This window comes from Microtus pennsylvanicus, chromosome 3 (genome assembly GCF_037038515.1).
Source record: "Microtus pennsylvanicus isolate mMicPen1 chromosome 3, mMicPen1.hap1, whole genome shotgun sequence".
Classification (NCBI taxonomy): Eukaryota; Metazoa; Chordata; class Mammalia; order Rodentia; family Cricetidae; genus Microtus; species Microtus pennsylvanicus.
The window spans coordinates 137364078-137495342 of NC_134581.1; the positions used below are offsets into that span (position 1 = coordinate 137364078).

At 44.0% G+C, this 131265-nt stretch overlaps 2 protein-coding genes and 1 pseudogene across 2 annotated transcripts; 1 reads left to right on the plus strand and 2 right to left on the minus strand.

The window, feature by feature from the left end:
* Positions 1-29778: 29778 nt before the first annotated feature.
* On the minus strand, positions 29779-39244 carry Cavin4 (caveolae associated protein 4). The gene is made up of 2 exons (XM_075967231.1): positions 38676-39244; positions 29779-33208 (listed from the first exon to the last, which is right to left on the minus strand). Exons 1-2 carry the CDS (start codon positions 39081-39083, stop codon positions 32507-32509), a joined length of 1110 nt encoding a protein of 369 aa, XP_075823346.1. The 5' UTR covers positions 39084-39244; the 3' UTR covers positions 29779-32506.
* Positions 39245-39564: 320 nt separating this feature from the next.
* Tmeff1 (transmembrane protein with EGF like and two follistatin like domains 1) lies at positions 39565-120122 on the minus strand. Its single transcript, XM_075967230.1, has 10 exons — positions 119568-120122; positions 100966-101075; positions 94843-94972; positions 90453-90479; positions 88046-88142; positions 66174-66322; positions 64382-64447; positions 51806-51929; positions 43615-43773; positions 39565-40690 (listed from the first exon to the last, which is right to left on the minus strand). Exons 1-10 carry the CDS (start codon positions 119740-119742, stop codon positions 40606-40608), a joined length of 1122 nt encoding a protein of 373 aa, XP_075823345.1. The 5' UTR covers positions 119743-120122; the 3' UTR covers positions 39565-40605.
* On the plus strand, positions 77122-77765 carry LOC142846694 (Golgi-associated plant pathogenesis-related protein 1 pseudogene; annotated as a pseudogene).
* Positions 120123-131265: the final 11143 nt, after the last annotated feature.

Sequence of the window (131265 nt, forward strand, 5' to 3'; positions counted from 1 at the left end):
GTCAAGGCTGACATTTAGTAAGTACTTCAGCCACTAGCACACTGAAGAAATGGACATTTCCTGTCTGCTTTCACGATTCTCCTGCAGGATGAGGAATGAGAAGGTGGCTGCATGAGGGAACCACACAGGTCCCACCCTTGCCGGCCTATCCTTGGTCTACTGACACCCACCCTCTCTGCCTCCAGGAGCCCTGTTGCCCCAGGACAGAAAAATCCTGCTTCCTGCCTGTCTCAGAAATATGCTATCTGGACCATTTCCTCCTGGAGCTCCTGGGACTGCAGTTTAGGACTCTGCCTCCCTGGCCTCCACCCTTCCCTGCTGGGCCACCTCCCCAAGGAGGCACAAGTTTTTCTACGAAGCTTTTCTGTCATCGCTTGCGAAAGTGAACAGGGAGGAATCAGGCAGCACACGGGTCAGTTACAGAGCTGCTGAGACTCTTCTGAGTTCTTCCACAGGTGTCCTCCAGGTGGGGACAGGCCTGGAAATGGAGGGTGGAGCCAATGGATTTCCAGGAGGAAGGCACACACTACCCATTAGCAGCTGATGGCGCAACTCCACAAACACTGGAGCGGCCTTTACAGAGGAGATGGAGGTGTGTGGAGGGCTCTATATAGACATAGGGGTCCAGCGAGAGCAGAGTGAGGGTGTGACTGATTGACTCAGTCCTTGTTCCTCATCCCACTGGAGAACAATGCTGATGGGAGGAAAGCTTGCTGGTCTCGCATGCAAACATCTCTTTAATGTGCTGTCAAAAAGAGAACCACACCAAATTGCTAAGTGAGCTCTGCAAAATATATATTAGGTGAGAACTAAGCAGAGGAGAAATACATCTTGTGAATACAAGGGTATACTTAAATACTACTTCAAAATGATTAAAAGACTCAGGACAAGCTATCAACAGAAAGCACAGGAACACCTCCCCAAGAGGTGAGGCCTGGGAGAGCCTCGTGAAAAGATTTCATATGTGCTCTGTGTATGATACATTTACATGGGAGTGTCTTTTGACCCCAAAATGCTGAAATTTTGGCAGGCCTCACAACAAAGTTATCAATATGCTGTGAGATAATTTGCTGTCCTACTGTGTGATTGGTCTCTTAGTTTAGACTGCTTTTAAGAGAACAATGTAACCAACCTTCCTATGCCTTGGAGTTCTCATGAAATCAACTTTTACAACTAAGCTAATATATAGCTTTAATCCTATGAAGGCTACCCCTGACCCAGAATAGTGTGTGTCTGTGTGTGTCTGTGTTGTATCATCCGCTGGAAGCACCAACAGGTTGGTTGAAAGCAGCTTTAAATAATAAATACCCCATAAATGTTGGGAACAACATACAGTTATAGCTCCATAACATCATCTGTACTATTCAGGAAAATAACTTCTTCCCTTGAAAACTGCTAAGGATTTCTGTAAAGACGCCCTCTCTCCTTTCTCCTGTCACACTTTCTTTGTGGAACAACAAGTAAAGAGCAAGGCCCATTGCTAGGAACACACACAGGGTTAGACAGACAGAACTCACAGGTATCAGACACAAACACACAACACACAGACACAAGTCACAGGTGTCAGGCTCAGACATACAACGACAGACTACAGACAGGATAATAACTACTAACTACAGACACGCAGAAGTCGTCGCGGGTGCAGAGAGAGGTGGATTCGAGTTGATCTCACCTTTAGTCAAATGAATTCAAGAGAGAATTACCTTGTTTCCACTCCTTAATAAGACATCAATAAGAAGTGTTCCTCTTCTTCAAGCAGATTCTGTGAGGCAGGAAGATGGCAAAGGCAGGTATAGAAGCTTGTCACCAAGTTTGATGACCTGAGTTCAATTCCTGGACTCTAAAGGTGGAAGGAAAATAACTGACTCCTGCAAGTTGTCCCCTGACCTCCACATACTTGCTATACGATAAACACACATGTGTGCACACGCACACACGCACACCAATCAATCAATCAACCAATTAAAAAATAAATAAACTTTGAAGAAAGTTCCTGAGGAGTGGTTAAACCTTGTAGGTTTTATTAAATAAGACTTTGACATATATGAAGAAGGCTTGGTAGAAACCTTGTATTCCCACGGCTACTCATTATTACATAGTCTGAAATTCTACCTGTCAGAAAGATAGCTTTAGGAGATGAGTTGGGGGGGGCGGGGGATTATTGGAGCCTAAGAATGAAGCCCTGGAATTAGTGCCCTTGGGTGTGAGCACCATTACTTGACTACTACCAAGTAAGTACACAATGAACAGACACCTGTCCATGGACCAGAAGGTCAACCCTCTCCAAACATCAGATCTGCAGATGTTGCCATCTTGAGCTTCACAACTACGGAAAAGTAAGCCTGTGTTAGTTATAAATCGCTCAGTTTGTGCTATTTCACATGTAAACTGTTATGTCTTATCACTAAGACATTGGTAACATTTAACCACCTAAAGTTTAAATTTCCCCAGAGACTAAACTGAACTCTTACTAATCATCAAGAAGGCAGAAGACATTGTCCTTCTCCATCAAGCAGCTCCCAGAGGAAACCAAGCACCCTTGAGTTTAGGAAGAGCAATATGACCATAGAGTCTACTCTATCATAGATACCACAGCTCCATCTCTGCAGCTTTGAAGATCTGCTTCCCTAAAAACCAAAAAGTAACTTGCGACATTAAGTTCAGAATGAAAATGTAAGAACTCGGCAACAGCCAATACCTTATAAGTATGCAGAGCAGGAACTGACATTAAAATATGTGTGAGTTGTATTGTCATAATTGTTAAAAAAAAATCATCACCTCAGCCCCTAACATCCTTATCCAAAAAAGGCCTGGAATGTTTGGCTGGAAGCTTCACCCAAACTGCTAAGATAAGCCACCTCCCATGGGAGTTGCTTCAGTCCATCCACCTCTAAGAAAGCCCACCAAATGGTGACCCCTTCCTAGGGAAGGTCAAGAGGCCTGCCAAACAGTGACTCCTCCTCAAGGAAGGTCAAGACCACTCCTACAGGCTATTTAAACTGCCCCCAAAGAATGAACACGTGGTCTCCCAGTTTTCCTTGGTCTTTTGGTTCTCTGTTCCTTTCTCCGTGTTTTCCTGGGGGAGTGGGGGGCACCCAGGTGTGCTGCCATCCTTTAAACCTGGGCATCTTCTAATTCAGTCTGATCTGGTTTCATTTGGATTATTGCGTTGGAAGAGAGGTTTATTGGCCAAGGAAAAATACTTAACAATAATGTCACCAGCTCTTTACTTCCTTCCCTGCAAGAGTTGATCCTCATCCCTTGCCCTGACTCCTTGCAGGCAGACACATCTCCCTGACCATTGTCAGCGTTGGTTATGGGCTTAACTTACCAATTTCTGCCATGCAAAACAGAAGTTTGTTTAAAGAGAGCAGTGTGTTCTCAAGAGGATTCATCTTCAGCTTGGATTCACAAATGAAGATCATGGAAAAGAGCCCAATGGGGCTGAGTCTCAAATACAGCGACCACCTCAAGCACCCACAGCAACAGGAGGGGACATGGGGCCATCCAGACAGGGCCTAGGAGTTGCTGTAGATCAACTATTGTTGTAGAAAGTCTTTTGAAATTATCCAGCCCTGATGCCTGATTTAACATCTTGAGATGCATCTAGGAAGTTAAAAGCCAGGGTTCTGTGACCTCCAGTGCGGGCATCCCACAGTTCTTTGAGAGACCCTTTCCCAAGTACACAGCATCACTTAGAGTTGCCACGACATCCGAGAAGTCAGCATGGAGTTGTGGTTTTCACAGGGCTGAAACTCACTTGGACCATTTCCAGAGCTGACCGCCTCCCAGCTCTCCAGTGCCTGGGAACTTGTTTTAGACAACTGAACCTATCTTTATTTCCTATTTCCATCTACTTAACATTACCTAGAGATCACGAATCTTGGAATTTTTACAGACAATCTTCAATTAAAATGTGATTTCCTTATATACCATCATGAATTTGATTAAGATGCCTGTGAGTTTGGCAATATTAACACGAATCTGATCATTTGTCTTTTCCAAAAGCTTATCAGGGTGAGGAGCTATTATATAAGGATCTCAAGCCGCAGAACCTAGCGTTATTAAAAATCAATACTGTCACCACCAACAACACAGGGGTGTTCTGAGAAGGAAACCACATCTGTCGTTTCATAAAAGGATTTCAAATAAAGAGGAAACTTTTTTTTGGTCAGTGTAAAAGGAAGTATTTAAAGGCAGGAAAGTGGAATGCAGTCATCTGAGGCAATTCCCCCCTTTATGCCTCCTCTCATTTAAAAAGAAAACCCCGGTAAACGATGTCTCTCGCCCTTCTAATGATGTCAATAATTTTAACTATCTTAGATGACATTCTGCCTGCATAGTTTTTGTAAAGAAGAGAAAATCTATAAGCTTGCAAGTCATTTAAATTCTGTAAGAAGCAGGACCAGTATTAACAAATGTGGTATTAGGATAAATGAGTGTAGGTTACAGTTTTGTAAAATACATCAAGATTCAATGCTTATGAACACTCACTGAACATGTTTGCCATTCCATCAGTATATGAAGCAGAGAAACGGACTGGAAAATTTCCCAGGATGGGTCACAGACAGCATAGAATTATCATCATCATCATCACCACCATCATTATTTCTAAGCAATGACCAATAAATGTTGATATGGGTATCCTCGTTTATAAGTTAACTAAATTTTGATGACTTAGCTATATTTTTGACTTCAAAGAACTATGAAATTAGTGAGGAGTGGTGAAACCAAGTCTAGGCAGGAAGGGAACATGACAGACGTAACCCATAATTTGCCGTCCTGAAGGCAACTTGCTGAAGCTGGAAATGAAGAGGACAAAGGAGAGGCTAAGAAAGTGAGCACTGTCCTCTCCGGGGATTAAAGGAATAAATATGTGAGCCCAGGACGGCCCAAGGCTCCTTGGTAAATACTCAGTATTGTCAGTGAAATTCACCACAGAGAATATGGATAAGCTCAAAGCAGACTGGCTTTCCCTGGGGCTAAAGCCCAAACCTGAACCATCTCAATGCCTGGGAGGATTAAGGTGAACTGTCCAAGTGAGCTGTCGAGAGAAATGTAAGGGGAAACAATGCAAGAGCCTAAGCTGTCTTTAAAACTCCTCATGAACAATACCAGGCACTCTGTGAAGAAGAAAGAAGAGAAGAAAGGTGAGGAGGAGGAGGAGGAGGAGGAGGAGGAGGAGGAGGAGGAGGAGGAGGAGGAGGAGGAGGAGGAAAGGCAGATAAATAAACTATTGCCTGTCAGTCAACTAAATAGAAGGCAGAGAATTGATTTGGAAATCGGGAAATAGATTAAACAGAAAGTCGGGATCTCAAAGACTACACATGGCCAGCTGGAGAGACGGCTCAGTGGTTAAGAGCACTGACGGCTCTTCCCAGAGGACCTGGGGTTCAATTTCCAAGCACTCACATGGCAGCTTACAACTGTTATAACTCCAATTCCAGGGGACCCGACACCGTTGGCAAAGCACCAATGCACATAAAATAAAAATAAGATTTAAAAAAAAAACAGAGAACAGATGGCGAGGTGAAAATATAAAAGATGAGTTAAGGAAAAGATTAGATGAGATGAGATACAACTTAGTAGATAATTCCTGGAGCAACACATCAGAAGAAAACAGACTCAGAATAAAGAAAAGATCCAGGACAGTTAAAGCAGCTCAAAGGAAAAAAAAAGAGGAGAGGATAAAGCAGAAACAATATTTGAAAAAATAATTCCACAAGTTTTTTCCAGAAACACCAAAAAGTACAGCAAACTCTAAAAAGAACAAAGAGAATGGAATCAATACTTAAGCATGTCATAGTCAAGCTGCTGAGTAACACTGACAAAGAGGAAATCATAAAAGCAGGCAGAAGATAGAGTCAGCCCTCCCTCGAGAAAGATTTCGCAAGCCTAGGCTTGACTAATCTGTTCCAACTACACACAAGATACGTTATAACAATACGCTATATGGCGTTGGCATTGTATTCGGCCGTGTGAGGAGCTTGGACTTGATTAAAGCGTACAGAGGACCTGTGGAGGTTATATACAGTTACTACAGAGATAAAATATATGAGACTTGAACAACTACAGGGCTTGGGATCTGTGGGGATCCTGGAACCAATCTCTCCACACATTATAAGGGATGGTTATATTAGCTTTGGAAGAATGGCAATAAAATCACCAGCTGACTTCTCAACAGGAGCAAAGGGCAGTAAATCAAAGAAACATCTTCAAAGGGCTGAAAGCAAGTAACTCCCAACCAAGAATTCTGTGTTCACCAAAAATGCCCTTCAAATTTTCAGGGAAAATACTTTTTTATTTTATTTTATTTCATTGTGCTATACATTTTTCTCTGCTCCCCTCCCTGAAGGCAAAATATTTTTAATACCAAAATAATGAGAGCATTTCTGATAGGCAGAGATAATACAGCTATAAAAGACAGACAGAAGGAAAATGGTCTCAGAAACACTGAGACGCAGCACAGCGTGAATACAGAACAATGGGAAAGATGCTCGCTGCATCCACTGAGCCTGGTGACCCAGGCCTGTAGTCCTAGCTCTGTGGTCCATCTCCTCTGGAGATGGAAGCAGGTGGAGTCTAAATGCAAGGTCAACTTGAACAACCTAGTAAGATCTTGTCTCAAAATAAAGATGACTGAGGACTTAGTTAGCATTTGGCACAATGCTAGCCTAGCATGCAAAAAGCCCTGGGTTCAGTCCCTGCACTACATAGACTGGGCATGGTGGTGTCTGCCTATAATTCAGCACTTAGAGGTGATTTGGCAGGAAGATTGGCAATATAGTGAGTTTGAGTTTGAGGCCAGACTGGTCATGGGATCCCATCTCAAAATGAGGGAGTGTATCAAAACATAAATATGTCAATTCCAAGCCTTAAACAAAAGAGGCTGAGAGTAAATAGATGGAAAAATTCATATTTACAATGTCAGCACTAGCCAAGGGAAGCTGATGAAGCTTGACTATATAAGACAAAGCAAGCTTTAAGTACAGAAGTATTGCTAGAAACAAAGATGGAAATTTTATCTAATAGAAAAGGAAATATTTGAAAGGAAAATAAGATGTTGAATTTGTATCAATCTAAGGACACTATCTCAAAATATGTGAAGAACAAAAATGTTGAAAATAAAAGGAGAAATAAAGAAACCCACATCGTGGCTGAAATTGCTGACGCATCCTTCTGAGTAACATAAGATGCAAAGAAAATATCTGTAAGGATTTAAACGGGCTTGATCAAACTACTCAATGGGCAAGCAGAGAACCAAAAACCCAGCTAATGTCAAACATCCTCCCTTCCCCACCTTCTCCTCTGCTCTTCCTTCCCTCTGTCCCCTTGCTCTCTCTCTCTCTCTCTCTCTCTCTCTCTCTCTCTCTCTCTGTGTGTGTGTGTGTGTGTGTGTCTTTCTCTCTCTTTCTTTTTGTGTGTGTGTGTACATGTGCACACATGCATACACACATGTACATGTGACAGTCAGAGGACAATCTCAGATGTCATCCACTTTTTTAAGACAGTCTCTTGCTGGCCTTGGAACTCAGCAAGAACTCTGAGTCAGCTGACCCTCAGGCCCCTAGAGATGTCTATCCCTACCTCCCAAGTGCTGGAGTTACAAGCATCTGATTCCACATCCAGTTTCCCTTTTGATGTGGGTTCTGACCAAACTATTTCTCCAGCACCAAATATGCATTATTTTAAAATAACACCCAGCATCTAACAAATTCTCCAACATCTGAGCTGAAAATCAAGTTTTGACGAATCTCAGAGGTTTACTAAACCCAATTAATTCAATTAAGGCTATAATTAATACCACGAAAAGACAACCAAAGAATCCTCACATTTGAAAGTTAACAATCCCCTTCTGAGCATCCCAGGCAGCCAGGCACAATGACTGACACCTGTGATCCCAGCACTCAAGAGGACTGTTGTGACCTCAAGACCAGTATGGCCTGCAAAGTAACTTCCAGACCAGACCAAGCTGTGGGTGAGACTTGGCTTTAAAAGATAAAAATAAATAACAAAGATCTAGAGATGACAGTGGTTAAGGCATTGGGCCAGGTTCAGTTCACAGCTCCTCCTTGACAGCTCACAACGGCCTGAAACTCCAATTCCAGGGGACCCAACACCCTCATCTGGCCTCAGGGGATCCCAGGCGTGCATGTGGTTTACATGCATACATTCAGACAAAACACTCGTACACATAAAATAAAAACAAAACATTTTAAATAATAAATAAATAAAATAGATAAATGCTCTGAATCAAAAAAAAGATCATGGAAAAACAGTATGTTTTCAATTACATGTCCATTTTCAGAGATGGAAACTATTATCACATCAAGAGGGCATTCATGGTTGTAACTGCACATACTAGAAAAATAAGTGAAGGGTGACTTCTTAAATAGCTAGAATGAGAAAAGAGTGTCAGTTAAAACCACAGAAAGAGAGAAAACCATAAAGATACTACCAGATGTTTAACAAATAAAAACTAACCACGTGAGATGACAAAGACAGTTCTCTGAAAACCCATTCATGCCCAGAGAAAAATTAAAATTAATTTTTAAAAAGTTAATGATCTCACAATTGCTGTGGTTACATGCACAGATCAAGTTAATCAGTAATCCATCATCATGAGTGGGGAGGGATTCACAAGGCCCCCACCCCACCCCACGAGGAGCCACGGGCGGTTGTTGGCTGCTGGGGGAAGGCGGCCATTTTTCTTTGAGGGTGTGGCCACTGATAGGTTGCCGGTGCTCCTCTGCATGACCCCACATTGACTTTTATATGGGCAGCACTTAGTTAGATGCTAGGGCGAAGAAGAGAACACAGGACATGAAGTTGGAAGGGGGACACTTGCTGGGGGGGAAACCCAGAGAGAGTTGGAAGGGGAAGTGGGGAATGGGTATGATCATTGTACATACTTATGAAGTTCTCAGTGGATAAAATTCTAAAACATAAAGCAATAAACTAAAGTTAAAAGGCTAAGTCTGGGCATAAAAACAAAGCACAGTTTCTAGAAGTACCCAGATCTAATGGGGTATTAACAACTTCGGTCGATGAATTTGAAAGTGATGAAGGAAACAGACTTATTCTAGGAAATGATGGCTTTTTTTTTTTAATCTAAATAGTCCTTTGTCTATTAAAAAAACAAACTGTAGCCATTTTTAATGTGGCAGCTTGTCACAAACATCTTCTGTCATTGCCTATGGTCTTCAGTGGGTAGCTCATCTGTAACAGTAACAAGAAGAAGACTTGCATGTAACTGTCTGACCTTTAACAAGTTACACATCGCATCCTCCCTACCCAGTTTTTGATACTTTTTTTATATTTTTGAGACAGGTTCTTGCTGTGTTGCCTTGGCTAGCCATATATAGACCAGGCTAGTTTCAAACTCGGAGATCTACCCCTGCCTCTGCTGGGGTTAAAGGTGTGTACTGTCAAACCCAGCTTCAACTGTTGACCTTACAGTTACTGCCTCTGCCTAGGACAGTGCCTGGACTAAGCGAATGCTCCAACAGAATAGCAATGAGTAGGCTAAGTGACTGCATGGCAGCCTGCTTCCCAGCTTAAGACAGCCACGAGCAAATCCTTATCCACCTTTGCAAGCTTTCCTAATTTCTTTTTGATAAAAATCTTGCAAGATGGGATGAAAATCCTTGATAGACAGGAAGGGGTCTGTGACCTATTGAACCAAAGTTTCCTTCAGAATAAGAGAATCCACTTAGGCTTCCACAAACAACATGAAATTACACGTTTTCAGGCACCCTTCTCCACATAGATACTCTCCATTATTTTATGCCGATGGAATAGGAGAAGGTTGCAGATCAGTAGATCTATCTCTGAGTTTGCTGACACAGCACCAACTCTTGCTGGCATCTGCACTTGTCCTTTCAAATTGCTTTTTTATATATTTGACCAAGCAGAAGACAGGAAGGAAAAGACCTGTGGTCAAGAAGCCCCAGGGCAGGCGTGTGTGTGTGTGTGTGTGTGTGTGTGTGAGAGAGAGAGAGAGAGAGAGAGAGAGAGAGAGAGAGAGAGAGAGAATTCAGAAGTTAAAAAACATGAGAGCAAGGAGAATATTAGTCTCAAAAATGTATATGAAAAACCATTTTCTTTGGAGATCTTTTATATGTTAAAATTATATTTCATCAATTATCAGTTTTATCAAATAGTGTTTTAACATACTAATGCAATTTGTGATGTTTAGAGATGACATCAGAAAATGAGACAAATTCAGTGCCAGGCAGGGTTCTGGCACCTGCCGTCGTTGTGTCTTTGGTGAGCTCAACTGAAAAACGAACCCACTCCCTGGGGTCTGGTTTCCTGGGACTAGAAATTACTCCCATGCTTTACGTGCAAACAGCGTTGTTTGTGCTGTGGCATTGACACTACAGATACTGTAGATGCTTCCAAAAGAGCAGCTCATGGAAATCATTTAAACTGAGGACAGCTGTAGCTTTTGTCATGAAAAGCTCCTGTTAAAGGCCTAGAGGAAAATATGATGAAGGCAGAATTCCTTCTGCAAATACAGACTGGGAGGCTTGAACAGAACAGGAGTTTCCACAAGAATCATCTCCAAACTGGGCGTGTTGGTGCACACTTTTAATCCCAGCACTCAGAGTAATCCCAGAACTGGGAGACAGAGGCAGGCCATGTCTATGAGTTTGAGGCCAGTTCTACATAGTGAGTCCTAGGCCAACTAGGGCTATATAGTGAGATCCTATATTGAAGGAGAAGGAAAAAGGAAGAAGGAAGAGGGAAGAAGGAAGAAGAAGGAGGAGGGGTAGAAGGAGGAGGCAGGAGAAGCTTCAAAGATGGAAACTATTTTTCCAATCTTCTGGGACAACCATAGTTTTGCTTATAAAATTTGGTTTATAAAATCAATAATTAATCCTCTCTTGTGAATAGGTCTACAAACATGTCAAAAGATAAAACTGTACCCAATTCAAGGAGGCACAATAAAATAGAACATGAAAGCTTGGAAAAGCAGGATAACAAAAGACAGGCAAATTATTCAGTTAGCAATAGTGGAGAGGGTGCCTGAACTGGCTTTCCCCTATAATCAAATTAGCGACTACCCTAATTGTCATCATAGAACCTTCATCCAGTAACTGATGGAAGCAGATGCAGAGATCCACAGCCAAGCACTGGACTGAGCTCCTGGAGCTTAGTTGAAGAGAAGGAAAAGGAAACATATGAACAAGGGGAGGGGATCAATATCCTGATTAGGAAAACCACAGGCAGCTGACCCGAGCTAGTAGGAGCTCGCAGACTCTGGACTGACTGCTAGGGAACCTGCATGGTACTGAACTAAGCTCTCTGAATGTGGGTGATGGTTATGTGGCTTGATCTGTGGCAGTCAGACCAAGACTTATCCTAGGTGCTTGAACTAATTTTTTGGAGCCTGTTTCCTGTGGTAGGATACCTTGCTCAGCCTTCGGACAAGGACTTGGTCCTGCCTCAACTTGGCATACCAGACTTTGTTGACTCCCCAGGGAGGCCTTACCTCCTAAGGAATGGATGGGAGGGGTGGGATGGGAAGAGGCGGGGGCAGTAGAAGGGGAGGGAGGGGAAACTGAAGATAGTATGTAAAATTTTAAATTTTAAATAAATTTTTAAAAATTACTCAGCTGCAAAATGGGTATAGAATTTAGTCTCTGTTTCAATGAGATGACCCTGCTCCTTCCAAGTACAACAGTAAGAAGCCAGGCCCCCCTCTCTTCTGAAGCCACAGGCATAGGGGCATCCTGGTAACACCATTATCAAGCTTATTTTGCAGAGAATCCTGATGTTCCAGAACATACACACTCAAGACTGGCCTGAGAAACATGTGTAATGAATTCTGTAGTATTTGTTGACATGCATACAATCCATCACCAAGACCACAGTTCTGCATAAGATATTAACAAGTGTCTGGAGAGACTGACCCAGAGTTCAGAACACATACGGTTTTGTTGTTGTTGTTGTTATTTGCTTGTTCCTGGGTTGTTTTATTTTATTTATTTATTTATTTATTTATTTATTTATTTATTTATTTATTTATTTTTGAGACAGGGTTTCTCTGTGAAACAACCCTACCTGTCTGGAACTCACTGTGTGAACCAGGCTGGCCTCGAACTCACAAAGATCTGCCTGCCTCTGCTTCCCAGGTGCTAGGATTAAAGGTGTGTGCCGCCACCACCAAGCCACATACTGCTCTTGCGAAGCACCTGAGGTCAGTTCCCAGAATCCATGTACTCCAGTTACAAGAGAACCAAAGCCTCTAGCTTCCACAGGCACCTGCATTCATGTGCACATACTTACCCACAGACATACACAAATGCACATAATTAAAAATAAAAATAGTTCTTTTTAAAGATAGTAACAACTGTATATGTCTCGCATATTTGCATTTAATATGAACTATAGTACATACTTTCTTATTGTGCCTACATATGCGGTCAATCCTTATTGTTCTTAGCTTTTCACACTTGCAAATTCATCTATCTGTGATCATCCAAGGGCATGGCCCTTTCTGCAGTCATAGGAGAACAACAAAATGATTTGGGTTTGAGTTTTGATTTTTGGGACAGGACCGCACACTGTAGCCCAGCCTGGTCTAGATCTCACTATATAGCTTACACTGGCCTCAAACCTGCCTCAGCCTCCTGTGTGCTGGTGTTATAGGCAAGAGCTGCTACATCCGGCTCCTCAGTGGCAAGACGTTCGAGCCCTTCCACATCCACAGTCTTATTTCAAACAAGATTGCTTCTATCTTCTTGTTTCAGGATTTAGTCTCTCTCTCTCTCTCTCTCTCTCTCTCTCTCTCTCTCTCTCTCTGTGTGTGTGTGTGTGTGTGTGTGCATGTGTGTGTTTGTATCAGTGTGTGTGTCTGTGTGTGTATGTGTCCATCCATCTATCCATCCATCCATCCATCCATCCATTGTCCGTCCGTCTGTGTTCTGAATAAGAACAGCCACCACAGGTTCCTAGGCTTGAACATTTGGTCTCTGGTTGTGAAACTGTTAGGGAAGGACTAGGAGGTGTGGCCTTGTGGAGGAAGTGTCACTGGGGCAGGCTTTGGGGTGTCAGAAGACTCCCGCCATCCCCGTCTTTCTCACTCTCCTCCTTGTTGCTGTGTCTCAAGATCTGAGTCCTCAACTACTGCTTCAGCACCATGCCTGCTTGCTGCCATGGCCTCTAACCCTCTGAAACTATAAGGCCCAAATGAAATGATTTTGTCTCTAAGTTACCTTCATCATGGTGTGTTATCACAGCAATATAATAGTAGCTAAGACTCTGTGTATGTATGTCTGTGAGGGTGTATATGATTAGCCCCCACTAGCCTTAACCTATAACATTTCTGCCATGAGTTCAATGTTAACAAATCAACAACAATATTAAATAAACTGTCTGAGAACAGAAGCACATAAAAATTAATTATATGATGAATGAAAAAAGAAAAGAAAAAGTATAACTAAAGATTGACAGGAATCTAACCCTGTGCTTCCTCTAAGGACAATGGCTCCATGTTGACTAATTCAGCGTTCACTTAACTTTCTAAGACTCAGCTAGTACAAAGAATGAGGATGAAATATGTATGCAAATGAATCATAGACACTTATGAGATTTACTTTTTTAAACTATTTGTTAATTTTTATTTGATGCGGATGAGTGTTTTGCCTAGAGCAAAGAGTGTTTTGCATATGTGTCATGTGAATTCCTGGTACCCACAGAGGCCAAAAGAAAGCATCAAATTTCCTGGAACTGGAATTATAGGCAATTATAAGCTGTCATTTAATATTGATTAAATATTTATTAAAATACATTTTGAGGCTGGAGATGTAGCTCAGAGGTAGTGTATTTGCCTAGTATAAGTAAAGTTGGGTTATAATTGGTGTTGCCACACATAATAATATCTATATTGAGTTCTTACTGTGTGCTGGGTATAAGGCGGTGTTGAGTCGGAAAATAATCCCATACATGACACTTTACAAGTCAAGTGCTTTGAGCTGCAGCACATCAGAGTCCTCAGAGGCACAGTGTCGCTCTCACCTTCTCCTGCCCTCCAGCCTCCTCTCCTTCAGAGACCACCACCCCCAAAGCAGTTATAGAAGCCAGAATTCCTCTTCCCCGAGGATCTTTGAAACTAAGCCTCTTTTCCCAAAGCAAGCCATAAAGTCTAAAAATATTACTCTACCCATCCCGGCTTTGTGTCTCAGAACTGGCCGTAAAGAAATTCTCTGACCTACCTTGTCTGGGAGCAGATGATAAGACTCATCCTGGGAGTCCTGCCCGTCCCCAGGAGAAAGACATGCTACACAGAGGGCAGAAGAAATGTGGACAAAGAGCCCTGCTGAGTCTCCCATCCTGGCCTGCTGCACGGCCATGGCCCTTTGGCCCAATCGTATGTCTACATGACTGCTCATTCTACATCACACCTAAGCATAAAAATAAACCTTCCCTAAGTCCTCGGTTCTTCAACCCAAAAGTTGCAATGACTGACATGTAAGACTTCTTTTTTTGTTCTGTTTTTGAGGCAGAGTACCTATAGCCAAGGTTGGCCTTTAATTCTGTTCCTCTGTCACCTCCCTGAGCTCTTGGATCACAAGAATCTGCCACCAGGAGCTACAGGCATAAAACTTAACCTGTTGTTGGGTGTTTGTTTCATTCCCCTTTGCTAGTTTCTCTCTTGTCATGGGAATCTGGACAGCAATCCTCATGAGGCTGAAAGGGGCAAGGAGAAGTATCATGGAGACCCTTCCATATATGCAGAGAGAGACATGGCCCTGACCTTCCAACCACAGCACAGTGATTGGCTTATTCTGTATTATGTCTGTTTTGTGTGGTGAGTACAAGCTTAGACAATAATTACATGAATGAATGAATGAATGAATGAATTATCACAACCTGGATGAGCAGCTGGAAGGAAAAGAACACATTCACTACCAAAGAAGCTCCCCAATTTAGATGAAGATGAGACACAGGATGTTAAACCCAAAAATAAGAGCAAAGGTAAGAACTATATTCTGTAGAAACAGAGACAGGACCAATGTACTCCGAGCAACAGATGAGAAGCAGGCAGGAGGCAAGCCAGTGTGTCTTTATAATCCAAGTCCAGAAATGCTGGGCTTACTCTGAACGACCACCAATGAAGGGCAATTCAATGCTATTGCCTGAATAAGAGCCCTCTGACAGCAGCATTTAGCTGGAAGGCAGATGTGGCGGTTAGGAGCTGGACGGAGAGAGCAAGCTGCCATGAAGTCCTTGCAGTGTCTCCGGCATGATGACAGGCTGACCACCTCACAGATGTAAGCAGGAAAGCCTGACCTTGCGCAGAGGAAGAACAACGAGGTAACTAAGCTGACCACAGTCAGGAGTTTTACATCTCTTATTCTTAAGGCTAAATACATAGCAATATCATGCATCTTTTCGGTTATACATGAGTTTCCTTCCGGATGCATCCTTAATCTTTTTCCATTGATTTCTCTCATTTTTAAAGACTACAAAGAGTCTCCCTTTAAAGTCATACTTCATCATTGCCCCTTTCCAGAAAGTCTGTTTACATCACTTTTTGAAAGTATACTATACAGATTCATATTATTACAAGGACACCCTCCTCTGTGAACCCCAAAATAATCTCTAGGAAGGATAAAGGTAGTGAGAAACTTTTAATTTAACCCATGTTTTACAAGTAATGTACACCAGGGCAGCAAGATGACTTGGGTAAAGGTGCCTGGGGAAGACCTAGGATAGCCCAGGACCCATGGGGTGGAAAGAAATGACGCCTGATAGCTTTTCTGATCTCCATATGTGTACCATAAAACACAAGCACTCATACACAGACACATATGCAACCCTAGAACATAGACAGTCATACACAGGTACACATGCATATGCTAGAACACAGGCAGTCATACACAGATACACATGCATACGTTAGAACACAGGCGCTCATACACAGACACATATGCAACCCTAGAACACAGGCAGTCATACACAGGTACACATGCATACGCTAGAACACAGGCTCTCATACACAGACACATATGCACACCCTAGAACACAGGCGCTCATACACAGACACATATGCACACCCTAGAACACAGGCTCTCATACACAGACACATATGCACACCCTAGAACACAGGCGCTCATACACAGACACATATGCACACCCTAGAACACAGGCTCTCATACACAGACACATATGCACACCCTAGAACACAGGCGCTCATACACAGGCACATATGCAAACCCTAGAACACAGGCACTCATATACAGGTACACATGCTTACCCTAGAACACAGACACTCATACACAGACACACAAAAGCAAACAAATAAGCAAATAAAAAGCAATAAAATAATAATATTTTAAGTAAGCCACCCAATTCAGGATCTAAGGCAGCTGGCTTAGGGCTGTGGATATTCTCCTTTGGTTTGCCATGGGTAGGCTCATAAGTACATGGACAACATTGTGTTTCCAAACGGAAGGGGAAACGGAGAGAGGAATCAGTGCTGAAGAGAAGGGGAAGGAAGAAAATTTCTGAGTAATCTGTGTGGATCCTGATGTGACCACCAACTGTGAACAGACACTTTTAAATTTTTAAGAAGATTATATATATACATACGCTCTATTTGCATACATGCCTGCATGGTAGAAGAGGGCATCAGATCCCACTCTAAATGGTTGTGAGACACCATGTGGTTTGGGGGAACTGAACTCAAGACCTCTGGAAGAGCAGCCAGTTCTCTTAACCACTGAGTCCAGCTCCTCGACATTTTTTTAAACAAATGATGTTATTAGGCCTGAAATGTTCATGAGAGATATACATATGTTTATAAACAGCATTAGAAATGTATATTCAATTTACCATAAACGGATGTAATGTATGTAATTTGATTGATAATGGCTAATAATGGTTGAAGCTGGGTGATGGAGCACAGGCATTCATTTGGTTTCCTCTTGGTTTGATGTGTATTTGGAAATGGAGGAAACAAGCTGCCAAATTACAGTGCGTGGAGGAGAGACAGAATGTTCTGTGGTTCTGCTGTCTTGGTGTCCACTGTACATTTTATGGACTGTATTAGCCTGGAGCCCTGCAATCCTGGAGATACAGACAAGGCTGATGGGAAATCATGAAGGCTGACTGGTCAACTTGCAACAATTCCTCTGAAGTCCCAAACATGGCACAGGAACATGCAGGTAAATATGAGTGTTCAGCAGCGACAAAATAATATTTTCATAACACATTTAACTACAGTAGTCTGAAGGGAACTCTAAGAAGATCTGACCATGTTTATGTCTTGCTGCAGTCCCATGCCCACTTCCCTCCTAGGTAAACAGAGATGTGCTATTCTAAATTACCTTGAAATAAAAGGAGTCCGCAGTCTGCATACCTGAAAAGTCAGTAAGTGTGTGTGTGTATGCACACACACTCAATATGTCCAATAAAGGAGAATATTTCACATAATAAAAAACCGTCCCACAAAAAATTACTATGAACAGGAAAAGAGACAGTCTAACAGGTTATTTTGGTGGTGGTGGTGGTGTGTGTGTGCGTGTGTGTGTGTGTGCGTGTGTGTGTGTGTGCGTGCGTGCGTGTGTGTGTGTGTGTGTGTGTGTGTGTGTGTTTGTTCATTCTTTGTAAGCCAATACTCTGAGATTTGAGAATTCTTCCCCACCCCCGCACAGACCTCCCCACAACGGTACACTCTTCATTTTCCTAAATAAGGGCTGTCTAACAGGATCTGGCTACACCCTGTCTGTGTGTGCTCTAAAATAATTAACTGGTTTCTCGCTTCCCTGATTTTGTATGGGTTAGAAAACTATATGAAATAGCCACTCTCTTTGCTCAGAAGGTTTGGCAGAAAGATGATCTGTGTGGACTATGTTTAATCATGTAAACCTTACAAAATGAGTTACCGCAGTCCTGGCTGAGCCAAGTCTGAGCACTTACATGGCCATGATTAGACCGTGCCAACTGTGCCAAGAATATTCTTGAATGTAAATAGCTACTGAGCCTTTGATTTCCATCTTGATAAATGAAGTAATTAGTCAAACAGACCCTCTCTGAGAACGCATGCTGAGACACTACAAGGAGTTCACATCGTTTCTTCTCTCTTCTTCCTTAAAAACTGAGAGGAAGTCAGCCACCCAAATGGCTCACTCTTTTAATCCCAGCAGACTCAGAAGGAGGCAGATCTCTGAATTCAAGGCCAGCCTGGTCTTTACCACAGTTCCAGGACAGCCAGGGTTGCACAGGAAAACCCTGGGGAGGGGTGGGGAGAGAGAGGGAGAACACAGCACACCAAGCAAGTACACAATTCTTGAAAATAATTCTCACTTCTAGCTCTTAGCCCCCTCAGAAACACACACATCCTACCCAGGCATGTACACTTCTCAGAAGGAATTCAACCAAATCAGCTAAATGCTAACCAGATATTAAGGCTTTTAGACAATCTCCGTGCTTCTAGACCAGACAGTCACCAATTTTGTCACAGTAGCTTTGGCTTTAAATATGCTCGCTGTCATGACTGGTCACCATAGCAGCGGCTGTTCTAATTAAAATTTGTCTACAAAGACAGGCAGAGGCCAGATTTGGGCCTGGGCCCCTACAGAACTTAGTTCCTCAGAACGAAGCCTAATGAGTGCCCGTGACACAGCCAAGCATTCTGGTTCCCTGCACACCAGTGCCCAGAGTTCTCATGCCCTGAAAGCTCATCTCTAAACAATGAAATACCCGTGATCGAGTTCCCCAGAGATTCTCCCTTTGTCTTGTTTGTTAGTATTCCTAAGCGCTCTGCAGGCAGGGAAAAAAAGTGGAGGATGAAGACGCCATTTTCAGAAAAAATTTGTAACACTGGATTCACTGACTTCAAAGAGATGCTCTTCTGGCTCAAGGCATAAAAAAACCCTAGGTTTTTCTCACGGAGACCAAGCACCAGTGTGTCTCAGCCTGCCATCTTGTGGCAAACTGAAGCATGGACGGGGGAATCACAAGGGGACCAGGACAGGAGGAACAAATGCAGGCTTTGTAACAGGTGGTAAACCCTGCACCCCACACAGCCAAGTTTATAGGCCATAAAGGCAGGGCGGATACCAATCCAATAGATGACTGAAGACGTATAAAATTTCGGCAATGGAAAACAGTCTGAAGGAGCCATACAGCACTCTGGAAGTGAGTGAAAGAGGAGGTCCAACAGTCGAAAGGCAGAAATGCTTCCCTGGGGGGAAAGATGCTTAAAATGGAGCCTGAGGGAGGACTTCGGGTGAAAAGGAGAGGGAAGACGCCGGTGTGGTGGCTCATGCTGGTGATCTTGGAAATCTGTGGCAGCAGGAAAGCCATGAATTTGAAGGAAATCTGGGCTATACTGTGAAATGCAAGGGAGACTGACTACAGAGATACCATCTTAAAAAAAAAAGTGAGGAAGGAAACTCCAGAGAGAATGGTGTCTAAAACTCCCACAGGGGCGGGGGCGGGATGGTGAGAGGGACTGTGGTGTGACTAGGGGGGCCAGGAGATAAAGAGGGACAGATGTCAAAGGGCTCCACAAGCAAACATGAGGGCTTTCCTTTGCACTGTTATAGAGTAAAACAGCGGGAAGGAGGAAAGACAGAGTCACCATCTCCTTCCAAAATGGGTCAAGCTGTACATCAGTCGGGATTGAATCAGGAGTCAGAAACTCTGCAAGGAGCTGAACTGGGAAGTCTGGGGTCTAATAATTCACAAGTAATAAGGAAAACTGAAACAAAGAAAAAGAAAGACATAGCAGAGACAAGAGGCATCCATTCGAGGAGCCTCCTGCTTCCAGGACCAAATCCTGGGCAGTTGGAGAAATCCTGGCCAGGGTTCACTGGATGGCAGAGAAGCCTCAGTAATAAAACATCTAGGGCACCAAGGAAAGCCACTTAAGCGAGGTAACTCTCTCAAACACTCTGCTATAGAACTGCCTGTACTGGCTGCTGCAAGGTGCTCTTGGCCGCAGTACACAGCGGGTGGACTTAGGAACCCAGTGTCCAAGAATCTACCCTAAGAAGAAGGGCACTGGGGAAATCTCCCACATTGTAGGGGCTGGCATGGAGCCCTGCACCACAAATAGAAAAGAAGTCCTTTGTAGCTGCTGTCTCTCTAGTGCCCTCTACTGATAAAATTTAGCATAGTGCCAACTGGCCAAAATATTTGGAAGACCCAGGGAAGGAGGCAAAGGCAGAGTAGATTTAAAGGTGAAAGACTATAAACGTATTTTAAAATACCTAATAAAAACTTTCTCCATTACAAACTAGGGAGAGATAAAATTTGTAACTTTAAAATTTAGTTCAGAATGTGTGTGTGTGTGTGTGTGTGTGTGTGTGTGTGTGTATACACATGTTGATATTACTAGCATTAACAACCATGCCAAGCTTTTTACCTGGATGCTGAGATCAAACATTGTCTTTGTGCTTGTACGGCAAGCACTTTGTCAACTGAGCTGTCTCCAAGCCCCTTGATGAACTTTTAAGTTATCTACTAATGTTACAAATTAATAGTTGATTGGGGCATTTCCATACATGTATATAATGTAACCTTGGTTCTATTACACTCCCATTACACTTCTGGTCTGACTGATTCTCCCAAGTCATCCTCTCACTAGATCCACATGTATTGATGCTATTTTTAATTCCACACTCTCCACGTGAAGGGTTGATCTTTGCCTTTCTTGTCTTGCTCAGCATGCTGACCTTCAGTTCCATCCTTTTTCCTGAATCAACATGATTTTGTTTTCCTTTACACCTGCACAATGTTCCATTGTTATACTGCATTTCCCTCACCTAGGCCTCTGTTGGTGGACAGCTCGGTTATTGTGACTAGTGCCAACGTACATACTCAGTAACCTTGATTATATGCTGATCCAGATTCCTATGGTGGTTTGGATAAGAAAAGCCTCCATAGGCTGATATATTTGGATGCTTAGTCACCAGGGAGTGGCACTATTTGAAAGGATTAGAAGGATTAGGAGGTCTGGCCTTTTTGGAGAAAGTGTGTCACTGGGGGTGGGCTTTGAGGTTTCAAAGGCCCATGCCAAGCCCAGAGTCTCTCTCTCTCTCTCTCTCTCTCTCTCTCTCTCTGTTTGCAGTTCAGGGTGCCATTCTCAGCTACTTCACCAGCACCATGCCTGCCTGCCACCTCGCTCTGGGTCATGAAGATAATGGACTAAGCCTCTGAAACTGTAAGCAAGCTTTCTTTTATAATAGTTACTTTGGTAATGGTGTTTTTGCACAGTGTAGAACAGTGACCAATTCCTATAGTCACGTTCCCAGAAGTGACATACCCGGACCATCTGATAGCTCTATTTTTAACTCTCAGAAACCCCCACACCGACTTCAATACAGGCCTAATTTACATGAATTACCATTGACAGTGTGTGGTGATGTCTCCCGTCCCACCTTCCACACCCTCACTGGCATCATCATCATCTGTTTTGTGATGATGGTCACTCCCAGTGTGGAGGAGATGGAGTGGCAGTGTAGTCTGGATTTGTATTTCCCAGATGTCAAAAACTTTCTATTGTGAGACCACACATTTTTGACCAGTGCAGCAGCTTGACCTGTGTGTGTGTGGAGAGCTTTCTGGAGGAGAAGAAGGAGCTGCTGAAATGGAAGCAGACCAGGAGGGAACAGAGGAAGTGGTAACAATCCACACATAAAAAAGATAAAACAGTAAACAAAAATACCCAAAATACCATCCAAGTCTCCCTCAGACTGAAGGAAGAACACCAAATAGCAAGGCTCATATACTAATGTCCCCGGGCTCACCCGACTTACAAAGGAGAGCTTCCTTGGAAGGTCTGGGTAAAAAGCATGGTCAGTCAGCTGTCACAACTCAAGACAAGAGATTGACAGGGACAGCTGTGCAGAGTTGACTCCTGGTATAGGAAGTGGCCAGAACAGAACTGCTCTGAGCACTTAGCGAGTTTATCAAGGATGTCAGATGCAAGAAAGCTGCATCCAGTCTACACAAACAAACACGACCACAGCCAGTTAGGGCTGGGCGGGGCAGGGGTGAGGGGGACGACTTGTGCCTCAAAACTCACTAAAGCAAAGAAAGCTTGTGACAATTTAGTGTGCTTTTAAGTTTCTGACATTCTGAAAAGCCAGCCTGGCCTTCTGAAGCTTCCTGCCAGCCTTAATTCCGCAGCTATTTCTGGATCATTTGGGAGCCGGGTCCAGGTGAGGAGGAAAGGGACACAGTACACCCCCCACAAAAGGAACCATCCCCACCTTCAAAACTGTGGTCTCACCAGTGGTAGAACTCGGTCACCTCTGGGTTGACGTCACTGTCAGCAGCTACAACTCACCAGGTAAACACAAAGCAGCCATTAAAACGCTCCCTCATGGCACTGGAACTGCAGGCGGGAAGCAGAACTGCCGCTCCTGTAGTGTCTGTCTGCGCGCGCATGCGTGTATGCGCACATGTGCGTGCACTGGATATGCACAGATGTGTATGTGCATAAGCTGTACATATGTAGAGAGCCCAAAGAAAGACATCAAGTGTCCTGTTCTCTAGCACTTTTTTCTTTCCTTGAGACAAGGCTCCCTCACTGAACCAAATCAGCAAGCCCCAAGCAATCCTATCTGAACCCTTTCCAGTGCTGGGATGACAAACGTGAGTGGTCACACACGGTTTTTCACATGGGTACAAGAGATTTGAACTTGGGTCCTTGTGCTTGTGCAGCAAGTACTCTGACCCACTGAAACATCCCCTCATCCTGAATTCAAGGCCAGCATGGTCTACAGAGTGAGTTCCAGGACAGCTAAGGCTACACAGAGAAAAACCAAACAAAACTCAGGAAGAAAGGAAGAAAAAGAGAGAGAGAGAGAGAGAGAGAGAGAGAGAGAAAAGAACACTTTCAGTGGCCTTATGGGCCATCATAGTAGGAACATGGAAGACAGTGGTGCTGAGCATGATTTGAATTGTGGGGTCTGACTCAGGAAGTTTCAGAGGAGAAGAATATTAGGATGTGGCCTGGAGACTGCTTTTGTGATCTTTTGGTAAAGAATGTGACTGCTTTCTCCCCTTTTCAAAAAAAAAATACAAAAAAACAAAAAACCTGTCTGAGGTTAAATTAAAGAGTTTTGTATTAATTGCATCGGCAGAGAAAATTTCAAAACAACCTAGTATTAACTCTGTGGTGACAGTTTTTTGTAATCTAACAAATAAAGCTTCCGTGAAGATCAGAGTGCAGAGCTAAGCCACTAGTTAGCCCTAGAGCCCAGGCAGTGGTGGCACACACCTTTAATCCTTAGCACTCAGGAGACAGAGGCAGACAGATCTTTGTGAGTTCAAGTCCACCCCATGCTACAAGTGGATAATATATTAATAGATATACAAAATGCCTTAAATTCTGCTAATGGCAGAGGCTGAAGACAAAAACATAACTTTAACATAGATATTACAATAGGCCACTATTAAACCTTAAAATTGTGAGGAGAAAAACCAAATCCATAAAGCAAACTTATTTAATACTGGCTATGTCCATACCCTGAATTCCCAGAGAATGGGGCTAATTTAGGTTAGTTGAGTGCTTCTAAAGGCAGAACCGACAGGGACAGGGCAATGTACCTCCCATCTTTGTCCAGCTGAGAGCAAGTGTACATCTTGATGAACTTCCGGTCTACGTACCTCCCACTTATGTGTGATCAGCTCCATCCTGTGCAGTTGGGGCAACCAACCTTGTTTGCAGAAGTGAAAACAGGCGGCTGGTGGTTTGTTAACTTCTAAGAACCACGCCCCCAGCACTCCAGGAAGGCTGTCCTCAAACACATGGGGCTTACAGGTTAAGTTTACACCTTACACCATCTGGGTCTTCTCTAAATACTAACATCTAGACCTTCCTGCTGCGTAAGTACTAGTATGTCGAGCAAGTTGCATAAATTGCCTGACTTAATAAAATACTCTTACAAAATGGATTTTAGAAACTAAATACAGAGAATGTATCTTGGAGTTAGTAAATGGCTCATACTTGAAACTGAGTATCCAACTGCAAAGTAGAAACCGAAAGAAAAAAAAATGCCAACACCTGAATAGTCAAATACATTGTTAATAAGAGTTAAGGGCTGAGATGCTACAGACCTGTAAACTAACTATCGCAATGTCCACTAGGTGTCAGACTTGAGTTGCAATGGCATTTCCCGGGACGCAGGGGAAGCTCAAGCTCTGTAACTGGAAACATTTGAAGTCTGGGTTGTTTCCTCGAAAATAAAAAAACCAAGTATGCCCGTTCCTTTCTGTATAAATCAGAGTGATTTGTTTTCTCAACAAACTAACAAGAGTTAGTCACTGCTCTGCTCTACGTGCTCCAACCTATCCCCCCATTCAGGAAGAAAACCCACGTCCCTGAGAAAGCCTAGAACCCCCAGCTCCGCGGCACCTCAATCTTCATTCACTCCAGCTGCCTGTCTTTGAGATGCTTGAAACTTTTCACAGATCCTTGCACGGTTGACACAGACCTAAGACACTGTAGCCACAGTGCCAATAAAAACCCTCCAGACACCAGAAAGCAGCTGTAGCCCCTAACGCTACTCCCTTACCCTGACTTGAGTTTTCTCGGTAACACTTGGAAATTCAGATACCCTTAGGTTACATTCGCTTTCTGTTACCCTCTGGAATTGTTATCTGGAAAGTACTGTGTTGCGCCTCGAACAGTGCCGGGGTTACCGGTGTTTGTCCTGGTTTTCTTTCTGTTGCCAAGATAGCAACTCTCACCAAAAGAGACTGCGGAGTGGGAGCAGTGCTGGTGTCCCCTTACACTTCCAGGTCACAGTCCGTCAACGATAAAGTCCAGACAGGAACTGCGGTAGGAACCTGAAGGCTATTGCATGCAGTATTTCCAGGCTGATCCAGGCAACCCCTGGACTGAAACTATTTTCAGGTTGAACCCAATAGATAAATAAGTAAATAAATAAATACTAACTTTAACTCAAGATACTTACATAAGAAACTAGAATTCAGAGGCATTTCTATTCAGAATATTTATCCAAATAATATAAATATAAAGACATTGAATGCTGGGAAGTAGGGGACATTATCTGTGATAGACAATGCCCTGTTGCACTTAACCCCAGCTATGTGACTACGGGAGTCACAGCAGCCCTCTGAGAAACACTGAACAGAAAGCATGGGATGCTTTCATTCAGCTGAGCCCTTCACTCACTTCCCTCCCTCCAAACCCAGAATGCACCCCCCCCCAGAAGAGCCCCTAAGCTGCAGTGTCAGAGAGAGCCTTCGCTCCCCCCTCCCTCCTCCTGAACCGGAGACCCATTTCTCTTTTGTTCTCAGTGATAGTGGAGCACAGCTCAGCCTTCTCCGCAGAGACGTGGCACAGCTGAGCTATGGTTTTGCTGTATGTAAACTTAGCCATAGGACGACGATTCGCGGTTTCCTTTTCCATTCTCCCCATGTCTGCATCCCATAGGAGTCATTGCTTTTTTAGGTAATAATTATCATCCCTTTTTAAACAAAATTTTGGCAAGTCGGAGAAAATAGTCAATTGTGGTTTCCGTCAATTGACAGAAGTGCGTGGCAGGCTCCGTGGACCCGAGTCATTTTCCCGTCCCTCCACCCTCCCTGCCTGGAGAGCAAAGCAAAGCCTAAGCCAGAGTCGCACTGAAAATTATTTTTTAAGATTGTGATATAAAGGGGCTGGAGAGATGGCTCAGTGGCTAAGAGCATTGCCTGCTCTTCCAGAGGTCCTGAGTTCAATTCCCAGCAACCACATGGTGGCTCACAACCATCTGTAATGAGATCTGGTGCCCTCTTCTGGCCTGCAGACATACACACAGACAGAATATTGTATACATAATAAATAAATAAGTATTAAAAAAAGATTGTGATATAAAAACATCATTTCCCCTTTCCCTTTCCTCCCTCGAAACCTTTCCAGGTCCCCCTCCTTGCTCGTTTGTGGCCTCTTTTTTCATCTGTTATTGTCGCGTGCACATAATGAGGTAAGGTCTTCTAATGTACATTAGGAGTACAATGGGAGTTGGGGTTTTGACTTTTTACTTTTTTAATAATATTTTTGCCTGCATATATGTGCGTACATAGCTGCATTCCTGATGCCGAAGAATTTAAGACGAGGGTGGCAGGTTCCCTAGAAATGAATTTACAGGTGGTTGTGAGCCCCTACAGCGGGTGCTAGAAACTGAATTCAGGCTCCCTGTAGAAGCAGCAAGCTGAGCCATCTCTCCATCCCGTGGTTTCATGTCTGTGTCTGAGTGAGCAGAGATGCATGTGCGCCATGGCATCCACATGGCAATCAGGGGGCACCAGGAGAGTTCTTGTCTTCCACCTTGTTGAGGCGGGTCTCTGGCTTGCTGCTGCTGCATCGCACACTCCAGGCTACGGGGCCAAGCTCCTGCCTCTATCTCCCAGCTTCCCACAGGAGTGCTGTTGTTCCGGAGGCACACCACCACACCTGCCTTTGTGTGTAGGTCCTAGAGGTCAAAATCAGGCCACCAGGATGCTGCAGCAAGTGTTTTTACCCAGCAATAGCTCCTGGCCCCAGCTCATAGTTCTTTATTTTGTTTTTAAATACGGGAGAGTAACCTTGGGTAATTTACCCTTAGAAACCAATTTTCCTGAACTACTGCTGGTTTCTTTGTGTAAAAAAGACGAATTTCAAGCAGAGAATATTCTGATGCATTTCTCTCGAGAATTTACAATCTGTGGTTTTATTTGGGTATTTCCTATTTAAGAAGATTTAGTCCTATACTTTGACAATTGACAGGAGCATCAATGTTCCCCTTCCCTTTCACTTTGAACTAGAACCAAGAATACGCCAAGCCAATTCCATTAATTTATTTCTTCTCCTTATGGAACTGTTTCAGATAAATGTAGCTACTTCAAAAGGTGTTAACACAGAGTGCCACTCATTTCAACAGATTTGATTTTACCGTGAAACAATGTATCTGTGCCACCACGGCTTGACAGCTGAAGGCTTGCTCTGATGAAAGGTCTGGCGGGGACCCTAACAAATGGTGAATGGGCCCACAATATTATTAAAAACCTGGCTGTTTTACAATAGAACATAGTGGGCAAACCAGCCAGGAGTAATACCTTCATGAGCTCAGCAAACCCTACCCACTGTGACACTGTAGTATGCCAGGTTCCTCTTAGAGTGAGTTGAGTTTGGGAGGGGGAGCTGAGGAACCCGAGTCTGAGCCACTTTGCCCTTCCTATTAAGAATGCGGAAGAATAACCTGAAAGAACTCAGGTCGGGATTTTGGGCGCTATTAAAACACCTCCTTCCAAACTGTCAGAATCTTCTTAAGAAAATACACCACTTCACCTATGTACAAAAGAACATCAGGTTGGGTTTTGAGCTTAATTGGTATAGTGCTTGCCTAGCAGGTATGAGGCCCTGGATGGAAACAGGAAGATCAGAGACTCAAGGTCATTCTTGGCTACGTACGTAACAGTTTGAGGCCAGTTTGGGATACAAAAAAAGTGCACATCTCGGATCTCAGGCCTCTAAGCTATGGTCTCTAATGTCCAATTTGCCAGCCCCCCTCCATTGGTCCTCACTTTAGATCAGCACTTCAGTTCAGTGTGTCCAAAGCAGGCCTCAGGAAGGAGGAACAGCCACGTTCATTGGGTTACTTTAAGAATGTGTGTGTGTGTGTATGCATGTGATACCTGTGTGTATATTTGTATGTGCACACACTTGGTGCCTACAGAGTTGAGAAGATGGTACTGGAATGCAGTTTGGGTTGGCTCTAAGCCACCTTGTGGGTACTGGGAACCAAATGCTGCAAGAGTAACAAAAGCTCTTGCTCACCGAGTCATCTCTCCAGCCCCATGAGTTACACTTTTAGCTCTGCATATTAGGATCTGAAAACAACTCAGGCTGCACCTTCAAGCTGAACCCTACTTTCATACATAGTGGATTCTGTGCCCTAGTTCCAGCCTCCCCACCTCACTGTCGGACTGGGGAAAGCGTCAGAGAGGACGTTTTCCCTTCCAGCTACTCTCAACAGCTGTAGGTCTCACTGCCAACTGATGACATGTGACTTTCTGCTCCAAATCTTGTTTTCTTTCTTCTTTCTCTTTCTTCCTTCTTTCTTTCCTTCCTTCTTTCTTTCTTTCTTTTCTTTGTTGATTTTTCGAGATAGGGTTTCTCTGTAGCTTTGGAACCTGCTAGCTTTTATACACCAGGGTGGTCTCGAACTCACAGAGATCCACCTGCCTCTGTCTCTGCCTCCCAAGTGCTGGGATTAAAGGCGTGGGCCATCACTGCCCATCCAAATCTTTTCTTGCCACTGCCGCACTAAAATGTGCAGTTTCCCACTGAGACACAAAGGCCTATCTCCTGTCATGGCTGCACGCTACCTTTGCCAACAGAATTCGTCAGTTGTCTGCCCTCCACTTGGGAGGTTTCCTGCTCACATACAAAGCCTGTAGTAAAGATCCCACTTTGATCTCCACTGTGCTGCGAAACCTTGTATGGCATTTCCATCAGCTACAACTCAGAGAGAAAGAATACGTTTTTACAAATGCATCGTAAATCCCTAATACATTCTGCTATATTATGCTGTGATTCAGACCCAAGGTGACAAGCACCAAAGGACCTCGGTGAGACGAGGCTCTCATGCAACCAAGGCTGAACAGCCGTGCACCCAAGCAGCCGGCCTTGGCCTGTGTAGCGGGTTACAGTAGATTTTATTGCAGTCCCAATTAAACAAAGCCCTGCTTTAGCTGGAATTTTCAGGTGTCAAACAATACACAAGAAAAGCATCCGTGGTAAGAATCAGGAGTTGCTTTTCTTTGGAACACACAAGAAGCAAGTAGGACTCTGGCCTTGAACAAAGAATAGAATCGGGAGGCCCAGTGGATGTAACCCCACCAGGCAGTTCTGCTTCTCAAGGGCGTGGGTGTACTGAAGGGAGGGCAGCGCAGTGAGGGAGGAAGCCGTGCAGTCCTAAGAGACTTAGAACTGGGCAGCAGCAGTTCTAGATCTCCCAGCACTGCCAATGCTGATCTGGGGGGTAGCAGCTGGATGCTGGAAGGGGCAGCTGCGGTGCTGGGAGGGGCAGCTGCGGTGCTGGGAGGGGCAGCTGCAGTGTTGGGAGGGGCAGCTGGATGCTGGGAGGGGCAGCTGCAGTGTTGGGAGGGGCAGCTGTGATGCTGGGGCATCACCTACACAAAGGAATCACAAGAGTGACCCAAACCTGAGCAGGAAACTCCTTCACTACAGACCTGGCAGTGGCACTCCAAAGTGAAAGAATTGAGGATAAAAACGTGAGGATGGTCCTTCCCCCTATTTGGATACCAAGCACTAAATTTTCTTACTAGAGTTCAAAACCAGAAGCTGCAGAAAAACCTGTGCCAGAGTAAAAATAAAATGGATCCAGTGATTTCATCCCATCCCAACGCAGAGTCAACACGGCTCTGAGGAGTATTTGGCAGAACACGACCCGTGCCCTTTAGCAGGTAAGAATCACAGTGAGGGGTTGGGGAGATGGCTCAGCAGCTACTTGTTCTGCGACTGTGAGGGCCAGAGTTCGAATCCCAGCACTCACAAAAGCAGTTCACCTGTAAAAGGCGAGCGGAGAGAGAAAGATCGCTGGAACCTGCTAGCCTAGATGAGAGAGTGGGAACACTACCTTCAGGGAGAGACCCTGCCTCCAAAGAGCAGGTGACTGGAAGGCAGAGTCAGGTGTCAGAGGACACCGATGGCCTCTACTGACCGACACACATGTAAGTGTACCTTCACACACAGACATAAGTAAATCTTTAATGTAAAAAAATCACCATGACCACCAGACCTATTCCAAAGCAACCCTTTTAATGTGTATGAAAGGCAAAGAATGAAGTCAAAATGGTTGCATTTTTTATTTTGGCTTCTACTTTTCATTCATGAAAACTTGCTTTTGGGGAAGGCGCCCACTCTCAGCAAGCTGACCACCCATGTACGCTAATGTTCTGCATCAGCACTTTCTCTAACCTGTAAGCAGGAGCCAAACCACTGCTCAACGGGGACACCCGGATCACCACATGCAGGAGACAGGCTTGCACTTCCCCTGTCACCCCTAAAAGAGTTTCCAGACCAGCTCCCCAACCCTGGCATCTGAGGCTGCTCTTCTCTGTTGCACTAGGAGACGGGTGGTAAGTCCTGCTAAGGGTTTGACTTGAGTAAATTATTCAAAGCCTGCTATGTGTGACTCAGCATCACAGATGAATGAATAACCCGGTGTTTACAGAAACGCTGAAAATAACGAACGCTGGCTAGAATACCTATGTTAAATGAATACACGGATTTTGCAGCCCATTACCTCTGCACCAATAAAACAGAGTGAAGGTACAATAAATTATGAATGTGGAATTTAGGAATTTCCTAGGCATGGAAAGACGTTGACACACACTTATGGCATGGAGGAACGGTCCTGGTAACGATCTGAAGCAGACGGTTATGATGAGCCTCCAGCAACGTGAAGCACCCAGTGTCTGGTGTCACACAAACCCCGTCTGTAACTTCTCCACACTAGAACCACAGCACTGGCTTCACACTTTGTACTCACAATCATTCGACGTTCAAATATATTGTTGGGCACCCAACCTCCTTCTAAGCTATTATAAAAAATGTTTTTTTTGGAATTATTCTTTCAAAGTTTTATTTCATGCTGCCCATGCTTTAGTTTGCAATATAAAAAGATACCAAGATTCCTGGCAGTGGTGGCATGCGTACTCAGGAGACTGAGGCAGGTGGATCTCTGAGTTTAAGGCCAGCCAGAGTGAGTTCCAGGCCAGCCAGGGCCACACAGAGAAACCTGTCTCAAAACAAAACAAAAAAGAAGTAAGGTAAAAATTGAGGCCAAGTGAAAAGAAAATTATGCTGAACCACATATATATATATATATATATATATATATATATATATATATATTATCCAGGCTCACTCAACTTCACTCGTGATCCTCTTGTCTCAGTGTGGTCAGTGCTGGGCAGCAGACATATGCTCCCATGCCTGCATATTCATATTCCCATGCCTACTACACAATTATTCAAAATTAAACTGGATGTCAATAAAAGGTTTATCAAAAATCCTACCATCTCTTCCATATCAAAAAACAATCCAAAGCCTTCAGTGTGCCAGAAGTGTGGAACTGGTGTGATTTTCTCTCGGCGGGCGGTGAAATGTACTTCCTAACTGCACAGATCTAGAGCTAAGTGGGACCCAGTATCCTCCAAAGTGGCTGTGAGGAATACTCAAGGGCACTGTTTGGGACATGCTAGCCCTATAAGGTTCACTCTGGAAAATAGGAAGTATTAAAGGTCATGTCTATGCCTACATCAGGGCAGACTTTTAAAAAGCCACAACCGAGCCCCAGATTTCCACCCCATGCTGTGCACACAGAACCTGCACTAGTCTACCCCACATCCAAATCTAAAGGCAGACACGGATTTCTGAGGAATATGTTAGGATCCCACTAAAAGTCCAAGGTTGGTTTCAGTCTTTAAGAAAAAGTGCCCATCCAAACATTTATTTTTCACTCTCCAAGCTATGAAAAGTCTTGCAAAGTACAACATAAGTTTCTGCTCAGCTTGGGCCTCAGTGCCTGGTACCGAGGGCTTCTTCAAAGATGCACCTGTTAAGTCCTGTTAGAGGCAGCGGTGTGGTTCATGCTTCTCCACTGAATGTGTGTCTTGCTCTCACACACTCTGTGACAGACCCTCAGATCGCAAGTCCTCCGAGAAGCACATGACAAGCAAGGCCTCCCCATTTCCATCACTGGAACTGAATGGCAACCGGCTGAGCAGCTCACCAGCAAGAAAGTTACGATGCCACAGCTAAATGCTCACACCCAAAACATTTTTTTTTAGTCCTTCACTGAAGAGCTTCATAAGGTGTATGGCTACTAATCCACTAATGAATCTCCAGATGTGAACATCTGGATAACACAATATGTTCATCAGCTACTCCCCTTTGAGACTGGACTTGTTTGTTAATCCTGACCCAAAGCTACAGTTTGCTTGTGAATGATGAGCAGATTCGCCCTCCTGTGTTACGGATAACCAAGCATCTAAACACCTAAGCCATGCAACTATGTTCTAATTGGCCAAGAACTGCCACAAGAAGGTGTGACACTAGGGGGGAAAAAGCTATCAGAGTGATATATATTATCAGGGGAAATAGAATTATAAGTTCCAGAGGAACTTATAAGAAAGCTGTGTATATAAAGTTTTTATAATCTTTAGAACTTTTTTTTTTTTGGTTTTTCGAGACATGGTTTCTCTGTGGTTTTGGAGCCTGTCCTGGAACTAGCTCTGTAGACCAGGCTGGTCTCAAACTCACAGAGATCCGCCTGCCTCTGCCTCCCAAGTGCTGGGATTAAAGGCGTGCGCCACCACCGCCCGGCCCTAATCTTTAGAACTTTAAAGGTAAGAAATGAAGTTTTTGTACCATTTGCCTTTCTACTGTGTGTGACTAAAAATGACTACTCTATTCAAACCATGACCACGTGACTTGAGATTGATGCTCACACTTAATTCCTCTCTATGAGGACTGCTTTAAATCCAACAGGAGCGATTCATCGTCTTCTACTCTCACCTGAGGTTTAAAAGTCACCTTCAAAGGCTCAGGAGGTGGGGGATCCCCTCCTTCTTGGGGAATGTACCCTACCTTGGCCACCTCCTTTTCTGTCTCACTGAACTCCTCAGGGTGGAACTCATGGATGGGCCCCAGCGCCAGGCTACCTGCGATGATATCCACACCCAGCCCTCTGTCTCCCTCCTGGCTCTCCGCCTTGGGATCCTTTGGTTTCCTAAGGCTGCGTATCTTGAAAGCCTCCTTTGAGGGGGCAGCATTTGAAATTGATTTCTTAAATCTTTCTCCTGACTGTCTGAGCCTCTCCCCTGACTGTCTGAGCCTCTCCCCTGACTGTCTGAGCCGCTCCCCTGACTGCCGCAGCCTCTCTCTCCTCTCGGGTGTGACGATTCTAGTTCTAATTCCACTCACTTTCTTGTCAAAATTCTGCCGCGTCTTCTGCATGTTCTCTTTGGAAAATGCCTTCTTGATATGATCAATGTGCTCCTTGCCTGACTTCCTAAACTTGGCGGATCTGCTTTCTTCAACATAATATTCTTCATCCGAGGAGAGCTCTATCGGGGGATCAAAGACTTCCTCGTCCTCCTCCTGGTTCTCAGGCAGGCTTCTGTCTTTAACAACAGACAGGGATGAGGGGCACCGAACGTTCTCCTGAAGGGCAGAAGAAGAAGGCATGTGAGTGATTCCTGCATGGCAGGCACCAGCTGTCACCTCTGGCCGCACCTTACGATCCTCCTCCACGCTGCTTGTCCCAGGCTGCATTTTTCAAGGTCTCTCTCCCTTGGCTTTTGTCTCACAGATACTGTCCCTTCACTTCCCCAGAGATGACAAGCCTCTCCATCAGCACAGGCATCTTTCGGTGAGAGGTGCAAACCTCAAGGCCCCCCATCATGCTCTTCCAGCACCAGTGACCACTTGGGTGTCACACAAGGCAGGGACCTCAAACATCACCCCCAAATACTCCTCGCCCTCTCCTCCCACGATCAACTAGTCATCAAGTCCCACCAATAACACCGCAAAATAATGTCTGCTTCTCACACCCCCACTCATGTCTTCATCCTGCTCCTCGGGACCTCAGGTCTCAGCTCGGGCCATCAATTCCCTCTAATCCCTCTCCTTGCAGACCATTATCTGAGAATTTCCCGAGAACTGTTTTTACAGCAGTCTGGTTATAACCCACTGAAGACTTCCAAGAGCCCGTCAGTGCTCAAGGAGAGAACCCGAACCTTTGCAGAATGCTTAGAAAGTTCTGACCTGATCCTACTTTCTCTCTTCTCCAGCCCAGACGCATGCTCCATTCTTGAGAGCCTCAAACAGAGAAGGTTTTGAACCCTGCACAAGAGGAGTGCACCCTATGGCACCCTGGATGTAAATCCCAGGATAAGTACAGATGTTACCTAAATACATTTGCAGATAGGATGCCGTATCTCAGTGTCAAATAGACACTCACACCCTCCACCTTCGTATATGTGCCTGCTTCTGTCTCCAATACCCCTTGACCTTTTTTTAGCTTCACAAATGACAGCTTTCCTCAAGAATCAATTCAAATGTCCCAAGTTCCCCCAAGTACAGAGTTAAGAAGGCCAGGTCAGGAGAGGCCCTACTGGCCAATAGTAAGGACGGGAGTTACTATTCCGACAGAAAGACTTCTCAAGGTTTTGAGGACAGCAAAGACATGATTTGACCCATACTGTATGCTGTACAAGGGTCACCTGCTGAAAGCAAGCCATGGGGTAAGACAAGCAAGAACAATGACTGGACAGTACTGAACTTCAGCAAAGGGGAGATAGATCAGGGAGGGTGTGTGGGGGCAGGGAAAGGGGGAGACACCTTCTGACTGCAGAGGTGCTCTGAAGGTCAAACCCATAGGACCTGTTGCTAGATCAACAGAGAGAGGACTCCACCATTAACCGAGACAGACACAGAAGCCAGAGAAGGAACTGGGAAGGAAGGGTGGGACACTGTCCTTGGAATGGGCACTGGGTATGCAGACAGAGAGGCTGAGTAACTGGGACTCAGGAGGGAGGTAAGAGCCAGAAACAGACACTCAAGAACCATTAATACGGCGATGAAATGAAGAGTCATGGAACTCATGCACTAGAGAGCTCAGTTGAAGTGTTTGCCACATGTGAGAACCCAAGTTTAGCCTCCAAAGCCCACGTAAAAAAGCAAGGCAGAGGGGAAGTGTTTGGCTCAGTTGGTAAAAAGTACATCAAGCAAGCCTGATGACCCGAGTTCAGATCCCTTGGAAGGAGAAAATAAGTTCCCAAAAGTTGTTCTCCGGATTCCATACACATGCTATAGAGCACACTTGTGCACACACACACACACACACACACTCCAAAGTCAAGCGATCAGAAGACAGAGTGGTGTTTCATTCAAAATTCCTCGGGGAGAAAAAAGGGTTTCCCAAAACTCAGAATTAAATTGACTTTGGGAAACTACAATAGATAATATACTATTCCCAGAATGACTTCAGGACAAGACAAGTCTCCTGACAAATGAGTCATTTTAAAAGTTTTATTTTGCTGCCATGGTGGTCCATAACTATACCCCCAGTTCTCGGGAGGCTGAAGCAGGAGGATCACAAGTTCAATACCTGGACTATACAGTAAAATCCTGCTAGAAGAAAGAACTGAAGAAGGAAGGAAGGAAGGAAATGTTCAGGTTTTGATTTTAGAATGTTGGGGGATTTTGAACCTATACATGAGTAAGGAAACAAAAAAGGGAACCACCAGCCAGTGAAGAAGACAGGACACCAGGAGAGCAGGACCCCTGAGGCTGGGGACAAACTGGTTTAGGAGGAAAACAAACTCTGCCAAGTGTGGAGAAGCCAGCACAGGGTATGCGTAAAAGGAACCTGGTGTGCTACTTAGAGATTATTTCTAAAATGTAACAGGCGAAAGAAAGAAAGAAAGAAAGAAAGAAAGAAAGAAAGAAAGAAAGAAAGAAAGAAAGAAAGAAAGAAAGAGAAAACAAAACAAAACAAAAAAACAACCAGCATTGATACTTGAGATCTACGTTGATTCCATTCAACAAACAGATACAGTAAATACACAAGGAGGATGCTTGCACACACCCTAAAATATAACCAGCCTGAAAGCCAGGATGGCATCCTTAGAATCTTTTTCCTTAATTTAAATTACATTTTTGGCTACAAGATCCAAGTGCCCATGAGCCTCCCTCTCCCCAACAAGAGAGGCAGAAGTGGGCGTCTCATAACTTCCTGATGAATAAGTTAGAGGCGATGATGAATAAGTTGTGGGGAGCAGCCCAGCAACCGTGTGGGTTGGGCGAGCCTGAGAAGGTTGATTAGACAAGGAAAGAGCCCAAGGGTATTGCTTGGTAGGTAGAGATCCTCACAATGCTGCAGGGAAGGCACCAAACACAGGGAAATGGGAATCACTCGCCCTTTTCTTCAGATGCACCGCAGACAGTACAAAATCAGGCTTTAAAACAAAGGTGAACAGAGAGAGGCAAGGCTAGAAAAAGATCTTGCCTGGAAATGCATCCCAGTCCCTATGAATCCTTGCCACTGTGCGCTAAGGGTAAACACTCTACTGATAATGGAAGGTCGTAGGGGTGAATTATAGTTGGCATATGAATACAGCCACATTTGGATATGAAAATCCAGGTAACTTCCTTTTTTGTTTTTGAGACAGGATTTCACATAGCTCAAGCATGCCTCAAACTCACTGTGTATTTGAATTCCTAATCCCCCTGCTTCCTCCTCATGAATGCAAGGGCTGTAGGTGTGTACCAGCACACCTGATCTAAAGAATTGTTTTTGCAACAGAACAAAAACTGTGGGTCAGAGTAAAGTGAGATTGAATTAATAGGAAATTAACACAGATGGGGCATTTTAGATGCAGAGAACTCTGGGACTTATTTGAGGATGTTCCGAAACTTACTAGGTAACCACAGACTTGTGCTTTAAAAAGTTACTGGAACTATGAGAAGATACACTGTGGCTCATGCCACGCATGAGAGAGGTCACCAGGGTGAACGAGTATTCAAAGAGAAATGACCTGGGTAAGAATGTCACACCATTTTTAAATGCCAACATCCAGAATTTGGCAAAAGCTTAGCCATATACAACTGCAAAAGGTAGGATACCAATATTTTGTTTATCTGATACTGTTTTTATTATTATCCCTTGTTACCAAGTTTATCCCTGTCATCAATATAAGAGATTATCAACAAGATGTGCCCAGGGGAATTATAAGGAAAATCTCAAATGAAAATGAAGATACACTTTAGCTGACTAGCTTGGTTTCGAAATAAATTAGAAGGGAAAATCTTCAAATAACTATGAGAATTGATTATAGCTAATTTTAACAGCTAAAAATAATTATGTAAATATCATACATACCTACATATATTCTAATGTATAACAAGCACATGAATCTGAGTCCTATGCCAATAATATGAGACCTCATATCTTCCCTGTACACCTATAAAAGATAGCAACTGTTTTTTTTTCTGACAAATTCTTGTGTAATTTGAACAACTAAACTTCACAGATTCTTCAATATTCTTAAAAGAAGAGGTTTGTCACTAACTAGTGCCACTCAGTTCCTTCACGAAACTATAGGATCCAAAGACAGAAAATAGCAGTAAGTTACAGAGAAATGGGAGTCAGAGAAAGAATTACTTCAGTGGATGGGACCAGCTGGAATTTTTGTTTCCTTGCTGGGGCTTCTGTCAATCCTGTGGGAAACCTGGTCCCCAGACCCAGGGACTCCAAGTGTACTTCCTGACATAACACATGCCAGTGAAGGGTAAGAACCCCGGCAGGGGCTAATGCCCCTGTAAGGGGAGTGGATTTATTCCGCAGTCCCATTCCCAGCTCACCACTGTCTGCTCTGACACTGGAATTGACACCTGAAGCAGGTGACATTTTTAAGCCCAGAGAAAGACCTCTAGAGGCCCGGAAGGGTGATAGAAAAGGACACTGGTCCACTCTTCAATCTTTGAAATAAGCGCCTCCTCTCTCTCCTCTCTAGTATCCTCAATAACCTGTGAACTCCGAAACAAGTCCCAAATACCACTCTCCCTTCTCAGCATGACTCGACCACTCAGCAGAGCACTCTGGAGCCCTGATCAAGGCACAGAGAACGGGAAGGTTATGGACCCTGATGTTCCCACCAACTGTGTCTGCACTTCATTTTGTGTTTTATTCCTCTAGGGGTCTATGCCACGGACTTCTGCTTTTAAAAGCATATCGCTGTGCTCATGTACTGATGGACATTCCCATTAATTACCTTAATTAATGACTTAATGATTTTATGCTTAGAACCAACTCCCCGGCATGAAATTTGGGGGCCCGAAGACTTGGGAATTTGTAAAGTTCATAATATACACTATCAAGAACGCCTTCTAGAATGTGGTGCCGGCTACTTCTCCCAATAGCAGGACAGGGAAAGCCGCCCATTTTAACGTTCGCACTCTGGATTTACGGTTCCGTGATGGCCACTGTTTAGACGGCTGAGAAAGGAGCCCTGATCTCTTCTACTCTGTATTGTAGAAACTCTTCTCTCTTCATTATTCTTTCCTAATGAGGGGGAAAGAGTTTAACGTCCCTTTTCATTTACAAGAGCTCAAAATAGTGCTGCAGACATTGCGTGTTGCCACAGGTACGCTCCAATTTTTTAAAGTATTGAGCAGTGATAGGAACATAGCAAAAAAAAAAACCAAAAAGCAAAAACAATTTGACTGGCACTGACCTACATCCTCTGCCCGTCCCAGTTTCTTCTTTTAGGTAACAAAGATGTTTTTTAACTTGAGATTTCTTAGGACCCTTTTGGCTCCAGCATTCTGAAGTCTACTGGGTCACTATGCTTAATAGGACTCAACTACTGAAGAAAAAACAAAACAAAAACTGACAGAATTAAGTTTCAAAGGGAAGAAATAGCTTGAGCCGCAAGCCACAGTTCACATTACATGACCAGTTAAGAAGCTCAGGCCACGGATGACAGAGTGTCGGTTAGCAAGAATGGCTCTACCCTGAGGTGGCTACTCAGCGAGCTCCACGACATACCACAGACGGTGGCTGAGACACCAGAAACCTCTGTGACCGAGACTACAGTCATCAAGCTGAACACAAGCGCAAGCTTACCTGAAATATTACCACGCGGAATTTGTTTTTCTTCATTATTTCTTCTTGCTTGCTTTCAACTTTGGTTACGTGGACCTGCTGCTTCTCCACCCTGGCCTTCACGTCTCTGATGTGAGCGCTGACTTTCCGGGTCTTCTCAAACAGCTTGTTGACAATGTAGCCCGTGTTGCTGTGGGACTGTGAGAGCTTCAGCAGGTCAATCTGGACAGACTTTATAGCGTTCTCCATCGCCCGGTGCCTCTCTTCTATTCTCTTCTGGCTGGCCTGCACACTGTCCACGACGGTGGCCACCCTGTCCAGCACAGTCACGATCGTAAGAGCGGCGTCTTGGTCTTCATCTTCAGTCACACTTGACAATCGATTCTGGTGGATTTTACCAGCACTGGAAGCAGACCCGTTGTGCTCCATCTTACTTCTTCCTCAGCAGATGATGTCCTATAGCAATCAATTCCTATACTCGAAGCCAAAAGTCGGCTCAGTAGCAGGCTACACAAAGCCGCTTTAAGGGCTGAAAGCCGCACCCTGGAGAGTGGTCAAGTATTTATAACTACAAATGCCCATCCGTGACCGTCCTGCAACACGAGCCCTTGCAAAGCACCAGGGCCAGTTCCAAACATGCTTGCTGACTGACTAAGGGCCTCAAATAAGACCGTGTGGGTGGAAAGGGAAAGCTGTCTGAAGTTCACTGGAGTCACTGTGTTACTCATAAGAAGCCTGCAAGCCAAGCAGCTTGGAACACTGAGCAAAATTTTTCTCTTTGGATCATTTCAAGCAATAGTTTGTACAACTATTGTGGACTGCAATCTTCCTTTCCTATTCATTTCACCTATTACAAGTACTAATAGACCAGTACCAAAGAATACAAGAAATAAACACACAAAACAGACCATATAGTGAAAACATTATATTATAACATGCTTTTCCAAATCAAATTATTAAAATTATTATTTAAGTTTGAACATAGTCTTTAAATCCTACATGCATAATTTTGACTAGCCAAGCTACACATTAGACACCTCGACACATTCTACTCACATTTCAGACCCTTGCACAGCAACAATCTATTAATAGAGCTACTACAGGACAAATTTGAATCAGAGGTCTTGGGTCATTCTGAAGCTCGCTTTCAGAGCACCAACCATTAACAATTATTTCTGCATTGTATTCACAAACACTGATACGATTTGTGTATTTCTATTAAAACAAATGCCATGTTTAAAAGTGGGTGTGGATTAAAGTAGTTTAACTGATAAGTAGGTTTTATTCCAATCTGCTCGTTAAACAGCCTATCCTGACAATATCTAAATCTATTTTCAATGAGCTGCTCCGTCATTAATTCCCAGGTATCTTTCCAAATTATCAGAACTATGTCTTCAAAGAGAGAAATCGTCAATTCCAGTTCATACAGCTTATAAATATGTTACATCTAAAACACACACAGCTTTGCAGCTCATGCAATAAGGGGCAGTGTCTAAAAAAAAAAGCAGGTACTAAATCTCAAAACCATTTAGATATCTATTTAAACACAGTGTCTTCTAGATTTTTTTTTCTGTAAGAAAAGGGATCTGTAAACATCTTTACTTTCAGTTCATGCTTCGCCGTTTGCTGTGGTCCTTGGAGAAGTCTGACGTTACAGCCACTGTGAAGCGGGTCCGTCCGTCTTTGCAAAAATATTACATTCCACGGGGAAAGAACAATTCTTAGTATTACCATGTGGTACAAATTCGTGAAACCGATTTCTGTATTTAAAAACATAAAACGGAGACTACTAAACAGTCCAAAACTGCTGTAGCTAAATACTCTAAATACGAGCCAACGGTACTACACTAAAAATGTCCAAAAATAAGGCCTCTGAAATAAATATTTCCATTCTTTAAAAAAAGACGTAATAAATGTACATCACATGGTCAGTGTGCATATAAAAGTCAGTTCACACCATCCGGGATGAAGTGTCTGAAGGAAAATGGCCTAGGTTTTGCTTCTGCCGACGGCCTCTATTGTTCTTGGGGCATTTTCTGTTGCACAAAAACACAGAAAGAAAAAAAAAATTATTTAGCTAAGAATGTCAAAGTAATACCCAGTTCACACACTGCACCGAGTTAGGAAACGAAACAAGACACTGTTTATTTCAAGGCAAGATGAGGACAGACATAACGGCTGTTTGTTCTTTGCTAAATGGCTGGGCGTTGGGAGGGATCACACTCGTGAATTAGGAATGGTGCCCATGCTGCTGATAGACATTTCTGAGAAGGACGCCTGCCTCTCTGGCCTGGCAGCTGCTCGGTTCTGATGATGAATCACTGTGACGGTAGGAAAGACGTTGACCTGGCCATTTCCCCTGAGTGTTATCACGGCACCAAAATGACATGAAATGTTACGCTGGAGACCGAGTAGCACTGCGCTGATAATCTCTGACGGTGTGCACTCAAGTCCTCCAGCGCAAGAAAACACAAGGAGCTGGTGTACAGCAGCTGCAGCAGGCCACAGAACCGCACTGGAAACGGGGACCCTCAGCTGAGAGATCCCAGGACAGGTACTCTATCTCAGTGAATGTGGCCCTAATGTAGAACAAATCTCAGGACAAAAGAATGCGTTAATGCAGAGCAGAGGTGCTGAAGGGAACGCTGTGTTTTGCCTTTGGATCCTCCTGGCTGTAGTAGTAACCGCCTACTACTATCCTAGCCACCTGTGCAATTTCAAGGCCCCTTGGTGGAAACAGTGCCTGGGAATAGGTTTGTTTCATGCTTTTATTCAATTTCAAAGAGGACTGCTTTGCGTTAACTTAAAAGCCTTAATGACAACATTTATGATGGTTTCAAAGGATTTTCTCTCACTAATCCTTATAAAAATAGTCTGATGGAGACAAGGCTGGGATCGCATCCATTTCATAATGAAGGAGCTGAATGACGGGCCAAGCAACCGGCTCTGACTGCCACTAAACCGCCATGAACAGGAGGAGCTCCAAGTTCCTGGGACCAAGGTTTTTCCTTCTATACAGTAAAGAGTTTGGCTGAGACGCGTTCAAAGTCCCTGCCAATCTGTCATTCTAGGAGTCTGAAAGCATAAAAGAAGAAACCACGACTCACAGAGAAGTGGGCCAGTAGGAACATCCATTAAAAGGAAGATTCCTCATAAGCAACAGCCATTGTGGATGAACAGCTGTCTCCTAATGGCCTACATGGGAGAGGCATGCCTTAAAAATTCAGAGGTGTGGTCCAAGAATGTCATCACAATATTCCACACAAGACAGCGAGCCATTCGGGAGCAGGGTGGGGAAGGCAGTGTTCCATATGTTACAGTAAAGGTGCCCTTAATAAGGAACAAACGTCAGGACAGTGTTACTCCTCTCCCTATCACGCTGTGTGTTCCTCTACTGATGCCCTAAATGCTCTCCCCTTATCACCCACCTCCCCCAGTTCAATCAGTCCTGCACATGGTCTTTAATATGGTTCAAACACACTAAACCTCAACCAAAGCAAGTTTGGTTCCTGCCCCCATGCAGCAGTCATATCTGGCTGACCTATTCCCAGCAGGATTCACCAGGGTCCTGCCTCCTAGATGGCTTCGCGCATGCACACACACACACACACACACACACACACACACACACACACACACACACACACGGGATCCAAACCCAGTCACTTCCCTGTGCTAGCCGAGTGGCCACAGGCAAAGTAGTTAACCTCTGAGCCTGTATTAAATGGCCACAGCTGGCTAGGCTGTTAAATGTTTTTCCCCCATCTTCTTTTCCTGTTGTCATTGTTTGTTATGCCATTATGTCCCTACTTTGATCTACTGCCCAATTTGATGCTCAGTAGTCTTGCCTAAAGGCAGATCATCTGTTCTGTGGAATAAAGCACACCGACTTTAGTGCCTAAACTTCATGAAAAATATCAGCTCCTCAGAGAATGTTTTTCCATCATTTCCAGATTTATCATTTTGGCTCCAGGGTGCTGGGACTACTTGAAGATCTTTTTCCAGGCCTTGGATAGAAGGCCTATCCATCCAACCAGCTTGTCGGTACCCACCTGATGTGCTATGACTCCCTGACCATTGTAAATTCCAGTCTGGCCGGACACATTCTGACTCATTTGAAAGACATCCATTTACTGTCAACTGAGCTGCAGGTAAGTCTTTTAACATAGAATAAATGCTTTTAATTTTCTACATTTATCGTGTGTGTGTGTGTGTGTGTGTGTGTGTGTGTGTGTGTACATCAGAGGACAACTTCGAGAGGTTCTCTTCTTCTACCATGTGGGTCCTAGAGATCAAACTCAGATTATCAGGATTGGTGGCAAGAGCCTTAATCCACCAGCCCTCTCGCTGGCCTCTGTTCTTTATTTTTAACACAATATTTTTTTTTTTTGAAACAGGGTTTCTTTGTAGCTTTGGAGCCTGTCCTGGAGCACAGTATTTCAAAGCTTTTTTTTACTTACCACTGTAATCCGGATATAGTCAGAGAAGGTTATCTATAAAGTTGATGGCTGTTTTCTTTCTTACTATACTTACTACAGGTAAAGTATATTCTCAGGCCATAAAACACAATTCTGCAAGATTTAAATCATTGCCGCATGGCTCCTCTGTGGATGCATTCCAGAAACTCTGACTCAACCACTGTCCCTGAATTCAGTGCTCCTAGTCCACAGCTCTAAGCTCCCTAGCTCCTTGACAACATGGACTGTTCTCACACCTCCTCTGCCGATAGCCCAGGTATGTCCCTAGCTCTGGGAATGAGTTCCTACACATATTCTAAAGAAGCAAGACAGAGAGAAGTCAGACCCACGAGAAATCCTGTCCGGTGGACTAGACACTAGAACTGTGGCTGATGAATTGGCCAGCTTAAGGCTCCTTACACGGGGGAATGCTTGCAGGGTTCGCTCTGATTTACACCTTCCAGGGCACAATTGAATGTCACCACTCTACGGCCATTACCCACCTGGTTATGCACATGACAATCGCGACTATAATGGCGATCTGTACGGCTCCGATGATGGCTGCGATGAGGACGTGCGTGAGCTTCTGCCTACTTGGTACTACGTAGAGAATGCTGAAGTCTGTCTTCTCACAATGCGGCCCGGTGTAGCCGGATTCGCATCTGCGGGGGGGGGGGGGGGTATAGGTGTGAGACAATCATCAGAACATAACCGATTTACCAGGGACCATACACCCCTAAAGGAAACTGACTCCCCTCTCCTGGCAGCCTCAATGTCAACAGTGCTCAGTTAGGGGTGGCGGCTCAGGTGCCCCTCCGCTCTTCCCGCTGGAATGCTGACTGGACTGATCTCGTACAGGTCTTTTGCAGGTGACCAGAGCCACTGAGTTCACAAGTGCACTGGACCTGCCATGTGCAGAAGACACTGTTTCACTCCTAACCTGAGTCTACTATCTGTCCACCCTCTCTTCCACAGCGTTTCCTCAGCCTTGGGGAAAGCAGTGTGATACACATGTCTCATATATGGCTGAACACACCACAAACACAGGAGAATTTATTATTATTATTTTTGATACCAGGTCTCAGGAGATACCCTGAACTAACCTAGAACTCCATTTTCCTGCTTCCACATCCCAGAAGCAGGGATATTAGGGTGTGCCGCAATCCCTGGAAGAAGTCACAAAATTTATATTTTCCCTGTAGTTATACTTTAGGATAGATACCTGGGAATAAGATTACTGAATTAAGAGGAAGAACCAGTCACAATTTTATGGACATAGCATCAAATTATATTCCAGACACTTCTCAGTGCCAACAGCATAAACACTTAACATGCAAGGGAGAGGAAAGTAAGTTATTAAACAAACAGAGCAAAGCAGTCAAGTGGATGCTAATCTTAGAAACCTTCTCATTCTAATTAAAGGTAAATATAAAGGTGCCGTCATCAGCTGGTGATAATAATTTGATAGGGAAACGCATAGGACATTTAGAGCTGACAGAAGCGAAACGTATAAATTAGCAAGACTTCTACTGGAAGCCATGAATAAAGCACACGGCATGGAGGGGGCACCACCGTGAACTCACGGCGCACGAGTGGTATATTCACTGCTGTCCCACACTTGTGACGAAAGGATTTGAAGCAGTGTCATGGTAAAATGCAAACAACAACAGGAAGGGAACCTGGGTGCTGGGCAACAGGGGAGCGGGTGTGGTGTGGGCTTGCTCACTCACTCTCTAGAGTTCTTGGACTCCTGTCAGGAGGTTCTGCACTGGGTTCTTAACCTCTTCCTTTCTGCAACCTCTAAGAGAATTAAAAGCGGATGTGCTAGTTAGTTTTCTCAATAGGAGAGAAACCAGAGTCATCTGGGAGGAGGAAACCTCAATTGAGAAACCACCTCCATCAGACTGGACTGTTACAAGTTGTGTGGCCTTTTTTTTTTTAAATCATTGATTGATGTGGGAGGGCCTTGCCCACTGTGGGCAGTACCATTCCTTAGTAGGTGGGGGGTGGGGTAGAAGAAAGGGAGCCTGAAATCAAGTCAGTGTGCAGTCTTCCCCTTGGCTTCTGCTCCAGTTCCTGCCTTAGCTCCCCGCCTTGGTGTCCCTCAAGAAGGGACTGTGACATTTAGAGGTGAAAGAGGAGATAACCTTTTCCCCCTACTGCTACTTTTATCATAACAATGGAAAGCAAAGTAAGACAACAGGTCACAGGTCTGAATGTAGGAGCTAAAGCTACAAAGCAGGCTGTTAGGAACACACGCACACAAGGTTTAATGATCCCAGATTGCAGATGGGGCGATAATCTTAGACACAGCACAAAAACAAAAAAACACAACTTCAGCAACAAAGATAAACTGGGCTAAATCAAACCGGAGACCTTCACATTATCAAGAAAGTACAAAGGCAGCCTACACAAAGGAAAATTATGTATTTGACAAGACACTACGTGGAACGTGTAGAAAGCAAACAAGTAGCTGAGGAGCCTGACGATCCAAGTGTGATCCCCGGGAAAGTGTCAAATGCAGTGGTTCACATCTACAATCTGTAATCCAGGGAGATGAAGAGACGGGCAGCTGACGGGCACTGGGGACAGGCTGTCCTGAAGCTGGCCAGGAATACACAGCACAGCAGCAGCAGGAACAAGAGAGACCTTGCCTCACAAGGTGGACGGCAGGAACTGACTCCCTCCCCCAAGTTGACTGTTGACGTCCACAGGCGATCAAATGTGCATGTGCACGTATATACACTCATGTACATACACACATATATACACACACACACATACATACACACACACATATATATACACACACATTCACACACACATACATACATACACACACACACATACATACACACATATATACACACACACACATACATACACACACATATATACACACACATTCACACACATACATACATACACACACACATATACACACACTCACACACATACATACACACATATACACACACACATACATACACACATATATACACACACACACATACATACACACACACATATATACACACACACAATAACTGCTTTTAAAATAATTAAAGAAAGTATGATTTAAAACATACATCCTAAAAAAAATCCACTAATTAAGAAAGGGGCAAAGGATCTCAACTCCATTTCCTAGAAAAGATATATAATTGGCCAAAAAGAGAGTCAAATACGATGGCACATACCTGAAATCCCAGCATTCAGGAGGCCGAGACGGGGATTTCAAGTTCAAGGACTACCTGTGAAACCCAAGACTCTATCTCAAAAACAAAACAAAACCAGCAGACACAGTGGGCTAGCATCACACCCACAGTGCTGCCTGGATAGAAAGCAAGGTGACTACAAAAGCTAGAGGAGGTCTGGCGCAGGATGGGAAATGGGAAAGATGCTTTCAAAACAGACTGGTCGTCCTCGAAAACTTAAACAGAGTTAGCATCTGACCGAGTAATCCCACTCTTTAGCATTTACCCAAGTAAATCAAAGCTTATGTCCACACAAAAACACAAGTGCTCAGGGCAGCGTCACTCAAAACAGTCCAAATGTGTGTGACATCCAGCACTCATCCAGCTGAGTTTAAACATGTGATCCAATCCTCACAGCAGACTGTCCCTCAGCCACAGGACGGAACTAGACACTGGTGAGGCTTAGAAACAGCCTTACTGGTTGCCAGGGGCCATGAGAGTTACAGCAGGCGGTAACTAGTGTTCAGATGTCAACCCACCAGAGGAGTGGTTCTCTGATGGAGGTTCATCCTGTCCAGACAAGGCCTGCAGGACCGCCAACTGGAAACTGTGCTCACTTTTGCTAAAGCAGTTTGGTGTCTCCCCAATACTTGCACTGTAGTGCGTAATCTCATGTGATGTGTATGTGTGGTCTCATCTCCATCTTATGGGCACATATATCTGTGGGTGGTCAGGAAGATGACTTTTCAATTTATATATGTATACACACACACATACAAATTCTGACATATAGAATATATACTGGGACATGCTTCATAACTGGATCTATTTGTCCCACAAGGACTGTGGACACCTAGCAGCCTGTCTTGTTCTTTTGCCAGACTAACTGCACACAAAGAGCTCACAATTAGTTCACCTCAAAGCAAGTTCAAACTAGACTAAAAGGCCTTTTTGTAAATAGGTCGTAAGTTTGAAACCTTACAGCTATGCACAAGGTCAGAGTCACAGATGGCCAACCAAGGTTACTAAGAAAAGCATGCCAATTTATCACTTGCCAGTCTACTAATAATGGACCTGTGTCTCAACTTTGTCATTGGGCACTCTGCCCCCCACCCCCACCCCCAGTCTGGTCACAGTCTTGTTCCTACGGCCTTGGGACCTTAGGTTGCCATGGCAACGGCTCAGCTCCCTAATCACTTATCTTAGGAATGTGCTCTTGACCAATGAGAAGGTAAGTCTTGTAATTTCCTTATCGTTTCAAGGCTCCTTTAGGAGAAGAGTTTTTAGAATAGAAGAAGCAGCTAGGAGGAATTAGAAGTAGGATAGGATTAATTAGAGTAGAAACAGAACAATAAAGAGAATAAAAGGGGAAAGTATATAGTAGAGAATTCATTTTGCCCTCAGATTTTTTTTTCTAATTCCCGTACTTTCTGAAAGCATTCTCTCTGAACCCTGAGAGATCTGAGGGGCTGGTACCCAAAACCTTGATACCCGGTGAAACAAGTCAGACATGGAAGACTATAGTTTATCATCCCAGTTCCATGAAATATGCACAATAGGGCAGAGAATGTGGCTCAGTTGGTAGAGCACTTGGCTAACATTCATAAGGCCAAGTTTGATTCCCAGTACCCCCTATACAGGGGTTCAATGCCAGCCTCTGCTACATAGTGACTTTAAGACCGTCTGGGATACATAAGACCTTGACTCAAGAAAGAATGGCTAGAATAAATTACTTACAGAGACAGAAGATAGATTCCTGGTTACCTAGTGCTCAAAGGGTAAAGGGCATAGGATTTAAAAAATGTGTTAAAACTGACCACTGGATTGGAAAGGAGGGGTAGAGAGGGAGAGGAAGAAGAAGGGAAGGGGACATGGAAGAGAAGAGAAAGGAGAGGAGGAGAGAGGGGAGAGAGGAGGAGGAAGAGGGGGGAAACAGAGAAGAGTACTGACACCAAAGCAATCTCCATAAAACAAAATCAAACAAGTCATTTCAGAGGAGCAGTTGCCACCACTATTAAACTCAAGGGAACTTCCCTTCACGGGTCCTCGTGCAAAGAGGGTAACTTCTAATACAGAGAGTATAGTTCTCAACAGCACAGCAGCAGTAAATCCAATACTGTAATGAGAACCCATGGGACTTTTAAAACAATGTCCTTCATGGTAGGCTAATGGCTCAAAGTCAAAGCTCAGTAAAATCAAAACAGCTCCGCAGAGAGCTATAACAATACCCTAGATGTGCGGCTCTCAGACAGTCCAGCTTAACTCAGATATGAAAATCAGAGTATCAGAAAGGACCTTCAGCCCACATACCTCATTCACATCATCCCCTGGATAACACTTTCCACAACTGACTTTTACACAGTCCAAACATCTAGAGTGGGAAGCTCTAAGTTGCCATTGCTTCTTCTGCTACTGAGGGTGGACCCAGGGATTCAGCCCCCCCTGGTAACCTCATTCCGGCCCTTGGCTTCACACACTGATTCATCCGCTCAGCCATTTAGCGCTTTTACTGAGTAACTGCCAAGTTTCAGTACTACAGCTTCACATTCAGGGAAACACGGCCACAAAGGGGCAGAATCCCAGGCTACGGAGACGGGTCGAGGAATAAAACACTTCACTGCAAACATGACAACCTGAGTTCAGATCCCCAGAACCACATAAAGCCAGATACAATAAAAAACTATGTTTCTCTCAGAGATCCCATGGGACTGTGGGAAGCAGAAACAGGAAAAGCCCCAGAAGTTGCAGGCCAGCAAGCCTGATCTACCTTGTCTCAAAGGAAGTGAAAGGTAAAGATAAAGGAGACTTGAGATGCACCTCTGACTTCTACGTGCGGGCCTAAACTTCTACACACATACACATACATTTTTTAAAAAATAGTATTTTAAAAGAAAAAAGAAAAGAAAAAGCATATCCTCTAGTAGAAGTCCAAAGGCATAATAAGTAAACTAAATGGTTATATAAAAAGTGTGTGAGTGTGTGTGTGTGTGTGTGTGTGTGTGTGTGTGTGTACATATGCATGAGGGTCTGGTGCCTGGACTGAGGAGCAGTGAAATTCTGGTTAAGATATATTTTGAAACAGAATAGCTAAGAGTTCTACCCAGCCAATAAGATGGGGAACATGAGAGGGAGAGACATCAAAGGTGTGCTTGTGGTAGTCTGTCTAAACAATTGAAGAGACAAGAGTTGGCATCCACTAGGATGAATGAACTTGCAGATGGATCCAGGGCGGTGGTGCAGAGGCAGGAGTACAGATCAGGGTTAGCTCAGCTGAGACGGAGCCAGACATCCACCGGAAATGTAAAGAAATCACAGATAAGAACCTCAGATTCAAGAGAAAGGACTGGCATTTATGTGAACTGAATGACATCTACAGAAGACCCAAAGACTGGATCCAGTCACTTAGGGAGAATACGAGGTACATTACAACACGGTGAGGTCAGGGGGCAAAGTGGGAACCAGCCAAGAGTAGAAGATCCATTGAGACAGAAGAAAAACAAGAGTTTCATCTTAGAAGCCAAGAGACTAACACACGAGACACAGGAAATGCTGTCAACCACTTGAATGTGAATTTACCACCAAGACTTGACCACTGACTTCAGCCGTAAGAACAGGCTCTGTAGGATGCTGGAGACAAACGCTTACTGGAGTGAGTTCAAGAGAGACCAGAAATGACAACTGGAGGCAGACCACAGACAACTCAAGTTCTTCTGTGAAAGAAAGGAGTGTGGTGAGTTTCTTTGTGGAAGGAAAAGAAAAGTACTCACAATCGATTTATAGACACATAAAATGCATTTACACTAGGATATGGAGGAAAGAAGACTGCTGGGGTGAGACTGGCGACCTGTGGAAGCCTGGACACAAGACCATCTGCTGCCGGCAAGGAGGAGAGGCGTGTCGACAGTACTCTGCTTGGCCATGCGGGCCAGGGGAGAATGGAATGAACTAGACTACAGTTTTGTCAATACGATAAAGCAGGAGAGGAACAGAGGTGATACAGGAGATCCACTACAAGAGATGGTAGATGCAGAAAGCCTACTGGGTAAAGGGAATAGGCTAGAGATAGAATTATTCTTAAGCCTACTTCTCCACTTGTATTTCCCATGAGTTTTCAAATCAATTATCGTGAACTGCATAAATGGATACACCAGCATGTGAAACTAAAGCCATCATTTCCCCCACACCTCATGGCTCTGAAATTCTCCACTTTAGTTTTGCCACGGCCAGAAGCCGAGGAGACCCTGTACCCTTCCTCCCTCTTCCCTCAGCTATCTCTATATTTCTTTTGTTTTGTGGTCCCAAACTGTTCCAAGAACACGTACAGATTACAGCACTGTTTACTGTGTTTTTGATTACTACACATTTTCTGAAGAAACCCCATCTTAGGCCATCAGGACCCGAGCTGCTCTGAAGATTTCTATGCCACTGTGGGACACACATAAAGAATTCATGTGTGCTTTACACTGTCTCGTCCCTTCTCTTTTATACAGCTCTTGTTTGGAAATGTTTGGGGCAGGGGGCATACAGAGAAGTCAGCTCCTTCAGAGACAACGAGAACGGTCAGTTGGGAAAAGGCCAAGGGTTTTACCCAGAGCTGTTCAACCGTGGACAGTGAAAGCACTTGCTCTGCCTTTCATGTTTATGCAGGAGGAAAGGGGAAGGGAGGTAAGGAAGAGGGACCCGGGGGGGGGGGGGGGCTCAGGACCAATAGCTGCCTATTACATCCAGGAAAGCAAAGAGTCACTAACCTGTAGGATAAGAAAAAGTACAATGTAACAACCCCCCATGTTTTGATGCTTTGTCCAAGAGATGCAGAAACTCCTAGGAGCATACATGAACAGACGAGACAGCAATGCCCCACCCTCTTGTCTATGGAAGCCTGGCCCGGCTAACCAGACAGCGCACAATTCCTGACAGCAACAGAAACACACACAGAAAACAGCAAGCAGCACTGAAGTCCTTAGGCCACGTGTCAGGGCGTCTGAGGTCTAGGTTCTTCTCAGCTCTGTTCCCAACCTGCGGTTGACCTCAAACAGGTGAGGTCACATCTCTGGGATACAGGAGCCGAACACTTACTCTCTTTCCACTTCCCGCTCACACTCACACCTGGCTCTTCAGCCCACTCCTTTATTTTTAGTAATCTATTTTAGTGCGTGTTTTATTTGAGTTATTTCTTCTCCACTCGGAATATATTCTTCAGTCGTTCAACCACCTTGCTAACAGATTGCGGAAAGATCAAAATCGTGTTGGGATGAGGCATATTAATATTAAAAAGCCATCAGAAAGACGTGAAAGCTCACACCCTCCAAAGCCTAATACAGCCTGTTCCTTATCTTTGCATATTTCTTGCCAGGTTTTCATGATATATGGATGATTGGTTGGATTATTTTAAACTCATCTATTGCAGATAACACCGCTTCTTTAGTGTTACTTAGTCTACATGAAGCAGCAGCTGCTGACGGTGGGAACTCTCCTTCCTGACCACGAGTGGCCAACTTACCTACAAGAAGCCTTCTGAGTAGAATAGATGAATTCACACTTCCCGTGGATACAGTACCCATTGAGGTTTTCAGGACAAGGCATGTGGCTTCCAATATAAACATCTTCCCTTTGATCACCAGCATCTTAAGAGAACACAAACCGGGTCACTGAATACTGAGAAGAAAAAATGGAAAATACAGACCTTTCCAAAGGCTCAGAAACAAATGAATTCACCCTGTCAATCACCAGGCTGGGCAATCTAGAAAAGGAGGCTTATCAGCTAGGGTAAGCGAGATCTAAGGTCCCTCGCAACACCCACTATGTACAAACACAGTAGCAAGCAGACAACTTCGATTGGAGGCACACAAAAACAGTTGCCGAACACGATCACTATGAACTACTGCTATATTAAAAACCATCTGAAAAAGATAAACATCTTTGCTAAACTATAAGTGCCAGGTCTAGAAGGAAGCTCACCCTGGGACAAAGACGATGTACACAATATTGGCTTTAAATGGGTAAAGTTACTCCTTTACCTGGTGCCTATGAGACTCCTATGAGAACAATGGCGTCGGCAGAGAACAAATTAAGGGATTCTAAAATTTTAGGACAAAAGATTTACTTTGAATGAAAACCATCAAGCACGTGTATTTTCTTATTTATTTATTTATTTATTTATTAAAGATTTCTGTCTCTTCCTCGCCACCGCCTCCCATTTCCCTCCCCCTCCCCCAATCAAGTCCCCCTCCCTCGTCAGCCCAAAGAGCAATCAGGGTTCCCTGTCCTGTGGGAAGTCCAAGGACCACCCACCTCCATCCAGGTCTAGCAAGTTGAGCATCCAAACTGCCTAGGCTCCCACAAAGCCAGTATGTGCAGTAGGATCAAAAACCCATTGCCATTGTTCTTGAGTTCTCAGTAGTCCTCATTGTCCGCTATGTTCAGAGAGTCCGGTTTTATCCCAGGCTTTTTCAGACCCAGGCCAGCTGGCCTTGGTGAGTTCCCAGTAGAACATCCCTATTGTCTCAGTGTGTGGGTGCACCCCTTGCGGTCCTGAGTTCCTTGCTCGTGCTCTCTCTCCTTCTGCTCCTGATTTGGACCTTGAGATTTATGTCCGGTGCTCCAATGTGGGTCTCTGTCTCTGTCTCCTTTCATCGCCTGCTGAAGGTTAATATTCAGGAGGATGCCTATATGTTTTTCTTTGGGTTCTCCTTCTTATTTAGTTTCTCTAGGATCACGAATTATAGGCTCAATGTCCTTGGTTTATGGCTAGAAACCAAATATGAGTGAGTACATCCCATGTTCCTCTTTTTGGGTCTGGCTTACCTCATTCAGGATAGTGTTTTCTATTTCCATCCATTTGCATGCAAAATTCAAGAAGTCCTTATTTTTTACTGCTGAGTAGTACTCTAATATGTATATATTCCATACTTTCTTCATCCATTCTTCCATTGAAGGGCATCTAGGTTGTTTCCAGGTTCTGGCTATTAAAACAATGCTGCTATGAACATAGTTGAGCATATACTTTTGTTGTATGATAGGGCATCTCTTGGGTATATTCCCAAGACTGGTATTGCTGGGTCCAGGGTTTCAGCCAGGCATGGTAGTCCACACTTGTAATCTCAGCACTCAAGGCTGATGCAGAATTAATCCTAATCCCTTTGAGGCCAGCCTGGGCTACATGTTAATACTTGATCTCCGAAACAACAGAGGGAAGGAGAGAGGAAGGAACAACTGAGAGGAGAAGGGAGGGGAGGACACCTCTGCCGGCTTTTTCATATAGTATTTTTAAAGTCAATGTTCACTGTAAAACACTTCAAATAACAGAAGGTAAGAGAAATGTCTTACAGATTCTGCACGTGTTAGCTATGTGACCTTTACCACTCATTCTTCTCTCGAACCTCAGAATTCATAACTGTAAAATCAGGATAACAGCCTATACTTCATGCAGGTTTGAAGGAATTACATGAGGTAAATAATGCCTGGCAATGCCAATAAAATCACCAGCAATCTATAAGACGCATCACATGACAGTAAGGGGCTTATCTCCGCAAAACACAAAGTACAATAAAATCTGAAGAATGCTAATGGAAACAGATTAGGAGGGATCAAAAGAGGGGGACTGTAGGAGCCTTCACCCCTATGTTTTAGTGTCTTTTGGTGTGGGAAAGTTCTCTACCAAAAGAGAAATGCAAACACCAACGCATCCACAAAGTCTTTGACCTACAATCTGTCCTGCCTGTAAAATATGCTAGTGCAATGGTAGCATAGAAGCGTATGGGAGTAGCCACCAATGTCTGATTTGACTTAGGTCCCTTCCATGAGAGGGAACCTGTACCTGACACTGTCAGAGTAACCAGGAGCCAGGAACTAGACAGTCCAGAGACCTAGTGCAAAACCAAACACTACTGGTCGAAAGAAAAAAAAGGAAAGCATTAATAAAATGACTCTTATTGAAGATATTCTACTCTACTCATAGACCAGCGCCTTACCCAGTCATCATCAGAGAAGCTTCCTCCAGCAGCAGATGGGAACAGAGGCAGAGACCCACGGCCAGACATTATGTGGAAAGACTCTAAATAGGATGCCTCCTTCAAATCGCCCCCTCCCCGAGAACTCCATGGCAGAAGAGGGAACAAGAATTTTTGGGTGGGGGTAGAGAGGATGGAGGACACCAGGAGAACAAGGCCCTCCAAACTACGCAAGGAGCATATGAGCTGACAAGAGACTGACACAGCAAGCACAGGGCTAAACGGACCAGGCCTTCTGTGTATATATTACAGCTTTTAGTTTAGCTTTTTATGGAACTCCTGAGTGTGTGAACGAGTTGAGTCTCTGTTTCTTGTGCCTTGTTCTTGGGACTCTTTTTCTCCTGTTGGGTTGCCCTGTCCAACTTCATTATGATGGGTTTTGCTTTATCTTATTGTGTTTTATTTTGTCATGTCACCAATTCTGTTCCATGTATAGAAGATTTAGCATTCCCTCTTACAGTATGCTGGGTACCAGCTCATTGATTATCCCGAAGCTCCTTGAATATACTTTCACAAATAAAGCTTAATAGCTGTGTGTGTGTGTGAGAGAGAGGGGCGGGGGGGAGGAAGGAAGGGGGTTATACATGTGTAGACACAAAAATATGGGGTTATACATGTGTGAGCACAGGAAGATAGAGGCGGGAGTGCCGAGTGGGAAAGCTAAGCTCAGAATAAAAATTTTGAGGAGGGGGAAATTCTACATTAATTTAAGTCATGCTAGAAATAAAAATGAGCTGGAATCCAAGCCACAAATCCACCATCTTAAACTCATCTCTATTGCTTTGTGACCTTGGTCATACCATTTAATTATCCAACAGACACACAATGAGACCCAGATATAACTTTCTATTTTCTATTGGCCATATTCTAAATTTTAAAAAAATCTTAATTATACAGTTTAATAAACATTAGCATTTCAATATATCAATATGAAAATTGAGACACTCTATACAGTTGTTTCCAAGATATGAATTCTGTCTAGCCCAATTCAGGAAACAGCAGTCACATGAGGCTAGTAAGTCCCACACTGAACAGTCTAGAACTGATGACTAAATTTGCTGAAATTCTCTACTGATCACCTTCCATTGGCCAAACATGACACTACTTCTTGGAGACACAAAAAACAAGACATATCTCAACTGGCAAGGGGTCCCAGGGCCTCCTTCAGCTCCCAGATGACAGTTCTGTGGTGGCAGAAACAAGCACCTCTGTCAGGATGCTACACCTGAGCCCCTCCCCCACTATATCTGCATTGCAGAGTGGAACACCTGTTTGGATTTTAAAATCAGTCCATAAGACTGAGCTCCTCGGGAATCTAGACATCCCTGCTGTTTGTCCCTGCATGATTTCCGGTCCTGAGAAGCAGTCTGTACAATGTGTAAGGACATCTCCAGGCATTAGACTGTTTGGATCTGAATCTGGTGACTGCACTCCCTAACCGTGTGACATAGAGGTCATCCGAGGAATGAAGACAATGACTGTGTCCAGTGTTCACAGGGTTGATCTGAGGGCCAAGTAGGGTCAGAGCTAACACATCAATAGTAGGTGAATTTGTACAGCACTTTCAACTTTCTTTAGAGTTATTTGTGAGTTTTTCACATCATGTATTTGTGTGCATCAAATGTGTACTCTGGTGCTGGCAGAGGAGGGCACTGGGTCCCCTGGAACTGGATACTTGGATGACTGTGAGCCACAGACCCTGGGTCCTCTACAACAGCAACAAGTATTCCTAACCACTGAGCCAACGCTCTAGCCCCTTGTACAGACTTAAAAAACAGTCTTTGGCAAATAGTAAATGCTTAATAAATATTACCAGCCGCTAGTCTACACCTAACAAATGTCGCAGGAATGAACGATAACTTTCACTTGTTGACATGCGTAGTATGAACTTCTGGCTTTGTGCGATGGGAGTGTATGTCAGTAGAGCAGAGCCTCGGCCCCACAGACTTGACATTTTAGGTTCATCCCAGTGACAGAAAAAGAAAAAAATTAATTTATGGATTGAATCATCTTTGGTTTCCATCTTTAAAAACAAAACAAAACTATCCCAACAACAAAACAAAAGCTTTTCGCTTTGAAATTCCCATTCAGAAAGAGGCTGCTTTCAGCAGCAGCATGGCCCTGGGTCTCACAACACAGGCTGGAACTTAATTAACAGATTGCTTGTTTACAAACACTTGTGATCAAAGCAGAAGGAATGCCTCAAGCAATTAGCACTGACAAGAAGTAGCTGAACAGAAACCAACTCAACTAAAACAATCGTACTTTGCTTGCTTCAGTTTTAAGCCAAAAGTGCCTGCTGAAGGAACAAGGCAGGTGGACAGTCCTTGACTTCACCGCACTCCTCTGAACGTGGGACTTGACAGTGCGACACCATCGAAGCATATAATCGTGAGACCACAGAGCGAGACTGTGAACCCAACTACCTAGTAAAATGCTGGAACACATATAACAATAGGACTGAGCAGCTGTGTAGAGGTCAGGTAGTGTCCTAACAGACCATAAGAAAGCCCTATAAAAAGCAGAAAATTAAGGCAGAAAAGCTAATGGACAAAGTGTGACACCAATAAAGATTTATTAAATGAATTCATGAGAGAAAGTGGCCCTATGCTAACATGAAGTGACGCTGTAGAAAACAAGGCATATCTAATAAGCTGAGAGTCTGGCTGGCAGCGTCCAAACTCAGCACTCCACTCAGGCCAAAGTATTCACCACACTCTACTCCATTCTATTCTGTACACAGATGATGTAAAGGGGACTTTACACGGCCCCGGTCCTCAAGCTTACCATCACTTAAGGAATCAGTATTAGCATGGAAAGATGACCAGCAGCACACCCAGTTTGGTGGCTTATAATTCACAGGAAATTCACAACCAAAGCCACTGAGAAGGACTGCCTACCAGTGTCTATTCTTACGGTCAAACTTCCCATCCCTATTTGAACACGTCCAGTTTACAACCATCTTTAAGAGTTGTTTGTACCCAGGGGCTGGAAAGATGGCTAAGTGATTAGGAACACTTGCTGTTCTTAGAAGACCCAGGTTCAATTCCCGGCACTTGCATGGTGGCTCAGAACTGTCTGTAACTCCAATTCCAGGGGACTCTGTGCCCTCTTCTGAACTCCACAGGTACTGTGCCCATGAGGTACATGACATACGTCCAGACAAAATATTCACACCATAAAATGAATATTTTTAAAAAAGAATGTACCCAGTACATTTAACAGAAGAGAACCATCCTCTTTACTAAATATGTTCCTAATAGTGTGTCATGTAAATGTCTCTAAATCTGAGCCCAATGATGGGGAGCCCAGCAGAGAGAGTTTAGTAAACTGAACTAAAACTTAGATCTATGGCTATCCGAAAAGTACCATGTTCCGAGCACCACAGTAGATTCCTGGAGTTTGAGACAATGGCAGAATAAACAGAAAATAAGAACAAAGTCTCACTAAGCAACCGAGTGTGTGAAAGAGCTCTAAGAGCGGCTGGAGAGCCGGTTTCCCTGGGTCACAGCTGAAAAGAGAGTGAGGGCTCTGAGGGAGATTGGGGAAAGAAAGCACAGGGTTCTGACCAGCCCTAGTGCAGCTTCACCCTGCCACCCCACACTAACGAAACACTCAGTTTCATCTTTATCATATGCAAAACGAGGACAGCAGGGCTGCCGTGAGGACGTGGTGATAACTCAGAGGCACAGGAGCACACAGTACGACACTTGCTTTAAAACTGCTAAGTGGCTCCCAGTGCTACTCATGAGCCCCAACACGGATCAGTAAAGCAGGTGAGCTCACAGGCTGGGAACTTAAGCCCAGAGAAACTGCAAACTGCCGTGACAACCACGCATCGAAACTGAACCCAGGAATCTAGTGCTTGATTTTTCAGACTGACCCCAACGTCTCCCTGGATGTGATCACCGAGACTCAGAGAAATCGGGTCTCACAAGTCTGATGACTGCACAGCACAAGCTCTTGGCTATTAAACCACGACTTCAGCTCGTTCCCTGGGAGATGTGCAGGAGACGGACGAAAGCATAATGTGCACGCACCTGCTCTCTAGGACTAAATAGACGGGGCCGCTCCAAGAGGGAAAGATAAAAAGGCTTTGAGGACACGATAAAGCATGCTTTCAGAAGCCAAAGCAGAGGTGCAGCTTTGGCACAGAGGAGTGGACACAGAAGGACCCTGTGTGAACAATGCCCGGAGGCAAGTGGTGACAGGCTCCAACAACAACAGTGACAACTGCTGGTGTCTGAACAATGCCTGAAGTGTGTGCAGTACACACAGTACATCTGGCCCCCCAGTGACTCGTTCCATACAGAGCCTTCCAAAGCAAGCCTGCCAGCAGCAGCCATATTTTCACACACAAAGAACAGTGCATTCGAAGTCATGATGTCATAAGAAACAGTACCCAGTGGCCTATCTGCAGAGGACTGTTCTACCAGTCATCCCTGGTCCACAGTGGGCACCCCAGACAAAGAACGAGGAACTGATCTTAGCAACTGAGGCAGGGACCTGCAGGGTAAGTTAGTGCGGCTACACCAGCACCTCACCAGTAACTGAGGTTCCCTCGCTCTACAGAGTTAAAACTTTAAATACCACGTGCTGCTTCCCAAACGGTGCCTCCCTGCATCCCAGCCTTTACAACACTAACATATCCTTCCACGGACTTGCCTATCCCAGGCTCCTCAAGTTCCAAATTAAGGAAGTGTCTACTTGTAAATGCACTCCTAACCTCTCTCTGAAACCTCCCCCACCGCTATATAAATCCACTGCTCTCCATCCCAGCCCTGACCCTCCCAACCATGCCAAGGAAGCAACTCCTCTAGTCATACAAACTCACCTACCTCCTCAACTCTTCCCTTAGGAAAACACCCTTCCGTCTTCCTCCCGTACCATACCCATGCTGCTCCCCAGATGCCCCCTCCCCTCCTCCATCTTTCCTGACAGGCTGGTGACAGCTGCTTCCTAGCAGGGCTTCCACTCTAACCCCACGACAATGGCCCCTTGGCCCCTTCTCGGGAGTCCTTGAGCAGCCCCAATAAGACTCCCCACCTGCTCAGGACTCGCTCAGGCTCCTTTCAGCGAACCCAGCACCTGTATCGCTAGCTGGCTCCTTGTCTTTGAAAGGACACATCAAAAGAAGCTAGATTGGAATACATAAACAGTCATCAGGCAAATGAGACTCACGGTAATGGCATCTTTTTATCTCTAGTGCTCCTGGCCAGCACAATCAAGACTAATGCGGCTCAAGAACAAGTTCAAAGATGAGGTGAGGGATGGGATGAGAAGAGTGGGTGTCTTTCTAATTAAAGGGCCACAGTTCAATTTCAGCTACATGAAGCTTTCTTTGGATAACAAGGTCTGTATCATGCAGGAACTTCCTGGGTAGCTGGAAATACTGCCAATCACAGTAGGGTGTGATATCGATGGGGGTATACTCATTTCAGGTTGAAACTGTGTCTCAAAAACTGTAAAATTAGAATCATGCTGACACTGTGTATTGAAGGTAAACAGAATCAAGATGCCAATAAAAACTGAAAGTAGGGATGGTGTGAGGGCTCGGGGGTTAAGAACAAGTACTTCCCTTGTAGAAGACCTGAATTTGGCTGCCAGCACCCACACTAGGGAGCTCACAACTGGAGTTCCAGTGGGCATCTGCACTCGAGTGCACATACTCACACACAAACATACATACACACAATGAAAGTTAAATCTTTTTTAAAAAGAAAGAAACCCAAAGGTTTGTATTAGCTACATGTGGGTTTGTTACATTACTCTCCTGACATTATCTTTGAAATTTTCTAAAGTTTGTATCTATCACTCCATATTCTTCATACTCAATTGTTGTGGAATATTACTTTAGCAGTGTAAAGGTGTGTTACATTTGTTTATGCTACAATTGTTTAACTATGTAAAGATGTGTTGCTGTTCCACCTTGCCTGCCTAAGGCACCTGATTGGTCTAATAAAAAGCTGAATGGCCAATAGCTAGGCAGTAGAGGGATAGGCAGGGCTGGCAGGTGGAGAGACTAAGTAGGTGGAAGAGAGAATGAGGGAAAAAGAGACAGAGACGCCCAGGGCCAGCCAGCCAGAAACGGAAGATGCAGGAAAAGTAGGACATGCAAGAGGGGGGTTAAAAGCCTTGAGGCAAAACATAGGTGAAGAGAAACACGTAAAATTAAGTTATAAGAGCTAACATAAGATAAGGTCAAGCATTCATAACTAATAGGAAGTCTCTGTGTCTTTATTTGGGAGCTGGTTGGAGGCCTAAAGAGAAAGCCTGCAACACTCAATCATCAGACCTTTATGATTTCAAGATCCTCTAATGCTACTGTAAGCAACCCAATTAAACTCACTGAGTCGTTCCTCTCCAAAAACAAAACACACTTTCCACTGGGCACTTCCCTCTATGCTCCTGCTTGGGCAGTGTTCCTGCTTTCTATAGCAGTAGAAGTACCTTCTACCTACACAGCCTTGGCTGTGGACTGCAGACACAAATATTCATGAAGGGCTCCTATCAATGCCGTGAGAACAGAAAACAAAAACCAACAGGACTACCTTTTAACGTATTTCCTTACTGTCTGAGTACTAAACTCTCAAAGCCTGGCTTCCATCTCAACTCTATAGAAACTGTGGTCCAATGACCTTACTGTCTCCAATTTGAGGTGGTTGAGTCCTCATCCTGGAATGTCTTTCTGTACCATGTTAAACTACTGCCGTTCTGTCCAGTTATCAACTCTGAACCAGAGGTTTGTTTCTAGATTTATGCTGAAGGGTCTCCTGGATGAATTCTACATCACATCAAATTCCAAAATGCAGCTGATCACCTTCACCAACTCCTCCTTCACCGTACTTCAAACACCTCCATTCTTCCTCCTGGCGTATCATTTGTATAAAAAGAACCAATCGTCTTTGTTCTTAAGTCTTGGTATTTTTAACTCTCACTGTCCCACATCTAAGCTGTCCCTTTGAGTGTGCCAAATTCACCTCTCTGCCCTTGCCTGTGTATACGATAAGCATGGTGCTTCCACAGGTATCACACATTCAAGTGGTTAACATTGGAGACTTGTCTTTCATTTATATCATGCTAATGATCCCTGTCTTAGTTTTACTGCTGTGAAGAGATGCCATGACCACAATAACTCTTATATAAGACAACATTTAATTGGGGCTGGCTTACAGTATGAGTTTTAGAACATTTTCATCATGGCAAAGAGCCTGGCAGTTTGTAGGCAGACATAATGCTGGGGAAGCAGCCAAGAATTTTACATCTGGATCCACAAGCAGCAGGAAGAGAGAGCCACTGGGTCTGGCTTGGGTTTTTTTTTAACCTCAAAGCCCACCCATAATGACACACTTCCTCCAACAAGGCCACATCTCCTCCAACAAGGTCACACTTCCTAATCCTTCTCAAATAGTGCCACCCCCTGATGACTAAGCTTCTAAATATATATGCCTATGGGAGCCATTATTCAAACTTCCACATCCCTAAGGTTCAAAATGAAGTCTCAATTCTCCAACAGGATAAATCTAACCCCTAGCTACTTTTCCCACCACCTCCCCCTCCTTCCTCTAAATCCCTCAGCACTCCCCAACACATCCTGCCACAACATTTGAGAGTCCACATCTCTTCTGATAATCTTTTAGCTTCCCTAAACATCCTCTCATTGCAGGTTCAAATTCTTTCTTCTCCAGGACTTTTCTCTCATCTTCATGGTCCCCACCTTTTTCTAAAGACCACTAACACTTTCCACGTCTAGTAAATCATGACAATATGTGATGTCTACACTGTCAGATACTGGCTAAGCACATGTCATATTATAGCTCACACCCTAAAGATACACACTATGCCTTTCCTAGCACTGAACCCACTTTGATGAAGAAAGAAGGAGAGTCATTTTACTGCTCAGTCATTTTCTGCTTTCAACCCTTGAGATAAAAATGCTGGCTCTCTCCTTTTTCTTTTTCTTTCTTTCTTTTGTTTTTGTGTGTATGCTTTTGGAAATTCACTGACTTTAAAAAATAAAATTTATATCATGTGGGGGAAAAATACATACCATGTACTAAATTATCTTTCCTTCCACAAGTAATATTGCTAAAATGACTGACATAAATTAAACCTATAATAAATAATATCTTCTAATTTCATTTACATTATATAGCAATTCTTATGTGTACAGAATTTTTAGTACCTCCAAAGTGGAACAGACAGATTATCAATGTAGTCATATTATTACGTGATTTTTCTGAACATTACACAAGTGTTTGGGATATACACAATTCCCCAAATTGTCTTCAAAATGAGTTGCTAACTACTGAAAAATGGTCTTCCTAGGGCATTTATCAGTAGAGAGAATAAAACTAGAGCTGGCCTGCTACAGCTCTGGTGGGAACACAGCTGAATTCCCATTTTAAATACAGCACTTTGTATCAGCAGAGAAAACGGTTTTTCAGGGCCTCACGGGTTATAAGAAATTCAGATTTAATACAATTCAAGTAAAGGAAGTAACATATTATTCAATTACACTAGTTGCTATTTACTGAGCACTTACTAAAATGTTAGATTTTGTTCTACGCATTGATGAATAGTCTTATTTAACTTTGATGAAATTCTATGCAACAGGGATACTTAAAAATATTAGACATATAACAAAGATCACATTATTTTCCCCCCTACGGTGGTTTGTAGATCCAGCCAGGGTCCAAGGCTGCCAGGTAAGTACACTACTGCCAAGCTAATCTTCAGCCCTTGGTGTGTTGAGTCAGGGTCCCACTACATAGCTCAGGCTAGCCTTGAACTTGCTACACAGGCCAATTTGGGCTTAGCCTCATGATTCCCCTCCCTCAGTTTCCCAAATGTCTTGAATATCACACATCTTTACATTCATTTTGTTAGTATATTTTAGAATTTTATACATGAGTGTTGCACCCCTCCCTTTGTCCCCTCCATCTCCTCCCAGGCTCCTCACTCCCTCTCCAATCCATGATCTTTCCTTCTTTAATTACAAATTAGTTGAAGATGTACTTATGATGGGGCAAGAGCACACAAATGGTGACCTAAGAGTCCAGTGATGCAACTCGTCTTTGATTAACCAGATTAACATCACCAAGTCTCTCGCCTGCCATTGGTTGAGCACTCTTCATACTATTAGTTGTAACAAACTATAAAAATAATCCCTAAAGGGGGCTGGAGAGATGGCTCAGTGGTTAAGAGCATTGCCTGCTCTTCCAAAGGTCCTGAGTTCAATTCCCGGCAACCACATGGTGGCTCACAACCATCTGTAATGAGGTCTGGTGCCCTCTTCTGGCCTGCAGACATACACACAGACAGAATATTGTATGCATAATAAATAAATATTTTTTTAAAAAAAATAATCCCTAAAGGTATAGTCTTTGTACTACTATTTGTAAGATTCAAATACAATAATGCATGTGGCCACAAGACAGGAAAGTTCAAACAGCATGGATTCCAGTCTCTGCTTTGATCTTTAATCAACAGGACTTTGTGCAAATAAATATTTGCCAGACATTCTACTAGGGTTAGCAACATAAAGTAAAGATGGCTCATTTACAATCCACATAGAACTCAGGATCTGAGATATAGATGGAGGGGTAAATTATAATGAAGTAGTATATGTGCTCAGACAGGGGAAGGTGTAAAGGCATCTAATCCAGATTTAGGGGCAAGGGGTGATTCTCTAAGGAAATGACTCCCACACTGAGACTGGAGAAGATGAACAGGGTTTCGTCAGACAAAAAAAAGTGGAGACTTCCAGATAGAAGGAATGAGGCTCAGAGACCTGGGCACAGAGGGAAAATGTTAAGAGTAGATGCTAGAGAACTTCATGTTGTAAGGAAAACTTTAAATCAATAAAAAGCATACATGGGAGCACTCTCTAAACTCAGAGGAACCTTAGCTGTTTCAATAAATACTACTAATCAATTTTATCGAGTGTATTGCCACAGAGAGAGAGCTAAGCTAAAAGGCTGCCACAATGAAAACAGAACCACTAGGGACAGCTAATGGCCATATTTCAAAATTTGATTCAAATCTACAAAATCATAATTCAGTACCTTTCACATCTGGTCGATATTGCAGCCCATCATCTTTCTTTCCCAATAAACTCGTATCATCTGTGTCTGCAAGAAAAACGGTCGTCAAGTTAGCAAAGCCACGATGCTGAGTCACAGCACAGGACTCACAACCACCCAGCTGCTCTGGCTCCTCTTTAACTGTACACCTACCCTGCTCATGCAGATTGTTTTTTTAACATTTTACTCTTCTAACTAACAGGACTGCATTTATCATGTACAAGAATAATATTTTGACACCTATAACACTGCGGGAAAGCTTCCACCATTCCCATGTCAATGGCCTTTTCTGTCTCAGCTCTCAGATGAGCCCAGGTAGATCCCCGCATGATGAACAGCTTTTTCATTTGGATCTCTGCTCAAATGTCACCGACTTTAAAAGCCATTCCTGAGTAATCTGAAATAACATACACCCCTTGGAGACTCTCTCTCTCCAAGGAACCACTGAGCTCAAGATTTATCTTTTCTACCACGTTTATCTGAAAACATGAGATTAAAATCGATATGAGATCTCTGCTATATTGTCAAACAACATTAAGACCTGCACTGGACTTTGAGGACCAGAGGGGACCATAGACACCTGCTGAGAAGCACAGACTTCCACCTCCAACACCCAGTGAGAGAGGCGATGGGGAGGCAAAATGAGGTGTGGGTAGAAAATTATCGAGAGGAATAAAATACAAGTTAAGGCTCCACTATTCCAAAGTGGTATACATTTCAGTTAAAGCTCTCCGGCTTGCCCACTGCTCTAAACCGGATATTCCAGGAAGGAATTCAAGCAGTCAAGCATCCTGCCTAAGCTCTAAATGTACTGCATGAAATAAACTAAAATGTATTCCAAGACACAGGCCAAGAGGAATGGCTTCCTAAGGGATCTCTCTGCCAGGAAACGGCTTTTTCCATCATGCCCATGCCTACCCTACCTGGAAACCCTCTGAGGACCTTCCTAGATCTGTGAGCTGCTCACAAGAGATTTGGGAAGTGTGTCACAAATAATCCATTACTAAGATGTAATAAACTCACCTTTACAACCTTGCTGCATTGGCTCAGATAAGAGCACATGCTTTAGTAAGTGTCTCCCCACCCAGAACGAGAGTAAAAAGAACTGAACAGTGCAAAGCGGAAGGGCTATAACCCGAGTCCATGAGCATGGGCCTGGCCTTCAGGCACCACTAGAACTGATCCACTACCCTGCCCCATAGGGTATGAGGACAGAGGCCTCTATCACTGCTTCCGTTAACATTCACAGTAGAAGAAGAAAACCCATTCTTGTATGCTTCGTGTTTCCTAAACCATAATAAGCAGGAAGAAGGCAAGTGGAATTGTTCACATTCTATAACTTTACACTAAAAACTATAACTGTATATAATGTGTGTGGAAAGAAACAAAGGGAACTATGTGAAAATAAAGGCGATTATTATGCTAAGAGAAAAGGGAGAATATACACAGCCAATGTAAAGTTTTACCGCCATTAAAATAGTCTAACTTCTAGTTCTAATTGAATTTGAGATCACCTTAGAACTATAAATACATCTCAACTAATTCAGATACACTCATGTCAGGCAAGGGTAAGCTTAGTAACCAACCAAGACACACGGTTTATGTCTGGAGAGGGTAAAAACAAATGAGTATCTACACTATGGAAGATGAAGCTTTAAAATACACAGTAATGAAAAGATCTACTCTGAAGAATTACTCATTTCATGAGGCTGAGACACTACCAAGCAAAAGTACATTCAAGAACAGGTTCCTGGAGGGCAGAAGAGATTTTTACCTGTGCAGTGGCCAAGATGCCTTATGTCGATCTGTTCTTGCTTTATACAAGATGCTTCTCGAACGAAACAGGGATTGTTATAGGAACTCCCATCGGAAGCACACACGGGGTTAAAACTGTACCCACTGCAGTCTATGTTACATACACACCTGTTGAGAAAGACAACAATCACCGGCATTGGACAAAGAAAGGATTCACAGTTTGGCAAACAGCAAAAAGCAACTCCCGTCTTTCTCACCGCCTTCCGCAACACAAGGGAGAACGATGCTATGTCATGGAAAATTCTTCAGTGACCTGGATGCCTGAACTAAAAATGTATCTCAGGTATGGATCTGGAGATATTTATGTTACCCCAGTCAGGAGTCTTCTAGAATTTTCATTTTTAGATCAAATATCAACAACATTAGTTAAAAAAAAATAGGACGATGGTACCATGGGAAGAGTGCAGGAGCATGTTCTAAACCAAAGGACACAGGTTGTTTCAGCATCATCTCAAGGTCTTATTTTACCCACCTGTATAATAGATAATAATAGGCCTACACCAAACAGTTGGGACAATTAAAAATATAATAGATATGAACTATGCAGAAAGTGCTTCCTAGCAACACATTTACCCGGGCAACTGAGAGTTTTCTGTACCCAGATCCCACAGCACAGGCGCATCAGGCCAAGGAACTCCCCCCAAGAACAAAGAAGCCAACAGTGGGATGAAGAAAGTATGGAATACATACATATTAGAGTACTACTCAGCAGTAAAAAACAAGGGCTTCTTGAATTTTGCATGCAAATGGATGGAAAAAGAAAACATTATCCTGAGTGAGGTAAGCCAGACCCAAAAAGAGGAACATGGGATGTACTCACTCATATTTGGTTTCTAGCCATAAACCAAGGACATTGAGCCTATAATTAGTGATCCTAGAGAAGCTAAATAAGGAGAACCCAAAGAAAAACATATAGGCATCCTCCTGAATATTAACCTTCAGCAGGCGATGAAAGGAGACAGAGACAGAGACCCACATTGGAGCACCGGACAGAAATCTCAAGGTCCAAATCAGGAGCAGAAGGAGAGAGAGCACGAGCAAGGAACTCAGGACCACAAGGGGTGCACCCACACACTGAGACAATGGGGATGTTCTACTGGGAACTCACCAAGGCCAGCTGGCCTGGGTCTGAAAAAGCCTGGGATAAAACCGGACTCTCTGAACATAGCGGACAATGAGGACTACTGAGAACTCAAGAACAATGGCAATGGGTTTCTGATCCTACTGCACGCACTGGCTTTGTGGGAGCCTAGGCAGTTTGGATGCTCACCTTACTAGACCTGGATGGAGGTGGGGGTTCCTTGGACTTCCCACAGGACAGGGAACCCTGATTGCTTTTCGGGCTGAGGGGGGGGGGACTTAATTGGGGGAGGGAGAGGGAAATGGGAGGCGGTGGCAGGGAAGAGACAGAAATCTTTAATAAATAAATACATTAAAAAATTTTTTAAAAACTGCAAAAAAAACTACAAATGAATAAGGTTTTTGAAAAGTCAATAATAAAAAGAACAATAAATTGAAGCCAAAAGAACACGAAATAGAACTTGCAATGTGTTGAAATTAAACAGAATTCTAGACAGAGAATTTTTTTAAGGTAGCTGAGAATGGACTTAAACTCCTGATCCTCCTGCCTCTACCTCTAAAGTGCTGATGTCACAGGCATGCCCCACCCCCACCTCCAGCTCATGCAGTGCTGGGAGTCAATCCCAAGGATAGCTTCATGCATGCCAGGCAAACATGCCACCACCATGCCAGAACTATAGTCCCGGTACCCAGAAAAATACATAAAAGAATAAAAGAAAATAAAAGTACTTTAGAGGGGGCTGGGGAGATGGTTCAGAGGTTAAGAGCACTGGCTGCTCTTCCGAAGGTCCTGAGTTTAATTCCCAGCAAGCACATACTGGCTCACAACCCCAGAGAACACAGACAACAAAGAAGACCCTAAGAGAGTAATACATAGATCTGCCTAGGAAGGTGAAAAAGACAAGATCTCCTGAGTAAATTGGGAGCAGGGGTCGGGGAAGGTCCAGAAGGGAGGGGAAGAGGAAAATGTATAGCTCAATTAAAAACAAAGTACCTTAGAAAAAAACAAACTCAAGTGTGTCTCTGTTGGCTACTGAAAGGATTCTAAATAAAGAAAAAAGGGTCCCAAAAGGAAAGTTGAGATGCAAATACAAATGAGGACCCAAGGTATAGAATTATGCAAGTAATAACAAAAGGCTGAAGGTGGAAGGCAACAGCAGTGTGTTCCAAAGCCACTTCAACACTAACAGAGAAAAGAATTCAAAATAGGAACACGGCAGAAAGAAAGACCTTACGTAAAGTCTAGGGACACACACACACTTAGAGAAAATTCAAGAGGACTAAATTTTGCAATTAAATAGCAAAGACACAGGCTGGATAAAAATCACAAAAGCAAGCTATGCTGCCTACTTGCTCTGGAAAGCATGTGCTGCTCTGCGGAGGACCTGGTTCAGTTCCCAGCACCCATATCAGGAGGCTCTCAAGTGCCTGTCACTGTGCAGGGGCCTGATGCCCTCTTCTCAACTCCACAAGCACCTGCACTCACACAGCCAGCCACACAGCCACCACATACACAGATGCGAAAAGTAAAACTAAAGGCTGAAAGATTTAGAAGATTACAGGTAAAAAACAGATAAACCTGACTCTGAAGCAAAAAAAGATAATTATAGTCCATATAACCAACAAAAAATTAGTATCCAGAACACAAATTCAAAGATAGATGTTAAGATGCGATGACATGAAAATTGAGAAAAGAAAATGAACAGCAAAAGAGACACACATGGTATGGGTAGAGTTGGCATCACATCCGAAATACTTCAGGACAAAATAAGATCATAATACAGAAATTAGAAGATTCCATTGTAATACTAAAACATTTTATTATCAGGAAGACTGTCTAAGGGTTTAAAATAATCTCAAAATCTACAAAGCAAATATTGACAAGACTACTGTGAAGAATACATAACTCAGTAACTCATAACGCAGATATAAAATGACAGTGAAAATGAAATCTCTCTCTCCTCTCCCCCCCCCCACTCTCTCTCACTAAGATTTGCTTAAAATAGCTCCCCAAAAAAGCTGAGAAGAAAAGATGAAACAAACTTGGCCTTTTGAAGATCAGTGGCGGGAATATGGAGAAGGTCCTCTTTAGTAGTTTTTTCTTTCCTGTGTGTGTGAAGACTCCTTTAATTCCTGATACTCTACAGACCAGTAAAACTAAAGACTAAAAGATTTAAAGATTAAAGGAGGGAAAAAACTGATAAATCTGACTTTGAAATTAAAAAAATAATTATAGCCCATATAACCAACAAAAAATTAGTATCCAGAACACATAAATATAAACCAGCTTCTTAGAGTATATATAGTTGATGGGGAAAAAAGACAGAGGAAGAATGGAAGAAGCATATAAACGCAAGTTGTGCAACCTAACAAGGTTTATTATTAATAATCATGAAAGTTGGGAAGTAAGACCACAATCACAGCATCAAAGTCACAAGTTGATAAAAATTAAAACAACAGGATCACACATAGTTGAGGATGAGGAATAGGTACCGGTGTGAGTGCCTATGGGAACTACTAATTCCCATAAACATAGACTTTATTTGTTCAAATGGACTTCAAAGTCTCTTACAGGTGTTCACCAGGAGACATTAAGTGCAGTGTTCCTCGTGAGAAGACTGTGAATGACCCAATGGCTACCTGTGATAAAACAGGGCCACAAAAGGATGCAGTACCATCAGTCAAATTCAATACACAATGAAGATGAATAGACTCCAGCTATGGAGAGTGCCCTAAATGAATCTCCGAAGCACTACTATCACATACAAAAGGTCAAGAATATTTGTGTTATTTCTTTGTCAACTTGATATAAGTCTCTGGGTCATCTGAAAAGAAAGAACCTCAGTTGAGAAATATTTCCAGCAGACTGGCCAATAGGCAAGAGTGTGGAGCATTTTGTTGGCTAATGATTGATGTGGGAGGGCTCAGGGAAAGCTCAGCAGCCACAACAAGTACCACCCATGAGTAGGTCTGGGGAGTATAAAAAAGCAAGCTAAGCAAACCACGAGGAGTAAGCCAGTAAGGGGCATTCCTCCATGGTCTTAGCTTCAGTCCATGTTTCAACTTCCCTCAATGACAGGCTGTGGTAAGGACATGTAAGCTAATTAAACCCTTTCTTCCCCAAGGTACTTCTGGTCATAGTATTTATCACAGCAATGGAAAGCAATCTAGGACAGTGCACACCGTGTAATTCCATTACATAAAACCAAAGTTTAAAAAAATGAATCAAAGGGTGGGAAAGATGGCTCAATGGCTAAGAGCACTGTCTGACCTTCTAGAGAACCTGGGTTCTATTCCCAGCACCTACATGGTAGCTCACAACCATCTGTAACTCCAGTCCCTGGGGATCTGATGCCCTCTTCTGCCCTCTGTAGATACTGCATGCACACGGAACATAGACATACATGCTGGCAAAACACCAATACACATAAAATAAAAATTTAAAGAGAAAAAAGTAAATAAATTAACAGCAAAATAACATATTTTAAGAGATATATCACATAAAATAAAAGTATAACGATATCAAGGAAATATTTTACACAAAAAAAATGAAGGCCTTGGGGTAAATGGGAGAGTTAAGGGAATCCTGCAGTACTAGCAAATGCTATGACTTGACTAGAAGGTTCCCCCAAAGACTGGGTGTAAAGCCTTGGTTCCCAGTACAGCAGAATTCAGAGGCAGGACTTTGGGGTGACTAGATCACGTGGGCTGTTTTCATCAACGGATTCGCCCACTGATGGATTCATAATCTGACAGCATTACTGGGTGGCAGTGGGAATCAGGAAGCAGAACCCACATGGAGGAAGCACTAAAGCTATATTTTGTCCCTAGCCCTTCCTGTCTCTCTGCTTCTCACCCGCTGTAAGGTGAACTGCTCAGCTCTTCTAGGCCCTATCTGCCAGCACTCATGTTCCCATAGCAACAGGGCAAAGTGACCACGAACTTCAACCTCTGAAATAGAGACAAAACAAAGCTTTCTAAGGTTACTTTTCTCTGGTGTCTTGTCAGCCGTGACAGCAACACCGTAAAGCTCCACTCCTTGGCTGGGAGGGGAGATTTGCAAAGGCTTGTTTTACTTTTGTGCTATTCCAAGTATACAAGCTTTCTTGAGAGAAAAAGGAAAAGAAATTGAACTCATAAGAACAATATTCATTAACAAGTAAAATAATAATAACAGTATTGCTTTTTTATTCTTTCAGCTCTTTATTCTTTTAGGGGGCCAGCCACTCAGCTCCCAAATAAACCACACAGAGGTTTATTCTTTACTATAAGTGCCAGGCCTTAGCGTGGCTTGTTTCTAGCCACCTGTTCTTAAATTATCCCATTGATCTTTGGCCTCTGTTTCTATATATCTTTTCTCTTCTTTCCTTCTTACTCTGTGTCTTGCTGTATGACTGGGTGGCTGGCCCCTCAAGTTGTAATCTCCTTTTCCTTCCTCCTAGATCCTCTTAAAAATCTCCTCCCATTTATTCTCATTGCCTAGTAGCCCCAATTATCCCTCTCCCACCAGGCTATTGGCCATTCAGCTCTTTATTAGACCAATCAGGTGTTTCAGACCAGCAAAGTAACAGCTTCACAGAGTTAAACAAATGAAGCATAAAAGAATGCAACACGTCTCTGCATCATTAAAACAAATGTTCTACAGCAAGAATAAATGTAGCACATCTTAAAATAATATCCCACAACAAATAACAGTCTTGTGCCATTATGTAATTTCTAGAATACAAGAGTTGGGAGAAGAACCAGAGGGTGTGCCTACAAGATTAGCTAATCAGAAAAGATTGAGATGAGATGAGAAGAGGCACAGAAAAACCCAGAGAACCACCGCCAACTACATGAGAGTGAAAACATCTGCACAGACATTTAATTCTCTTTCTCCTCCTCCCCCTCCTCCCCTCGACAATGGGCAGTGTAGAATGCCAGGGAAGCAAAGGGCTTTAGGAAGCCATCTACTCTGAACCTTGTATCCAATGCAGGGTTTCTCCTTGCCCACACACACCCCTGGCGAGATCTGAAGCGCTCTCACAGCCTGCTAGCACATTGCAGTGGCCGTCATCTTGTATCATACCCAACATACATTTCATGATTGACGAGTTTCTCCTCCAGAATGGACCCAAAACCTGCATTCCAGAGTCTTCTACACCAATTGATTCACGGGTATGGTTTGGTTATGAAGTATCCCCCACAGGCTCCTGTGTTAAATGCTTGATCCCCAGATGGTGGCACTATTTTAGATTTGGGGAATCCGTCTTAACTTTGGGTGTGTGTGACCTTGCAGAAGGAAGTGGGATACTGGATGCATGCATGTGATGACTATACCTCCTCCGTCTCTTACCACTCTCTCTCACCCCTTCCTGAATGCCATGAAGGGACTATGCTCCTCCTCCATACAACTCCTGACACCCAAGAACAGGAGGCTAAGCAACTGTGGGCTAAAATCTCCAGAACCATAAGCGACGCCAGCCTTTCCTTCTCTAAACTGTTCTCTGGTGCTTGTGTCACAGCTACACAAAAGCAATGGATGTGATGCTAAGTTTACATGTAATAATGTCAAAACATCTCCCGAGAACGCTCTCTACATATTCAGAAATAAGCATCATATTACATATAAGTTCTCATTTCTATAGACTGGATCTTAGGATGATTCGTCACAACACCAATGTGATGGTTTTTAATTTGCAACACTTTCATGATGAAGTTTAATTTTTTTAAAAGATTGTTCAATATTCATTATTGCAATATCCAACATCCCATCCTCCTGCTCAGACTCAGTATCTTATATGAGGCCACAAATAAAGCACACATACAGTATAGAAATCATTACCTTAATTAATCTAGATAATACAAATAAATACAGAAAAGAGGAATCAGTATTTCTTATGATTACATCCAACTTTGATCCATATCAAGGTTCTTAAACGTATTCATTTCTACATGTAACTGTTATCTTCTGGAACCCAGGACTCCAAGGATCTCGATCAAATTTTATATTATCTCAAAATGCTCAAGTAGTTAGGGCTCTAATTCTATCATTTAATCTTTTCTGGACTGACAGTCATAAAATAGACAAGTATATTATATATTTCTACTAAGTCATCAACAAAACACCGATAAAAATAGAACCATAATAGCCTATCATTAGAAAACTACCTTCAGAACTTACAGAAAAACCAACCCACCACTGTGAAGTATGGATGTGGGTCAGGTACTAGAGTGCTTGCCTGGCACCCACAAAGCCCTTGTTTTGAGCCCCACTACTGCATCAGCTAGAGTCACGGCACACGCCTGAAATCCCAGCACTGGGAGGGAAAGGCAGAAGGAACTCAAGCTCAATGAATGCTCAGCTACACAGAAAGTTGGAGGCCAGCTTAACTACATGAGACCCTGTCTCAAAAAGGAGAGGAGCAGAGCGCCAGGACTGACCTACCATGGGCCTTTCTACTCGTCTGTATCTCAGGCTGGCAAACACCTCCTGCTAAGATTTTAGATACTGCAACTAAGGCTCCACTCAGCCCTGGTCCAGGAAATCTTACAGTACACCACTACTACCATCCCAGAAACGAGAGAAAATGACGTTAGCTTTAGCCTGCCTTGTTCCTGGTAAGCCCATGCTGTTAATAGAAACCTTAATGTGTGCTCGGAAACAAAGTTAATGAAACAGAGGACTTCAAAGAAATCCAATGCTGAGAGTCGCTGGGGCTCCAAGATCATGACTCGACCAGAACCAAGCTTTTCCATTAAACAAATACTCAAAGATCTTTCCCAGAATTCAGACAAAACCTGGGGTAGTAAACTAATTGTGAAGCTATTTATCAAGAAAAGGGCCTTTTTTCTTGTCTTCTTCTCCTCCAGGCTTAGCATAAAGAGGAGGGTGGTGGGGAATATCCCATCAGATGCCTCACTGTCAGCACAAATGCAGAGCCTGATCTGCTAACATTGCGTTCTACCACAGCCCATGCTCCCTGCCACAGAAAGGATGAATTCTTCTATATGACAATAAGACAAGCTTTTTAAATACTCTCTAAATTCAAAAACTCTTGTACATGTGTGTATCCTTCAAGGCCAAGTAACATTTGAGAAAGACGATTCTGGGGCCAAGGACGGTTGCTGCACATTGGCATGTAAAGGAGAGACCGGCAGAAGACAGGAGGTCAAGCCAACAAGGGAGCAGATGAAACTAATTTCAAAAAGCAATCTGGCAAAGTTAATGGACTTTCTGGTTGAGTCTTAGAAAAGGAAACTGAGTTAAAGGTAATGAAATGACTGATCCAAAAAAGGGGAGCGCTCTCCCTTCAGTCTGCCCCAGGAATAAGAGAAATTATGGTAGGAGCGAAGCAACAGAGGGAAGGGATGAAGTAGGGCAGACATGACAGCCCCACTCGGCAGACAGCTCTACCTGTAGGACAGATCAATGGAGACAACAGACGACAGAAGGTGACGGGAAAGAAAAGACAATGAAAAAAGAGGGTTGGGGGCACACAACAACAGCAGAAACTGAGACACTATTCACCATCGCCTGCATCATACATAAGAGTAGCCTTACGGGGATGGGAGGGTAACTCAGTAGGTAGAGTTCTTGCCTAGCATGCACAAGGTCCTGGGTTCAAAATCCAACACCACATAAAATGTGCGTGCCTGTAATCCCACCACTAGGAGGTGGATTTTTAAAAGATAAAAAGTTCAAGGCCATAGGGAGTTCAAGACCAGCTTGAATATATGAGAGTCTGTCGACAGATGGATGGATGGATGGATGGATGGATGGATGGGTGGATAGATGGATGGGTAGATAGGTAGAGATAGATAAATAGACAGATAGATAGACAGATAGATAGATAATAGATGATGGAGGAAGGTCATTGGTTAATTAATAAAGAAACTGCTTGGCCTGATAGGTTAGAACACAGGTGGGTGGAGTAAACAGAACAGAATGCTGGGAGGAAGAGGAAGTGAGGTAAGACGCCTCAGAGAGATGCCATGCCGCTGTTCCCCAGGGCAGATGCGATGAAGCTCTGACCCAGGATGGACGTAGGCTAGGATCTTCCTGGTAAGCGCACCTAAGGGTGCTACACAGATTAATAGAAATGGGCCAAGCAGTGTTTATATGAATACAATTTGTGTGTAGTTATTTCGGGGCATAAGCTAGCCAGGTGGCCGGGAGCTGGGCTGTGGGAAGAGGCCCGCAGCTCCCTCAACAGATAGATAGATAGATAGATAGATAGATAGATAGATAGATAGATAGATAGATAGATAGATAGATCAAAAGAAGAGTTGCCATCCTACAGCATCGCACACATGTATTTTATGTGGGTATGTGTAGGAGCCAGAATTGGGTCTCCCCTGCAGCTGGAGTTACAGGCAGTTGTGAGCCATCCGACATGGGTACTAGGAACCAAACTCGTCCTTGGGAAGAGCAGCAATCACTCCTACCCACTGAGCCATCTCTCCAGCCCCCTAAGAAGGTTTTTATATTTTTATTTGTAAAGGGGTAACCATAACAAACCACATGTAGCCTGCAAAGCCTGAAGGATTTACCATCTAGCTCTTTGCAGAAAAGGTACGCCCACCACTAGTTTACAAGACAAAAATGAGGAAAACTAAAGAAGCAATAAAATAGAAATGACAGCAAGTAGAAAGCTAAAGACCTCTTCAGAACTGTGAAGAGGGTTGGCAAAAAAATGACACGCCACTATGCTAATCCTGTCAGCAACCACTCATCTGAGAAGTGTCATTGTTTATAGTGGGCATGGGGATCAACCAGGAACTGCCTAGAACAAATGTCTGGCAGAGACAAATACTCATCAGTGGGCTGGAACCACCGGATCTACTTCCAAGAACTATGAACAAACCATTGTCCTGATTTCTACAGCATCTAAGAAATGAAATAAAATTAGCATCTAAAGTAAAGGCCAGCTCAGTGAGGCAGGGAGAAGGAAAGGAACACATGAAATTGCAAAGACTACAGCCACAACCAGTTACAATAATTACAGATGTTCCCAGAAGGTGAGGGCGTGAGAGACCACTGTGAGAGAAAACTTCACAGCGTCTGTCAACCGTCGACTGCACTCACTGGCTGTGCTGGTACATCAGTCGCCTCATTCCATCCTGACATAATCAAACGCCAAAAGGAACCAAGAATAAGACATATGAAAGCCCAAGAAGAACATGTGCAACGTTGGTTACCTGAAGTGGATTTTAGAGCATGCACACTGTCACATGGCCACATCAGGAAAAGTCTTCCCACCACACTGCCTCCCTTTTCTCTCAACACACCAGGGCATTCCTGTTTAGGGACTTTCTCCCCTCCCAGGACACTTCCCCCTGCTCAGTCAGTCCCCAGCCTCTATGTCCTTTCTTAAGTCATAAAATGGCTAAATAGGAAATTACCGTTTTTTAAAAAAATAAGTTGGGACTGAGGAGAGGGCCCAATGGGTAAGAGCATTTGCTACACAGGATGAGTGCCTGAGGTCAGATATCCAGCATCCATGAGCTGGGATATTCTTGAACAGCTGTGACCCTACCATTGGCAGTAGGGGCATTACCAGGGCTTGCCGACCAGCCAACTGACCCAAAACAGGCAAACTCTGGATATAGTGAAAGACCCTGTCTCAGGAGAATAAAATGGGGAGTTATAAAGGAAAACACCCTAATGTTGTCCTCCGATTTTAACACATTGGTGATCACACTCACTTTCACACACAAAACACATGTACAAATGCACACATACACCACACAAGCAAGGAAGGAAGGGAGGAAGGAAGGGAGGAAAAAACATAGGTCACCCAACAGAGCACAGACCCTGCAGAGCCAAGGAGTGCATACAGGTGCCCATGGGCAAGTCAGGTTCCAAACAGTTTACTAACAAGGTCCTGAAGGCCCACAATGAGAACCGGGCTCGGCAGTGTGCCCCCACTGAAGCTTTGCAAGACGTTCAACCAGGAGACTCGCAGAATTCAGAGACTCTGGCTAGCACAAGAATCCTGAAGGACAGCCCAGAGTCCATTTGTGGCCAGTGTGGGGAGAATCTTGCATCGGCATCCTACTATCAGACGGGAAAGGAAGTGGCTGGTCGGTGGCACAGTGAGATCAAGAACTACGACTTCCAGCAGCCTGGCTTCACCTCAGGGACTGGACACTTCACAGCCACGGTATGGAAGAATACAAAGAAGGTAAGTGTGAGGAAGTCGTCCTAAGTGATGGCTCCTCCTTTGCAGTGGCCAGATACTTTCCAGTAGTCAATGTCATCAACCAGGGCTTCTTCAAAGAAAATGTCCCACCTCTAAGTAGCTCACCAGATATCATGAGAAGCTGGGGACACACATACGAAGTGCCCACAGAACAACAAAGAGCCAGCCGAGGGCGTACCTGCACACACTATAGGCGGCTGGGCATGAGCTCATCCCGGTTAAAGGATGGACATTCGAAGCGTTTATCCCGAGGGTTACCTAGACCACAGTTACTTAGATTTGGGTGAGATCAATTCCGACATCTTTTTGCTGTTAGCTTTTATGCAGTCTTTTTTGTATCCTTCTTACTTCTAATATCCATGTTAGGACTCTGTGTATTCTGAGTATTTGCCATGCTGAGAAGCGAGGTCATTTTATGTGATCATCCTGCACTGTAATCTCCTTTTGGTAGATTCTGAAGAGTATTAAAACCTCCCTTTTAAATGTGAAGAGCGAGAGAAATAAAATATGATGCCAGAGAACCAGTGAGCACTGGTGCCTGGTACAAGGGAGGCATGCCTATTTTTATTTCTCCATATATGAGAAATAAAAGCGAAGTTACAACAAAAGAGATCAATACAGTCAAAAGTTGGTTCTCTGCAAAGGCGCGAGTTGGGAAAACAGGCTGAATGGAGAACGAGCGACACAGGAAGACAAAAGAGAAAGGGGAAAAGTTGAGGGCTGGAGAGAAGGCTCAGCCTTTGGGAAAGCTTACTGTTCTTCCTTAGGACCAGAGTTCTGAGCCCAGTACCCACATCACCCTTCTTGTGCCCTCTGTAGGCATACAGACAGACACACATATATAAATAAAACATCCTCTTTAATCCACCAAAAGAGGCTGGAGCAGGGGTGGGGACAGAGCACTTGCTGCTCTTACAGAGAGACCCAGGTTTGGTTCTTATCACCTACGTCGGGGCTCACAACTATTTAACTCCATTTTCATGGGATCCAACATCCTTCTGGCCTTCACAGGCACCTGGTACATCAATACACATACAAAAAATAAAAATAATAATAAATTTTTTAAAGGGTCTGGAGATGTCCCAGTGGTTAAGAGCATTTGCCGAAGAAAACCAGAGTTGGTTCCTAGCACCTACACAGTGGCTCACAACCACCTGAAACTCCAGCTTCGCGAGTTGGAGGGATCCAAAACCCTCTTCAGGCCTCTGCAAGTACCTGTACATACAGACACATAAACACATATACATAAATGAAAAACATCTTTAAAGGTAATCCAAAGAAAATATAGTGTGGCCAAAAAAATTACTAAATAGGTAAAAGTGCATGACGAAAAGCTTGAGAGCCTGAGATCAATCCCAGGACTCACACAGTATAAAGAGCCAACTCCTGTAAATTGTCTACATAAGCCCAATGGGGTGGTGTGTGTGTACGTGTACACTCAAATAAAAAAAAATTTTAAAAAACAAAGGATTCATCATTAAAAATGAAAAATAATTAAAAAATAATTCAGAGGACAACACTTGAATGATAAAGCCTTTAGAAACAACTTATGGTTTTAAGTTTGTAAAACAAGATGAAATTAGTAACTTTTTAAAAATGTATCAGCTATCAAGTTTGATTCCCTACCCCCAAAAAGAGACAATACTATAATCATAAAAAACTAAATCAGCTGTTTACCCCAAAAAAGTATACACACACACACACATACACACACACATGTCTGCCACCATATAGCCAGGTGTATGCTACATACACACCTAAAGTTCTAGCACTCAAGAGGTTGAGGTAGGATTATAACTTTGAAACCTGCAAACCTGCTTCAGTTATGTAGTAAGAGTATTTCAAAATAAGCAAGCTCTCTCTCTCTCTCTCTCTGTGTGTGTGTGTGTGTGTGTGTGAGAGAGAGAGAGAGAGAGAGAGAGAGAGAGAGAGAGAGAGAGAGAGAGAGAGAGAGAACAGCATGTTACAATCCCCTGTGAGATACTCATCCACACATTAGAATCCTGTCAGAGACAGAGAGATAGAGAGAGAGAAGGCTATCCATCCACACATTAGAATCCTGTCAGAGAGTCTTAGCAGCAGTTAAGAGCAGGGGTTGCTCTTTAAGAGCACCTAGGTTTGGTTCCCATCACTTTCATGGTGGCTCACATCTGTCTATAACATATATGAAGCAAACACTTATATACCTAAAGTTAAATAAATCTTTTTTTAATAATTTATTTTTATGTTATGTACACTGGTGTTTTGCCTGCATGAATGTCTATATGAGGGCATCAGATTCCTTGGAACAGAAGTTAGAGATAGGCATGAGCTACTATGTGGGTGCTGGGAATTGAACCCAGGTCCTCTGGAAGAGCAGTCAGTGCTCTTAACTGCTGAGTCATCTCTCCAGACCCAACAAATCTTTTTTTTCCAAATTGTTTTAAATTTGAATCCTTTCAAATATCTCAGCTGAAGAGAGCTTCAACAATATACTCCACTTCCTTAACGTCCTAAGAAGCAGTCATAAACTCCACAAAGCCAAAAACCAGGCTCTGATGCAGAGGCTCTCGGTGGTTCTTGTTCTGCAAACTTTACGGGTAACACGACTGACCATTTATTCCCTGGTGATTGACATGACAATGCTGGCAATATTTTATTTTATACACAGGCACACAGGAGTTCCCTAAACGGGCGTGCTGTAGATATTACAATAAAATTTCTGAGTGAGGTACAGAATGCGCTATAGCACACTGCAATGACTTTATGAAAGAAAATGGATGTGTGCGGATCTGCCCGCACATGCATAGAACACCTCTGGAAGATTAAACAAAAACCAATCACAATGATTGAAGACAACTGAGTGACTGGGAGCACGGGAAGGGAAGAGATCTTATTCTGTGCAGCCCTTCACAGCTTTTCAATTTTTAACACTATGAATTTCAAAGGCATAAATGCATGCATACATAAGTAAATAAATGACTAAATAAAATGACTTCTATGATTTAGGGCTAAGATTTTGGCAAATTGCAGCTTCCAGCCTTTAAAATTGGAACAATACCTCCTTTACACTGCTGACAGAATCAAATAAGATGTGCGGGGGGGACCCTTTGAAATATTTCAAATGCTACGCACACTTGAAAGACATCATTGTTACTATCACTCAAACACATCTAACCCTTTTCATTCTTCCCTCTAACTCTGCACAGAAAGGACCGTTTCATCTCAATGTAGTTTAGTTAGCAGTTAGGAAAATGCCTACTTCAACTAGTTCAGGTGAGCTGATTTAGATTTAACAAACACCTAATCAAACCTGCCACAAACTCAATACATTAAATCCTCACAGGCAGCTCTAAGTGAATAACTGCTCCAAACCACTGAGCACTGCTATCAACTTAACAAACAACGAAGGACCACCCTTAAGTTCCCAACCCGTGTTCCCAACCCATGGTGCTGTGAATGAGAATGGCCCCCATAGGCTCATACATTTGAATGCTTGGTCCCCAGTTGTTTGGCAGGGTTAGGAGGCATGGCCTTATCAGAGTAGGGGTGTCACTGGGGGGTAGGCTTTGAGGTTTCAAAACCCACACCATTCCCAGTTAGTTCTCTTCTCTCTCTCTGCCTCGTGGTTGTGTCTCACAATGTGCTGCTCCAGGGCCGTGGCTGCCTGCTGCCACGCCACCAGCCACGATGGTCACGGACTAACCCACTGTAAGCCCCAAATGACGTTTTCTTTTATAAGTAGTTTTGGTCATGATGTCTTATCTTAGCAATAAACTTAGAGCAGAGTGCCGGGTCCCAGGACCTCACACCCAGCTGTCCCACAATATAAACATGGTGTCACACGGATGTTGTTCTTCAAGACCAAGAAAGAACTCATAAAGACCATGAAAAATGCTTCCAAGAAGAGGTGGTGACATTCTACCTAATTCACGCCACATCTCAACCCAGAAGGAATATGACTTAAAATAGAAAACCAGGTACGGGACTCCAGACAAAGAATACCAGGAACAAAGTAAAGGAAGAAAAGTCTCCAGAGACACTATGAAAGTTCATTCAGAAGACAAGAGGTTGTGGGACAGGAAGCCCTGTGCCTTAAAGGCAAATCTATCCAGAGAAACCTTTAATGGCAACTGTTAGGAGTTATTTCTAGGAAAGAACCTGTCCTTGCTAGCATCTGGATTACACTTTGCATAAACTGCCACTGAATAGTATCTGTTTTCTATTACCAGCGAGAAAGAAGTTAAAATTATTTTTCTATTGTAATCTAAGGGATAACAGTACAAATTCATTAAACTAATTGACTTTTATTCTCTGACCATTTCATTCACGCATCCAATGTCATTTATCATATTCGTCCCCTTATCCTCTCTTACGCTCCCTCTCATTCCCTCTGGAGCCCTTTTTCCGAAGAAGGGTCCATCCCACTGTCATGTCTTTTTCTTAAGGACCCACTGAGTGTAATCAGGGCTGCTTGCATTAGCACAGGTGTGGGGTTATTACTGCATCATAGGCAACTTACCAAAGGCTACACCTCTGAAGAAAATTCGCCACTTCTCCCTCCCCCCCTCCAGCCATCAACTGCCAGATGCTGCTTAGCTAGATGGGGGTGGGGGATAGAGGCCTCGTGATTCCCTTAAATTACCTTTAAGTCTACTATTCTGTATGTCCAGAATCAGGCAATGCCAAATGATAGCACTCACTGTCATTTCTACATGGAAATAGAGTAGAAAAGAAGAAAATTATGAAAAATACATAAAGCTTTCAGAAAGGAATTGCATAGCATCACCCTTTTTTCACCAAGGGGAAGATTCCACTGTACCTGGAAGGGGAGCATTCACACTGTAGCGTTGCCCCGAAATCTGCCCCAACAGAAACTGGCAGCACGCCATGATGCCCAGCAGGCGGATTAAGCTGTTATCTATCGATACTGTCTGCCACGCCACACACCTGGACAGTTCTCTAAGTGGCCCTCAGATACTTATGTCACACAGGGGTAAAATGGAATCAGCAGCCCCAGAGCAGATTGCATGGAATAGGCAAAAGAGCAGAGACCATTTCCATAAAGCTCAGCACACGAAGCTCAAAGAGAGCATTTGGGGACTTTGATAGCTCACCTGTACTGGTTTCATGCATGGGGAGTCTACGAATGCCTCAGACCATTCCTGGGCAGAGATTTGGGTCAGGTACATAAAGGCACTGAAGGGAAGGAGTCCTATCGTTAGTTACCACACTGTTCAGAGGAATGGCCTGTAGCTGTCTTGCAGCAATACCCGAAGCCTTGGACAAATTAGATAAGCCACCGAGGAAAGGGAGACGGGTGGAGTAATAATACTAAGAGCACGCAGTTTAGAAACAGAATGCTGCAACAGGCATGCTGGTTGCAAGCTTTAAGACTGAGGCGGCCATCTAAGAGGTCCCCACACTTCACAGCTGCTGCACTATGTACTAAACCTCACGAGGGAGCTGCTGTTCTTGGGACCTTACCCATATACCTCCACATACAAACTCAAAAGTTCAGTGATGATGAACGCAGCCACCAAAACCCAGGCAAAACCAGTCCACCTCAGGAAGAGGGGAAAGAGCCTCAAAAGTTATTTAATTTGGATAATTTTTATTTTTAAGTTATCTGTACTTGTGTGTGTGCCTGTGTCTGGGTATGTACAGATGAGGGCAGATTCCTACAGAGGCCAGAAGAGGGAGATGGATTTCCCTAGCACTAGAATTATAGGTGGTGGGGAACTACCCCACCTAGGTGCCAGGAAGATCAGCAAGTGTTCTTAATTGCTGAGGCGGAGCCATCTCTTCCCCAGTAACTTAAATTATAAATGACTGAAAATAGCCTGCAAGCAAGCAAGAAAAGGAGAGGCACGCAAGAGAGATCACAAAGGCTGCTGGAAAGAAACACAGGAGCTTATTTGGCATGAAGTCATTCCTACACTAGATGCTATTCACAGGTGTTTTGTTTCCTGTCGGAGGAGGCAGCGACGCAAACGTCAGTCGAGTTCACCGACAAGACGCACCGGCGGCGGCACCCATAAGCAACACTTAGCAACCTGACAGAAGAGAAGAAAACTTTCTGCTTTGCTTTTTGGGTTGGTTTGGTTGGTTGGCTGACTTTTGTTTTTAAGACAGAGTTTCATGTTACCCAGGCTGGCCTCAAATTCACTGTGTGACTGAGAAGGACCCTGAACTTCAGATCCTTATGACTCCATTTCTTCCTGAGTGCTGGGATTGCAGGCACATTCCTTCTTATTATGAAGTGCAGGGGACTGGAGGACTGAACCCTGGCTTAGGCAAGCACTCTACCAACTGAACTACCCCCAGACCCAGAAAGAGTGTGTGTGTGTGTGTGTGTGTGTGTGTGTGTGTGTGTGTGTGTGTGTGTGTGTGTTCATGTGTGAGGGTGCGTCTGTTTTTTACAGGTGCACAGACACATGTGTGCTTGTGCAGGTGGAGGTCATAGTTCAGCTTCAGGAGTTGTTCGTCAGGAACCATCCACCTTATTGAGACAGTCTCTTCCTGGGAACTAGAGCTCACAGATAAATCTAGAATGGCTGACCGGTGAGGCCAGGGATCTACCTGCCCGTCTCCACCTCTACAGGGAAGGATTACAAGTATGCACCACCATACCCAAATTTTCAAGTGTTGGGATCAAACTCAGGTCCACACACTAATACATCAAGTACTTTACCAACTGAGCCATCTCCCCATTTCCCCTCCAAAAAAATGACTTTAAAAACAAAGATAAGAACACAAAACACAAAGCAGAACGGCTTTTCAAGTATACCAGTGAAACTGCCAACCAGAACGCTCTAAGAACACGCTGGTGTTACAGACATACAGCACATTGGGTACATTCTTTGTCACGGGCCTGTGCTCTGCTTCTGCGGCTGCTGGGCTCACCCTCCCCTGTAAAATCAGGACAGTACTTCCTTGACTTCCCATTGCCAGAAAAGCTCATGGGAAGATTAGGTAAGAAACTTCAAGTAAGTGTTAAAATGTAGATATTCTACTCGAGAAAACAAAGAAAGTCAGACACGGCAGCATGTGCCTGTAATCCTAACACTTGGGAGTTTGAAGTGGGAAGGAAGAGGCTGGGTCACTTTACTCAGTGGTAAAGTGCTTGACAAGCAGGCGTGAGAACCTGAGTTCTAATCCCCAGAATCTCAGAAAGACAAGCAAAGGTCTGTAATCTCAGTGTTCCATGAGACGAGAGGCAGAGAAAGGGGAATTCTAGAAGTTCAAAGGCCAGGTAGCTGGCACATGCAGTCACAGAGAAACAACAAACCCACAGGAGCCCCTGTCTCAAACAAGGCAGAGGTGACACCCAGAGCTGTCCTCTCTCTGACCTCCACATGGGTCATGGCATGCAAACATAAACACACATCTCACACAAACACAGACTTTAAAAGGGGTGGAGCGTGGCTGGAAAAATGAGTTGTGGTTAAGAGCACTGCTGCTCTGTCAGAGGGCAAGACTACCCACAGCAGGCAACATCCAACACCCTCGTGTCCTCAGAAGGTATCCACACATACATAACACACATGCAGATATACACATACATAAGCAAAAATAAAATAAAATGTAATTTTAAAGAAAATGAAAAGGGAGGGAGAAAATTATACAGTGTAATAACTAAATATCCATTGAAGCAGCTGAAGTTAAAAACATAGCTATTTCTCTTTTAAGAGCAGAAGATTAATTTCCACGGTACCACTATTCCTTCTTCCCAGTCTTGTTTCTTGCTTCCCCCCCCCAAAAAAAATGTATCTATTAACAATAGAAAGAACCTTAAGTGTAAGAAACTAGATAGATTATGCAGCATTTCTTCTGGCAGGAAAGATATTAAGTGAGAAAAGATAAAACATTTTAATGGATACCCATATATAAAACTATGCAAGATCTGTAGCTATGATAGCTATGTTTGAGAACATTATCTTTCTAACCGCACATCAGAGAAGCCCTGGATTATGAGGTCAATTTGTGGACCACCACAGGATCAGTTACTTTTCTCACTGCTACGGCAAATGCCTGACAAGAGCGTCTTAAGCAAGGAGGGTGTGGTGGTCTGAATGAAAATGGCTCTCATAGGCCATATATTTGTGTACTTGGTTCCCAATTTAGGATTATTTAGGAAGAACTAGGAGGTGTGGCCTTGTTGAAGGGGGTAGGCTTTGAAAGCCAGGCCCAGTCTCTCTCCTCCTCCACTCTCTCTGCCTCCTGTATGAGGATCAGAATGTAAGTAAACCTCCAGTTACTTACCTAGTTGCTCCAGGGCCATACCCAGCTCGAAAGAAAGCCTCCAGTTCAACACATGCAGCCATGCCCAGATTGTTTACATGGGTGCTGGGGATTCAAACTCATGTCCTTAGGCTTGCAGAGAAAGCCACCTTACCCACTGAGCCTTTCCTACCCCCCAAGTAAATTAAGAGTGGTATATAACAGAGGGAGAGTAGATGGCTTCTGCAGGAACCTGCTCTCATCACACCCATATTCACATAATTTAAAGGAATATATTTTTTAAAACGCAAAGCTATTAACTACTGTCATATTTCTGCATGTTGTGGGGTCCTATACCAGAAGCTCTCTGCTGCTGCCTTGAAGAATCTTAAAGACCACCACAGATAGCTCTCTTAGAATCAAAGCCCATTTAAAAGAAAATTAGGAAAATTCAACATTGTTATACCCACAATCAGTAGTAGTTTATAGATAGAAGAGTAGCCTATAAATAAATTCCCTTTTGTTGCCTATCTACAGTAGCATCAAGTACTTTAGCTTCACCACCCATTTTCTGGACAGAGGTGTCAATCATGTCCTCAACGTTTTCCTAGGGTCCCATCATTTCCCTGCCTGGTCTTGGCTATTCATCTCAGTCCATGTGCTCCTCTGCCTGGTGCCCCTCCCCTGGTGCCCACTTCCCGTTACACAGAGCGGTCTCTGCTATAAAAAAAAACAAAAAACAGTGGCTACAAAACTTGCAGATAAGAAGACACACACAAAACTAATTTTCTCATATGGGGAACGCACTGCATCTTCGGGGGAGGCAGTCACACAAAGGTGGGTATTCAGACGTCTTATTTGGAGCCACTTTTGAGACTAAATGGAATCTGTTTCCGTTTCAAATCTTCTATCTCTTTCTATTTAAGCATGAAAAAAATGACAGCTGAGAAATGTATAAAACAGGGCTGAAGAGAGAGGTATTGTTAAGGGAATAAAAACAGACCAATACAGCAGCCAATCAATCATGGGAAGCTATGCAGTCTATGAACACTATTATAAAACTGTCCTAAGGACAAGTAATGAAAGGAGTAATTACACACGCATACACGTACGTGCACGCGCGTGTGCGCACACACTCACACGTGCACACGCTCCCATGCACACACACTGCTGTGTCATCAGGCCTTATCATTAGTAACATCAGAAGAAAGACAGTGCATTATTTATATTCTGGAAGTATATATCATTTCTCTCTCGTCCCATGGGTCACTGTCTACTTTGGATTTAAAAAAGAGACTCTCCTACATCACTTCACTGTGATGGGCATAGACAGTGTGCAAAAACAACACATCAAGATTTATGAAGTCGCTTTCCTCACTCTGTTTATCGTATACACAGAAGGTAAACTACCAAGCATTTAACTTTACTAAATGCCACCCAAACAGCCAACATTACGCCACAAACACTGAAAATGGAATGGTCTTGACTCACAAACTCACTCTGGGCGTTATGCTAATTAATACACTGCTCTGATGAAAAACATTTCGGCACTGAATAAAACATAGGACCCGAAACCAAAAATGTGTACAAAAGAGATAATCTCTATAAAAGTGGGTGTTGCTGGATACACACTGGAGCAAACAGAGGATACGAAGAAGAATACACCTCGCTGTCAAGCCCTGAAGCCAACAGCAAAGCTCTGAAAATCAGATATGCACAAATTAAGCACCATAGGAAAACCGAAGACTGAGACTTCCAGACATTGATGACAGGAATTCAAACTTGACCCTGATAAATGCCGGTGTGATTACGAGTCTACTCATGAACACTCCTTACAGGGAACGGGGAGGGAACTGGATGAGTCTGTGAGCCACTAAAGTCACCTTGGTGAGGGCTGAACATGGACAAGAGAAACATGAACTGTAAAACTGAGACTTATAAGAGTTTCAATGATACAAAATAGTTAATAATACAGCTAAATTTCCTCAATTTTTTTCTTATTCTCAGTGCACTGAAACAGAAGAGTAAGTTTTTGCATAAAAACTGCAAGAGACCAAACAGAAGCTGTTCGGTACAGATACTAACGAGAGTGGGATGGGACGATTCAAAACGAGTTTTAATGACTGCATTGATATTAATATAAACAAAATTATTTTTAAAGAACACAGATAAAACTCAAAAAACTATAAATGAATTCTCATTCCGATACATAACTTATTTAAACAGTCATTGTACTACATCAACTTAAAAAAGAGTCAGACTCGCATTAACAGGCTGAAATGCAAGGGCGCATGCGCGAAACCTCCCGTAGCTTCACGCCAAAGAGTACTCTGAAAAGCACTTCGTCCCATCCGCTACGACTCACCCAACATTTTCCGCATCCTCGTCACACTCAGCTTTGTACTTGCACGGTCCACACTTGGAATGTTTCCTGGGAGCCTCTGCTCCGGAGCCTTCCTCCTCTGTTTAAACAGAAAAGTTAAACTTTCAACCCAAAGTTGGGATGGATCCTTTACAGATCAGCTTCAAGTTTTAAGGAGCCATTATCTTGTTCTGAAGGGAAACGCACCCAAGCTTCTGGAGACGATCACTTCTAAAAAGTCCTCCAAGTGGGAGCCACAGACTGCTGCTACTACTGAACGACATATTCCACGCCACAGCGCTGTTTGTAAAACAGCCTCTTGGGCTGTGTGTGCGGAACAATACAGGAGGTTTAATAAACTACTGAGTAGGAGAAAACAAAAAAGAGCAAAAATCCAGCTTGTGCTACCCTTCCTAAAGAAGCCTGTATAAGCTGAGGTCCAGACATGCTGGACCACACTTAGAACTTAACTGTCACCTTTCCCTCACATTTGCTCCATGCCCAACATTCTAAACACATAAAAACTAACTCCAGAGTTAACAGAAATATTTGTCTCCAATTTTGAACGAGGAAGGGGCGCCCTTATGAAGTCCCTCCCCGTCTCTACTTGGCCCACCTGGCACAAATATTCAGATGCAGAAATCTGTTTCTTTCCCAGCAACAAAAAGGAGCACGTGTCGCTAACCCCCAAAGGACTCACATCCCCCAAACAAGAGCATCCTGTACAGTGTGAGCCTCAACTAGAGTGGATCTTTGCAGCTCCCTGAAAGAGGGCCAGGAGTCAGCAGTAAGGAAGGTATGCTCGCGAGACTTGGTATGTCACAGAATTCTACAGCAGGGTGCCAGTCAGTGATGAACTGATCAAAACCCAAGTCCACAGGTAACACCTAACCTTCCCTTGTATGCCATCTGCCTGCTCTTTGACTGGAAACACTCCTCAAACGCAAATGAATACCCAAACAGATTGCAATGATCGCCATAGTTAATAACTTTGAGGCCTCAGAACCATCAAGACATTGGGAAAGGCTGAGCAAACCACTAAGCCTTTCCGAGGCAACGCGCTCCCTTGAGGGCTGAGAACAACCTCCCTTCTCAGCAAGACAGTCAGAGCCGTAGGATATTAGTAAATCCTGGGAGCATCTGAGTCTCTTAATGGAACAATGACCACAGGGAGCAGGCCACATGATCTCTTAAAAATCCTTTCTTGCTCTCAGATCTAAAATTCATGAAGTTAGCTTTCACACATGATTACAAAGCTCCTGCTTAAACACATCCATTTAAATCAAATCCTATTGTTCATTGCTTTTATCATTTTCCTTCTGGCTGCAACTCCCATCCTTGAATTCCTCCCCATAAATGTTCCGTTCTCTACAGTCCTTCAAAGTTCCTTCCAACTCGGAAACTTTAGGATCCTATCAAAGACAGAGGAAGGAGTGGCCTAGCACAAGGTTTCCTATGGTTAGGATCATAACCATGGTTTGTATTTGGACTGAATTTTCCCAAGGAGTGTTCTTTTAACATATCCTTGGGGTACCTCAAATATTACTTTGCATAGAATAGATAGTAATATTTACAGCCTCCTTAAACGATGGCGATTAGTCATCCTCAGTTCTGGTCCTTTAATGCCATTACCAAATATGACATTTTTAAACACCAGAGATGCTTTTATTTGAGATACAGAAAATTTTAAAGGTTTAAATTTAATTCTTAATTCCACCAAAGTTGTCCTGCAGGGTTTCCCTTTTTTGGGCACAACTCACTCTGGAATTTTTGACCCGGTTATTCTAAACACACACGCGCGCGCGCGCGCGCGCGCACACACACACACACACACACACACACACACACACACATCCTAATGAGTAACAAAAAATTGGAAGCAAAGAATAAAAAAAATTTGAACAATGTTCCGTGATAAAAATCACTTGTGTGGACAATTCTGTACAGAAGTCAGCTTGTGTCACCTCGGTTTAACAGGAGCTACGATGGGTTCCCTTTAGTCTGACAACAATCCTTCAGTGGAGATTGCACAGAGCCAAGACTGTCTATGGTTAAGAGGGAGAGCCAAGGCTGACGTGGTGGCCAGGGGGCAGGGCTTCCTGCAAGGTTGTTGGTGGCAATGCGTCCCTAACTCGACACACACTAAGTCCTTGAGCTTCGAACTTCAAATGAGTGAGTCCTATATGTGTGAATCGTATCTTAGAGTTAAGAAAAATCAAAGGAAAACAAAGACCGTTAAGAAGTATCTGAGCTGAACTTGGAGGATCACACCTGGGGTGCAAACACTTCAGAGGCTGAGACAGGAGGACCAGTGTGAGTTCAAAGTGAAAGCTGCACTACAAGGTGATTTCCAAACCAGCCTGCGCTACAAAATGAAACCGTCTCCAATAGCAAAGCATGTGAAACTCACCTCCTTCTCCAGATCCAGAGCCATTATCTGAGGGGGGAAAAAAAAACAGCTAATGTAAACATCTCTCCCAGAAACTTCATCTTTTCAGATAGTAGTAACATTTCTTATCAAAAGTAAAACCATGACATTCATGACATTCCTTTTCTCAAATTTCTAAGAGTTAAGCTTATTTTCATGCCTACTTTAGGCTCTACCGAGACACACAACCATCAGTATTCCTTATAGACTAAGTACATTTCTTCTATCTCTGAAGCCAGTATATCCAGGAACCACTCAGATCCCAAACACCACGACTAAAAACTACTAGGAACAGCTAAAGAGAAACGACTATCCAACTCATTTAAAAGGAAAAGGGAAATTTTAATTTTGTTAGGGCTGGAGAGAAATACTGAACAAACTGCTTTTATTAGAAAGATAAAAGCTGATCCTGGCTCCAAAAGTCTTCTTAAATCAAATTTGTGGATGCAGACCAGAGGCCAAAAGGCTTTAAAGAAAAATCCCTAAGGTTTAGCAAGGAGAACCTCAGGGTTGAATCTGCATAGGACTGATAAAATTAGCTTCCTCCAGGAAATCTATTCAGGATAAATCTCAGAGAGAAATCCATCTAAAATGTAATTAATGCACAAATTTAAATTTTTTTTGTAGTGCTGGGTCTTGTACACACTAGGCAATCACTCTACCACTGAGTCACATTCTAAACCCTAAAATTTTATTTTATAGTGCTCAAAAAACCAATTCATAACACATGGTGAAAATAGGCGGTTTTGTCATATCAGCATGGAGCTGTAATGGTTAAAAATAAAACAAAGATGACAAATGAAGATTTTGACACTTTAGCCAGAACTCTACAGGGAAAATGACGTCTTGACCCAGGGAATTAATTCTATTCTTCAAATGGCCTCTAGAATGGAAGATAATACTGAATAACAGAACAGTACGGGTCCGTTCCCTCCAGACTCCGTCAAGCAGTAGCCAAGCCCTAAGCTATGCAGCAAGGGAGGAACTAGAAAGCAATGGGGGGACTAGAAAGCAATGGGGGAACTAGAAAGCAATGGGGGAACTAGAAAGCAATGGAGGAACTAGAAAGCACACGTCATAGTACATAAATTCTGTGCATTTTGGATAGTTTTCAAACGTGTTCAGTTTTGATCTAATCAATCACTTCAGGATGTCTCCTGAAAGGAAAGAGGGAAAAAGTGTGGGAACAGAAAAGGAGGACGAGGATGAGAACTGAATTTGTAAAAACTTACAACCATATTTCCTTAGGAAAACTGACCCTTCTCCCTTTCATTTAATAGATATTAACCGGATACATGTTAGTGCTGAGCACTGCGACAATTACAGAGATAAATAAGGAGCACTCCTAATACACAAGACACTCACCCTAAACCTTTGTGCAAGCCATGGCCAATTTTATAAAGTATTAAGTCTCACAACTTGTGTGGCCATTAAGAATCCCTAAGGGCTGGAGAGATGGCTCAGCAATTAAGAGCATTGCCTGCTCTTCCAAAGGTCCTGAGATCAATTCCCAGCAACCACATGGTGGCTCACAACCATCTGTAATGAGGTCTGGTGCCCTCTTCTGGCCTTCAGACATACATACAGAAAAAATACTGTATACACAATAAATAAATATTTTAAAAATTCCTAAATACATTAAACACTATGACTATTCTGTTAACACAGTGGCGTTTTCCTTGTGGAATTTTATCCTTAGTACACACAGCCAAGAGTCCATCCCAGCCCTTAGATGGTGTCATGCATCCCTGGACAGGACACATCACCTTCTGGTTAAGAAAGCACTTGTGTGGCTGTAAGCAAGTGTGTCAGATAAATGAAATGCTGCATATTCCATGCATAAGTACACAGAAGATATAACACACTTCCCAGAGAGGTCATAGAAGAAAGACTTCAGAGGAGAAATCATAAAGCCTAAGAAAAGGTTTCTGAGGAATTAAAAGAGAAAATATTTCTAACTCACAGAAGAGGACACTTTCCAAGCCCAAATGACATGAAAACATGGCGCAGCCAGCAAACCACATCAACACGGCACCTCATGGCCTTGGTGTTCCCAAGCCTAACAAGCCCAGAAGACTATCATCCATGTAAGGATGTAGGGAATGGAGTTCAGAGAGTCTAAGTGACCGGCACACGGTTACACAGTAAATAAAGGCTGGGATAACTTTAAAGTGGGGCCTTCTCCTCCTGGTTCAGTGTTCTTTGCAACCTCCCCTCTACCTCCTGTTTAACATTCACTGCCTATCAAATACGTGGAGTCTTAAGCGCATGCTCATCATAAATGATTAATATGGCATCAGGAAGATTCCCAAAAATGTCTAGAGCAAGCCTGTGAAAGGCAATGTACTTAGAGAAGTATCTGAGGAGATCGCATGACAGCCCAAGAACACAGTACTTTCTCTCAGCACCTAATTATTTTGTGTATAGTAAAAAATTTCTCCTTGTCCAAAGAAGTCTGATATGTGAGCTATGTCTCTGGGCAGTGCTTTGTAGCATATCTGATAGGAGTGTCTGTTAGGAACAAGTTCTACATCAGAACTGAAGAGGGGGCAAGTCACATCTCACAGTGTGAGGGCCAGCTGCACTACCAAGATCAAGCCTGAGGATCTGAGTTTGAACCCCCAACATCTGCATTTAAAAAATCTGATGTGGCACCATGCTCCAGGAACACCAGTACTGGGGAGGCAGAGCAAACAGCTCCTGGGAGTCTCTGGCCAGTCAGTCTAACTATACAACAGTGGTTTCCAATGCAGTGTGACCGTATCTCCAAGAAATAAGATGAAGGAGCTGGAAAAACACTCCGCGGTCAAGAGCGTTTACTGCCATTACAGAGGACCTTAGTTTACTTCCCAGGACCTTCAACTCCGGTTCCAAAAGCGTCAGCACCCTCCTTCTGACATTCTAGGGCCCTGCACAGACATGGTCCACTTACAGACAAGCAGGTGAAACGCTCCTACCCATAAATAAAATAGAAACAAAGGAAGATAGCAGATGTCTCCCTCTGGTTTCCACACATCCACACACAGAGAAGTGTGCCTGCACACATATGTGCATATATTACACACTCATGCACACAGAAGAAAGGGAAAATAAAAAAGAAAGCTCAGCTGGGTAATTTAGAATGGGAGCTTTTGGGTCGGACAGTGTTAGAGGGTGCAGAGCAGAGGTTCTCAATCTTCCCCATGTTGTGATCCCCCTTTAGTGCAGTCCCTCACATTGTGGTGACCCCCAACCATAAAATTTTCATTTGCTTCGAAACTGCAGTTTTGCTACTGCTATGAATTGTAATGAAAATATGTTTAGAGGCAGAGGTTTGCCAGAGGGGTCCCGACCCACAGGTTGAGAAGCACTGATCTAGCGTCGAAGCTCAACAACACAAATAATCCACGGATCAACCCCACTTATGGAATGAGGCCCCTATAAAACTCAGCACCAAAGCTCAGCTTTCCCAGTGGACAGCGCTCCATGAGGAAGTAAAGCTATCCATGAATCCTTGGACCTATCACAGAATCTGCTCTTTGGCCAATTTTAAGTCTATCTTTTCTGTGAAATGAATCATAACTATAATGATTTTTAGTGAGTTTTATGAGTCCTTCTAGAAAATTATACCAGAGGACAGACTGGGGAACTTCTTGAACAAACTGGTAACCTCAGGGAGAGCAGTGTTAGGGACTATGCCCACTAACTTACAGTTGGTCCTAAAGCCTTCACATTTACTAAGAGGGAGAACTTTAAACACCGTAGCATAATCGGAAAAGGAAGTAAATGGAGACAGGATCAGTCCCCATCTTTACCACTGGCCTCTACATGGTAAGTCTAGTTCCAGTACCTAACCTGCACCTCCACCTCCACCTCAAGCACCAGAAAGCAATACATAGGAAGGCCTCCGGAACCAACTACCACCAATTCAGAAAGATGAAAAGAGGGAGTAATAAGGAGGCTTGGGGTGCTGAAATACAATTTGAAATGCTCATAGAGGTTTTCTAGAGACAATCATCTCAAAAATATAAATAGATAGATAGATAGATAGATAGATAGATAGATAGATAGATAGATAGATAGATAGATAGAGACAGAGAGAGAGAGAGAGACAGAGACAGAGACAGAGACAGAGACAGACAAAAACAAAAACTTATCCCATGCCAGTTCCCAGCTCAATGTCTGGGGTTATCAAGCAAAGAATATGTGACATCCTCATACAAAACAGGCATACAGTCAATATAAAAATCACCTCCCTTAAGCAGCAGTAACATAAAATATGAATAAAACTCCCTCAATCAGCATCAATCCCTGTGGCAATGTGAGCCAAACAACGCTGGCTAAAGTCTCGGCTTGGAAAACATGGCGGCCCCATTTCTAACCGTCTACATACCGGAGTAGCAAGGTCCACGCGCCACCACCGTTATGTCTTTCTGGTGCTTACAGGCAGCCCTCCTGAGAAAACATTCATTCTGGTAAGTATCCCCATTTGATCCACAGACAGGAATGTAATTTGTATGGCACTGCAAAAGAACAAAAAAAAAAAAAACAGAAATAGACTCTCAGAACTCGGCATAAATATTAATGGCACTGCGCACACCCAGGAACACAAAAGCAGAGTTGTTGGCGTTCTGCTGCTGCTAGCACAGGTTGCCCCTGTGTTTGATTTTTAACAGAGGACCTGCCTCTGTCTCACAGATTTTTCTCGTTCCTAATGAAAGTAATTTCCAGGTACCCTTATGAAACTGGACATCCCTGAGCCATATACTTAGTTGTTTGATAAGAAAACCCATAGAAATATCAAGAGGAAAGTCACAGTGACAGTGTTCATAAAGAGCTGCCTGGGTGGCATCACCTCATCATTAAAACTCCTTTACTCAGTACGTCTAGTAGTAGAGTCCCAGGGAAGGAACAGGAAGACACAAGAAAATACACCAGCATCTCTGTTCTCAGAGATTTTATAATCTTGCTAGAATAGGGGAAAAAATGCAAAGCTAAATCATGTTTGGAATCACGTGATTTGGAATCAATCGATCAGACAGGAGGTACAGTGCCCCACCTCCAGTACTAAAAGAAGCTAGGGTGTTTAAGGTAAACCTCCTCAGAGAGGAGAATTCAAACTGAGCACTGAAGGATAAAGCAGGAATGAGGCGGCAGATGAGGATCAACGGTGATGAGATTTGAAAAATGACACTGACCCTACTTGTCAATTACAGCACAAAGGTGGGGGGGCTGGAGAGATGGCTCAGGAGTTAAGAGCATGTTCTGCCCTTACAGAGAACCAGAGTTCAGCTCCCAATACCCACATGGGCAGCTGGCAACTGTAACTCCATCTACAGACAATCCAATACCTTCTGGATTCCATGGGCACTTGCACATACCCATACACATTATTTTAAAAAATTATTTTTGGTTTTTCAATACAGGATTTTTCTGTGTAATAGTCCTGGCCACCCTGGAACTTGCTTTGTAGACAAGGCTGGCCTCAAACTCAATGAGACCCGACTACCTCTGCCTCCCAAGTGCTGGTATTAAAGGTGTGCACCACCACTGCCCAGCTAAAAGTTATTTTAATAATTTTTTAAATAGCGTAAATGAATTTTCAAAATTTGGAGAAAGTATCACAAAATAATACAAGCTATCATTGTTACTTAAATAATAGTGCAAATGTTCTTTTAAGACGAGCCAAAATACTTACAGAAAAATTATAAACAGCCAATTAATATATAAAAGTAATTGACGTTCATTAGCAATCAGGGTTGTATACTGAAAACGAGAATTGGGAGATGGGGGTTCTTGAGACAGGGACACATTACAGAGTCCATGCTAGCGAGGAGCTCTCCCCTGCCTTCTATTCAGAGATTACAGGCATGTGCCATCACGCACAACTTTCCCTTTTTAAAAAAGGATCAATGAAACTGAGTGCAAACTTTTAAAATAATATAAAATGAATATAGCAAGAATATATTACATTCAGTCCAATTTAGAAAAATATGCATAAATTCTAGAAGAAAATGTCGATAAATTTTCATATCATGTCTTTTAATTTTCAGTATGTTTCAATTTTTTGCAAATAAACAAACTTACTAATATTTTTTAAGTGATTGGTCTCAGTGTATAAAACACAAATACGGCATATTAGCAAATTCAGCAACTGCTAACTAACACAATATCTTAATACCAAGTTGATTTTACTATATGTTCAATATCAGCAAAATCTTACATGAACTTTTATTAAAATTAAATTTTCATTTGGAGGGCTTTGTGTATGAAACTGCTTATGAATATTTTTAATCCAACTTCATTATAAGTAGATATAAGTGCCTGAGTACTATATTGTCTCTAACATAATCATTCCAAAGCATGTAAATTATGAAATATTCATATCATAAATGACCTTTATTTTTCTTTTATATTAAAATTCTGTACCATATTAATTTCTTTAATCGTGTGTTTATGTGGGTTACATTATGAATTTCATTTAAAGGGAATAAAGAAAGAGATCTGAGTTTGGTAGGAACGGAAACCTTAACATTTATAGAACAGCAACCCAATAAGCATTGGACAGCAGCTTTAAATGTCCTACCAATGAAGCCCACGACAATGTCAGAGCCAGGGCTCTGAAGTCCCAAATCCCAGGCCCATATGAAACCATACCACATTCCCCATCTGTTTGAAGGCAACACTATAGATCTTCTCAAATAATCTCATGGGGACTAAACAAGGGAAAGCTACCTAAGGCGTTTGTATCTGGCACGGTAAATTCTCAGGAACTATTGGCCCTGATTGCTGCTGTTACTGTCATTTTGAAGCCTTGAGTGTGTGTATAGGAGCACAGCTGATAAGTGGAAGAGTCACACCTGCTCCAGAGTGACCGGACACTAGACACAAACTACTCAGTCTCACCTGAGTCACTTGGGGATGGTGAACAAGGACCTAATCCCTGCCGTCAGTCTCATGCACACACCTCCAAGTGAACCTGAGATGGGAAAGCAGATGCTGCTCCTTCGTCATTCTCGCTTTCTAGGGTCTCTCTTGGAAACCCCCGCAGAAAACTTGTGGACAAATTAAGGGATCCAGGCAATGTTACAACATTCAGACTGATCCTACTTCTAACCCCTAATCTGCCAGCTTTGCTGAGGAAAGAAGCTTCCCTATTAAGATGGTGATGTTACTGCCCAGCTGTTTGCAGCTGTCTGGAAGATAAAGCACTAGTCGGCTCTGGACCTCCATCCTTTCATGCATTTGTCGTATACCTACTGTGTTCCAGGGATTGTTTGGAGCACTATAAAGTAAGAAAATGTTGCTGGCAGAGTCCACCTTGATTGTCAACTTGATTGATGGATACATATCTAGAAGCTTAGCAAAGCACATGTCCTTAGGGAGAAAGGTCATCCCTGAATACTGTAGCACTACCCAACAGGGAGACTGGGATGGGGATGAAGAAGCCCACGAGCACTAGTTCCTCCTCTCTATTTCCTGGACACCACCATGTGACCACCCACTCCACTCCACCACACCACGATGGACTGAGCCTCTGACCATGTGCACCAAAACGAGCCTTTCCAAAAACTAACCAAATAAATAAGACTTTTTCCCACGTGGTTCTGCTCAAGTATTCTGTCACAGCGAGGAAAAGTAGGACTAACATAGCTGCGATGGTTAATTTCATGTGGCAACTTGACTAGGCCCTGGGGTGCCCGGATTTAAAGTTATTTCTGGATGTGTCTGTGAGGGCATTCACAAATGAAATTAGCACTGGAGTCAGTGAACCCAGTAAAGCAGGCTACCCTCCCTCAGGTGATATGCACTATCCAATATGGTGAGAAATCAAACAGAACAACATGGTGGAGGGTAAACTCTTCCCCCTGGCTGTACTGAGGTATGGTCTTCAGTCTTCACACAGGGACTTATGTCACTCCATTTCCCAGTCTTCAGCCCTTAACACTGTGGGATCTCAGCCTCTAGATCAAGTTTCTCTCTCCAACTCCACAAAAAACTCATGTGCATGTATCCTGCTGTTTCTATTTCTATGGAAAACTCCAATACAAAGGTCTAGCAAGAGAACGTGGAAGGTATTAAAAACAGACACAGGCCAGGCGGTGGTGGTGCACACCTCTAATCCCAGCACTTGGGAGGCAGAGACAGGCGGATCTCTGTGAGTTCAAGACCAGCCTGGTCCACAAGAGCTAGTTCCAGGACAACCAGGGCTGTTACACAGAGAAACACTATCTCAAAAAATAACAAAACAAAACAACAACCAAAAATAAATAAATAAAAGCCCAGACACAAACACAGGATGATAGCCAACAGAACTCTAAATACAACGAGGAAGAAAGAAAACTAAGGGGAAGCTAGAGACACTAAGTTTTAAAGGAACCATGTACTACTAATAATTGTTTTATGCGTATAATTAGTAGGTGGCTTTGTTTATAAGTAGCAAGATAATGGCTTTTATTAGTCAACTAACAAAATTTGCAGCTATGTACAATTCTACTTTCTGTGAAAGGAACTTAAATCATGCCCCAGAAGCTTGTATTAGCACTGAAATCACGCAGAACTATAAGCAATCTTTCAAACAATTTGATTAGCACTGTTAATATTTACACAGCAGAGAGATATGCCTGATATACATGTCAAGTCATTGTTTTTAAGCTGCCAGTAATTTGGGTTTTATGAACAGATCTATAATCTTATAGAAAGACAGCAGAGCAGGCGGAGGAAGGATTCCTCAGCGGGAGGGAAAAAAAAATCATGCTTTAAGCCCTTAGGCGGTTTGCCCCTACAAGGTGAGGAAACTGTCTTTAAAACATCTTTAGCATCCAGCCTAAAACAGCACGCCTGGAAAAGCATCTAGTGATCTCTCTCACTTATATTTCTCTTCCTGCTTTGCCACAGGTTAAGAACCAAAGGATTTAAAACAGATCATGGAAAGATAGTTTTTTAGCTGTTCAAGGACATTGAAAAGGCTACTTTTTTTTTTTATAATCTTAAAAAAAATCTCAAGGGCTTGCGAAAAAAGAAGGAAAGCAAAATAAAAGGCAAGCTCCATGGAAATGAAAGAGCCCCATGGAAAGGCAGGCACAGAAGGAACTCATGTCCCTAGCCAACGGGCAGCAAGGGTATGAAGCCAGCCAGAGCAGGCTGAGCAAGCTTCGAAGAAAGTGGCCATTGTGGGGCTGCCCACAGAAATACCGCTCTGTGTCAGTGAATGAACAGTCTCTCTGACCCTGAGAACCGGACTGGGTGGTCAATAGCAGCAAACACAGCTACCAGCCCCACGACGTCCATTCTCTACTCCTTTGAATGGACATACGCGCCGTGATGCTTTATAGCATCCAAAGGTTTCAAACAAGTGCTCTTCCCTGTGTGTTCTCACCATATCTCACAGGTGGGAAATGTGCCTTCTCTGTCCAGGTGGAATACTGCTGAGGGAAGGAGGCCATACAGTTGCGGAGGTCACTGGGTTACCAGAAACACTAACTCTAGCAGGCTTTATGCCTGCTTTCTGAAGGCCTTCCTTTCCTCAAAATTCAAAATGGTGGGCTTAGTTAGACCAAGACTGTAAGTGAAAAACAACCAAGCTCCTTCTATACCTCGTCTCCAATTCTGATTGGGGGTGGGAGGTCTTCTGAGAAAACATCTACAGCTACATTATAATTTAATCAAAGAAAACCAGCAATCAGGAGCAAACAAGAGTCACACTCTCGGGACTGGAGAGATGGCTCAGTGGTTAAGAGCACTGGTTGTTCTTCCAGAAGACTTGAACCCAGGACCCACAAGGCAGCTCATAACTGTAACTCTAGTTCCAGAGGATCCAGACAAGCATGCAGGGAAAACACCATGCATATGAAATAAAATAATAGTAATAATAATAGGAAGAAGAAGGAGGGGGGAGGAAGAGGAGGAAGAAGAAGAAGAAGAAGAAGAAGAAGAAGAAGAAGAAGAAGAAGAAGAAGAAGAAGAAGAAGAAGAAGAAGAAGAAGAAGAAGAAGACACTCTCCTCTTCTTTACTCTTCACACAGTAACAGCACAACTAAAATCCAGAAGGAAAAGTGAATGCACCATACTCTTCGGTTATGGATCCAATTTCTCCCATCTCTAACCCCGACTCTCCCCGAGGCTCTACTCCATCCTGGTTCTAAAGAGCCTCTATAGCAATGGGGGAGAAGGGGAGGGAAGCCAGGCTAACAGAAAGAGGAAACGGTGCCAACCTGTGCACTAAGAAGCTCTGCGTGGCACCTGCTCTTTCCCTACTGTGGCAAAGCTCACACTTGAGTATGACAACGTCTTTCCTGTGCGTGCTCACATCTAGTACAGTCAGCCTGACCTCTTTTATTTCTGGATAAAGCACAGAAAACACAAATATCAGGACTTCACCTAGCAAGGAAGAACTAGTGGGCTGTGAGCCGAACTTCCCGTGGGGCTCAAGGTGATGTGTGCTTTTTACTTGTAGAATGTAGGATTATTATAAAATCGGGAGGAAATTTAAAACAGCTGATTTTGGTTTTCTCACCTGAAACTGGCATGCACATTTCAAACCGTCTCCATCTTCTTTGCAGACACCTCCATATTTACAGGACGACTCATCACACGCTCTGACATCAGATTCTCTCACATTTAACTCTGCAAGAGAGGAAAACATTGTTTCAGGTATCTACAAACATACACACACACACACACAACACACACATAAATACATAATGTAGCCGGGCAGTGGTGGCGCACGCCTTTAATCCCAGCACTCGGGAGGCAGAGGCAGGCGGATCTCTGTGAGTTCGAGACCAGCCTGGTCTACAAGAGCTAGTTCCAGGACAGGCTCCAAAACCACAGAGAAACCCTGTCTCGAAAAAAAAAATACATAATGTATACAGATTAATAAAAGAATAAATGTATTGAGTATCTCATTCACTGGTATAATAGCAAGACAATACTTAAAAAAAGTTAGCAAGAGAGATGGCCCTGAAGTTAAGAGCACCTGCTACAAAACATGAGGACCCAAGTTCAGATCCCCAGCACCTACACAATGAGCCAGGCATTTCACTACACCTGTAGCCCCAGTACCAAGTGGGACACAGAAAGGAGGACCTCTGGGGCTTGCTGGCCAGACTGTAAAGCCTAGGTTTAGGGAAAGACCTTCAGAGACAGGTAGAAAGTGCTGAGTCACCCCAGGCCATCTTGCGGCTTTGACATGAAGGCACAGACGGATATACATACACTACACTACATACACACACACACACACAATATATATATATATATATATATATATATATATATATATATATATAAATCCTTAAAAAATAAAAATGGAAAAGCAAGTTCTTGTAAGACTCAAAATGTTCAGTATACCCCCAAGAGAATCTAAAGCTTTATTCCTAAAAAGAACTTGCTCTCCCCAAAGGAACCTCAAAATGCTAGGTTTTAACATAATTTCCAAAGATAAATCTACGGAATTCTTCTATTTTGGTTTGCTAAACACAAGATAATTTTGCTATTATCTTGATAGTTTAGATTCTTTGTCTAAATTATAAAATTAACTTGAACTTCATATAATAGGTAGATATGTAACATTTATGAACACAAAATTAAGGAAATTGAAAATTTCTCTCTCACTAAAACTTTTAACTGACTGAGTTAATTTTACCATAGGAAATTCATCACTGAATTTGTTTCTGCTCCGAGACTATCACCCTTGACTGGAAGCCATACATTAAACGTCCTCAGAAACCCATGTGTGGCTTCCAGGTAAGGGCTAAGTCAAGAGGAACTGGGTAAGAATCATCGGGATGCATTTCCCTACCTCCCCCCATTGGGGACCGGAGCCACAACGACAAGCGTGCACAGACACAGTCAATGACACCTTAGAAACCACCTCCATACAGTAATGGTCATGTGCATATAGACCAGCGGAGCCAGAGGCCAAGGCTAACTCCCAGCTGGCTGCAGCTCAGCGGGTGACGAACTCCGGAAAAAGTACAAGAGGTCTGTTGCACTCTAAGTCATGATGAGGTAGGCCCCAGTAAACAGACCCCCTTCGCCAGCAACCCACTATCCCTGCATACTCTTTTCCTGGTTTTCAAAGCAGGGCTCGTGGACAGAGTGAAGGAGACTCCAATGTCGACGGGACAGCTACACTAGTGACATCTCGCTGGCCTCTTCAACATGTTTGTTCCTCCCTGCAAGGGCACCCGCAGTGCGTTGCTTCTAAGGGAACTGAGTCACCAGGACATACCTGAGCTGACACTCTGAAGCACCACGCACTGCACTGGTGTAGAAACCGTCTATACACTTGTGGGTTGCAGCTACTCTCCCTTTTACTTAAATGAGCCTCCAGGTCACAGAAACAGATTAAAATTCAACATTTTTGCACTTAAGACAGCTGAAACAACTGTTTGACTGTTCTATTCTACAAATTATTCCACCTACAGAAGATGGGTTCTAAGTTCCTTCTACCTGGGGCTGTGAAAGTCTTGGGTTCTTGGCTCTCTTCTCCCAATTTTTGCTTGCCCTTCCTTCCCTCCTTAATAACATTTAGTTTTCAAGACTCCTTGATAATGGGCTTTTTTTCTCTATATCTAGTCAATAAAAATATACAGCAGGTCCAGTTCCAACACTACCAAAGACACACCTTCAGCCCAAAAGGTCCTGTTGTCTATAGTCAGAGCTGCCACCATCCACACATAAAGATGCAGAAAGAAAGATGGATGACAAGAATCCTGAGGTCACTGTACCACAGCGGTCCACTCCTCTAGATTATTCTTGTAGGAAGTAAGCAAAGGAATACATTAAAATAAAAACAGGCCCTCTTCTTAGAAGCTAAGTCACAGGTGAAAACCATTAAGTATGATAACAATAACAATAGTTACATGCAAACTTAATTAAGACAAACATTTCTAAGCAAAAGGCTTATGTCTTTTTGCTTCCTTATACATTTATGAATTTGTCCAAAGCACCATTACTTCCCGGGGCTCTACCTTCTAACCAGCGTTAAAGTCTTAGCTCAAACTCAATCCAGGACTGTCTGAGTGTCCTTGGTAGGCATTCTACACAGTACCAGGGGAAGAGGGCACTCTGCTACTGTCAGCGATGACGATGGTCACACACCTGCCTTTTTGAGCCCAAAATAGAAATTCAGCAAAAAGGGATGCGCTGTTACTATGGCCCTCAAAACTCAGCTCTCCAAATAAAAATAGTTTACACAAAAAATCACTCAGAAGAGTGGCTCAAAACAAAAATACTTTGCCCTGGTTACCAATCTGTCCATCACCCAGTTCTCATAATGTAAGACCTGTCTCCAATCTCATTAGCATTTCAAGGCTGGGAAACAGTGCACAGGAGGGACAGGAACCCTGCTGAGCAGGAGCAGGCGCTGCCAGATGCTCTGGTTGTTGGCACCACTCACTAGAGGTTCAGCACGCAGTTCAACCAGGGCCCCGCAGGCCTTCGGAATGATATGGCTTTGCTAGCACCTTTCCGGCACACAGGAAGAAAAAGTCCGCTTGGCTAACAGTCATAAAGAACCAAAAGGGAGTAAACTCAATGTGACCACAGAGTTTGGGGCTTCAATCTGGGCTAGATATTTGAGAAAAATTATTGGTAAGGTACTGAGCTATCTTGAGCATTGGTGGAGTGTTGAGTGACATTTCTGGCCTCTACTTACTAGGTACCAGGGATCACTCCAGCTGTGACAAGTCAAATGCCTTCAGACTTTATCACACATGTCACCTGGGGAGACAAGATCACTCCCAACTGACAAGTACTGTGAAAATGAAATCAATGGCGTTGCACTTTATTCTTCTCTAACAAGGGTGTCCAGCCCTTCGGCACTGTGACATGATGTCATCTATAGACCACACTAGGCCACCTTTGTAGCTATCCTGGAGATACATGCATCCCCTGAGTTGCAAGTAAGACATAACCTTCAACACCAATCACTACAAGCAGCAGCCTCCAAGATCTTAGCATATTGCTAGAAACATTTGCCATTTCAGAGGAGGGACCTACATACAACCCTATAGCAAGCTAAGGTTCACAGTAGGAGTACCAGACGTAATAACACCTTAACTACAGCAAAAGTGGCTTCCTCGGCCACTCAGGAACTGGCCTTCCTCTCTCTTCCTATCAAAGCATTTTCTTCAAAGTCAGCAAAATCTCACTGTAACAATATGGCAGCTTTTTTTCTTAAATCTTCTAATTTTTTGTACTTATTTATTGGAGGTGGGGGTACCACAGTACACATGAGGAAGTCAGAGGACAACCATCACATGGGTTCCAGTGTCATAGGCTGGTCAGGAAGCACCATTACCCACTGGGCCATCTCAATGACCTTCCAACCCTTTTCTTGACCCTTCTATAACAGATGACACTATTTCCCCCCCCCCATTCTAGCATAATCTTTATTATCCTCCAGTTCTGACCACTTCTCATCTGATCAATCCTTTATTACAGACTGTCAAGTCCAGAGCAATGCGTTCTTAACTACCCAGATTAATCAAAGTACGCATCCTTTGGAGTAGGTCTACGGCACAAGGAATTCTCCAGCTACAGACAGGCTGCAGAATGCCAGGAACACGTTAACTCCCATCGCGGGAGGATGTCTTTATGTTTCAGTGCCACCCAACCTAGTTAAGCCCATATAGACGTCGTTATAATTATGTTGCGCCAACATTTCACAGGAGTGAAAACCAATTGTTCCCATGAAAGGTAAACTAGGAGACTTGGAAAAGATGAGCTACTTCAAATATAAATGGATTCGCATTTACAATTCTGCATCTAGAAATCTTTAGGTTCATTTTCAAAGGAATGAAAAATGGAATCTAATTAATTATGAATATGCTTTATTCAAGGAGGAAGAAACTATTCTCAGGGGAAAATTCTATACCTGTTTTCAAAATATCATCTAATAAGTATATATGTTCAAGTTAAAATAAAATATTCCATGCAAAAAAAATATTCCATGCATTCATGAATCGTTTTGAATTCATGAATCATTTACTTAAAGTAAATTTCTCAAAAACCTAAATATCAGAGCCCTACTGGACCGAACAAGAGGGCTCTTACCACATCCAAAAGCACTGTCTTCGGCCGTCCATCACGCCATCCTCTCTGGAGTGCTATCACACTAACTTCAAACCCCACACAGCTTTCACAGCCTTAATGACAAATTCACTCGTTTCATGTAGTTCGAGCTCCAGGCTGCACAACTAGAGAAAGCCCTTTCTGTGACTGCTTCCTGAGGCCTCATTAACAATGAAAACATCCCTTCCTCTCTGGTTTTGAGTCCCATCTGATTCCTCACAAGGCATATCTGAAGACGTTACCTTGTCCTCAGAAACACTATTTCAACGGCTTTATAGTCACTGCCTACGTGTTACTTGCATTTGGGGAAAAACAACCCCTTTTAGAACAGCATAGCCACCCAAACAACAGCCCCTCATGGGTGGTTTCAGTCCCCAAATGATGTTCTGGAATGTGTGTACCCAGCTGCCAGTTAAGCAATCCCATGGCCCTTATGTAGGCTGAAAACGAAAAATACGGAAAGGTTAAGCATTTACAAGATCCCCTGCCTGAAACAGCGTGGTACAGTCATGGACTACCACATACCAATTTAAAGATTTATTTTATATAATCCACAAATATTTCATAGTGACTATGTGAACGTTTAAATAAAAAAGAACATAAAACTATACATACATGTCATTATATTTTTAGATCCCTATAGGAAAACCCAGTTGGAAAAAATAAAAAATGATAACAGCAACTGTCTTCCACCAGTTCTACAATGGGCAACTGCTCCCCTTTTCAGGTTTCTATATCAGTTACTATTTAATGGGGTAGGGGGGACTCAATGTGATTTCAAATCAAACCAGAAGGAGTTTGTTACATCATGAGCAAACTAGGGATTGTGGGGCTCAATGAGGGCCAAGTTCCCATGCTTGGCCTTTTTGATCAATGAGATAACGTGTTCAAAACATCAGTGTCTCGAATAAGTAGACCCAGTACACAGCAAAGACCGGCCCCCTCCCGAGATGGGACTTCAACTCCTAACCCATCTCAGAGGCCCCTCTAATGACAGCAGCTGAAAATACATGTCGGGGTAAATCAAGAAACATATGTAACCTGTTAACTTCAAGTTCCAGCAAATCGTAAGAATTACAAATCAAATTTTCTTTAACTTGTTGGCTAAATTAACATTATTATTAGTCTCTATCTTCTCCCAGGACATGATGACAGAGAAAATGAACTTAGTATTCCATAATTCAAACGCAGTCTACATTGATATCAAAATGCATTAATAGCAGAGACAGACCACAACTTCTCTAAGCTATATGTGAGTGACAGAAACTGCACAACGAGCCTGCCACACAACAATGTCTCCAGTATCTTTCATGTGTTCTGCATGCTCCTGCCAAACTACCTTTGCTAAACAACACTGCCATCCTATCAAACCTGCACCCCCACACCCTCATCTTTCCCTGCTGCCTCCTTCAGTTCTAAACGCCTGTGTCAGGATGTTCCAGACAAGGTGACAGAGAGGACACAGCTGCAGGTTCAGATGGGAGAACGGACCTGAATCGCAAGCAGAGGAGTAAAAACACCCAGTCCTGACCAGGGGTGCTGGACAGCAGTCGTCCGTCCTCCCTCCCTCCCTCCCTCCCTCCCAGTTCTCATCTCCAAGATACTGACACTAGCTTGGCAACCCCGTGTGTTTTCCTATCACAGATGCATAAAGTGAATCTATTATGATGCTTATTAAAAATAATGATGACAAATCTCTACATTCCTGACACAATACATTTAGCTTTTTAAATGGGCAAGGTGCAGACCAGAGATGCAGCTCAATGGTAGTGTGGTTACTGAGCGTGTACACAGCCCTGGGTTCAAGTTCCCAGGGCACAAAAAAAGTACAAGAACTAACCTGTTTAAATCCAACCTTTGTAATGCCTATAGAAGAATTGTCAGGGATGGGGAGATGGCCATGCAAGCGAGTACCCGAGTTTGGACACCTCGAACCCATAAAAACTAGACACACAGTGCAAGTCTCTGTAATCCGAGATAAAGAGATGGAAACAGAACTGCAAGCTCTCAGGCAAACTAACCTGGCACACACCGTGGAAAAAACAGCAAGGAGACCAGGTCTCCAAAAGGGTGGCCACGGGGGCTGACACTGAGACTGTCCTCTAATCTCTTCAAAGGAACCACGCCACACACGAATGAGTGTGCGCTCACACGCCAATCTATAAAGTACAGTTCTCTCTTGCAGAGATGTGGAGTTTCTTTATTAGTCTGTCTTTCTGAAATATTATTTTTAGCTTTATGATTACCTCATATTACTTTTCAAATCAAAAAGACTGTATGCTGCAGTATGGCGAAGCCTTGAAAAGACAGCGAGAGAAAGAAGCCAGGCACAAAAAGGCCATAGAGTACAAAATTCTGCTAATATAAAATGTCCAGAACACAGAAAGTCACAGACACCATTCCTCTGTAGCTGTGAGAGAGAGGTGAGGGTTAACGGACTGATGGTTCATACCTAACAGTATGATTCAGCTTTCTCTCCCAAGTGATGGACATGCTCTTGGATAGGCGGTAACGATGATATTGGGCATATAAAATTTTCCCACTGAACTGCAGGTTTTAAATGGCAAGAGAGATATCACCCCTTCTGTAAATCAGATTAAACCATCATGCTACTGAAATTGGGAATCTGACACAACCAAGGGACATGTACTATAATGTGGCATTTAAGGTATCATCTGGCACAACCTCCAGCGGTCTCCGGGCTTTTCCACTTATCAGCCGTGTGACCGCAGTAATTAACCACTCTGTAGAAGGAAGACAGGGCCGCTCTTGAGATGCTAAAGATAGAGAAGCACCTTAGAGCAAGCAGCAGGTAACACGCAAATGCCACGGTCTCCCCCCTCCCCATATGTTTCTCCTCTGGGAGCTCACTTAAATACCCTGTGGGAGTGGTCCTGATGCCCCCCCCAGGAGGGGTCAGGACCTGGCATGCTGGGATTTGGAGTCCAGACCAATACAACTCCCAGGCCTGGGGGTTGGGATGGATGCGAGGGGCTGAGGGGCTACGCTCCCAACTTCCACAACAGTTATACTCTCGTTTTTATACTGTGCGCATACATTTGTTTACATACATGTTTTAGGATTTTCCAAGTGTAGTTAATAGACTGCCTCCAAAGAACATTTTCCAAAAGTTAATAAATCTGAACATGTAAATACTGGTTTCTGGTTCTATTCCTAACCTCTGGCCCTTACTGTCTGTGTCTGTAACTAAGTAGATAGGAGGAGGCCAGAATCCTCACCCACAGAGACAAAAAAAAAATCTATATAAAAACAAACTGAATGAAAATTGGCACTGGAGAACCTGGTATTAACTGCTTTAAAGGAAGGGGGAAACTTTTTTGGTAGGCTCTTACTATGTAGCTTTGGCTAACCTGGAATTTGCTCTATTGACCAGACTATCCTTAAACTCAGAGATCCACCTGTCTCTGGGTCTTTGGGTGCTGGGATTAACCACTGCCCCCACCCCGCGCGCGAAGTTGCCTAATAAACAAAATGTATAGACTGAAAAAAAGGCTCATGACTTAAACATATAATTCTAAAATACAAGAACTATGCCAAGTTCATAAACCCCTGATCTCTCTCTAGAGAGTGGCTAATAACAGAATTAATAGTAACGCATAAAAATAGTTCTGTTACATATTTAAAGATGCCTAAATGGGTTGAAGTCACCAGCTCACCAAACATAAAAAGAAATTTAATTTTTTTAATCCATTAAAGAATCTACATATGTAGGAAAATTTTAACGAATATCAAATTAAATAAAGATGGCTGGCTGTAAGGGAAAAGAGGAAATGATGTTGAAGAAATGGAAGGTGGATAGGTCACACACTCATCACTGTATGCTAACACAACTCTACTGTCTGGTCACACACACCCATCACTACATGCTAACACAACCCTACCTTCCGGTCACACACCCATCACTGTATGCTAACACAACCCTACGTTCCGGTCATACACCCATCACTGCTAAGCTAACACAACCCTACCTTCCGGTAACACACCCATCACTGCTAAGCTAACACAACCTTACCTTCCGGTCACACACCCATCACTGCTACGCTAACACAACCCTACCGTCTGGTCACACACCCATCACTGCTGACAACAACCCTACCATCCAGTCACACACCCATCACTGTATGCTAACACAACCCTACCTTCCGGTCACACACCCATCACTGTATGCTAACACAACCCTACCTTCCGGTCACACACCCATCACTATATGCTAACACAACCCTACCTTCCAGTCACACACCCCTCACTGTATGCTAACACAACCCTACCTTCCGGTCACACACCCATCACTGTATGCTAACACAACCCTACCTTCCGGTCACACACCCATCACTGTATGCTAACACAACCCTACCTTCCGGTCACACACCCATCACTGTATGCTAACACAACCCTACCTTCCAGTCACACACCCATCACTGTATGCTAAAACAACCCTACTGTCTGATCACACACCCATCACTGCTATGCTGACCCAACCCTACCGTCCCGTTGCCTTTTCTATAAAACAGGAAAGTCCCCACTATGCCCCTCACAGTCATCCCCAGGTCACTGAACCTCTCTCTACATTTCCCAGCGTCACTGAGCTAATTAATGGCACTGTGCTCATCATCTCCTCACTAGAACAGGGCTTTATTCCTAAAATTCTAATAAAGAATAAAGATAGCTCAGGATAGCAATACGACACCATGTGATCAGTACCAGGGAGGTGAAATCAGTCCAGCCTTGGCTACATAGAGAGACCACGCCTCATGAATATAAGTCGGTATCAGAGCACCTTGCCTGCAGGGAGCTCCTTCCCATGAAACACACATGGTAAAGAGCAGCACACACACATAAGTATGTCATTTGTGAATGGGCTGAGGGCCTGTGAGAGCAGAAGGAGCCACGTCCTGCTGGGGGAAATCCCAACTCAGAAAAACTAGAAGGTAAATCCAGAGATGGCTGGATATCATAGCCTGGGAAAAGGCTTTAAAACACCCTACAAAAAGATCTAAGTTATAAACAAAGGCAAAAAGTGCGACAAATAGCTGGGCGGTGGTGGCGCATGCCTTTAATCCCAGCACTCGGGAAGCAGAGGCAGGCTGATCTCTGTGAGTTCGAGGCCAGCCTGGTCTACAAGAGCTAGTTCCAGGACAGGAACCAAAAAAGCTACAGAGAAACCCTGTCTCGAAAATTTAAAAAAAAAAAAAGTGCAACAAATTATGAGACAGTTTAATGTACATTTCCTAAACAAAATAACAAAGTCCCTGTAGAAAAACCTATGTCATATTTGGAGGTTTTAATATTTTATTAACAGATGACAAAATTAAAATTAAAATTTCAGGGAGGCTAGGGAGCTGGTTCAGTCAGTAAAGCGTTAGGAAACTTAAAGACCTGGGTTCAGACCCACAACACCCCTGTGATGGTCAGGTGTGGAAGTGGGTATCTGTAATCCCAGCACTGGAGAGGCAGAGTGGGCGGATCCCTGGCTCTCACTGGCCTAGCCAGCATCATCAGTGATCTCCAGGATCAGTGGAAGGTTCTGTCTCAAAAATTCAGCAGAAAGTGACTCAGAAGACACCTCACATATACTTCTGGCCTCCACACAGACTATCCCTATGAACATGGACACATTCATATCATACACAGACCAAAAAACAATGTGCAGACTAATACAGAGAATGAAGTAGAAGCAAATGGCTCAGTGGTTAAGAGCACAGGCTGTTCTTCCAGAGGACCAGAGTTCAGTTCTCAACACCCACATCCAGAGGCTGGCAGCTGCCTCTAACTCCAGCCCCAGGGGATACTCCGCCCTCTTCTGGCTTCTGTGGGCACCTGCATGCACGTGCACACATACACACAAAAATAAGACACAACTTCAAAAACTAAATTAGATCTTTCCCTTTATGGGAAAGCAGTTTGGCAGAGGTAGGTTCATAAAAAAAAGAGAGACAGACGGACAGATGAAGACTAAATGAGAAAACAGGAGACCCACAAAGAGAGAACAACTGTGGAAAGACATTGTGAGACCTCAGCTAGACACCGTGGATACACTCCTGTGACTCACTCTTCTGAAGCTGAGAATTTTTAGAAGTTTAGTAAAGTAAAAATTAACACGGAAACTGAGAAGACGAGAAACTTCTTTTCCTAGAGTGTAAATCTCTTATAAAACTGGTTCTCAAAACACGATGCCAATATCCACCCCCTTTTAATATACTCAAACCTATGAGATCTATACGGCACATTCTCAGATCATCACACAAAACCACTAAGCAAACTAGCACACCTAAGTTTGTGTACCATATAACCATATGTGGGGTGTAACCGTATTTTAAAATTAGAGTGTAACACAATCAGAAAGTGGAAAGAAAAGGCTACATGTAAAAAGAGGAAGTGCCAAGGCAAAATGAAGAAAATACAGGGAAAATAAACATGATAAAAATATCATTAGGGAATTTTAAGAAAAATATTATAATCAGATAGCAGAGTAAGTTTCAAAGACAAAGAAGAGGTGGATTCAAGAAAAGGGTTAAGTCAGGAGAAAAACCACCCTGAGTGAAGCTACTGCTTCCCTGAAATCCTTTGGCCACTGATGACCAATCATGGAGGAGTGAGGAGAGGATTCTAGCTGGAGTAAAAGGAGCAGGGCACAGCACAGGGAAGGGTCACACACAGGCAGGAGGGTGTGCAGGCAGAGAATCTGCAGAAGCGGAGCTACAGTTAACCTAGTGACCGTGGTGAGAAGGAAGGCCCGAGATCTCAGCCTCCTCCAGGCCCTCCATCCCACATTGGACGAAAAGCACAAGCCTTTCACCTCTAGGACGAGGGATCTGGGGCTATGGCAGATGACACAGGAAACAGGCTAGCTGCTGGAGGACCCAGGAGTAACAATGCCATGCCTTACTCCTCACTGACCCACTGTGGCCATGTGAAAATGGGGGCTCAAAGTAGCCAGTATCCAAGTCTAGAAAAGTCTGAAACCCAGATTTTGAGTGAAGCCTTCAGATTTCAACAGTACAAAACCAATGCAACTTTTCTAAACACCCCATAGGCTGAACAAGCGTCTCAGTCTCCATGGTCATCATACTGCCCCTTTTCCTGGCCAATTCCAGGCTTTGCTTTCTAAAACCGCAAGGCCATGTGAACTTTCTAGTGAGACTCCCCTGTCTTCAGAACAAGTGCTAACCTTTCAGATTGGCCTTGAATGTCTGCAACCTGTGCCTGTCTCCTACCTGCCCCAACGCAACCTAGGGCGGTGTATTAGTCCCTGTCCTTCTGGCTGCAGCAAAACCCCTGACAGCAGCTTAACCAAGACTGTATTCTGATAACCCAAGGGTTCCGTCCATCCTGGGACAGCAAAAGTTCAAGAGAGCTGCTCACAGGCGTCTAGTCAGGAGCTGGAGATCCATGACTGCTGGTGCTCCGCTTCCTTCTCCTCTAGGAAATGGTACCTTCCTCCTTCAGAACAGGTCTTCCCACCTCAAGGACCCTAACCAAGAGAATCCCTCCCGACTGCCCAGGAGCCTCCCTAACCCCTCACAGCTGCCCAGATGTGTCTCCTAGATTGGAGACGCACAGGCAATACTCCTGAAATGCCACCTCCATCTTCCCACCCCAGTGCCTTTTCTAAAGTCACACTGTCAACCTAGTGACACCCCTCCCAACTCTCCTCAGATGCTGTGTTTTTGTGGTCATTACATCATTCTGTAAATAAATATGCAGTGGGCAGCTAAACTCTGCCGGGTGCCATGCTAGGGACATGGTAACCGAAGTGAATGAAACAGACAAAAAAAGCCTTGTTATGGAATTTATAAAGGAAGAAAACAGCTTGAGGGACAACAGGGTGGGAGAAGAGAGGTTCTACAGAAGGTGCTGAGGGCAGCCGCGGTGGGAGGCCAATACTTGAAGGAGGTGAGGGGCTTCATGACTGGGACGGGAAGGCTCCAGGGGAGGGGAACACTGACAGCAAAGGCTCCTTCCACTACCCCCCAAGATCTGACTCAAGAGCCCCGCACCCTAATCCCACAAATCAGGACTGTCATTCCTCAGCTCCCTGAGCAAACCTTCCTCCAGGCATTCTGTGGGTGTGAACACAGGCAAGAGAGACTGGTGAGGAGCAACTGGGAGGTGGAGGGGGAAGGGGAACCATAATCAGAATACACTGTTTGGAAAAAAAAAATCTATCTTCAGTAAAAGAAAAAAAGATGGTAAAGTTGTTTACAAATGATACAGTTTTGGGTTGACCACATCTCGCCCAGACTTCTTCTTTGTATAGGACTCTGGGGAAAACTGTCCCCTGTTTTCTTAAATAAACCACACTAGCGATAATAATCCAGTGGCTTATGGAGTCTGTGCTCCTTTCAGAAAAGCAGAGGGTCTGAAAAAGACTTGTAATGTTTTTCTGGGGAATCCAAAACTGTTTCTGTTGCCTTGATCTCAAATCTAATTCAAAGGCAATTCTTTCCATTGCTTTCCTTTATCAAGCCTTTCTAAGCATTGCACAAAATAGCTTTTCCTATCTATACTTCTTAACCTGAGGAACATTTATTAAATTACTCTCACAAGTACTGTTAGCATAAACAAGTTTGAGAACAAACAGACCTGATTCTTGCCAGGCAGCGAAAGTAAATGGCACCCAGGTAAAATGCAGCTAGCAGAGGAGTTTTATTACCTGAATGTGTGTTGTGAATCTTCCTGAGTACGGAGATTGGCTAACCTGAGATGTCAAAATTAAGGCCAGGCTGGGTGGTGGCGCACACCTTTAATCCCACCACTCGAGAGGCAGAGGCAGGCGGATCTCTGTGAGTTTGAGGCCAGCCTGGTCTACAGAGAGCATTCCAGGACAGCCTCCAAAGCTACACAGAGAAACCCTGTCTCAAAAAAACCAAAGGGAAGGGGCTGGTGAGATGGCTCAGTAGTTAAGAGCACTGAGTGCTCCTCCAGAGGACCGGGGTTCAATTCCCAGCACCCACATGGCAGCTCACAGCTGTCTGTAGCTCCAATTCAAGAGAATCTGACATCATTATACCAATATACATGAAATAAAGTTAAATAAAGTTTAAAAAAAACCAAAGGGAAAAATTAAGGCCAGGAGAAGATTTAAATAGATATTTCCATTCACCAAGTAAGATTTACAAGTGACCAATAAGTACATAAAAAGGTTTAACCTCTAGTCATTGGGAAAATGCAAATCAAAACCACACTGGCACACAATCTCACACCTGCTAGGATGGTTGTAATCAGAAAGAAACACAAACACTAGGGAGCATGTGGAGAAACTGGAACCCTCACACGTTACCAGTCAGTGTAAAGAACACGGAAACTTCAGAGCATAGTTTCGCAGTTCCTCGGCAAGTAAAAGACATGAGTTACTACGTGAGCCACTGACTCCGTTAAGTGTACACCTAAGAGACGGAAACAGGAGAGGACGCACAAATGTTACCACATCCATACGACAGAACAGCACTCGGCCCTAAAAGGAATATAGCCCTAATACATGGATGAATGTCGAAAATGCCATATTGAATAAAAGAAGTCAGATACAGTGGATGCCATAGGTGTGATTCTACTTCCTTGTATGTTCAGAGCAAGAGACTCCATGGACACAACACAGACTAGTCGCAGCAGTGGCTCAGGAGGGGGTGGCCATTAACAGTAGAAGGTCTTTTTTCAGGGTGAAGCAATGTTCAAGGATTAGTTGTGGCGTTTAGTTAGTTACTGTACTATTCTTACGGTACTGGTTTTAGTTATTCTGATTAGTGTTAGTGGTTGATAAATGCTAATTAGGGGGAGAGGTAGATCCAGATGTGCTAGGTAGTACGGGGGAGGTAGATCCAGATGTGCTAGGTAGTAGGGGGAGAGGTAGGTCTAGATGTGCTAGGTAGTAGGGGGAGAGGTAGATCCAGATGTGCTAGGTAGTAGAGTGAGAGGTAGATCCAGATGTGCTAGGGGGGAATTTCCACTGTACATGCTTTGTAAGAGAATGAGCACCCTTACTCTGACTAACATGTCTCTGAGGGCAGAAATGGCCTCTCATATATTTCCCTTAATATCTGGTATGTTAGAGAAAACTACACAGACTCATTCAAGGTTCACTAATCAATTAATAACCACATTTTACATATCAGAGACCTCAAACAGCACACTAAGTAGAAAACTCATTGCTTACTCCCCAGAATTCCGAATGAGCGCTGACATTTCTGCCATCTATTTGTAAGATTCTTACCGTCACGTAACATCTAGAGGACCCACTTCTACCCTTCCTGACATTTTCTAAACCCAGTTAACATTCTCTGTCGTATGTCTATCACTGAATGCCACTGGCTGGTCTGTATTTTTCTACCTTTTTAACTACATCCCTGTTCTCGAAAAGTGCGATATATATTTAGCCTTATGTGTTCTTCAAAATACCCCTAAAGCCCCCAAGCCAAAAGAACCAAAAAAGGACTCCTATTACAAGTGGGGAAAATGTTATCTATGATTATTTAGTCTCTTGAGCTTAAGTTCATCTTTACAAATGTCACATAATAGCCACAATTTTTGTCTTTGGATAAACAGAGAGCTTCCTCATAAATTAGATTTTTAAAGGGTAACTGGAAATAAAAAGATGTAAAATCAAAGAAAAACGAAATACTAAAGCCTAAAGTCCAGAATGAGCGGAGTACTGTGCAAAGAGACTAATAGAAAGAGCTCACATGGATGAGAGAAGAAACGGGCCTACTGCTTAGGGAAAACACTGCCCAAACAGAGACTAAAGGACGGCACAGGCTGCCTTAGAGAAGCAAGCGCTCCAAACTGAGGCTAGGACTCTAAGGAAGGGGAGGACACCTGAGGTAAGTAGCATGCACCCTGAAGAGCCGCAGAACATGGAGCCCACTCCAAAGGACATTTCCTGGGCAAACCAATTGTGCTCAGTGATACTGAGAAAAACTTTCAGATCATACTTAAAAAACTACTGCTAAATAGTTACACTATATTGATAAGGAGCCAGTAGACCAGAAATTAAAGAACATGACCTCCATTTTAAAAAAGGGGGGAGCACAGAGATACAGCAAATCATCTATAAGTGAACTTGTGACTTAGACGCCGAAACTTTCTAGAAAAGGTAAAAGTGTGTGTGTGTGTGTGTGTGTGTGTGTGTGTGTGTGTGTGTGTGTAAAGAGAGGAGGAGGGACAGAGAAAGCAATAGACTCCTAATGAAAGCAGGCTCTCTATACAGGGTATATGTTCTTCCACTAGAATGGAAAAAGGAGAAAGGCACGATCTACAAGATGCTCTTACCGTATCACTTAAGGATAGTCTGGTGAATAAGATGCAAAGTGTCAAACATCAAAAGCTTGAAAATCCATCCAACTCAACTAAGAGGATGCCCAGCTTGAGCGTCAACAAACTCTCCGTAAAACGCTGCGGGATCCCATCCTTCCCATAACCTATATAAGTTCTGTTAATAAAAACATAAGACTCATCTTCATATTTACAGATGCCAAGGCTCTGAGTAACCCAGCACCCACAGCCTGACAGACTCAGACTCCATTAAAGATTACAGAAGTCTGAAATAGCAGACCAAAGAATAACAACAGGCAGTCAAGGCCAGTATGCAGCTTCTAAAGCTCAAACACACCCTGGGTTAACTGCAGTTTACATGGTAACGCCGGGGTGTGCCATCCCAAGCAGTGTTAACACACAGATAGTGTGCCCATACTGGACTGCTTCAGTTCTCAAATTCATCAACTAAAATGTGCATTTCCCTTGTGAATCGTTTCTTCATCCCGGAGAGTTGTAAGAAAAATCTGCCAATATGCACTGGAAAGGTGGCCCATAAGAGAACTTGCTGCTCTCACAGGGGACCTGAGTTCAGGTCCCAGCACAGTTCGAGGGAAATCTCCTGCCTTTTTCTGGCATCTGCAGGCTCTACATGCATGTAATGTACATACATGCAGGTAAAACACATAAAATAAAAATATTGGTTCATTTTAAAAAGTCTGCATTTATTATTTAGTTAAACCTATTTTAGATCTAGAATTATTAAAGTATACCTCATCCCCAGAAAACATTTAAACAGTCTAATTTATTTGCATTTATATCAGTAACAAATATTCCTAAAGGAAGGCTGAGATATTAAATCCAAGTCTGTTTTAATTGAAGAAGGTAGGAGAAATCAAGCCATCTGCCCCAAGGTAGAGCTATGCAGCAATGACGATGGCCTTCAGATGGACCCCCTTCTTCCCACACCCTGTGAGTGTCCAGTCCCCTGTGTCTTTTCTAAACACATAGCCTATGCTCTAAAGAATCAGAGAGTACCCAAAAACATCCATCAACAAATACTACACTTTGCTGAGGACAAATGAAACACACACACCAATAACCATAACACACCACCAGAAAAAATATTTTGACATAGTGTGATCACCTACAAATAAGAACCATTATCTGTCACCTCAAAAGATCTACTGGGATAGACGAACAGCTTATATTCTTAAATAAAGACTGACTGCTTACTATAAAGCATTAACTCATCCCAATCGCTATTAGAAAAACAGAAGAGGTTTGAGGGGTGGAAATGATTTTAATGGATATGCCATTGTTAACAGTCCTCAAACCCCTCCCCCCTCATAAAACATACCATGTGAAAATTATTAAAAAGGTATTGATGTTTGGGCTTATCCCCTCCCCCGCTCCGCCCCCAGAACCTGAAGAGCAGGTCCCGTCCCCCAGGTCAGCATAAACCTTCTTGTCCCTAAACCACTGGCCCATAAAAAAACCCCTTCAAGACCCCCCCCCCCGGTACAAGGTTGTCTGACAGGCAGGCTAGCAGACTCATGGTGGCTCTCAGGTCCACCCTCCTCCCCTCTTCAACCCTAGTTAAAAGGACGAGTGCTGGACTGGGGAAAGATAACAAGCCCAAGTGACCACGGGCTGGCTTACTAGGTCTGCTGGGCCAGCTGCAGGAGGACCTCCCCTCCCCCAAAGGAAACCTGGAAGTCGCTCCTTGCCCCAGGGCCCAAAATCTCCTGGCTCCTAAGGGACTCCTTCCGAAAGGCTGGGGCAACTTCACTGCCCGGCCCCCTCCTCCCCTGTGTCCTCCATTAAAACCCCAGCAAGCTCTTTGTTTCCAACAGCTGAGGGAGGGCAGGCAGCCTCGGAGAGAGGGGAGAGGTCACTCACTCCCTGGCTCCCCTGGCTGCCAATCTCCAGGTCCTCCCGCAACACACACACACAGCACCAATTCCCTCTCTTTCTACAGCACTTTAATTAACCCGGGGTTACACTAGCTACACAGGGCACTCTCTGAGACCTAATTACCTTTCATACCCAAATCCCACACAAGCTGACTCCCTAGCTCCCTCCCTCTGTCAAACTGGGCTCACTACTGGACTCTCTGCCTCCTAAATCCGTACTCCAGAGCTGTTACCTGAGCCCCAAGCTTTGTCCATACACAACATACAAAACACTTCCTGGGCCCTCCTGGGACTCCCTACTGCCCTGATTGACAGACGTGTGGGCTGTGTAAGCCCCCCACTGCACCCCTGAAACCAAACAACAAACATAACCACTCTTTCCTTTTACCCACATGACCTCTCTAAGACTCCGGGTGCCCTATGGAAGAACCCCCACCCAACACACGGTCAGACCTCAGGCCCTTATCCTCAGTCCCCCTGATCCTCATCATCACGCACACGCACACACACACACTCCCCTTGCAGCCTGGCCGTCCTCCCTCTCTTGAGGCTTCAAAACACTTAGCACGCGCTTCCACGAGCACACCCACGATCGCTGCTCCGCCTGGCGGAGCCTCACCTGCTCACCACGCCGCAGGGCCGCCCTCGCCCGGCCACTCGACACCCACGGACTCACGCACGGCCACTCCCCATCCCCAACGCAGGGCAGGTCCCCAAGCTCGCACCACCAACTCGCGTCCTGCCCTCAACCCGGCTCCCGGGACTCCCCAGCACGCAGGTCCACACCGGGTCCTCCCGCAGCGACCCAGAGTGGCGGAAGGGAGGAGCCCCAGGGGCGGGCGCCCGCCGCTCCTACCTGAGCAGTTGATGCTCTTGCCTCTGCCTCCGGGACAGTCCCCGCCACCGCCCGCGGGCTGGTTGGACGCGCGGCTCCCCGGCAGGCAGAAGGCGAAGAGCAGAAGCACCGACGTGTAGCCGCAGACGGCGAGCGGGGGCGCGGCCGGCAGCCGGAGCGGCGCCTGGGCGCCCATGCTGTCGCGGCCGCACGGCGGGGAGCGCAGGGAGCGGCAGGCCGGGCGCACCGGCCCCGCGCCGCCTCCTAGCAGCCGCGCCGCCGCCCGGGACAGCCCCGCAGCATCCCCGCCAGGCCCCGTCCCTCCGCGCTCCGGACGGCCTCGCTGGGGGACCCCGGCGCGGGCGAGGGGCGCGGGCGCGCGAGGGCAGGGAGCGCGCCGCGTGGGGAGACACGGAGCTGGGGCGCGCGCGGGGGGCGCGGGGCGGGGACGGGCGCAGCCTCTCGCTCGCAGGCTAGCCTTCCCTTTGTGTCCGCGCGGCCGTCGCCGCCGCGTCACAAAGACCCCGGCCCGCCCGGTGAGGGGCGCGTGACGGAGCCGCGGGCGGGGAGGGAGCGGCGACCCCGCCCCGCGCACACCCCCGGCGCCGAGCTCCGCCCCTCCCGGGGAGCCATTGTTCCTGAGGCGGGCGGGGGCGCGGGCCGGGGTCGCCGATCCCTCCGGCTGGCCGGGCGGTGCCGAGGATGCCCGAGAGCGCTCCGGGACCCGAGTCTCGGAAGCCCTTTGTGAGCATTTCCCACGAGCCTTCTAACCCTGCACGAGCCCAGGTGGTCTTTCGCGTGTTTTCCAGGTGGAGGGAAAGGCAAAGGTGACTTATCCAAGGTCAGTCGCAGCCCAAGAAATGGGCTGGATCTGGATTGGTACTGGAGTTCTCACTCCAGCTGTGCACTTCCCCAAGCGGATGGCTTAATCCCCAAGACTCACCGGACCACCGGGCTCCTGGATAACTACAACCCTCGGCTGAATCCTAAAAGTGCCTTACCCTTTCCACGCCTAATAGCAAAGATTTAGAGCGGATTTGCTATATCCAAGGCCTAGAGGAAGCTTTTAGCCTGTATTCTCTCCAGTTCTTTTTCACAGCCCTACAAAGGACTTTTCATTCTGATGTTTCCCAAATGAGGAAGTTGGGACCAAGAGTCTCCCAGCGATCTGGCGCCCAGGCCCACTGCCTGCTCTGCAGACCAGCCTCCCCTTGCTAGGTGATAACTTTACTCGGACACAAGCAATAAGATGACAGGCCGAATTCTTGCAAATTTTCTGGGTTTTTTTTTCCAGTCTATTATGTTGCCCACTTCAGATTTTAGAATCTTGTTGTAAAATTAAGAAATATACAAAAAGCCGCTCTAAGAAAGCTACAATCTAACTATAAGACAAATACTGACGATAAAAGTCAAGAAGAGAAAGCCGACCAAAAGGAAAAATGCAGGCAATGAATATATGAGAAAGGTTTGCAGACTGCTGAGAGATGGCTCCGCACTGAGAGCACTGAAGGCTCTTTCAGAGGTTCCAGGTTGGATTCCCAGGATCTACACAGCAGCTCACAAACCTCTATAACTATAGGTCCAGAGGATCCTAGGCCCTCTTCTGGCCTCAAAGGGCTGTATAGGTACATGGTGGAGACATAGGTGCAAGCAAAACACACATATACATTGCAAATAGGTTTACTTTTTTAAATGATTTAAAGCCCGCCATGGTGGTGCATGCCTTTAATCCCAGCCCTCAGATGGCAGAGGCAGGTGAATCCCTGTGAGTTAGAGGCCAGCCTAGTCAGCGAGAGCTGTTACACCAAGAAGCCCTGTCTCAAAAACCAAAAGATTTAAAGCCACTACAAATAAAGGAAAAGTTCAACCATAAAAAATTTCCCCTTTGGATGAATATTAAGAAGAGTTAAAAGGATTGACAAACTTAATGTTATTCATTTATACATTTTGGAAGTAGGTCAACTATTTGGGGAAAAAACTTCCAATGTGTTTTCCTAACGATACCAATATTGGAATCTATGCTTTAAAGATGGTTTAACAGGACACAGCAATAAAGAAAGGAAGATGCTCATCACATAGTAACAGTAAAACCGAGCCCCCGTGAGCATCAGTGAGGCCTGAGGGATGATTGTCTCTGTGGGTCTCTGTGTACAGCACTTGATGGTATAGAAAAGGGGATAGCAATGATTGTGCATAGGAAAAGCCTGGGGACTGGAGACATGGTTCAGAGGTTGAGTGCTTTGTGCTCTTGCAGGGGACCTGGGTTTGGTTCCCTGCACCCGCATCATGTGACTCCCAACTGTCTGTGACTCCAGTTGCAGAGAATTTTAAGCTCATAAACTCATGCAGGAATGCATTAATGAATAATCTTTAAATAAAAAACAAAAACAAGAAAATAAAACCTGGTTTTTCTAAAATGCGCATGTGTACCAGCCAGCACAGAGGAAGGTCAAGACTGCTGTACTAGATTACATCACCACCAACTCTGGAAAAGAGGATTGTGGGTAATAGGTACTTGTCCTTCATTTTTCCTGAATTTTTTTCACTGAAAGAAACGTGGTTGTCATAGTTTTTAAAACTATTTGCTTTTGAGTTATACTTCTGTCATGCTTTTTAGCTAAATAAATCTGCATCTCTATCGTTCTTCTATGGTTTGCCTCAAGCCTCTGAACTGTTGCCTGGTACTTCCTAGTGTCCTGAATCAAGAGTGATCCCAGCCCTTCCTGCTCAGTCACTGCCCAGGACTCCTTTTGAGTCCAGTCTCGCAGCAGCGTCTTTGCTAAAGCTTGACTTCATAGATGTTTCCTGCACGAGCAGTATCTTCATGCTCCCAAACCCCATATTCTGCCTTAAATTTCCATTTGCCTGCTGATCATAGCCAAAAAGAGAGAGACAGACAGACAGACAGACAGAGATTACAGCCTTAGTTTAAATTGAAAGCAAATAACCCTAGGTCATACTTCACTATCCCATCCAGATGAGGTAAGAAAAAGTCAGCATGAATTTTTTCCAAAGTGTTCACATTGAAAAAGATTCTGAGGACTCAACTCCGGGGAGGAAGGATTTCTCTGACTGAAATCATTCAGTACCAGAAAGGATTTCTCTTTTTATTCTGTGGTCAAAGAAGGAAAAGGATCTTAGAGGTTTCCTAGAAACCCCATCATACATGTGAGTATTTGTGATTCTCAAAGAACAGATAACAAAAGGATGTGGGACCACTATGGAAAAATCCACCCAGAGGACTTAAAGGGAATGTGGATTTCTGAAGAGCACTCCAGACAGTCTGAAGGAAGCTTTAGTGTCTATTTCTCTAAAAATTCCCAAATACCTCAGATGTTCTGCCAAGGTTAGAAACCCCTGACCTAACCTTGGTCAATCAGCCATTACTCCTTAACAAACAACCATATAATTTCAGCATCCTGAGACAAGAAGCTTTTCTCCTAAGTCTTAGAGGGGTTTGGGCTAAGACTGGAGCAGCCATGCTGCCTGGCTCCGCTTCAACTGCAGATCCCGCAGGGCTTGAAGGGAGCAGCGACTCCAGAAGGGCCTCTGGGTGCTGAAGGTTGTGCAAGCAGTTGTCTCCTGCCGCTTGTCCACATCTGACATCCCACCAGCTAAAGCCAACCCCAAACAGAAACCCAAAATCTAGATGACTCAGTGGGTAAAAAGTGCTCGCCGTATGAGCATGAGGTCCTGCATTCACACACACACACACACACACACACACAGAGAGAGAGAGAGAGAGAGAGAGAGAGAGAGAGAGAGAGAGAGAGAGAGAGAGAGAGCAGGGTGGCAGTGTGTCCTTATATAGCCCCACGGCTGGGGGTGGGTGCAGGCAGGAGGATTCCGAGGGCTTGCAGCCTTAAAGGACAAGCTCTAGGTTCAATGAATGACCCTGTCTGAAAAACTAAAGGGAAAGACTAGGAAGATGGCTCAGGATGGAAGAGTTCCTGCAGCACAAGCATGGTGAGGACCTATGTTCAGAACCCCGGCACCGGGTGAAAGCCAGGAGTAGTGGCAGGTGACTCTAACACCAGCAGCAAGGGCAGAAACAGCTGCATTTCTGTAATCCCAGGCCAGGCCGACTTGCCTTCTAGTGGTTCGGCGAGAGACCCTGTCTCTAGGAAATAAGACACAGAGTGCTAGAACTGGACTTACATCCTCTACCCGCCATGGGTACATGCCTCAGGCACACACACACACGCACACGCACAAGCACACGCACATGCACGCACACACACACACCACACGCACACGCGAGCACACACACACGCACACGCGAGCACACACACACACACACACAAGCACAAGCACACGCACACGCACGCACGCACGCACGCGCGCACACACACACACAGACACAAAAAGAAGTACAGAAGTGAGCCCAGACAAATGTGGAGTGGATATTTTTGAACAAATACCTATCGTAGATCCTGTGCTTGAATACCATTTGTTATGGTTTTTGAAAGAATGTTTTCACCCCCAACTAATAGAAAACTCAAACAAAAAGATTGGGAGCAGGGGCTCAGGACTCTGTTGTTGCTGTTTAAGCCAGAGGCAGTGCCTTCTCCATGAGTTGGTTTTTGTCCTCAGTAATGAAGCTTGACTGGGGAGAACAGTCATTTCTTTAGGAAACCTTTGTGAGCCAGCCCTCCTTGCATGCTAGGCACCATGGCAGCCTCTGGGGGCAAGAGATAATCCTGCCCTTGCTGTGTGAGGGCAGGGAGACGGCTGAAAATTAACAGTTACGGCACAATGTGATAAATACTAAATATAAACGTGGTTAGGGTGAGGACCGAGGAAATGGCAAATCCTATTCCGGACTCCCAGCCCTGCCAAAATCCCGGCTTTGCAGGACCTCCTGCTGGCTGGTCTAGCTGTATAATGAAGTCCTGATGAACGTAATGAGACACCTTGGGGCTAACTAATTGGCCCTGGAAGGAGACAGTCACAGTGCATGAGCCAGAAACGGGGAGAGGGATAATTTATGGTGGGGCATGGGAACAGCCTGAGATTGGCATCTAACCCAATTTGGGAGTGTAGACCCCACTTCCTAGAGAAAGGGTGAGGGAATCGTTAAAAAGTGGAATGGGGGAAAATATTCATTTAGCAAATCAGGACTGAAAGTCTCCCAGTCTCAGGGAATCCAGTGACCCTGTCCTGAGGAAGTTTATAGCCAAATATTGATAATATAGTTACCACAATATATAAAAATAAAATGTCAGCATTGCTAACAAATGCTATGAAGAAAGGGAGGGCAGACAAGAAATCACGAGGAGCATCGAGCTTAAGAGGAAAGTTCCAGATAAGCAAAGGGCGCATTAGGATGTAAGCCAGTGTTGAAAAGACCAGAGAGAGCAACTTGGCTGCCTCAACGGTATCTCCTGAGAGTCAACTATGGCTTAGGTGCTGCTCTGGGTGCACAGAAACAGAGTGAGAAAACAGAGCCTCTGCTTTGGTGGCCCCTTACAGTCAAGTGGGGAGACGCAGATTCTAATAAAAACAGAAGGCGAAACGGTTGGGTGAGGGAATGGTGATAACTCCAGTCCACTGAGGACACTACATCCTAGATCACGTCAGGGCCAGTGTTTGTTGTCACCGAGCCTCCTACCAGCTTGTTAGTGTTATTTTCTTTTCACAGACGAGGAATAAAGTCCTAATGAGGTTAAGTACCTGAGACCACCACAACAAGTTAGAGTCATCCGGTTCTTCTAGCCCTAAAGTCCCACCGCACCACCAACTAGAAGGGGGAGAGCCTCTTGTCTGGCACAAGAAGGAGTAAAGATTGGTACTATCAAAATAGCAACCAGACTCCTAGCAATAACTAAGAGATGTGATCAGCTTTGGTGACCATCAGATGAATGCCTAAAGAAAACATATATATGATCAAAACATATATGTGTTATTATCATGATATGATAACAATATAGCCTTAAAAACAAATGAAACACTTGCAGCAAATAGTTGGAACTGGAGGACATAGGGTGAGGGAAATAAGTCAGACACAGAAAAAGTGCGCCTCAGGTCTTCTTCCATATTTGGGTGCTTAACCACGTGAGCCTCTAAGTAGAATGGCGATAATTAGAGATGGAGGAGGGAGCAAAGGTCAGGGGAGGGTGAGAGAGGGGGGTAGGCTACAACTAACACTCTGTATGCCTGGAAATATTAAGCGAAGCTCCAGTGATATGTACAATTAATATCGCTTTTCTAAAATAAGACTACACTGGGCAGCTGGCTGTGTAGCTCTGTGTAGAACACATGCCTAACGTGGTCAAGGCCCTGACATGGAGCCCCAGAATCAATTGACTTTCAAAATTTTAAATGACAGCCACCAACGGGCGTGCACAAGCCCTCCTTGGCACACTGTGAATACGCTGGAAGATTTTGTTCGGATTCTTTGCACGATGCCGAGGATCTTCTGCATGCTCCAGCGGAAGGTGCTATTCTTGTTACCCACGTCCCTCTAATGATCCTCAGTTATCTAAGTGGAGGACGGGAGCCAAGGAGGCTTTTGCAGACATCTAGTCTAGCTCTGGCCAAAGGAGATGAGCCTCCCCACCATAACTCTGCCGGCCTGAAAGCCTTGTCAACCAAACAGCTCCCACGAGTGGGTAGAGGGAGGAGACGTCCCTCGTGCTTTCCACGAGGCCTACTTGTCATTCATTGGTTCAGCGCCTCTCTAAAGACAGAATTGGGGTTTGTTATTTCTAGCTATTTCAACAAACAGAACAATTTCAGATGTGATTCAAACATTTCTCTGGTGGTTTTAGCTTATGAAGGGTTTGCCAAAAAAAAATGGCTTCTCTAGAAAAGAAGAGCATACATAACAGGAAGTAGAAGTTCTAATGTGGTATTAAGACTGTACACTCTGGATCCATGCCATCTGGGTTTGTTCTGCTAGTTCTCTGAGCCTGGGGAGGTTTACTTGGCTGTTCTGAGTCAGTTCCACGGTCTGCTCGGTTCCATACCTATCTATTTCACAGGGTGGCGCTAAGGCAAAGATGAGTCGCTATGTGCAAAGGGCCTGGAACCACGCTTTGTACGTCACATGTACTAAAAATGTAACTGGCTAAACATAGAAGTGGTCCAGGAACTGCGTGACATACGTTGGTCACTCTTAGCGGCAGTTACCTTTAGCTGCTACAACCTAAGAGAGAGCTCTGTGTGCATTATCTTACGCAGTACTACACAAAATCCAAGCAAAGCCTGGTATCTATCTATTCCAAAGATGAGGAAACTGGTTGGGAAGGGGTGACTAATTCGCCCAAGTTTACACAGCGTGAGGACCTGGTCTGTCTTACCCCGTAGCCCACGCTCTGAATCAAACCCCAAAGAGTTAACAGCCAGAGAGCACTTCAGGCTGGCCGCCTGCTAGAGAAGTATGTAAGAGGGCAGTCTGGTGACCAGCAGAGGCAGTCACGCTGTTAGGAAATAAAGTTGAGACAAATAGCCAGGTGGGTCAGGGAGAAAGGCAAGAGCTGAGCAGTGTGGTGCACACTTCTAAAGCCAGTGAGTGAGAGACGAAAGCTGGGGGACAGAGAGAGATCCAAGCCAGTCTGGACTACTTACTAAATTCAAGATAAACTCAAGATACATAGCATGCTAGAGAAAGAGAAAAAGGAAAAGAGAGAGAGAGAGATAGAGCACATGGGGGAGGGAGGGGATAGGAAGGAAAGAAGACAGACAGAGTCTAGGAATAAATGGGAACAGCATCTACTGAGCTCAAAATCCCGAAAGAGTCATCAAGGAGCTAGAAATTAGAATGTGTTTAAGTATGTCAGCTTGCCTCTGTATGTATACATATGTATTGAGCATATGTCATTTGCCTGTGTGCATACATATGTAGAAGTATATCAGCTTGCTTCTGTACATACGCATAAGTGCCAAGCATATGTCATTTTCCTCCGTATGTACATATGTAAGGAATGAGTGTAGATACGGTTGCCGCTGAGAAGAGGATGCATGCAGACTTGAGTGCTTCAGTTGAGCTCCGTGCTCGTACGTGTACACGAGCACTTATGCACACATAAACATATAAACCTCGTCTTGTATTGCACATGTGAGTGTGAATGTAATCAGGAGAACTAAAATTGCTCTTAGCGCCTAGTTGAAAATTACCACCTAAAATCTAATGGCCTAGGGAGTTGGCAACAAGGGTCAACAAAGCTGGGCTTAACAGCCTGGATTCCCAATTAAGAGAGACACAAAGGTGACCACGTTCTGGACTGTTCCTCTCGGCACAGAAAAGCAGTGGTAGGATTTAGAGCAACTTCAGCAGTGGTGACTTCAGCAATGATGAGAGCAGGGTCAGGGCAGAGAGCCTGGTGACAGAAGTTGCATTCATCATTAGAGTTGGCCCATTCTATGTCAGGCAGTTGTGTGAGGCTGGGAAGACACAGAGAGTGGACAAGACAGACACCGTCCCTGTCCTGTAGCCCAGGAAAGACAGACACGGTCCCTGTCCTGCAGCCCAGCAAAGACAGACACAGTCCCTGTCCTGTAGCCCAGCAGAGAGACAGACACGGTCCCTGTCCTGCAGCCCAGCAAAGACAGACACAGTCCCTGTCCTGTAGCCCAGCAGAGAGACAGACACGGTCCCTGTCCTGTAGCCCAGGAAAGACAGACATGGTCCCTGTCCTGTAGCCCAGCAGAGAGACAGACACGGTCCCTGTCCTGTAGCCCAGGAAAGACAGACATGGTCCCTGTCCTGTAGCCCAGCAGGAGTCAAGCTTTAAATCATCACAAACACAAAGAACTGAGAAACAAGGCATCTGACCCCTTAGGTACCAAGAGTTAGAGGCATGATGGAAACCTTCCCCAAAATGGCATTTCAACTGAGACTGTGAGACTAATGAAGAGTTAGAAGGAAGGAGAGAAGAGAAACTATCCTATGAAGAAAATCCAAACTGTGGAAATGAAGTCTAGACTATGGCAAATTCAAGAGATAGAGGAAATCAAATGTATTAGCTCATGCATATGTGAAGTAAAAAATGTCGAGCTCATAGAAATAGCAAGGAAAATAGTCATTACAGAGACTGGGGTGACTCAGGGGTGGACATGTTGCCTAAGGATGTACAGTTATAGTCAGATAGGAAGATAAATTCAAGAGATCTGACACATACCATAGTCAATATAGCTACTGATTTTCTTTGTGTTTCTCTGTGTCTGTCTCAACCTCTCTATCTCTGTCTCTCTCTGTCTCTGTATGTCTGTGTCTCTGTGTCTCTGTGTGTCTGTGTGTGTGCGTGCATGTGTGTGTATATGTGTGTGTGGTGTTTGGGATTGAACAGTGGGCAGTGCCTATCACTGCTTTCTATTCTTGAAAAAACTGCAAAGAATGCTAAATGTTCTTGTCCCCAAAATGGTAATCTTATGCTAGTACATGTATTAACTAGCTAGATTTGACCATTTTAAGGCATGCGTTTTGTAAAAAAGGGGTGGCAATAGCTTGGAGTAGGGAAGATAGGACAAGTAAGTGAGCCAAACAGATACAGCAGATAAACGCAATAGAATTTGGTGACAGACTATATGTAGGAGGAGAGGGAAGGGAGGTGTCAAGTGATTGTTCGGTAATATTGATAAAACAGCCAGCCCTGGAGGAGAAGCAGGTTTGGAGAGGGGATGGTGGGTTTAATCCTAGGCACACATTGAATTTGAGGGACCAATGATGCAGAACTCAAGTAGCCATTAGATGTATAGGTCTTCAGGCAAGTGAGATTTGCACTGGGCATGTCCAAGTGAGTCATGAACACGGATATAACAACTTCATACAAATTAAGAAGGTCTGTGCTACCACTGAGAAAGTCAAGGAGAAGAAACTGTATAGGAACTGTCAGAAACTTAGGAGAAGAATTAGAAAAGAACAGCGTTATGGTGACCACGGAACCAGTGTGTGTCAAGAAGTAGGATGTAGCCAACTGGTCAAATTCTGCTGAGAGGTCAAGCAAATATGAAAACTGAACAGTTTCCCAACTGATGTGGTCACTTGAAGTCACCAGAGATCACAGCAAGAACCACTCGGTAAAGCTGTGGGGGCAGAATCTAGATTACAGTTCCATGTCGCATGAATAGGAAGTGGGGAGTAGGAAATGGAGACAGAACATTTAGACAGTTTGACCGTGACGGGAGGAAAACCAAGCATGGGATGACTGTGGCAGGGGAAGAGCTGTGGAATATCCACATGACGGTGATAGAGATTCACTGAGAGGAGAAGAGGCAGGCGTACAGCAAAGCAAAAGGGACCATCAATTGCGGGAGATCCTTAAGAGAAAAGTGGACTTCAAAGTGCATATGGGCACCTTCTTCTTTTTCACAAGTTGGAAGGTGTGTAGAATGGGGGGCTGGTCCAGCCTGTCTTATAGACAGGGTGTTTAGATGCCAGGGACGTTTGGGGATTCTGACTTCTGTGCTTTCCTACGAAAAAAGGGAGTAGGGCAGAGTAGGGGTAAGGACCGCCCAGGAGAGAGGTGGTCACATGACTTGAACCCCACTGTGATCTCCATCCACCCCCAGCCTCCATCTCTCAGTCTTCATCAATGTCTTTAGTGTGAGCAATCAAATTTCTCCATCTTATATAAAAATGCGACTTTTAAAAACTGATCTATAATATGCATTTTATATAACAGCTACCACTTCGAGACACATATTCTGGCACCTCCCTCCCCACCAGATTGCTACCTACCACCATTCTGCTACACAGAAATTCTGAGTCAGATTTGAAGAGTGGAAACACAGTGCAGTGGTCATTGCTGGTAATGGGTGAGAAAGCATATACTATCCCAACAGCACTCAGGGACAATCAATAGCGTCCAGAGACACAGTTTAGGGCAAGACGCTAAGGAAAAGGTAACTGGGAGTCATCTTCTCTCAGGTGGGCATTTCTTAGCACAGTGTGGGGCAGAGGGACTCTACCCCTGTGTTCCTTGCCTCCAGCAGAGACATGAAGCAAGCCAACCAATGGTGGCACATGCCTGTAATCCCAGCATTTGGGAGATAAAGGCAGAAAATCAAGAATTCAATTCATTTTCAGTTACATAGTGAGTTTGAGTCCAGCGTGAGCTACATGAGTCTTGACCTTAAAATAAAAAATAGGGGAGGGGGAGAGAAACTGAAGCAGGGAGTAGATCTTTTGTTTTCTGTCAGTATAGTCAATGGTACTAGGTCCCTTAATTTAGATTTTTATCAAATCTAGCATAACTCCATTCTACATGAATGCTGAAAAATGGTCAGGGCTGACTGATTCAATGATCATTTTTTTTAATCCTCAGTGAAATAACTGATTTGGGTAAGATATTCCCAAAACAGATTAAATCCCAGCATGGGCGAGGGAGCCAGGCACATGGCCCCATCCCTAGCTGAGAAGCTATTTGATAGCTTCGGTGAGTGGGAGAGTCAGTTTTCTCGCAGTAACCTCCCTCCAGTAGGTCGCCCACACTCCAGGGCAGCCCCCCCTCAAGAGTGGTTGGCCCACATACACAGAGCTCAGTGGAAAGAGAAATGAAAAAGAAAACTCACAGCTGAGCAGTGGGAAGATGAGAGCAGATATGGGAGGAGTTGGGGGAAGGGTGGATATGATAAAAATTCACTGCCTGAAACTCAAAGAATTGATAAAATATTAACTCAAAAGAGAAACATCAAGAAACTAAAACCATTAGGCAAAAGGTTATGAGGAAAAGGGATATTCAGAGTCTTAAAGTATCATCCAGCAGGTAACACTAAC

Excerpts from the sequence above, each read along its gene's own strand:
- Cavin4 (XM_075967231.1), bottom strand. The coding sequence starts at position 39,083 with ATGGAGCACAACGGGTCTGCTTCCAGTGCTGGTAAAATCCACCAGAAT. Across the intron at positions 33,209-38,675 it reads TCCGCGTGGTAATATTTCAG|GAGAACGTTCGGTGCCCCTC; the intron begins GTAAGCTTGCGC and ends TCTGCCCTTCAG.
- Tmeff1 (XM_075967230.1), bottom strand. The coding sequence starts at position 119,742 with ATGGGCGCCCAGGCGCCGCTCCGGCTGCCGGCCGCGCCCCCGCTCGCC. Across the intron at positions 94,973-100,965 it reads AATGTGCATGCCAGTTTCAG|TGCCATACAAATTACATTCC; the intron begins GTGAGAAAACCA and ends GTTCTTTTGCAG. Across the intron at positions 66,323-88,045 it reads GAGGATGCGGAAAATGTTGG|GTGTGTATGTAACATAGACT; the intron begins GTGAGTCGTAGC and ends CTTTCTCAACAG.